Source organism: Momordica charantia, assembly GCF_013281855.1.
Source record: "Momordica charantia cultivar OHB3-1 chromosome 1 unlocalized genomic scaffold, Mcharantia_2.0 BLBB01000001.1, whole genome shotgun sequence".
Taxonomy (NCBI): Eukaryota; Viridiplantae; Streptophyta; class Magnoliopsida; order Cucurbitales; family Cucurbitaceae; genus Momordica; species Momordica charantia.
Genome location: NW_028275157.1, coordinates 23,950,476 through 24,090,164, shown reverse-complemented (window position 1 = coordinate 24,090,164; position 139,689 = coordinate 23,950,476). Strand labels below are relative to the sequence as shown.

The window sequence follows — 139,689 nt, the reverse complement described above, 5'->3', positions numbered from 1 at the left end:
TCAGTAAAGTTTGAACACTTTCGAATAAATTTTAGATAGGATGTCTTTCAATTTAATAAAATGGAAATTTTAAAATTAAAATCAACTCAGTCAATTAAATATTCCTTCTCTCTTACAATATGTCACTTTTTCTTTGGTACAATATTTCGTTAATACAAATCTACTTAAAAATTATGCATTAAGAATTTTGAAGTATAATTATGTGTTAGGGAGAGTAAATTGATGGAAAATTTAAGATTTTAGTTGATACGATTAGTTTGTGATTTTAATTTGTTCGACATACAAAACAGTAGGGTATAAATTGATTTTCCCCAATAAAAAAATTACAATAAAAACTGGAGATCAAAGCGGTTAGAGACGATTTTTTTTTTCTTTTTTTATTTATTTTTTTTGCAAATTTATTTATTAAAAAAAATACATATTTGGATCAACCCGGAAGCCCAAAATTTGGGTAAGCGTTCAATTGCTTCGTTCGTCTTCTGTGTGCGTCTGTGGAGTCCGCAAGATTCAGATCTAGAAGAAGGAGCTTGGACGAAGCAAGAGTGAAGCATGGCAGCACCAGATCACTTGTTCAATCTCAGAAATAATTTCTATCTGGGAGCGTATCAGGCGGCAATTAACAACAGTGATCTCCCCAATCTATCCCCCGATGACGCAGTCGAGAGGGATTCCATTGTTTTCCGCTCTTACATTGCCCTTGGCAGCTACCAGGTCTGTGCCTTCATGTTTGCGTGGTTAAAAAATTATGTTGATGCTTGATTTCAATTTTGATCTGATACTCTCTGCGTACTTCACAGCTAGCGATCAACGAGATCGACTCATCCGCCGCGACGCCTCTCCAAGCCGTCAAATTGCTCGCTCTTTATCTCTCTGATCCCAACAACAAGGTTTCTTTCGTGGATCTAAAACCTTTTTAGCCGATTATGTTCGTTTGGATATAAATTCTCTCTGGAATTCATAAAATTTTAACTAGATTTGTTACTTCGTTTTATGAATTTACACTATATTTGACATTGATCTGGAATGAAGTACTAAAAATCTCAAGAAGCGTTTACTGAGAATTCATCCTTGGTAGCTCCATTTGATTGGCTAATGATGTTTGCTGCCTTTTTTTGAGGTGGGTGTGGAGGAAGAGGAACCAAACATAATTTCGGTAATGAATGGATAGAATTTTAGTTTTTAGTACTTCACTATAGAAATCTGTGCATAATGGGATGGATAGTAAAAGTAACTTAACGTGTAAATATGTTTAGCAGTTCATACTAACTTAAACGATTTCGGGTATTCACCTAGTATTGGACGATAAATGACGTTCAGAAATGAATGGAGATGGTTTTCTTATTCATGAGAGCAGGGTAATCGAAGTTTCTTTACTGATGAATTTCTTGAATATTGTAGGAATCTACCATTGCAAGTCTACATGAATGGTTATCAGATTCAGCTATTGGAAACAATCCTACTTTGAGGCTTATTGCTGGAATCATATTCATGCACGAGCAAGATTATAATGAGGCCCTGAAACACACAAATGCTGGAGGGACCATGGAATTGTAAGGCTTAATTTGAACGCTTTACCACCGTTTATAAGTATTAACTTTTTTCATCTGCATAGTTTCTGTTGTTATCTGCCCGCTTCGAGGTTGGTTTTGATCCTGTTGTATTGTATCTGTTCATAGATTAAAATTTCCAAATACAATTGTTTTTATGAAAACCCTATTATCTCTCATCTAAATCTTCGCCACTCAACAGAATTGGTAATTCTACTTCAGCTCATTTTGCAACTACAATCCCATGATGGTAGACCAGTGTCATACATTTTACTCTCTCTTCCATTTAGTCACTGTTCCATAATCTTTATCTTGCTTTCTTTCTGATTGTTGATTTTGTTTGGGAGGGAAACAGTATCGTTTCATATCTTGTGAACCAATGTTAACAGTTACACACAACCCTTTGAAGCAAACATTTGAACCAGGGGTGCCTTCCAAGGTTTATGATTTTCTTTGACTTTGACCTTTGGCTATTGGGAGATTGGTCATTGGTATTTGTGATAATGTGATTGCGCTAGAAAGGTGAAACCTTCTCTTGTCTTGCCAAGAAGAGATTGATTGCTTGAAAAGTGTGCATATGCAATAATTATGCTTAAGATTGTAAGTAATCTAGCCATATATATCTTCTTTCTATTTTGCCCATTAACGAAAGTTTTGCTTTTCATTAAAAAGATCTGAACCATTGCTGCTGGAGCTACATTACGATGCAATATCTAAAGAAAAATATTTTTATTTTCAGCTGGAATTTCATTTCCCAATAGTTTTCTCTTTCCTGGCATTCTTTGGTTTGTATGCCCTTATTTAACTAGATGACCTACTCATTTGTGCCATGTTGTGTGAAATCATTATTTGCTAATCCAATCAGCTTGGCATGTGAGATGTCAACTACATGCATTTATTAGAATCAAAATTGAAAGTTCAGGAACATAGTTGAAACTTTAAAGTTTAGGGACCACCATTAAGTTTCAAAGATTAAATTTGTCATTTAACTCTTTTCTTTTTTCTTACTGCATATTTTTTCATCCTATGTGCCTAATGTAGATGCAATTAGGTAATTTAGAGTAGACATTTGTGAGACTCGAAGTGCATATTTGATTTGGTATCTTCCTTGCAGGCATGCTCTGAATGTTCAAATATTTCTTAAGATGCATAGGTCAGATTATGCAGAGAGACAACTGAGAGTTATGCAACAGACTGATGAGGACCACACATTAACACAACTTGCAAATGCTTGGTTAAATCTGGCAGTGGTTTGTAGCTTATTTTTAACTTATTCTGAAGGACAGAACATGAGACCTTTTGGATGTATGTAGCCTTATTATTCTGCACTTTTTTGTTTGACCAGGGTGGTTCAAAGATACAGGAAGCATATCTCATCTTCCAGGATTTCTCTGAAAAGTATCCCATGACAAGCTTGATTCTGAATGGAAGGGCTGTATGCTGCATGCATATGGGAAACTTTGATGAAGCCGAGACACTTCTTCTTGAAGCATTGAACAAGGTAGTTATTGGATAACCCTGCATTTAATCACTTATATTGTATAACTGAAACTGCTTGTCTAAGGGTGTCGAGATGAAATTGGCACAAATGAGTGACCAACCCAAAAAATATTTAACCTAGACCGAGGATCTTTTGTAACCTAGTTTTCTACGATGAAATTCCAATATAATCAAACTTTAGACATGTTGAAAATTTTCACGACGATGAAGGATGCAAATATATTCTACGAATTTCTAATTGTAGTCTGTAGATTAAAAATTTATTTGGTGTTCTCAGGATGCAAAAGATCCAGAAACTCTGGCCAATCTAGTCGTGTGCAGTCTTCACCTTGGAAAATCAACTTCTCGTTTTCTCAGGTAATGGGTGGTGGTCGGCTTATGTTTCCTTTTCATTTTGTAGTGGTTGTTTTTGGGGGTTGAAAATAGTTTATAAAGAAGTGAATGGTATGCTATGATCAAAACTTCATATTAAATGTTTTCCTGCAAAAAAGATGTGTATTTTCTATAGTACTGCTATTATGGTGAATAACTAGCTGTATTGATAAAACCCTCTTGAGCAGTTGAATGCACACACAAATTGGATTATTATCTTTCTTCTTACCTGGATGATAGCTAACATACTTGCCATAAATTTTCAGCCAATTGAAACTTTCACATCCAGACCACTTGCTTGTTAAACGCATCTCGGCTGCTGATGAGAACTTTGATAGAGCAGTTCAATCCATTGCTTAGAGACCCTTGCTGCTTCTTGAGAAACAGATGAACGATGTTTGCTAGTGTTAATCGACGGTCTTCAACCCTCAAAGGGCTGTTTGCTGTTATTTGGGGCTGTTGATTTTGCTCAAACTATGTGGCTATTAAATACCGAATCAAACTAAAAATTTGACAGTAGAAGTTAGTTTACTGCGCATGATTCTTGTCATTTTTGTACTGAGCTTCCTTTATATGATACATGATTATTTCACATAATGCTTTAGCATTTTCATTCCTTATGGGTTTATTGGATGGATGTATAAGAAATCCTTCAGGCTTCACTGTTTCAGCTTTAATTTCAGTGTAGCTGAATAGATAGTGTTCTTGGTTATTAAAAAAATTGGATGCCACGACTTATGGGTAAATCAAATGGAGTTTCAGATAAGCTCCAAAACCCTCCAACCATACCATACGCTTATATAAGATTAGAGAACACCTTTCCCAACATGATGTAGTAGAGGGTGCATGAATAGTTCAAACTGCTTGAATTAACATGGAGTTCCTTTCCCTATGGTGCATTGGTGGTGCTTAACTTAGCAGTGGACTAGGACTACAAGCTGTAGCATCCATTTTCAAACCTCGATATAAATAAGGTTTAAATGTTCATTTTCATAAAATTGATAATTTTGATTCGTCAATTTGAGCATAATAAGATTAGTGAAGACATATACCTTCCATCAAAAGATTTTTGATGGAAGGTATTGGTGAAGGCATATAATTTTGATCTTTATTTTTCAAAAAAAATGAATAATGTGACTTTGAGCCTATGTAGTAAGTGCTACTTGAGCATAACTTGAAGCAACATATGTTGGTTATATTGGTTAAGTTGAGTATTGGATAAATAACAAGATTAATGAAATTTAAATCTATAAAATATCTATAATGAAATTTCTGCACTTGCTTCGTTTAGAACCAACAAGTATGTAACTGGAGTAAAACTAATTTTTCATTGTTCCATTGGCATAATTTACGTTTTTATTTCACATCCTTGTAAAAGTAAAACTATGTCATTTGAGGAAGGGCGCAGACAGATGATGGCAAGGGAACAAGTGAGAAAGAAGGCCAATCTGTGCACAGGCATCCATTATTTTCAACTATATCGTTTCAAATTCATGTGACAAGAGAGCTGTTTCCTATAACTACTCCATAATAATGTAAGGACATAGAATGTTACTTCATGTAAAGGTAAAATTTGGATACAAAGAATATCCCATCCCCACCACTCTGCTTCCATTCAACTGCTGAAGTGTAGCAACAGGAGAACAGATGACGTTCATACCTCACTGCCTCTCCCGAAGTTCTTTCATGGACAATTAAATGCTCTCTCTCTTTCATGGAGGAGCCCATTTAAGAGCTTCCATAGCCATTAAGATGTGACTTTTGCCATCTCCAAGCCACCTTTAAGCTTTTTTCCAGATCTGTGTACTGAGCTGTCCAGTTAAGTTCATTTTTTATCTTTGTAGGGTCACTAAAGACTTCTGCATAATCACCCGGTCGACGGTCGAGATAGTCAACTTTGATATTAGTCCCCGTTGCCTTCTTGCATGCTTCTACAAACTCCTTAACTGATCTACCTGATAAAAAGACCAATAAACATGTATGAGATGTGACATCACACACTTCATCAAAATGTTTTTTTTTTTCCATATTTTGAGATGAGCGAACCTTTTCCAGTGCCAACATTATATATTCCAACTTTACCAGCCTCTGCCTTTGCAAGAGCTTTTACATGAGCGTCAACCAGATCAGTTACATCAATGTAATCCCGGACGCAGGTCCCGTCGTGTGTCTTGTAGTCTGTTCCTCTAACCTGCATTGTATCAACTTCAATGAATATTCAAGACAGACAGAGATGAAAAGGAAGGAAAACTTTGTTGTTTACTGTTAAGAGATCTCAGGAGGATTTTCATTACTGCTCTCTTTGTATGTATGAAGGCAAGGCAGTTTCAATTTAGAGTTGAAGAGAAAGAATGGGATATCATACCTTAAGTCCAGGAATAATGCCTCGAGCTGCATCGAAGCAAGCTCCTGAGATTCGTCCCTGCTCTCGAAGTTCAGGTCTAGGAGCTTCACCCAACCTGCCCGCTGGGTCGGATCCAATCACATTGAAGTATCTGAGGTTTTAAAGATACCCAGAAACAAAACTTGAGCTGTGGTAATAATTAGAAAAAAATGAAACTCAAGAAGAATAAAATTTTCACAATTGCCAAGTTAATTAAAAAAAAAGTGCCCGGAGTTTGTCATTTTTACTCAACAAGTTAACCACCTTATTAAACGCCAGTGTTATAGAGAGTTTATCATCTCATCCAATGAAATGCAATAAAAATAGGATTTTTGGTCATATCAACGGATCTGGCAGCAGTACTATTGTTTTAGATAAAGCTGTCCAAATTAATCACAAGATTTTATATTTATTTTGAATCAGCACTATGATTAGAAATAACTCATCAGAGCTCACCAAAACAATAGACTTTATAGAGTAGACAAAAGAACAATTCATAAGCCAAGAAAAGAGAAGTTAATGCTAGGAGACCAACATAAAATGCATTGGATGAGATATATCACTCAGAGAAAACTTCCAAAGAAAAATAGGAAGAGGCTACTCATTGAAACAAAAAATAACAATACCAACCGCAAGATCATTACTGCCATGTTTGAGTTCTTGGAAAAATCTTTTATGATATCTTCTGCCATCTTCTTGGCTTTCCCATAAGGATTGATAGGGTTCTGCAGTCATCCAACCATATAAACGTTAGTTTCTCCACAATAATAACCATCGTCTTTGAATTAGTTGAAGCTTAAAAAAGACTCAAATTTCACCATTGCGAACAAAATTTTGGGTATTTAAAAATACAATCATTTACAGAAGGTTCAAGTGATATACTTGTGGAGTTTCTTCAGTGATAGGCATTTTATCCGGTTCGCCATACGTGGCACATGTACTAGAATATATCAATTTCTTCACACCATGAGCGGCCATTGCCTCTATAACTGTCAAGGTATTTGATGTAATATTGTGGTAATACCTACATCAAAAAGCAAAAGAATGTTATAACCAAGTACTGAAATGCTCGTTTTTTTTTCATGCAGACCATTCTTGGGAGAAAGGGCTATAGCATAATGTGACAAAGACACGTCGAATTGTAAATCTAAATTCTTGTTAATTGTGATTAAGGCCAAAATGAAAAGGGTATAGGCATCTCAAATTCCCAGTACAGAACTGAACAAAATCTTTTATCATAAATCAAAAGAAACTGTATTGGGGTTTAAAATGAAAGAAAACTAAAATAAAATAAATGAATAAAAGAAGCCCTTCTTAATTTATTACACACTCTCAAGAAAGAATGCTTACTTAAGTGGATCAACAGTACTCTCACCAACATAAGCAACCGCTGCAAAATGCATGACAGCATCAAAAGCATTCTCTGAAAATATTTTGTTAACCTGAAAACATCAGTTAAGGAAACAATTCATTTTAGAGTTGATCATAAAGTTCTCGAGAAATATTTAACAGAATATTATGAAAAGAAAACAGTACCGATTTAGCGTCTCCTAAGTCGGCATAAATAAATTGAAGCCTCCCAGGTTGTGGAAATAATTCTTGCAGAACCTTCACGGCACCTAGATTTCCTCGTGATAAATTATCCTATTAAGTTAATAAGAGAACATCTAGAATGGTTAAAACAGAGGAGAAAGAGAGAAAAAGAAAAATGCATATAAAGTGAACTTGAGAATTCTCAGGGTATATACCACTATGGTTACACGATGATTGTCCTTCAGGAGTCTTAGTGTAGCATGTGAACCAATGTACCCAGCACCTCCTGTTACTAGTACATGAGTTACCCCCGGCTCACGCAGCGCAAACTGAAGAAAATAATATTTTTAAAGAACTGTGACCAATAATCCTTTTTCTTTTGAAAAAAAAAACAGAGTGCTAAAAGAAGTCAGAAGTTATAACAGTCAAGAGTCAACATGTTCCGATGAACAGTCTGCAGGCAGCCATGTGTTATTGTAAACCGCTAACTAATAGCCTAAAGATCTAAGCGCAAGTTCAAAGAGATACCTGGCTTGGGGTACTGAAAGCCGGTGATTGCTTGAGCATGATGATGCATAAAGCTGTAAGAGTGGCAGCCAAAAGAATTTTCCCTACAAAATTGTTTTTCTTTTTGGGATCTGAATAATCCATACCTATAAAAAAAAAATTTTAAAAGTCAAAAGTTGAAAATTGCTTAGAGGTTTAGGGTGCATATGAAATCACTAGATCCACAAAATCATGGTTTCAAAGAAACAACAACTTTAGTACTTCTTCTAGAAAACAGGCCATCTTGGGTCCTGCTGAATTTTTGTTTTAGAGGGGAAAAAAACTTCATAACATAGATGAATTTTAAAAGGTCGAGTTCATAATATTGACAATGATGATGCTTTGATGGATGTGCATCTTCCTAAGTTTCTTTTTCCAAAAGTTACCTCCGAAAGTTAGAGATCTGGTGGACCTTTGTTGAGTTCTACCTCTGCCAAAATTTAGCATTTGCCAATCTCTTCAACTAAAGGTCAAGGACCTACGATATATAAAGAGCAATTCTTGGCCTGCAACCTCAGTCACCAAGTACGACTAGAATCTTACCTCCGATATTATTTTGTTTTGATGGCCTGCAACAAATAAGTAAAAGAATAATCAATCATAAAGGTCCAATGCATAAGCGGTAAAAAGGAGGATAGTCCAAACCCCGTTGCTTATAGAAGTCTGGCAAGTTACCACTTACAAAAGAAACTTTTTTTTTTTTTTTTTTGAAAAAGGAAATAAACTTAGCAGAGTTGGCTAAATTTAAATTATAAGTTCTTAGAGTAGAAACGATGGTAATTCAAAACGCATGTCTGAATGTAAAAAACAAACACCAAACACCAAATCAGCTAGTCTTCAGACAAATAAACGACAGATTTTACAAAAGATAATGCCTGAATTCCCGAGGGGAAAAAAACCCAGAAAAATGAAGGGCCCGTCAATCTCAATATAGGAAACGATATAAGAAAAAGCCATTGAAACGATTAAAGAAAGACACTTTAAACGATGAGATCCAGGCCACGGCTGACAAATCCCATCGAGACATAATCAATGAGGTGTTATGCATGCATAGATAACGGATAAAGAGGAAGCCACAACAGAATGAGCGCAGAGAAGTAGTACCTGAGGACAAAAGGGAAATCAGATTGAAGATTGATGCATATGAAAAGATTGGGAATTGGGAATTAGATGGGTATAAAGGCGTAGGGAAAAAGGGGGTGGGAATTGAGTAGCGAGCAGGAAGAAAGGGAACGTGAAAGGTAGAAAGAGGAGAGGAGGAAGAGTGGGAGCGTTATTGAGAATGAGATTGAGAAGAAACGGAAAAGAGAAGGAGAGGGAGAGGGAGAGGGAGAGGGGCGTTGAAAAATAGGGGGAGAAATGGGTGCATCCATAGAGGGGGAGAGGGGAGAGGTATATAATTTTGAAGGTGGGAGAGAAAGAGAAGGGGAAGGTGAAGGTGGGTAGAGAAATTTGCGTGGACCTTTCAACAGAAAAGAAGAAAGGGAAATTGGAGTGCAAAATTGGGGATTTCCAATCATCTGGGTGTCGCTGTTGGGAAATGGGCAATGGGCAATGGGTTGGGCTCCGAATCGAATGATCGGTGATGGCGCAATGTGAGAAGGAGAACTCATCTACACGCTCACATGTCACCTCCCCCGAATTCCCTGCTCCACTTCTCCCCTTCCTCTCTCCGTTAAGGTTTTTTTTTCCTCTCCCTTTTTTAGAGATTATTAATAATAATAAATCTTTGAAAATTTAAGGTTAAAATAGTCCAGTATCCCTCTACTTTTAAAGTATTTGTGATTATCACTTAGCTATGCTCGCTATGTTATAAATAAGATTAGGAATATGCTACAATATATTAAATATACATTACTTGACTTTAATTCAAATATGTATAATTTAACTTGGTATTTTTAGTTATCAAAGATTTGAAAATATCTCATTTTTTAAGAGCTAAATAACACACTTCGACTCATTCAACTATTCTTGTATATTTAAACGAATTAATATTTTATATGTAAATGGGACGAGAACAAAGAGATTTTGTTAAATACGTAAAAACATTATTCCTTAAAAAAATAAAATAAAAAAGATACATTATTATATTGTCCAAATATGGTACCCTTGTAAATGAAATTTAATTCTCTACCAAATTCATTAGGCTTGTGTCCCTCAAAATTACCAAACATACCAAGGAAATGGATGTTACCTTAGATTTGATGTCACTTTGAAAAAAGTGCACTTGGATTATATTTTATTTTTTAAAAATATTTTACAATTTAATATTATAATTAAATGGAAAACTATAAATGTGATTGTCAAGGCAAAGCGATATAAATAACAATATTAAGTGTACAATTTTCTTTATATTTATGTATTTTACTCCAAATGATTTGTGCCTATTTTTGAAAATTATGCCAAAGTAACATCATGTTTAAAGAAAGATTAGTGCCAATGGAAGTTAATTTAATTTTGTATAGTAAAATAAATCAATCAAAGTAGGTTTAATTAATCTGATCTAACACACAAGGTTGGAAAAGGGAAGAAGTTATCAAAAGTCAATTTTTTTGTCTCTGCCATGGAAAGTTGAAATTGAAAGAGAGATTAATTGTAATTTATATTCTAAAAATAATCTTAACAAATATTTAAATAATTTGCATATTTCTTCAAATTATCTCCTACAAAATGAAATTAAAATATATAAAAATATTAACAGCTCAACAGGTAAATTCCATGGTATATCATTTTTTAAATCAAATTTTATGTTTATCTTATAATAATATTATCCTTCTAATACGCTAACACTTGAAAGATGCAGTAATTCAAACCTTTAATTGATTATTATTTCTTTAAGTAAAGTTTAGTTTTAGGTCAACTTTCATTTTAAAGTTATAATAATTAAAACTGTTAATATAAACCTACAAGGATTATTGGACATTTTAATTTATAAAAAAAAGTTAGACACAAATTTTTTAATCTATTTTACTGGTAAAGAAATGTTATTTTATTTATTTATTTTTAGATGATAAGTAAGATATTTAAATTGATGACCTCTGAATCAAAGATAAATAATTACTACGGAACTAAATTATTATTTAATTTGTTTGACTGGAGAGTGTTCCTGAAGCAATAATTGAGGGGCGGCAAATGGGCAGCTTTGCAGGCGTCAGTTATAATAATTTTTCGAAAAAAAAAAACAGCATTTTTTTTAGGAATAAAATAAATAATAATAACAGTTGACATTTGGATTTTAATTATACCATATTCTCTATTTGCACGTTATTGACAGTGTGAGTAGTCATATTTTCCAATTTCCATGTCAACTTTAATTTTATATTTCTAGAATTTGTTTAACGATTACACAATATTTCCTTATTTAAAATTAATATTGTTGAAGTTTATTTAAAAAATGTTTTCAAAAAAGTATTTAAAACATTTTTAACAAAAAAAAAAATCTATAAAAATGCACTCAGTTAATTAACTCAAGTTAATAATATATATACTCACGGAATAGCAAAAATTTACATTGAACTTTTTATATATAATCCTACAATTTTAAAAATTTAGGAGTTAGAAGGAAGCTACAAAATTTTAAGTATTTATATATATTTAATTACAATTAAGTAAGAAAGGAACAATTGTCTCCTTTATTTTTTGCTCGTTCCTTGTATGTATATGTATATATAATATTTATATTCTAAAAATTAACGAGGTGAGAAATCTAAGAATTTTTAGAATATATTTTTTGTGAATGTTTCCCTTCTTCCTTATTGATTGGGCATAGAAAATAAAGATTTTCTATTGGTCACTTTATTTATATCTAAAGCAAATAAATGCATCCTAGGTTGCTTAATTGGTCTGATTTTCAAGGCCACATTTATCTTTTACACATTAAGCAACTTTAAAAAAAATATATATACAAGTTACTAATAATAGTTGTTTTTTGTTACTAATTTTTTTTAGAGAGAGTTGTTTTTTATTGGTTTTGGCAGCTAGTTCCAATTATACTTAAAAAGAAAAAAGCAAAAAAAAAGGATTCAAATGGCTTTACTTCAATTTTACTCCAAACTGTGTTTAATTTGCTCTTCCATTCGAGTGTACTACGGATGGTTTTAACATTTTTTTAGTAGATGGGATGATTTTAGAAGTAGTTGCAAATATGGTAAAAATATTTTGTAAAATAAGTAAAATAGCAACCACATCTAGTTTTTTCAAATATAACATTTTTTTCAATAAAAATGGAGGTCAAATTTTAAAATTACAACTTTACCCTATAATATATCTAATATACATCTGTAATATATATGCAATATATCTGACTACTGATATACACCTATGATATACCACTGATATAATAATAATGTACAATTGATTTACTTCTGATATAACTATGATATCTACTGAACGTCTAATATGACAGCTTACTACTGATATACGTTTGATAACCATTGATTTACCACGCCGATACAACATTTTTATATCTGTGATATATACTTTATATGTCTTTAATTTAACATTGATATACTATTGATATAACTTCTTATATATGATTATATAATTTACCACTGATATGTATTTGATATATACTTAATATGCTTCTGATTTACCACTGATATACCTCTATATAACCATGATATCTACTAATATAATTAGGATACTTGTGTGTTGATATAATACTATTATATCCAATATTTTTTTTTCATATGAAAACATTGGTGCAAAAATGTATATATATACATATATATTTAATATAAAGTTATTGTATAAAATGTTTATGTGGATCATGCACGTCCAAAAAAAACTAGTTAGAAATCTGATATACTTTATAAATTTAAACAGTTGATATCTCTTATATTTTAGTATCTAATTAATACTAATATAGAATAAGTAGTAGTGATATAGTAATCAACATTATTGATAATATTAGCATATCAATCAACAAATTGCAATGATAAACTATAATTTAAACCATTGATATACCACTAAAGATTAAACATTTTGAAATACCTTATATTTAGTATATCAGTTGCAAATATATTTAATATATCGCAAATTAGAGGTATATCAGATATATATATTAGAAGTATAATACATACATCTGATAATGTATATCATGGCACGTATGATAATGTATATCAAATGTATATCATATATAGATTAGATGTATATCATATATACAAATATATATTAGATTTATATCAGATACGTATATACATTGAGTGTATATCAGATATCATAAGGGTAAAATCGGAATAATAAAAATTCCAAAAATAAAAATTCAAATATTTTGCTATATTTGAAATTTTGAAAAGCTAATAACATTTTTTGAAATGTATGAATTATTTTTGCTGCTCACTGCAATTACCCATGATTTTAACATGGTAATAGTACTTTTTAAAATATAATATCAAATTTAATTTGGTTTTTTAACTTAATTAAAAAAATCATAGTATTTGAGTTCATAATCAAAATAGAATATATGAATTAAACTTTAAATATTAATTAAAGCAAATATAAATTGGAATCATTACATTATTTAAACTATAAGCTTAAGACGGATTTATCAGATACTTCTAAAACCAACTATATTGCTACTATAGTAACCTGAATAGATAAGATTTGAGACTTTATAATTATTGGCGAGTTAGACATAATAAACTGTTTTTTAATTAAAAAAAGATAGGAAAATATTTTCAAACAAAAAAAAAAAGTTAGTTAAAGTTGTTTGTTTTATTAAATTTGGAAGGTTTTGAAATGAACTATTAGATTTCTTCATATTTGTCATAAAATAAATAAAGAAATTAAGACATAGTTAAAAGGCACATATTTATTCTCTACAAGAGAAAAATAAAAAATCTCTACTCACACGTTGTTGAATTAAAAAATGAAGGAAAAAGATAAATAAACAAGTAAGTATATATATATATTTTTATCGGATATTAAAATTATAAATTACAATTTTCACCCTTTCAAACTCGTTTTGTAATACACTCATTTTGTAATACAAAAAATGTGAGAATGGAGATTGAATCTCCTATCCTAACAAAAAAAGCAATATGTCTTATATAGCGTTGAACTAAGTTCAAATTGACACTTTTTTAAAATATTTTTGATCCAATGTCTGATTAATTCTTGTCACGATTTTGCATCAACAAGAAAAGTCGAATAAAGTTGAGAGATTATAAAAATGTATCTATATAATTTATTATTTTATCGCTACCTAATTCATAAACTATGGTAATTTTTTAATCAAACCATAGTGTGGACCAACCGATTGCTAAAGTTTTTATAATATTAAAATAATAATAATAATAATAATAATAATCAAAGTTTCAATCCAATAATTATAGAGATAAGAGCAGCCTTTATGTGGGGTTAATGGTCATTCTATACTATTTGATTTGGCAGCCTGCTTGCAATATTGATGACTGAAACTCATTTATCTTATTTACGATCCCATGCATTTTTTTTTACAATATACGAGGTAGGGTCGAATTTACGACCTTTTAGTTAAAGATATACTCACTTTTGACACGATCCAATCAATTGATTGTTGATTCCTAATTAACATCTCATGCTTAATAATAAATGTTGATTTTCAATTGATTGATTCCTAATTAACATCTCATGCTTAATAATAAATGTTGATTTTTTTACTTTGTTATTTGGGGTAAAATAAATGTTTAAAATTTTGATGTTTTTTTTTTTTGTGGGGATTCAAACTTACAATCTTATAGTCGAAGATAATTGCCAATACTTCTTGTATCCGGATGATATTATCAATTTTAAATTCATTGTTGGTTGAAAAAATTATGACATGTCACTAGAGTTGAGGAGTCGACTTGTGGAGCTTGACGTCTCCCACTTGGATCTTGAGAAGGGAAAGCCCGTCCACCTCGCCTAACCCAAGCTGCAAACTAGAATCTCCCCGCACACATTCGGGAGTGCTTCAAGTAGATTCAATAACTGAAATTACTTTCGAGATCCAAGCTGTAAATCTCGCAATGAGAATATCACATCTACGTCTCTATTAATCCACCCTTATTCCACCTAATCATGTATGTTGTCATGTTTGAAACCGACCTAAAGATTTGGATTTGAGATTGACTTGAGCGTCAGAGTGCATTTTCTTTGCTTATAGGTACTTTACTTAGCTTTTTTCTTTGCTTATAGGTACTTTACTTAGCTTGCTGATCAACTTAGCTCGCTCAAATCTCATCTTGTGGATTTCGTGCATAAACATTCATGGATCAATGTGTAACTTTGATTGTGGCTTTATTTATTCAGCGTGTCTCATATGATGGGAGATTATTGAAAGAGATTGGTAAAATATAATGTATGATTAGTTACTTTAAACTATTTTGAGTGGATAATAGTTAAAGACATTATGTATTATTATTATTATTTTTGTGGGACTCATATCTGAAACTATTTCTTAACTTGAGATAAGTTATCACTTTTTTTTCAACTAATAACAACATTTACTTAATTGGATATTCACACATAATTTAGTGTTATTTGAGTTATTTATCTTTTTTTTTTCTAACATATAATTAACCCATTAAATTTTAATTTTGTCTTGCGGCAATAAACATCACCATTGTCTTTGATTAATAGATTTTAAAGGTGAAGGCGATAAATTAATATTGTAATTAATTTTTAAAATTAATTAACTGTTTCTTATACTCTATAGGACGCCAACTAAAATTTAAAGCTTAGTAAATGATTAAAGATTTTTTTTTTCAACATTCAAAAATAATATCCTTTATATCTACTTGGCCTCATTAGTTAATACATTATTTATCCCTCTCAAAATGTTGGAGTTTTAAAATTTTTGTTTTTTAAATTACATTCTACTTATAGATGATGGATTTATATAGTTTTCATTATAGTATAGGGTTTAAAAGTCAAATTTTGGTTATTGAAATTTTTCAAGCTAAATTTATTTAAGGAAAAAGTGGATGGTTGAGTAGAAGAATATTGTTGATTTAATATTCAAAGTGGTGGCTTTGGGTGCGGTGGAAGGAGTCAAAAGTAAGGTGTTTGGAAGGGACCCAACATTTACATCATAAAAGAAAAATTCCATATTCAACAAACAACATGACAAACAATAAGGTCAGATCTGAAAAAAATTGGATATTTATGTTCAAATAATAACCAAAGACATTAATACAATATCATATATTATAATTTATACATAAAATGGACTATATATTAATGGTATGAGATATTGAGGGTATATCATATAATTAGTTTGATAAGTAGATAAAATAATTATTGAGTAAAATAATCCTATGTTGATTAAGTTCCACCAGTTTATGGTATGCAAGTCATGCACCATACAACGAATATTAAAAGCTTGCGCACGATACGGCAAGTTTCTAACACATTGTGAATCTGTGATGGTGGTGGTACAAGGAACTGGGCTGGCCCAACTATTTTAGGGCCCAAACCTATAATACTTTGACCCACGAGCCATAGTGAGCCATATTGATTCGATTTATTTGGGCTCTCGGCTGCCTATGTGGCCCAATGTGGACAGAGCTGTTACCCTAACGACACAAAATTCAACTTTTATTATTTTTTAACGTGAGGTTGAAAGATTGAACATCTAAACTTTTCTAAAGAAAAGGTACTGTGCTCATATTAGCTCAACTTGAAAGTTCGTCCAATGGATGTTTAATTTTTAAATAATATATAATAAATTTCTAAATTTTTAATTTTATGTTTCTTGAATTTTCATATCTAACAAGTCTGTAAATTTTTTAAAATGTCTAACAAGCTAAAGATCTATTATACACGAAATTAAAAATTCAAAGATTTATTAGACACTTGTTAAAGTTGACAGCCTAAATTTAAAATTTAACATAGAGTTGGAAGTTGTAATTAATGAGTCAACTCTTTGTGATTTCTAAAAGGGTTATTATAAATTTAGGAAGAAATAAAAAAAAAATAAAGGAAAAAAGAACAAAGTAGAGTAGTTGCTAAGTTATACAAAATTTCATTAAATACGTCCAAAACAAGGCGTAAGAACTAACTAACTGTTGATGGTCAACTATAAAATTGGAAATTAATGTGGAGTTTAAATAAAGAAAGTCCAAAACCAGAGAGAGAGAGAGAAATAATATGACCGTTGCCCTCCCTCCCTCGTACTACCCAACGGACGCACAAAATTCAAATTTCAAAAATTCAAAACTAAAGCCATAAAGAGAAAGCTGCCACCTTTTCTCCCAATCCCAGTCCCCTATGTTTCTTGGATTTGGAGCTCTCAATTAGTTGCTCCCACATACAACACCTTCTCCGGCCGGCATAATCTGCGCTCATTGGCTCCACCTCACTGTTCGAAGCTTCTTTTTTTCAAAAAACAAACCCCGCTCACCCTCCCTTCATTTGAGCTGAGCTTTGTTTCGTACCCATGTTTCATGTTTGTATCTTGGACATGGAACTGGAGAGGTTGTCGTGAAATTCTACTTGCATTGGCAGTTTCTCCAACGGGACGATTTTGGTTTCCTTTTAAGGTGGTTCATACAGAATGAAGGAGGAGAACCCATCAGAAAGCAGAGGCAAATCGTCGAGGTTTGCCGATCAAAATCAGAATCCCAAGTGTCAAAATCAGAATGCGAAAGGAAATACTGGGAATGGGGGCTCGAAATTGAGGGCGGCTTCTTCCTGGGGTTCTAATATTGTGAAAGGTTTCTCCACAGACAAGAAAACCAAAGCTCAGACTCAGAGCAATCTCCAGCCCAAGAAGGCGCCACTTACGAGTTCGGACTTGGCAAATCAGAAGGACAAATTTGTTCCTTCACATTCTCGCATCAAGCGATCACTGATTGGGGATTTGTCATGCTCTGCAAATCCTGCTCAAGTTCATCCACACTCGTATCAGACCCATCACCGCAGACAATCTTCTCGGGATTTGTTCGTAGAGCTCGATCAACTCAGAAGTCTGCTCCACGAATCCAAGCAGAGAGAATTCGAACTTCAGAACGAACTAGCAGAGCTTAAGCGAAATGCTAGAAATTATGAACTTGAAAGGGAACTTGAGGAGAAGAAAGCAGAAATAGACTGTCTTACTCAGAAAGTTAGTCTATTGGAAGAAGATAGAAGAGTTCTGTCCGAACAATTGGTGGCTTTACCATCAATTTCTGAGAAGCAAGAGGAGCCGCAGACTGCACCTCAAAACGTAGAAGTGGAAGTTGTTGAGTTGAGACGTTTGAATAAGGAACTCCAGCTTCAGAAGAGGAACCTCGCTTGCAGGCTTTCTTCGGTGGAATCTGAGCTAGCTTCTCTTGCAAAGAATTCCGAGGTAACATTTAATAAGATCTTTGGTCAAAGTTTTTACTCTGTTTCACAATACCACAAATTAGCATTTACCTGATTGATTAATAGAGTGAAGTTATTGCTCTGTTTCACAATACCACAAATTAACATTTACCTGATTGATTAATAGAGTGAAGTTATTGCTCTGTTTCACAATACCACAAATTAACATTTACCTGATTGATTACTAGAGTGAAGCTATTGCTAAGATCAAAGCAGAAGCATCTTTGCTAAGACACACTAATGAAGATTTGTGCAAGCAAGTTGAAGGTCTACAGATGAGCAGATTGAATGAGGTTGAAGAACTTGCATATCTTAGGTGGGTCAATTCATGTTTAAGGAATGAGCTCCGTAATTCGTGCCCCTCGGCAAGTTCTGATAACCTATCCAGCCCTCAGGCAACCGAGAGGAGCAGTGAATCCGTTGGTTCATTATCTAGCCAGAAGGAGTACATGGATTATAACAGTGCTAAGAGGATAAATCTTATTAAAAAGTTGAAGAAATGGCCCATTACTGATGAGGATCTGTCTAATTTAGATTGCTCGGATTATGGTGTTTTAGTAGACAAAAATTGGGCTGATGCGGAGGAAGGAAGAAGCCCCAGAAGAAGACACTCCATTAGCGGAGCAAAAGGCTGGCCCGAAGAATTGGAACCAAACAAGAGGAGGCAATCTGATGGCTTTATATGTGCAAAAGAGATGGAAAAGGAAGCAGACCCTCTTTCCACTCAGAAATATGATTTGGGCGTGAGTCAAAGACCACATATTTTGGAAAATTGTCATGAAATTAGCAGGAGTCTTGCCTCTTTAGACGTGGAGAAACGAGCATTGCGCATACCAAATCCCCCGCCGAGGCCTTCTTGCTCCATTTCAAGTGAACCTAAAGAGGAAAACAGAGCTCAAGTCCCACCACCTCTGCCCCCACCTCCGCCCCCTCCTCTTCCAAAGTTCGCTGTGAGGAGCGCCATGGGAATGGTACAGAGAGCTCCACAAGTGGTTGAATTCTACCATTCACTGATGAAGAGAGATTCTAGGAAGGATTCCTCCAATGGTGCCATATGCAATGTTCCAGATGTTTCAAATGTCCGGAGTAGCATGATTGGAGAAATTGAGAATCGATCATCTCATTTGCTTGCTGTAAGCACTCGATCAGATCAACTTCCAAGTTGATTGTGGCTCTTTAACCAGAAAGACATGAATAATGTTTTTTTCATACTTTTGCAGATAAAGGCAGATATTGAAACCCAGGGAGAGTTTGTAAATTCACTGATAAGAGAGGTCAACAATGCAGTTTATCTGGATATTGAAGATATAGTGGCTTTTGTCAAGTGGCTTGACGATGAACTTTGCTTTCTGGTATTCCTCTCTCTTAAACTTGGTGCATTTGATTTAAACATAATAAGAAGAATTTGCACGTAAAAGAAAAGCAAGGATGACAATCATATGAAGGTGTACAATACATTAGGAATAAATTATTTTGTTCTGATAGATTAATATTTTTGAAGGTGGACGAAAGGGCAGTTCTAAAGCACTTTGATTGGCCAGAGAGAAAGGCAGACGCATTGCGAGAAGCAGCCTTTGGGTACAGGGATTTAAAAAAATTGGAGTGTGAAATCTCAGCCTACAAAGATGATCCCAGATTGCCTTGTGACATAGCTCTGAAAAAAATGGTTGCTTTATCAGAGAAGTAAGAATCTGAAACTTCACATATTCTTGAATTTGCTTGCTTTCTTTGAATCAATTATGATAAAAATATGTCTTTTTGCAATCAGGATGGAACGTAGCATTTATAACCTTCTCCGGATAAGAGAATCATTGATGCGGAACTGCAAAGAATTTCAAATTCCCACTGATTGGATGCTTGACAATGGGATCATAAGCAAGGTAAAACTTCACAACTTATCTCGTAAGCCTCTGTAAAAGCACTTTTAAGGGTTGAAAAGAATGCAGTATTGTCATTGCTGGGATAGTTTCTTAATAACAACCGTAATCTATGATGCATTTGATGAACAAACCAAAATTGAACTTTATGTTATAGATAAAGTTGGGTTCAGTGAAGTTGGCAAAGATGTACATGAAGAGAGTAGCAATGGAACTTCAGTCAAAGGCTGCATCAGAGAAAGATCCTGCAATGGATTACATGCTTCTTCAAGGAGTGAGATTTGCCTTTAGGATTCATCAGGTAGCATTTCATTCACTGCACTTTTCTTAAGCAAAAACAAGGATTATTACTGATTGTTTTGCCTTTCCCGGTTGCAGTTTGCAGGGGGTTTCGATGCAGAAACAATGCATGCCTTTGAGGATCTGCGTAACTTGGCCAACCTTCTGAACAAAAAGTGAAAGTCATAGGACAGGGCAAATGGAAATTCAGTTGGTTTTGGTTTACTATCTCGGTAAGCAGCAAGCAAGCATTCTAGCAGTACATTCATCACACCAAGTGTGAGGGTGGTGTGCCTTCTTTCACATGTGAGGGAGGTTTTCGATTTTGAAACTTAGAGCTGCTGGGGAAGCCAGGGAAGATTTGGTATGACCCATTAGACAGGCCTTAAGTCAACTATATTTTTTGTCCTCTGCCATCCTTCCTCCTCCCTTCATGAAGCAAGCTCCTCCAAAACAGGCAGGGTCCTACAGAAAGAGAACGTGGCAGACTGCCAGAGGGAGCAAGATAATTTTATTATGTTTATGTAAATTGTGTGTTTGACTAAGATCTCAAACGTGGTCTTTGTTGGAAACAGAGTTTCTTAGTTATGAGATTTTTTCTCAGGTTAACCTTGATTTCTAAGTTTTAGAAATGGTTCAATAAGAAGAAAACAGGTTTTTATTTTCTGTTTAGGAAACGATTTTGAGGGCATGTTCAAGATATTACAGTAAGATTAAATTGCTGGTGGCATGTTTGGGAAGAGCGTTTGTTTCAAAACTGGTAGCTATGAAAACTGGTAGCTATGATTGTGATAATTTGAAATCACAATCCACAAACAAATGGTTCAAATTACATCACCTTAAATTATTCTAAAAATAGTCACTCGTTAAGTTATCTGTCTACAGTCTACACATACTTTTCCTAATTTATGTTAATCTATAAAGCAAGAAAGAAGTTCAAAAAACATCTCTCAAACAACCTTTATGTATTTTTCTTGAAAAGATCAACACTCTCTTACAAAAAAGATCATAAAACAAAGCAAAGTAAAAAGAAAAAAGAAAAGAAGCGAATTCAGCGATCCAGAAAATGATGAGAGGGGGGTGGATTTGGATGATTGATAAAATCTAAAGCAGTGGAGAAAAGGGAAATAAGAATGGACTGGAAGATTTGACATACAGAAAAGACCTAACATTGCCTGTATTTACCCCATCTTGGGCGCCAAACTACAAAAGAGGCAGACAAACCAGCAACTCTGCCAACCCCATAAACAATTCAAAAAAAGTCTCCACCGCACACCACCCTATTCTATTTCTATCTTACCTTACTCCCTCATTTTCTTTTAACCTCTTAGCCCTAGCCCACCATCCCCCACCTCTTTACATCCAACGTTTTCTAAAAATTTCATCTTGGGCGCACATGATTTGGTAATTTCTGCTGCTGATTCAGACGAGAAAAGACCAATGTCTGGTACCATATAGTACCACTGTATGTCAAGATATTAAATGTCTGGTGTACTACATTGATAGTATGAATTCTAAGCCTAACTACTCTCTTGAAAATTCAATTCACCTTCTTTCTTTGCTCTTACAAACACCATCTTTGATCCTCAAGGATTATGAGAGATTACTTCTTCCTCACATCACAGAAATACGGCCACATGTATTGTAAAAACAGTAATGTAAACATTCATGATTCATGTTTTGTTCATGGCCTATAACTAGAAATCACATGATTTGAGAAACAGGGTTGGAAAAGAAAGAAAAATTGGGGGACAAGAGAGGGAAAATTGTTAGGGTTGGTAATTAATTGTGTGGAGAAGGAGATGATACGAAATGAACAGTAAAGCGAGTTAGAAATTCATGTGATGTGACCTGTAATTGTGGAAATTTTGGAGCAATTTCCATCCCATCGATCTGCCACGGAAAGCTTAGTAGTCACATCCACCACGATTCCACGGCAGAGGAAAAATTGCTTTGTTTCTTCTTTCTCAGCTCTCACCGGCGAAAAATGGTGCTTTTTATGCCTTGTTATGTCCCAATTTAAGAACCCCCCTTCCATTTTTCTTCTCCAACGGGTCTTTTCCGTCTGCTTCTGTTTATCTTTTTCGGGAATTCCTCTTAGAATATCTCTCTCGAGTCTCAGCGACCATGATACGACTTCCAAAAAAAAAAAAAAAAAATCAAACTACAGAATTATCCCAATATAGTTTTTTAATTGAAATCATTTTAATTGACTAATTATTGTAAATGTTAGATCTTTTTTCTTAATTTAGCTTCTTTAAATTTATTTATTGATTATTGATTTATGGCCCATGCATTGGAAAAAATATATACAAGGGATAATATACAATGTTGATGCAGATTTATGGGTGGATCCAACAATAATCCGTAAACATAACGTTGCATATGCAGTTCACTCTGAAGGTAAGATTTATGGGTGGATCCAACAATAATCCGTAAACATAACGTTGCATATGCAGTTCACTCTGAAGGTAAGGTAAAGGTAAGGTACGGTTAGTACTTAGCCAACCTGGTGTCAGGTCAACCTTCGTTAGATTACACAGAAATGGCGTATATTTGAAAGGAAGTGAGCTGCATTCTATAGGGAAGCTTAATTACGAAGTGTTGAACTTGTCATATGCAATCGCTTCATTTTTTACTTTCATTAGATTTAATATTGGTGTTATTCGTATTTTTATGTTGGTGTCGAGTAGTGCTTTCAATGGGTTAGTTACTCACCACGTCTTTGATTGTTCGAGTTGAAGTCAAGATACGTGTTTTTCATGTAAATGGTCCACGTGGCTGACTCTGATTCCACTAAAATATATAATCTGGGACCGAAGAAAAATAAAAAGAAATTTGAGACAAGGAGGCATGAGAACAAAAAAGTAAAAGTAAGAAAAAGAGAAAGTAGTGTAGTGTGATTTGAGAGATAGATTAGTAAGGAATCTAATTGAGTGAATGCTTTGAGAAAAAAACAAGAAAAAAAAAAAAGAGAACAAAGAATACAGTGTTTCTCTTCCTCCCTCACTTTACAGCAATCATACAAAATATCATAATGTAAGTAGTTGATGTTAGTTTTAATCACTTCCTTAGGAAAAAAAAAGTTGTTAATTTAATTAGTTACACTTTTATAATATAGTAATAAAATTGCAATAAATTAGATTATAAATTATTTGAATAGGATATTTTTCTCAACTAATTTAAAATTATCCTAACTTATCAAAGTGTTTTAATGTGACAAAACATTTGTTTAAAATTGAGAGAATATCATTGATTTCATCTATCGATCGCTAAAATTACTAATATATTTATCTTTTTTAATGGCATGTAATAGTGAAAACTGAAAAGTGTTAATTTTTTTTAAGTAAAATTAATTGTTTAAACGAATAAATAAAATAATACTACCTTATTTTTAAGTTTTAAGGCGTGCTTCTGAATATGTTATAATACTTAATTGATTTGTTATTTATAAAAAGTTGAATAAATTTGTTAGATTTGAAGAGCTGGGAGTTCTGATGTACTAAAAAAATTATAAAACTTACAAATTTGTTAGTAAGCACCTTATTTTCAAAATATAAAACTAAAATAAGGATCGTTAAAAAAATAACCGTTTTTGAAGTGAGGAGAAAACCCGCCAACACAAAAATATCCGGACACATTATTTTAAAACCTCTTAATTACCTCTGTTCCAATAATTAAAAATAATTAAACCACAAGTTTAGTGATGAATTTTCAAAATGGTATTACTTTGACTTAAATTTGTATCCTGCCATCTTTAAATTTAGATCTAATTTATATCTAATACATCCATAAAGTTTAAAAGTATCTAATCCAATTCTTGAAATTTTTAAATTTGTATTTAATAGATACTTAGTTTATTAGACATTTAAAGAATATGCATGAACATATTACACGAAGTTGAAAGGTTAGAACATGATAAATACCTTGCACTCAATAAAGTCCAAATATGTCATGACGTCCTTATATTAAACACAAAATTAAGATTTCAGCTCTCAACGTATGAGACACTTTTTAGATGCTATAAACCCATTCAAAAGTTAAGAGTGAAATATATTTTTTTTTTTGTCAATATTTAAGAAATAAAAGTGTAAAAATTGTTAACATGAACTTAATAAAAGACAACTAACTTCTTCTTGGAAACTCACAATCTTTGTCCTGAAAAGAAAAACAAAAGTGTGAAAATTATTGGAGGGAGGCATAGGAGGTGAAAGGAATTTAGAAATAAAACAAAGGAAAAAAGAGATATGACGTATGGAAATGATATTAAAACTTTCTATGAGTTGCCTCGTTTGGTTGACGTGGTTGTGTTTCGATAGGCCCTCTCTTTATATATTCTTCGGCCCCTACTCCTTCACAGCCACCATTAATTCTCTCCTCCTAAAAAATATGGCCGTCTGCTCCGACAATCACTATGATCCACTATCGCCACCGCCGGCACCTCTGAGCAGGTACGAGTCGCAGAAGCGGCGGGACTGGAACACGTTCGGGCAGTACCTGAGAAACCACCGCCCTCCGTTGACGCTGTCGCGGTGCAGCGGGGCCCACATTCTGGAGTTCCTCCGCTACCTGGACCAATTCGGGAAGACCAAGGTCCACGCGCCGTGCTGCCCCTTCTTCGGGCAGCCCCACCCGCCGGCGCCCTGCCCCTGCCCTCTCCGCCAGGCCTGGGGCAGCCTCGACGCCCTCATAGGCCGCCTCCGCGCCGCCTTCGAGGAGAACGGCGGCCCCTCCGACACCAACCCCTTCGCCACGCGGGCGATCAGGCTCTACTTGAGGGACGTCAGAGAGTCGCAGGCCAAGGCCAGAGGAATCGCTTACGACAAGAAGAAGAAGCGCGGCCGTAACGCTAACACTAACACTACCACTAACAAGCCCCTCCGCCACCACCTCGACCTTCATTGATTATTTCTCCTCCTTTTTGTTTTATTTGTTGTATTCTAATTAATTATAATTTAATTTCCATCCCACCAGACTTAATTACAACATTTCTCCGGTGGATTATTATTGATACCTCAACTTGTTTAATTAATTATCACTTCGAACCCTAAAATTAGTAACTATTTTGGTTCAGTTACCCCCTTTGCAAATTGCGGTCTCTATTTGTTGTTTATATAATTAACTCGGTTGTGATTATCAAAAAGCCTTTAACCCTTTTTCGAATTTCTAATTGAGAGTTTTTCCGTATCCTGAATCCTGCAATATTAGTAAACCTAATTCTTTCTTATCAAACAAAAAAACTTCACTTATTATTTCAAAATTCGTATCTTTTATTTATAAATTTTAATTATACTTGTTATTCCACAAACTACTATTAGAACGTGCTGGAAATCGAAAAAAAGTCTCGTGATACTCCACAAATATTGTTTTATTAAATTAAATTATGTTGTGTTATTTACATATTTTAATGAAATGTATGTATTTTATAATCTAAATGTTTGTATTCTATGCTTGGTATGAATGCTATACCATTGATATATATGATTTGTTATACTACTTAAGAAAATCGATAAAACTAATATATATGATTATGAGTATTGATATACTAACTATATGAATGTTGATCGACTATACTATTATATACTCAATTTGATGTATCATTCATACATTTGATTTAATATACCATTGATATACCGTAAAATTTGAAAGGTAAAATCGAAATAACTAAAAAAAATAGAAAACCAATATTTTACCATATTTACAAGACCCAAAAGGATGTCGCAGATTTAAAAATATGACAAATATTTTAGTTATTTATTATAAATTAGGGATGTATTATATATTATGAGCATGTCCACTTCATTATATTAATTAAACTACATTTATTGTAAATTCCCTCGTTTTATCGATGAATTTATTTTAATCAAAACTAAAGTGGAAGAAATATATAATAATAGCAATATTTTCTCAAAAATTAAAAAAGTGGGTCTTTAATATAGAAATAATGGTTTCCATTATTGTAGATTGACAAAAGAAAATCCACTCAGAGCAAGTTTCTACGGAGCTGTGTGTGTCACTTAGTTTGCAGACATCTTTTTATATCCACACATATTCATTCAATTTATAACCTTATATTATATCATAATTGTATTATTTCTTTTAATTATAACCCCTTTTTGGTCACAAAGTTTGCGGTGGAGGATCCTTCAAATATTGTATTTTATTCTCCATCTTAACATTTATTATTTTAATAGTGCTACACATTTCCATCATTGCCCCGTCCTCCCCCTTATATTAAATTTAATATAATAAAATTTTCTATCTAGGTCAAGATTTTAACGATAAATCCGAATGAATATTTATAAAATATTTTTGAAGATAAAAATAATTTAACAGTATAAAGATTAAGGCCCTCAGCTTTAATGTTTATTTTATTTTGATTATTGAACTTACTATGCGAAGTCTCACAAATATTTACTTTAATCCTTACCATTAATTTTTCATAACGTAACGTAAGATCTTTATGTCTACCATCTATTTAATTTGATATTAAAAGAAGTAGTTCTAACTCAGAACACATGATATAAAATGCTGAAAATTTTATCCTAGTGATAGAATTAAAATAAAATATTTAAACCACTAAAATTAAATTAGAATTTATCATATTTATTTGTATCTTTCATAATTAGAAATACACGTAAAGTTTATTTATGATTAGAATATTAGACTAAGTCCACCAAAGGCTGCCATTATGGATAGGCTAATAATATGCAAGAAAAATGGGGGGTTCTTTTTTTTTTTTTTTTTTCATTTTTGGGAATTTTGGTATTTTAAACAAACAGATGAGATAAAACAAAAATGAAAGATAAAAGGCATTTGTGAGGCTACTATTTTCGGGATTCGATTTACAGAAGTAATCATTGCCTTGGAAGAAAATGGGCTTTTTTCTTTAACAAAAATAAAAATAGATATTAATTGTCCTATCTCTTTAATATGCATTAAAATAAGTGCTATCATATTCATGTCTATTCTTACATTTCTCAACTTATTCATCATTATTTTATGCATCTATCTCTCTACTCCTTTTTTCTTCTCTCGCTAAAATAATTTTTCGTTTTATGTGTTTTAATTAATTTATTTAAACCTGTTTTGATTTTCGTGATTTATTTTCACATATTTGTAAGTTTGTACGATCTTCTTCTTCATATCTTTCTTTCCTCCAGTGGTGTCGGTGTAAAAGGTAAATATAAAATTTGAAATTTCATAAAATTGAAAAAGTGTCGCAGTGTATCAATTTAACTCAGATAAAAAGCAATTGGGTCAAATCTCCTTAACTCCCTTTAGGATGAGTTCATGCTCATTTCTAATCGTGGAATGTGGATACGACAGCATGAAATATCTATCGGTTATTAGCAAGAAAACTAGAACACCAAAATGGTAGTGTATAACATTTTTTGATTCCCTTATAAAAACATTCTCTATTATTCACAAAATACTCAATCTATACACAATCTAACTAACTAAATTCGGTTCCACACTAACTCAAATTAAGTTCTAATTTAAGTTTTAAGATGGACATGTAGTCGAACACCACGCATTGACACAATATTCTATTTTCAAATTGTAAGCTCAATTGATTTAAAATTCATCTGAGTTTGAGAGTTGACGTACGTGTCACCTGTACTCGCACTAACAAAATCAAAATTTATGATTATCTGCTAAAATTTTAGTGTAAGATTAATCTTTTAAATGATCATTTTTATTTTATTTTATAAATTTTAAGATATAGCTGAATTTGCATATTAACAAATTGAAATGTATGAAGTCAAATATTCCAAATATATCCCATTTTTTAAAAATAATATTTCGAGGAAAAGAGATATTTTTAACCATATAATTGGGGAAACATTACCATTTTTAAAACTCATTTTAAAAATACTCTCAACCTAAAATTTATTTTGTAAAGTAATGCATTTTTAATTTGAACTAAAAGAAATACTGAGATAATTACACTTTATTAATTCAACCAATAGACAATTAAATTTTGTTTAATATTAAAAACAAATAATAATAATAAGTTTCATGCAGGGTTCATAATCTTTGTGAAGGATATTGAAGCAGTTAGTAGAGGGTAGAGGGTAGAGGGCAGTTGGTGAGATATGGTCCATTAAAAAAGAAGAACAAGCCCAGCTGGTCCTGCCTTTATGAAGCAAATCAAGGTGGGTTGGGAGATTTTATTTTATTTTAGAATTAATGCCCATACTTTATGTCGTCACCATTCAAATTATTCCACACCTAATTTATAACTATATAACTTGAATTGAAAACTTCAGTATAACTCAAGTCATTAGTTGAGATATATATTCCCAACTAAAAAGTTCGTGACTATCCTCAAATATTTATGATTATTTGTCTACGTGAATGTCTTTTATATATATATATAGACACACATGGAGGTAGTTTGGCCTCAATTTTAAACTTACTATTTATTTATTTCACTGTATTTGTTAATATGAGCACAATTTAATTGGTCAAAATATTACTTTTAAAAAACAAATCAACTCTCCCAAAGAGTTAGTCAGCGCATATTTGACTCTCCCAACCTATGAATCATGATGAGTATTTTTCGACTCACGAACGTTGTTGTCTCATTGCATGAATTGAAGTGTACTTTACGATTTAATGTTGCTTCCGTCCCATGGGTGAGATTCCCTCGTGGCCACTTACAGCTTTCTCTAATATTTCACCAACTTTGGAATTGATTTTATACTGAAGAGGTTGGATTCCAACCTCAATTGTTAATGTTATCCCTCGTATAAAGTGCCTCTGCAAGTTCAATTGAACCTCTGCATTGCTAGTGTTATCCCCTAGACCCATCAAACAACTTTTTGAATCTTAAAATTTAATTATGTAAAATTTTTAATGTTATTTTATTTAAAATTTTTCTTTATTATCTCTTACAATATTTTATTTTCATTTGTACCCCCTTTTAACGTTTTATTTTATTTTATTTTTTGTTTTGTTTATTGCTTCTGGTAAATAATTTTATTGAACAAAAAAAAAAAATTTGTTGGAGAATATCACTTCTCATAATCTTTTCCATTTCTACCCTGTTCTTTTTCCTATTTGTTTATTACTTATTGTAATTCATTTTTGGAGAAAATAAAAAGAAATAAATATGTATCGGAAAAATCTACATTCTCGACCCTCCAGCTTTTTTCCTACTTTTTGTTTATTGCTTTTCGTAATTCATTTTTTTTGTGTAAAGAGAGAGAAAATATGGGTTGGAAAATCTCATTTATCATTATCCCAAAATTTAAATCACAATTTTAATATAGATTATTAAATAACCGTATAAAGGTTTGGTTTTTGTAAAAAAACGCTAGAAGGAGGGCTTGAACCTCCGACCTTGTGGTTAACAGCCACACGCTCTAACCAACTGAGCTATTCCAGCTTATTGGGATCGATTGGAACAAACATCAATTTACTTATTAGCGTGCTGTCCTCCCATCCTACGATTTGAGTCTTCCTTATCTGGGCCGGCTTCGCTGTCCAGTAAAGCCCAATTATCTGGACCTGCTCGATTTGGCCCAGCTTTTAATTTTTTTTTTTTTTTTTTTTTTGTAAATGACTGCAGTTCTATTTTGCAATTGACATGTTTTCAAATTGTCCCAAGATAATAAAAATTCCCTAATTTTTATTAACATTGTGTTCATCGCAACTGTATTTGACCTTGTTATAAAAATTGGATAATTATTTTATTTATATAATTAAAATGTAGGCATGGACTGACGCAGGATTTTGACTATCATGTAGACAACTAAAATTGGGAGCTCGCAGATTTTTGGTTTAAGACTGGATTCCTATATAAAACAGTACAATAATTAGGTTTTCTTTTAGTCCAAAAACTTTCATTCCACTGACAATTTAGTCCATGAATTTTATAATAATTTAGTGTATGTAACTTTAAATTCATAACAGTTTAGTCCTCATTAATATGTAACAATTTGGTTTTCGTAGTTTAAAGTTGACAACGATTTAGTCTCTATTGTTATTTTTTTTGTTAAATTTATTATATATATAGATTGATAGACCAATGAGGTTCTAAAATATGTTTATAAGTTACAAAGACTAAATCGTTGTATTATAAAAATTGACACTTAATTTTGATAAGATTTTTCATAGTAGAGACTAAATTGTTAACAAATTTGAACGGTACGACTAATTTGAGGTACATGGACTAAATCGTTACAAACTAAAGTTAAGAAACTGAATCGTTACTTTAATCAAAGTACACGGGACAAATATATTTTTTAACCAATAAAAATTTTAAAAGTATAATCCAATTTCAATTGTTTCGAATGGTTTGTCATTAAAGAGCCTATAATTTTTTGTCCCAATAGAAGTTATAGCAAAACACATAATTATTTAAAAAATATGATTGAATTTAGTTGAGAAGGTAAGGATCTTGAATTAATATGAATCTTATATTTTTAAGTTAAAAAGTTTGCCATTTATGACCATTTCTTTTGACAAGGACCATGTAAAAAGTAAAAGGCAAAATACTATTTTTTTTTAGTACGCAAAGGCATTTTTTAATATTCAAATTCAAATATTTAATCATCCCGTGTCGTTTCGTCCATAAATAAATAATAATAAATTGTTGCCCAACTTTATTATCGTCTATTATTTAAATAAAGTAATTACTACAGAAAAAAAAACAATGTTACATTTTAAATAAGTAATAAAATTTAAAATTGGAAAAACGTATAAAGCTCGTTATAATTGATTTTATGAAGTTTTGAAAAGTTATATTTAAGTCTTACATTCAAATATTGTCGTCAAAAGCTGTTAATGGCAGAAAATAACAATAACTTGTTTTCTTGTTGTCTAACATTTGCATAATTGAAGGCTGAAAATTCATAAAGTAATGTTTGATTTATTATTCTAAAACTAACCTTCCTTCTTTTTCCAATTTTTATGCAATTGATTTACCATAACAAAAAAGTTAGTTGTTATTGTTGCTTTTTCTTTTTTATTTATTAATTTTTAATTTTAAAGAATATTACACCACATAATTTGAAACTTTTAAAAAGTAAATAACAAATAAAAGAAACACGTAGAGATAATATTTATATAAACTAAGATTAACCAACGTAAATAAAGAAAATAAAATAATTATCAAATGAATTATACCTTTTAATTTAGAGTACTTTTAAGTTTAAGTACTTATCCGATACAACTTGGAAATAAATTTGTAATTTAACATAAAATTTTATCTTAAATTTGGAGTGTATCAACATCTACCATAAACTTTCAACTTCATCAAACTTCAACTTAAATACAAAAAAAATATTGTAATATCGAACTCAAGTCTTATAACGCATGACAATTGTTACGTTATAATAGTTATTTTTATTTTTTTTAAAGGATCTTATGATAGACTTATGTTTAAAGGTTTGAGATAGACGTGTAGAATAAATTATATAAAACATATATTTTGTACAAAATTGATAAGCATGTGACTAAATCGATATTAAAGCTGATTTTTCATATTGAGATTTGTAAGCTAGGAAAAATTTAAGATTTGTAGTAGCCATCAATCAAACTTAATTTCGTACAAAAATTGCCTTTAATTAAATTAGTGAGTTTTCTTAAAAGGTAAAAAATCGCAATTAAATAAATGAAAAAATTACAATACTTGTTATATTATATGGTATCCTCAGATATATCAATTATGTAATGGAAATAAAATTTTTGGGACGCGGCTTGAAAGGGGGAGGGGGGAAACACGTGGGCGGTGGAGATGCACAGCCGGACTGGACGTGGTCGCACGCACGCACGCACGCACGTCGCCGGCCGCAGCCGGTTTGGTAGGGGGCACGTGCCGGCACTTTCTGTATCGTCTACGCCATTCTCCGGTGCCGGTGGCGGTTGGACTTCACCAGTCACCAACTTTAATGTCAACGTCATTTTCATTGTCATTGTGAGTTCCTCCGTCTCCATGTTTAATTTAATTATCCGCAATTCAATTCAATTATAATTTAATACCGGGGAATCCTTCCTACTTAAGAATTTACCACCACTTATCTCATTCTTTTGTCCATTCCTGATTAGACTAATCAATTTTTCATTGCGATTCCATACTTTATCCGTTCCTACTTTTTTATTTTTGTTCACTTTTATGGAAAAAGAAGATCACCTGCTGCAACGAATACAAAGAGAGAGAGACTCGGATTGCGGTTTCGACGGTCAACAGTTCTTTTTTGGTCATCTTCTTCACACAGGTTCTTTTCTTTTCTTTTCTTTTCTTTTTTCCTTCTGTTTCGGGATGTGGGTAAGTAATTATTTTTATTTTTATTTACGTTTTTGGGATGGTTTGTTATTTTGGTTTATGTCTGATTATACCTAGTGGGAGACGTTCATCGGAATTGTTATTACTATTTTCTAATTTTGAAGGGGCATCGTTGATTCTATCATTTTTGTTACTACTAGCTGTTTGCCTATTCCGTTTAAACGTTTTCTTGAAATATTTTTTTTGTAGGAGAAATATATGGCTAATCTTAATCATGGGAGCTTGTGATCAATATAAATTGATTTTGGAGGATCTATTCTTTTTAGTGCTAAAGTTTATAAGAAAATCTAATTAATATGTATCATGGAGCTATATGAGTTCTAACTTCTAAGGATATAAATCTAATTTTATTTGTTTAATTCATGTTCTGGTTGTTTGTAAACGACTAATTGAGTCTGAACTTATCTCGCATCCTTACTCTCCCTTGCGAGAAAGTGATGGGTTTCTTTGATACTTACTACAGGGCTGGAGGGTGGGGGAAGAAGAATGTGGTGGATCCAAGTAAAATTTACAGAATATAGTGTTAATAGTAATTTTTTATTGATCATCTATTGTTCTTGCGGGTTTTAGTGCTATGTGGGAGGGAGGTGATATAGGGATGGCTTCTGAATTCTCAATCTATTTCATGTGAGAAATGTCTTTTGTATTGCTCAGTTTCTCTCGGCAGAATTTTTCTCTTTTTGGTACTTTATCCTTTTCAATATTATAAAGCAATGATTAATCTTGTATGCTACGTTTACAAGTTTGCATAATTTCTTTATATAAACAGGTGGAAAAGAATAATGCCCGACTGTGATTAAGAGATTTATTATGGATTCAGCAAGGAGTTGGTTTCAGAAGTTCCATCATAAAGTAAAGAAGGAAACTGAAAATGACAGTGAGGTTCAAGATGTACCTTCAAGTGCAACGAAAGAGAAAGTTGAGGTTGCCAAGCAATATATTGAAAACCATTACAAATCTCAAATGAAGTCATTGCAAGATCGCAAGGAGAGGTATATTTTTTTCTATAAATAATCTGGTTACAGTTGATGGTTCTCTCTGAGATTGAGAAATATAATATTTAGAATACCATATGTGCCCAGGTCATAGTCATATATGTAAATTTATGCATCTACATGTGGGATTATCTGTTTTCTCGACTGACTTAAAAAGTATAATCTTTCTATCCTTCCAGTGGATTATTTAAAAGTTACTTTTGTACCAATAATATTGAAGCGACTTTAATACTAAGTTTTAAATATTAGGAAATCATCAGAATAGCTATTTGGTCGGTTCTAATATTGCTAACATATTTGGCCCTGGAATTGAAGTATCTCTTTTTAGTGCTAATATAGACTTTTGTTGCCTTGTTTTAATCATACTTTCATCATTTACAGACGTTGGGTGTTGGAGAGGAGGCTTGCTGATGCGGATGTTTCTGCAGAAGACCAAATGAACGTGCTTAAATATTTAGAACAGAAGGAGACAGAATACATGCGTCTTCGTAGACATAAAATGGGCGTTGGTGACTTTGAACTTTTGACAATTATAGGAAGGGGTGCATTTGGGGAGGTTTGTTGCAAATGACTTTGTCACGTTATTTGAACTTTAAGTCCCCAGCACTGTTTATGTATAGTTCACTTTATCATCACTTGTTGTTTGTTGCCTAATTTCCTTATATCACGATTCACTGATAGAAACACATAAATTTACATACCCAGGATCTTTGTATGATGGTTATTTTTCCACGTTGTTTTGCAGGTTAGACTTTGTAGAGAAAAAGCCACGGGTCACGTGTATGCAATGAAGAAGCTTAAGAAATCTGAGATGCTTCGCAGAGGCCAGGTATTTCTGAAACCTTGATGCCCTAAATTGGATTCATGATGGTTTAATGTAGTTTCACATATTCTATTTAATGCTAATTCTTCCTTCTGAATTTCAAACCGGCTTGTGTATAGTATACCACTACACGTGATCTGAGCTGGGTGGTGAAGAACTTACCACTCTGTTAAAAACGTATGAGAAATTGGATTCTCTTGTAGAATCCTTTATAGTTATCCCACCATAGGTTTGATGAACTATGTAGGTCATATAACTTGTAGAAAGATGATTTTCTCTTAGCTGGGGCATAGCGGTAAATTGTCTACTAGGTTCAACCAAGTGGTCACTAACTAATACAGAGCATCTTGGAGCATCTACTTCAATCTTGTGACCATATGCTAAATGGTTTGCAAAAAGTCTCCATTTTGATTTAGTAGACATAGGAATTCAGGATGGATTTTTGCATTAAGAATAACAATCTTACACTTTGTGGTATTCACATAAGTACAATGCAATGTGCTTTAAGTAGGGCTTGGATTGGTTATCTTGTCAGGTCCTAAGGGAAAGCAAATAAAATTAAAAGAAGAGAAAGATGGAATAAGTCTCGTTTAAATCTGCAGATATTGGATTTGACTCATGTATTTAATTATATAAATATTTTTTGTAGGTGGAACATGTCAAAGCTGAAAGAAATCTTCTAGCAGAGGTTGACAGTGCCTACATTGTGAAGTTATACTGCTCCTTTCAGGATGAAGATTTTTTGTATCTTATAATGCAATATCTTCCCGGAGGTGATATGATGACCCTGTTAATGCGCAAGGACACCTTGTCGGAGGATGAGGCTAGATTTTACGTTGGGGAAACAGTCCTTGCTATAGAGTCCATTCACAAGCATAATTACATTCACAGGTTTCATGTCTTCTTCTTCTTCGTTTTAAAAACTTTTATAGCTTCCTTATGTCATGGTTTTTTATCAAGCTTCATTTGATCCTCACTAACCGTAGTTGTTCTCATGTGATGTTAATGTATATCTGAAACTATTGAAACCACTTTTTGGTTGCTGCTGCAATCTTTTGAAGTTATTCTTGTCCTCAGAAAACCATTAAAAGAGAAACCTATATAGTTTTCTTACTTTTTTGTTCAGGAAGTGCTGGAAAGAACATAGTATGGCTTAGTATTGATGAGCCATGTTTGATGCCTATAATAAAAGGATTAAGCGTTTGTTTCTCTGAAAAACTGGCCTTGACAGTAATTCAACTGCAGCTTTTTTAGCTAAAGAGCTGGTAGGTATCAGAAGATTTGTTGTTGCATGATTGAAGCAATACCTAATTGGGGCTCAGTTGCAGTTGCAAATTTTCTGTATATCTCGGATTAAAGTTTTCTCTCCATTTTAAATGAGAATATCCAATAGAATAGTTTAATTCAAATCTCTGGTAATAATCAGGTAAAAAACATGTGTTTTTCCATCAAACTCCAATCTTTTCTGGACATTTGCGTTCTTGCACTAGATTGCTTGCTTAAAATTCTTGCTGAATCACGTGTTATGCTTCTTATCCCTCTCTTTCTTCTCATATAAGCTTTTTTGAATTCATTTTTCAGAACTTATAGAAACTGTCAATTAAATATTTTTTTTGAATTTATTTAAGTAATATGAACTTCCTCTGCTTTTTAGAGACATCAAGCCTGACAATTTACTGCTTGATCGTTATGGCCACATTAAACTCTCAGATTTTGGGTTGTGTAAACCCTTGGAGTCTAGTAGTTTCCCTAATCTCACTGAGCAAGAAAATGTAACGGGGAAGAATGTCAGATCTTCCATGGAAAATGATAATCAGTTTGGTTCACTCTCTGTATCAAAACGGACACAGCAAGAACAATTGTTACATTGGCAGAAGAACAGACGAACGTTGGTTTGTTCTTTCTCTCTCTCTCACTCACTCACAGTTTCATTTCTTTATATGGTGCAAAGTTGCAAGTTGGTTATGTATGTTATAAAATAAAATTCTGTTGGGTGATGGAAGCAACAACAAAATGCTCGACAAATTTTAAGGCAATATGTATCATTATTTTATACTTTGTGGAGATTTTGGGTGTTGACCATTTTCTTCATGGCCAGGATCTATTCTTATTCACAAGATTTTATTGTGTAATATCTGATTTACATTTCTGGTTATTGCAGGTTTTTGTAGCAATACAATTTGATTTCTGTTCAAAATTGTCGGCTAGGATGTTTTATTTATTATTATTTTTTTCTTTTTCTCCTGAACAAGAAACGAAACTTTTCAAACTTTTCATATGTAAAGAAACAAAAATTGTTCAAAGATACAAATTCTCGAAAGAGTAAATAAGAGAAAAAGAAAAAGAAAAAGGAAAAAAATGCAAAGAAGAAGAAATTCTACAATGGAGAAATGAAAGCACCCCAATTATTACAAATAAGGTTAGGAGATTAATTATTGCGAAGTTTGAACTTAGCTAGGATGCTTCTGTGTCTTAGAAATATAATGGCAAAAAGAAACACAACCGAAGTTTACTTGATCATGAGTCGATTGATTCACCCCAAGATCCTATACCCCCTAAGCTGATTAGGGACATAATTGTGGAAACATATAAGTTCCCCTGTGGGATCCTGTTAGTTTTGCTGTAATCATTTTCATTTTAGTTTAAACGAATATGCCATTTAATCCATGTGCTAATGTTTATAATTTTGTATGACTCTTCTCGTTCTACCTTTATATGTATGTGCATATGTGTGTCTTTTTAATTCAACAATTGTGGGGTAGGAAATCGAATCGATCTCGACCTTTGAGATGATAATAGCTACCTTGTCCATGGAGCTATGCTCGGATTGACAAGTGCATATATGTGTATAAGTTTCATAGTGGAGCAATTTTTATTATATTCTTTTCATTTTAGATAATGTGTTGCTTTTAGGCCTATTCAGCTGTTGGAACTCCAGACTATATTGCCCCAGAAGTGTTATTGAGGAAAGGATATGGAATGGAGTGTGACTGGTATATTTTTTTTTCTTGTGAAACATCTTTATAATATGATTCTATATCAAATTGTAACAAGTTTCTTTCAGGTGGTCCCTAGGCGCAATTATGTATGAAATGCTCGTGGGATTTCCACCTTTCTATTCTGATGATCCGATGTCTACATGTAGGAAGGTAAAGAGAAAGTGACTGTAAATAGGCATACAGATTTCTTACTACTTGTCTGGATTCGGTACTGAAAAATGGTTTAAATACATGTTCTGTATGGTCTTATTTTTTTCCAGATCCTCAAGGTTAAAATATTTCGGGGTTATGGAATGAATAATGGTACTGCTAACTGCTGATTTAAGTACATTATCCAACAAATGGTTGTTATGCTCTGCAGATTATTAACTGGAGAACGCATCTGAGATTCCCATCGGAAGCAAAGCTTTCTATTGAGGCTAAAGATCTTATTTGCAAACTTCTATGCAATGTCGAGCAAAGAATTGGAACCAAAGGAGCAAAAGAAATTAAGGTTAGCATATAAATACCTTACTCTTTTCAATTTATTCATTTCATTGAATATATGGCTCAACAAGCGTCTTTTGTTAGGCGCACCCATGGTTTAAAGGTATACAATGGGATAAATTATATCAAATGGAAGCTGTCATCACCCCGGAGATCCATGATGAGTTAGATACTCAAAATTTTGAGAAGTTTGAAGAGGTATAAACATTGTCATTTTTCTTTTGTACACATGCCAATTATAATTTCCTTGACTAAACTATCTGTATGACAATCGCATAATTTTTAGCAAGTAGTCAAATATGTGATATATATCAAAACAGTTATCTTGTTATATGTTTACATTTTATGTTCCAAATTTTTTTCCTTCCTTCAGTGTTATGATGATGTAATTTAAATTGTTGTCTAAACAATATAAATAACAATTATTTGAAATGAAGATTTTCACATGCTATATGGACATCTATAAGAATAGATATCTTGCGATCAACTGGTTTGTTGTGCACATAATTTTTATGTAAAAACTTAAAAAGAACACAGCTCTTCAAAATCGTTATAGAATTCTGCTTGCTGGGAGGTTGAGACTAGTGACTCAAATTTCATGGGAATCGGATTCAGGATCCATCCTGAATATCTGACGACCTTTGGGCCCTTCTAATTAAGAGTAAAACTTGAATTGACTTGATATTTCCATAAAAGGTTACCTTTGTTTTGACTGTTCAACAATTGGAAAATGGTCGTTTTTTCCATATGATCAAGGCTACTCGAGTTACCTTTAGTATTTATGGTTTTTTAGAAGAATTATATTTTAGCATTAATTTTATATTATTCATCGAATTGTGGATTCTTGTATTACGCAGCTGGGTGTGCCAGGTCAAACTGCATCAAAATCGGGTTCTGGGAGAAAGGCAAGTCTGTGATTTGTTGCTCCGCAAAGCTATTAACTCTTCCGTTTTACTTATTGCATTATTGATCTGGTATGTTGCTGGCTGTTGTAGTCTCGACGTGTTGAAAATGAGAAAATCTTAACATATTTAATTGTTTAGTTGAAGTGTCTCAAGTTTCTTTTGCATTTGTCACTAATTCTAAAAAGGTTGTAGGAATTTATCTGACGGGCATTATTAGCATGGAATTTAATTTCCATCGACATATTATTTCCATTAATATTTTCAAAATCTAATAATAGTAACAATGTCCTAGGAATGTTGATGAAATGTGATTCTTGTGAAAATTCATTTTCATCATCAATTATGTAAATTTGAGATTACCACGTTTTAATTGACATTGATGGTTACAAGCATAGTTATTCTTTCTTCCATGATCTATTTACGAAATTATATTTGCTTATGCGATCGCATTGTGGCGTTTCAATGGGCAAGGGTAATATTGGTTGGTAATTGGGGTTTTAGATTTATCTTCATCTAGCATTGCATGAAGTTAATAGTGTTGTTTAAGAATGATATTAAAAAATTGTTATGAAATTTAATTTGTTTATAATATAAAAAACCTAAACCACTCTAAGTTGCCCTAGTGGTTGGGGCCAACAAAAAGAATAAAGGGATTCGAGGAAATAGGTTCAAATCAGAGTGATCGCCTTGTAAATTTCCTTGGCAACCAAATATAATAGAGTCAAGAGGTTGTTCTGTGAGATTAGTTAAAGTGCATGAAAGGTATTCAGAGAACCTGTTTGATGAGTGATTTTTTTTCATGCTTTTATTTTAATGCTTGCTTCAGGATATTTATGTTGTCTTACTCTTAAACTGCGGCTATGGGATCTTATCACCACTGTTTCTTCTCAAACTTTTTTTTTTCTGTAGTGACTGATTTAAGCATTTGTTGTTCTGCAGATGCTTTCGCCCAAGGATGTGAACTTTGTTGGTTATACATACAAGAATTTTGAAATTGTTAACGAACACCACTTGTCTGGCATCAGTATGTCTCAACTTGCTTTTCATTAAATTTAGCCATTCAGTCAGAAATGAGTATAGAGCAGTCCCATGTTAGTAATATATCAGTACTGTTAATATTTATGTACAATTTTCTTCCTATCATTTTGACATGTATGGTTATGTTATTCTCTTTCATATGAACCATTATCCACCTGTGGAAGTTTCTTAAAACCCACAAAACCAACTAATAAATGCTTCAATCTTTACTTGCAGCTGAGATGAGGAAAAAGCCTAACAAGACCAAGAGACCATCTATTACGACTCTATTTGGTACATTCACCATTCTAAAATTTTCTGAATATATCAAATGCAGGGTTACCATAACATATTGTCATATTCTAACCTTCTCGCCTCTCTGTTCGACTATGATCTCTCTCCTTTCTTAGGCACAGCGGATTCTCCAGAGCAGCCCGGTGAAAGAGGTTTTCCAAATCATTTGTCGACCCATCTGGAAGTCTCAGAAAGCCCTGATCCATCACCTCGTTCAACTGGATCACTGCAACAGGCGAAGCGTTGGGGGAGATGAAGGTCGAGCCGAAAAGCTGCTCTTTGGCTAGCTGAAATGAGAGGTGGAATATGTTTTATAGTACGTCTGAAAGGGGTCAATAGAGTATGATATTGTATAAAATCTTGTAGATTCTGCAGTCTTTACTCACCATGACAGATTCTCACCGGCTCTTTAGCCCTCTTGTGAGTTATAAGTTTACAGGAAGTTAGGGTTCTTTTCTTCTTTTTAACCCTTACAGGGCAAAAAGGTTTCCAAAGCTTCTCACAGCCAGAATCCAGCAGAACAAAATCTGCATTTTCTTCAATTATTACTGAGATGTGGTATTACAATTATTATGGTTGCTGAATTATAGCACCAAACTTGACCAAACTATCCTCTTATCATATTCAATATGTTAGAGGAAACTACCAAAAAAAAAAAAAAAATCAGAATCCATACGAAAATAGGCCAAATGATTAACTTTATCCTAACCAAAGTTATTGGATCAAGTGGGATATGGAAACAAGCAATGAAAGAGTAAGATTGATTGATCAGAATTTGTTACTTGTAATCATTGAACTGAAATGACATGGGAATAATTTTGTATAAAATTACCTTGTTAGTTACAACATCGTAAATTGGAATGGACTATAGAAAAGGAGTCAAAAAAATCTTAAGATCTCTTGTGATGGCAAAGAAGTGATGTAATAAAAGTTGAATCAAAAGTTGCATCTTTTGATATGTGAAAGATAAGATGAGAGAAGAAAATAAGGGCATGAAATCTAACATAATCCCTTGAAGGAAGGAAAAGCCTCGACATTTCTTCCCATGTCAAAGCAAAGTCATATGTATCAATAAGGGCTACGTGTCACTTAAGGGTATTCTTATGGACTTTGTATTATAACACTATTAAAAAGACATGTTTGATTGATTTGCCAAGTGAAAGGAGGATTTTCCATGCAGCGGAGAGGTGTATGATATATTGTTGACTTTACCGAGTGGTCAAATATAAGTGTGTTTTTTAATAATGCCGGTTTCGATAGTACTTCTGAGTAGATCTTTAAAACAACAGATGATATTTGCTTGTTTAATTGTCTTTATTTGCAGAATGAAGATGATCTTTGCTAGTTTAATTGTCTTTATCCACAGAATGAGGTCGATTCGTTAGGCATAAAAAATGTGTCTAAATAAAAAATAAATGAGGCAATACATCTATCTCTTTCCCTTAGGATCAAACATTCAAATCTTCATATTCAAGTTTAATATTCTAATTTAAAAAAAGTAAGTTTTGAATTCAAACACTATTAATGTTATGTTTGATTGATCTCTATTTCATATAGTAGTTCACATGTTAGGTCTAAGTGTTGTCGAGCCTACACGTAAAGGAGAATGTAATGGTTAGTTTATCATCAACACCAACAATAACGAAACCGACATTAACATACCAAAATCTCAATTTAAATATTCCTTGTAGTACCCAATTCACAAATTTTGACTATTTGAAAACCAAAACAATGGAATGTCATAATTCCTTCATTTACTATGCATTGGTGTTCCCTTCCAACAAGTCTTTAAAGTATACCTTCTTTTTGATCTACTCAAGAAAGTAGAAACAGTGTTCCCTTGTGGAGAAAATTAAAAGATCAAAAGAACAGTATATTTTATTCCAAGAGGAGAAATTTCAAATAAACAAACAAACCCAATTTCAAATTGAAGGTAAGAAAAAAGAAAATTAGGAATTAGAGGTTTGTCAACATCAAAAAACACCACTTTGCACCAATCCCTATATATCATGCAAAAAGCAAAAGAACTCTAAAGGCACCCATGCCAAACAAAAGAGAAGCACAATCAAAACATCATATAAATTATCTATGTTTATGGTTTGTGTATAATATATAAATACCTCTGTAGGTAGGGTTAGAAAATGCAAAAGCAAAAGGGGAGACAAGAACAAACCCCCAAGCAAGAAAAAAATAATAATAAAAGGAAAAAGTTAAAGCCAAAATTGGAGGAAGAGCTTAGCTTTGAGGAAAATGGTTCATGGGTTGGCCTCTAATGCCACTTGTCTGCACCCTATTGGTCTATTCTTTTTGTGTATCCAGCAGAGTCTATGACCCTTATAGCCCCAAGGCTGATTGAACACAACAAAACATGTTTGGTTGGTGAGGAGAGAACTTTGGGGTTTTGTTCATAGGATGATGACTATCTCCATTAAATGGGCAACTCTCTAATGGCCTCTCTTTTAAATTCAATTAATGGGGTTTTTTTCTTCTTCTTTTTTATTGCCTAATTTAATTGGGTTTGTTTTCTTTTGAGGGGTTGGGTTGACCAAACATGTTAAAGGGTGTAGGTTGAGATGGGGCATGTGGGTAATTGCACACCAAGTTGGGACCTTTTGAGGGTTGTGCCTGGCTAGCCTATAGGCCACAAAGTCTAAATTTGTGATATATATAATATGAATGAAATTTGTAAAATAAATTATAAAGAGTTGAAGATCTTTTTCCTTCAATCTTATGAGATGAGAACATTACGGTGATGGATAAAGTTCATTTGCTTGAGAACTTGATTTGAAGTGTCATGAATAGGTTGATTTTAAATCTTATGAGCTTGTAAGACGATCTATTAGTGAATCTGAATTTCCGCCTTAAATGGAGTTGAAATCCAAGACAAGAAAAATTTTCATTTTTATCTCTTTTAGGATATTGGAGAATAAATTTTCACCTCACGCCCCTACCCCAACCTCAATCCTAATTCTTCCTTAGAGAACTTGATTATGAATTATGTGATTCTTCGATCATGGCTCTTTTCGTTGAATCAAACTGAAAATAAATATATATATATATATAGAATCGAAGATAAGAAATAGTGAGTTCCTTCCTAAACTAAAGACTAAGACGTACACGTTATATCAAGTCATAAACTTGAGATCTCGCAACAACGCCCGTGAAAAAGAAAAAGATTCAATACTATATGAGTTGGGAATTGTAATAACATTTAGAACCATCAAGACATAATTATTAAGTGCATTTGTATATGTCAGATTTGCAACAATTTTTACTTTCCAAACTTACTTGCCCATGTAATTTTCAAAACTACAAAATAATTAATTTTCTCTAATAAAATTTAATCTCTATATTGTTGCTAATGTTTTGTTGGATAGAGACACACTGTGGTTGGCTAACTCATTGTATTAATTTTGACTAAGCTCATCATCTTTGCCTAAAAAAGAATGCTAAACTAAAAGTCTAAAAGTGAGGAAGACAAGATAATAACCTTACACTGAGTTAGTGCTTGCCAAACACCATTTGTTGCCTAAGCTAATACTTGTGCTTGAATTGACTAAACTTTGCTAGAGAGCTCTTAAATTGCACCTCAAAAAGTGGTCAATTAGGCCCCTTTATTTATAGAAGCAACATTATAATTACCTCCACTCTTCTTAGGTTGGTTAGATTACCTAAGTGTCTCTCCACACATGTCCTATTTGTTCGCATTTAGCTAATTAAGTTCATTTGGAATTCGAATTTGACACCTAGTAGCTTCAAAATACTTTTATTAGAGCGAAAACTATCTTTATAGACCAACACGGATCGTTTTAGCATATTTTGTTCTCACTCACATGCTTCCTAAGAAAATCTCACAGAGAGGTAAACTTTAGAGTTCTTACTATTGATCCACTGAATAGAAATGTAGTTTTTAAAATTTTTTTAACCATGCTTGCATGATCTCATAATCCTCTTTTATTTGGATGTGATGTCGATTCATTCATCTATATATTAATAAAGGTTCAAATTATTTTAATCAAATTGAAAAAAGAACACGATATCTTGCAATCCACGAAATAGGATTGAGAGACATATTGAATTACACATATGATCTCAAGTCTCCTTGAATAATTTCCCTTGAACAACTTTCCAAGTAATCCAAAACCACTGATATGTATGGTCTTCACTTGAACATTGAAAATCAATACATATATTATTCTTCGCAAGACCAATCACAATCACATATATACTTATAAACAACAGCTCCTTCCACTATTTTCCTTTCCCAAGAAATTAAGAACAACCCAAAATTGATGATGTGAAAATTAACCAATACCCAGAAATGTAAATGGCTATATGATGATCAATGTTATGAAAACCATCCCAAGGAAACAGTTGATATCAAACATCAAACAGTTAATCCTGGATTTTGTTGTCTTCATCTCATTAGAAAAGAAATCTCAAATGTGGCGATCATATATTCACCAAAATATCCACTCCATTAAATTTGGTCGGATTGGGACATGACTTGTGTTCTTGCATGTTTCGTTCCATATTACTTCAGTCAACCTCATTCCATGTTTCTTATTTGATTTCATCTCTTAATCTCCATTTCATCTTCTGGAAAGAAAAAACTACACACAGAGAGAGATTCAATGGAAAATCAGAAAGTGAATGAGGGGTGGAGAGTAGGTGTAGGTGTTTAAAAAAATAAAATAAAAAAACTTGCACAGTTGAGGGGGACTGCTACTATGTTTGGCGGACAAGAAAATAAAATTTGGGGACCCAATGCCAACACCAAGACAGATGCCTTCTGAGATCAAATATTTAATTTGGAGTTTTCAAGAAACGTTTCCTAATTTTTAAGAAGTATAAATATTTGATAATTGTTTTGGTTACTTTTCTCCTTTCTTATGTTTTAAGAAATATTCCTAAAATTGTTTAGAAATTTTAAAAACAACCGAATCAACTTTCTCTTGTTTTTTTTTTTTATATAATTGAAAGTCGGTGCTTTGTTCCCCTATATTCGGGGTACCCGTGCCTACCACTAGATTCGGACTCAAGAGACATTAAAGGTTCTGAGTATTAAGGAAGATTCAAACTTGAGATCTCCAAACCAATATGACAAAAAGACCTTAAGGCCTTACTAACTAGGTTCCTCCTTAAAGGCAATATAGATAAAAATATTATTTTACACTTTTACTTAAAAATGCATATAATAAATATTAAAAAAAATAAATATGAGATAAAAATTTTGAACTTTCATATTCTTTTTTTTTTTTTTACATTTTTTTAAAAATTTTAGAAAATAAAAATAAGAAATGGTTATCTATTTTTTCAATAAAAGAAAAATAGGAAAAATAAGAAACAGCTGCCCAACATAATTATTTTATTTTCGTTGATTGTGGAGGAAGAAACGAAATACAAAAATAAAAAGTAGAAACATTAGCTAGGGATAACATTGTCTAATTTCACATGCATTCCCACAAAATTTATGAAATGAAAAATATTTAACCTACACAGATTAGCAAGAATTCTTATTAATTTTCTGGCATATTTTTATCAGCAGAAAACACTTATATAAATGCAATAATAATATCCCACATCATAAAATCGAACTCTAGTATTGTTGATATGAAATTATGGGGATTAAATAAGAGAGTACGGCTTTGTCTTCTAACAGATATATTTTCCAATTAAAGCACAACTGTATTTCAACAATTGTTTATTAATGAAAGATCATATAATAATCCATCCCAAATAAATAATTAAAGAAAATCAACCGGAAACATTGATAAATATAGATTTTTTTTTCTTTTAAATAAATGTAATGGACCCCTACTTTCCACTTAAATTTTTATATTTTTTGTGTAGACTAGTAGCCCATATACAGACAAAACTCATCTTCTTTTATTTTAATTATTAATGCAAATTACGAACTGTGTTTGGAATTAGGTTATATTATTCTTAAATTTTGAGATCCATACAAAAATTAATAATGACCAAAAAGTTTTTAATTTTTTTTTTTTGAAAATACCACAAAAATTTTAATGTACTCAACTCTCAAAATTATTTAACATATCAAAGATCTCGAGATATTTTTTAATGAAAATTTTTGTTAGAAGAATATCCAATAATTTCATCATATACCACGTAGGAAAATAACATTTCCTAGTATGAAAAGTACTTGATATAAATATGAAGCAAAAAGTAGTTAATATTTATTCTCTAGTTTTTTTCTTGGAAAATAAAAACACCATAAACCATTCAAAGTTTCAAATTAATCAACATTATTTTCATTATATCATGGAAAAATTGACCGGATGTAAAGATATATCAATAAAAATATACTGATCTGATATAATATTAATAATATTAATTTTTTTTTGAAGAGAGGAACATCGCTCATTAAAAAAAATGCATTTTGTGGATCAAGAGGAAACCGCCGTTCTTATGTCATTCCACAGAGTGGTCGTAGGTTTATGCTTTTGTGAAAAGATAGATGGTTGAGATCACCTCAATATTTATTAGTTAATTTAATATATTTTATAAAAATTTTTATTTTTATGATTTTTTCAAAAAAATATCTATCAAAGTCAATATTTATTAACATTTCCCTAAAATTGAGAGCTCAATTTTTTTATTGGAATCCATATTTAAAACTTTGTATATATGGTTGATTTATAATTCAAAGTAGGAGACGTGTCACAAGCCAGCAAAGCAAAACTTTGTATATATGGAAATTAAATAATTTGAAACAACTTGATAAGTTTGCAGGGCATTATTATTATATAATTTCTTTTTGGAAAAACAAATCCTAATCCGATCGTGATGCCAATAATTAGCAGTGAAAGTTGGCAATTTAATTGGCATTTATTTATGAGGGAAGGGAATTTTTAAAATAATAATAAATGGGAAAACCATATGCTAATATTTATTATATTAATGTGAAGGAGCTTGAATCACATGGCAATTTGAATATGGTAAGACAAAAAAAAAAAAAAAGAAAAAAGAAAAAACCTTCATAAATTCTTTGTTAAGAGAATCCCCACTTCTATTTTGTTCTGTTCTTAGTTGTCTTTGGCATTCGTCATGTTAGAACGTGGAAGGCAACTGTTTTTTGTATGAAATATATATTAATATGCTTTTAGATGATTGATTTAACATGATTCTAAATTAAAACTTCCTAACCATATTTTCTCCTTATTTCATATTCTTATCCTAATGTGTATATAAATTTAGGATTTTAGATTTAATAGTGATTTAAATTTTAAATGTATATATGAACTTATACCAACTGAAATATAGCTCAACGAGTTCAGGTACCTATATGCAACCAAAATTTCGTGAGTTTGAATCTTCATCTTCACATATTATACTAAAAAAACATGATTATTATAAAAAAATTACTTGTACCTAATATTTGGTTAATTAACTATTGACACACACTGATGAACTTGGTAACTGAAGAGTACACTTGAATCCGTAGTTAGTATATTTAACTTAGAATATTCTAAGTTAAATGATCTCAATTTTCTTGCCTAAAAATGAGAATAAAACATGGTTGAAAAAGGTACATATGTATTGTTATAGTGAGGAAAGTCCATGCTTTAGCTGGAAACTCACCAGGGAAATATCAGGAGAAGCAAAATTTAGATTCATATTTCAATCTAAATCGTGTTGCATAAAAGTTAATTTTTCTTAGGACACAAAGAGGATTCTATCGACACTTTGGTTTTGGTATTATCCAAAAAGACCTCAATAGAGAGATATCGTCCCTAACTTTGCCATGAAGTTAAATTCTTCCCCTCTAGTTAATGTGAGACTTTGATTGTAATTCTCAACAATATTTCATTTTAAAATTGTGGCATGGTTTGAGTGAGCGTCTACATGGAAATGGCGACCAGAAAGAAAGAAGGGAATATAATTTTGTAAGATTGATTAATGGTTGTGGTATTTAAAGATAAAATTGTGTGTAAGAAGCATGTCATGTGCCCAAAATCAAATAGAAAGAAAGAAAAGAAAGTGTCTCAAAAATGCTTGAGTATTCATCTCATAACATAGCAATACCCTTTTGAAAAATTGTTCCAATTAAAGACATCAACAGAAACAACTCTCTCTCTCTCTCTCACACATGATGATGAGAGATGAGAGATGAGAGATGAGAGATGAGAGATGAGAGATTCTCAAAATGTCTCATCAAACAATAGAGGTTGTGTGATTCCATAAATGATGATTGGCACTTTGAAAACTTCATTCTCCCAAATGCCAAACAAAACCCAATTTCTCTCTCCAACCAAAACCCATCTCACTTTTAGGGAGAGAGAGTCTTCTTTTTAGGGAAAAATCCATTGTAATGTCCAATCATGTGTGTTCTTATTATTACAATAATATATACAAAGAAAATACTTATATCTTAATTAATTGTTTAATATATATCCTGCTCAGATCGTTAAATTGTTGACAAATAAGAGAGAAATACAATAGATCTTTCTTTTTTTAAATAATAAGCTGTCAATTTTTTTAATGGTGGTCAACATAAAGATAGGCGATGACAACACAATTTTAAATATATTATTATTATTATTATTAGAAAAAAGAAAAAAAAAACATAGTAGTACACACACTGGTCTCCACCCCATAAAATTTAAAAATAAAAAAAATAAAACCAGCCTTGCCAAATCTTGTCTCACCCTTTTACAACTAAAAACCAACCCTAATTCCTTATCACTCTCTCTTTATTAGAATTAATTAATTAATTAGTGTCTTAATTACTCTCTTTTCTATTTGTCCTTAACCCACCCGACATTTTAGTTTACATGTCTCATTCTCCAAACAATCACCTTTTACAGACCCTAATTATTTATGTAAATTAGACAATATATATTCTGCCGCAACACTCCTTAATTCTAATTAATTTACTTACTACATATGTTATTTAATAATCTCATGTATTTTCAACATATTAAGTATGCAAAGTCCATCTTTTTATTTTTAATTAAAAGTCGTTGTGGGTAGTGGGAAAAATTAAGGTGGCTACTGAAATAGTTCGAATGCAAAGGGATGCAGTAGTTTGTACTACTACTACTACTCTCCTTCCCCAAATTTTCAAAATCTATGTCCATAGGATATAGATTTCAATCCACATATCTACGACAATACTTAATGAAATAACCATTATCGATCCACTTTTATTAAATATAGTTACGACACATATGTCTCGATCTCTTTATTTTTCGATAAGGTTGAATTCGATCTATGAGTTTAATATCAATTGTATGTTTGATGATTTAATTACAAAATTATTAATGATATTTCTAATATAATTCCTTGTGAACTATTGGCCTATAAAGTACTTGTGTTTAGCTAGGGTTGTTTCAAAAATTGTCCCATTCTAGATCTAATTAAATTTGAAAAGTGAATGGTATTACGTATGACATTGATATTATTTTGTGTTTGAAGAATTATTCTTCAAAATATAAAATTATTAAATATTCGTGTATTTTATGTTAACTAATTTGACATCTATGCATCCTTTCCTTGCTTAAATATGCAAGTGAAACATAATGAACAATATTATACAGTAATTATGTTTTACAATTAATTCAGAAAAGATCCCTTTGGATATGTTTTAAATATGTCACATTATTCTTTCTTCCCTTTTAGCGGAATATTTATTTATTAAATATTAAAATTTAGAGTAAGATTAATTATATTGGAGTTTTGATCGAATTTTTAACAAAGGGATGATTCTATCTAAAAAAATTAACAAATTTTTTCTTCTAATTTTGGTAAAATATAATTAAATAAATGGTTCAATACTATTTTGACATTCGGCACTTTCCATCCATTTTTGTTCATTTTAATTATTGTACCTTTTTAAGGTCTATTTTGATCCCATTAAATTTCATATTGGGGTTAAGTCCATTACTTAACTATATAATATAAGTGCACATATGAAAATGTGAGAACCTTTTGATGATATATGTCAATTATCGATGAGTTATATTCTAACTAAAAATAATTCAAATGGGAAGAGCAAATTTAGGTTTAAAATATATATCAATTGCCACCGTTCAAAATTGCCGAAGGACACAAAACGAATCGTTTTACGAGGATTGTGGCTGTAATTGGCTTTGCCTCTATTTGGTCTTTTACCTTTTTAACCTTCCCATCACAACATCACTTTGTTATCAAAAAACCCACTTTTTTTTTCCTTCGTTTGAAAGCTCTCAACTTTAATTAACCCTTTGCGTGTAAGATAGAAGAGAGATTAAAAAAAGTTTAAATCACCCCTAATTAAAAAATAGGGAAACTTGACTCTGTGTGATGCTAGTTAATAAGTCCACGCGCAGCTGAATTTTCTGTAATTAAATAATGAGATGCTTTTATTTGATCAAAATTATGGATTAATGAAAAAGATGTAATAATTGAAGTAGATTTTACTGATTTAATATCATTAACCATCATAAGAACACAAAAAAAAAAAAAGACAAAATATATTGTGTTTGTGTCACACGTCCTTTAGTTAACTATCAACCTCCTTTTCTTTTTCCCTCCTCTCTCTCTCTCTCTCGTTGGTTTATGTAGAACAGAAGAATCAGCTATATAATTTGTGTTCAAAGTCAGCGACTTTCTCTCTTTTCTCTCTCTCTTTTTCTTTAAACCTTCAGCTCTGAATCAGTTTTTGTTTGTTTTAGAGAAGAAAAATGCCCTTTTAGAGCCAGTTTTTTTTCTGTGCGCCTTTTTGTGCTTGAACTTCAACAAAGACTCCTCAGAATAATGCCTTCTTGGATTGGTTGAATTAGTTATGTGCAGCAGCTTATTGGGTGTTTGGAAATGGAGAATTACCAAGGAGATTTGACTGATATTGTGAGAGGCAGCTCCAGTAGTGCCACTTATGGCTGCAAAATTGAAGACCCTTTTGGTTTTTCATCAGCCGAGTGGCAATTTCACCCATCCATGAGTAATTTGGATCAGCTGGAACAACAACCAACATCGCAACAACATCAATACAGCAGCTTTGGAGATCCATTTTGTGCAGCTGCCATGAGAGATCCACTCCTTCACGAGCTCGATATGTGTGGCTCTTCTTCTTCTCCTTCAGCGGCTTCTAATTCTTCCACTACTTGTACCTTTTTCAATGGCGGCCATGATCAAGATCATGATCATCACCTTGTAATCAAAACCCCACCTTCTTCTTCCAATAATACTAATATTTTCTCACGTATGCTTCAGATCTCTCCTTCCACAAATAAGTTCCCCATTTCTTCTCCTCATTCTTCCCCTTTGTTTCCCAATTCCACCTCCTCCACACCCTTAATTAATGCTAATTCTTCTGAGTTTCATCATTTCCTCGACAACACCGCCGTTCAGATCTCTTCTCCCCGGAATCCCACCGGTATCAAGCGAAGGTACCTACAATATCTGCTATCCTTTTACTTCTCGTTTTTAGATTTTGGGGTGAAGATTTGAAGCTTCGACTAAACTTAAAAAATTGCTTTTGAATTGGAGCCCAAGATAAAGTTTATTAATTTTTTGTTTTTTAAAAAGTAGGGTTTAATTTTAAGTTTGGTGATCATCAAGTGAGATTGCAGAGTGTGGAGACTTGAGAATAATTTAGATGGTGATGGGAAATTTAGAGGGGGTTATAATCAAGCCTAAAAAGGTGGGGGGTTTTTGGCTTTCATTGTATAGTTGTTATCACAAGGCAACTTTTTGTTTCTTCCCAAAACCCACCTGAATTGATAACTGTGTTGGAATTGTATTGTATAAGCTCTTCTTTTTTTTTTCCTTCCTTTTTTCTGTGTGGTATGCAGTGTCCCTTTCAGTTGCTTCTCTTACACAAATATACATCACAATCCCCAAAATAATAGCTCTATCTGGGAAAAAGTGGTTGGGGGAATATATGTATAGACAGTTTACAATTCAACATTTTTTGAGATGATAGGAATTTGTGAGGGTTGTTTTGTTTATAGATATGTATGGTGTTGTGTTTGTGTGTTTAATTAGGAAGAGCCAGGCAAGGAAGGTGGTTTGTGTTCCTGCACCAGTGGCTGCCAGCAGTAGGCCTAATGGAGAAGTTATTCCTTCTGATCTCTGGGCTTGGAGGAAATATGGTCAGAAACCCATTAAAGGTTCTCCCTATCCTAGGTATATAAACTTTTTTTTTTCCTACCATTATTGATTATCAATCAGAAAACTTGGTTTGATTTTGATGGATGAAATTATTGTTTGTTAGGCTGACAATTGTGTGTTTTTGAGTTGTTTTTTCCTTCACAACTTTTGGGGGTGCTTTTGCAGTTCTTATGTAGCAACCAAAATTTACCCTAATTTTAACTTAACCTTATTTTTTCCCCCCTTTTCACTGTTAGTTTATGTTGATTCTTGATTTATCAGAGTTGGGTTTTGTTTATTTTTCTTGCATTTCAGTGGTCTCACTTGTGGATTTGGGATTTCTTCTGAGTTTCATCTTTTTGACCAATTATATCTCAATCCTAAATTGGTCATAGTTATTAATATTCATGGTGTTCCATGAAAGAACCAATTGCCAATGATAGATGTAGTCCACCTATATTATTATAAATCTTTATTAGGTCTCTTTTTTCAACGTGAGATCTTATAATACTGATCATGCATATATAACAAATCACTAATCACTGTTAGCAAACCAAAGAGTTTTAAGCTTTAATTAGGTCAAGATTAGTACAGTTATTAAGAGCCATAACACAATGTTGAGGAAAAAGAAAATAGTTGGTCTTTCCAAAATAGTCTTTTTCTCTCCTCAAACTAAGAAACTCAAAGTGTGTATTTCTTTTGGCTCAAAAAATTTTAGAAAACTTAGATTAGACTATTAGCGTATAGGTATATACAGAGTGAGAATTCGAACTTATATAATTAGAGAGACGTATAATAGTTGTCTTTATCGGCTGAGTTATACTGGTGTTAACTAGTAATTTCGTTTTGAATATCCCAAAGATTTTACAGCAGTAATGATGTTCCCAAATTATGAAAATTAATTTTTGTGAAACCATTATTATTCCTCCAGGGGATACTACAGATGCAGCAGCTCAAAGGGTTGCTCAGCCAGAAAACAAGTGGAGAGAAGCCGAACAGATCCCAATATGCTGGTCATTACCTACACATCAGAGCACAACCATCCATGGCCGACCCAAAGAAACGCCCTGGCCGGCTCTTCCCGCTCCCAACAATCAAAAAGCAGCGCACCAAATTCAAAACTCAACCCCCAAAACCCAACCCCAGATCAGCCTGCTGACACCAACAAAACCCAAGTATTTGGTGCACCAACAAATGTCAAGGAAGAGGCAATTGATCATCAGGAGATCATTCAAGCAGAAGACAATGGAGATTTCAGCGAAGGGTTTCAATACATGCCCACCAATAACAATAACAACAATCAAAGTGATGATTTTTTTGCGGATTTGGAAGAGTTGGATACCGACCCTTTAAACCTCTTGTTCAGCACTGGAGGAGATGATGATGGGCAGCAAAAAGAAGCCAAATTTGGTCTATTTGATTGGGCAGCGGAAAACAACAACAACAACGCCAATTCCACATCGTTTGAGGAAGCAGCTGCTGGAAAGAGAGGTTTTTATTAACCAGAAGAAGAAGATGATGATCATATATTTGACTTTTTTTTTTCCTAAGTAAATTATATGTCTGGGGTGCATTTTTCTACAGTACAAAAAATTTCAAAAAAAAAAAAAAGGAACTTTATATACCAGTTCACACGTGATTTATTAATCATGGTTGGGGTATTGGATTGAAAGAATAAAACAAAATTAAACTCGCTGACCGACCCCTTTTGATTCAATTTAATTCAATCCACTGGGTACATGTAAATGTATGTATAAACTACCTAGAATATGAAAATTTTTGTAATGTATATGATGATGCTGTTGTTGGCTTGAAATGGGAATGAGAGTAAAAAAATTGAATTGAATTCAGTTTTTTGGAATAATAATAATAATAATATTGGTGTGGGATGGGACAGAAAGCTGAGGAACAGAAGGTTTGAACAGTTAAAACAAGTACATGAATCGGAGACATGATTGGAAAGCTCAGTGAGGGAATTGGTATAATGATGGGACTGCCCCTTAACATCTTTTGAAGTGGGATAAATTATTCAATCCCCCGTATCATCATGTGGCCCGACTCTTCACTCTTCTATCTATGCACCTTAAAACTATTTTCTTTTTCTTTTTTTCCATTTTTCATATTTGGGACAAAGAAAGGGAAAAAAAACACCACCTAAAGGTTGAATTTTCTTATCAGTCTTATCAGATGGATGTGAAAAAGAGTGTTAAGAGAAAGGAAGCATGCCTCGGCTTTGTGTTGTGTTTTGATTTGGATATCAGTGTATCAGATTTTTGTGTTTATTGGATGAGTTACGTTGTTAATAATATTATAATTTGGCGTAGTTTATAAGCTTAATATATTAAATACATTTATGTAGTTTTTACTGATCATTTATATGCCATTGATCTCAAAAGTTTTGGGGAATGCATCATCTTGCATGCGGAAGAAAAAAAGCCATTACTTTCAGCAACAAGATGCCACGTCGTCTCAGCTTCTCAGTCTTCCCCTCCCATTTGACAGCCTAGTGCTAACTCATAAATTATAGTATAATTAATAACAAAATGACGTCTATATGATCGCTCTGGTTCGATCTTTTGTATATTTTGTTAAACATGAATAAATCACCATCATAATCAAGTGGAGCTCATACCATAACAATAATTATGAGGTTCGATCTCATTCGCCATGAGATAGCCTACTTATATTATAAACTCTTGTCATGTCAATTTTCTTTTAAAGGTAAGGTTCTTAATTAACATATATGTTGTTACGTAGTATCGGAGCAAGACTTCTTATAACTGAACCTCTATATGTCATTCCTTCCCAATTAATATCAATACTTGGTCATTTGTTATCATAAGATATCTATAAAAGATTAAATTTACCGTAATTTCAATAGCTTGTTAAGCTTTTGGGTTTGATTGATGATTTAACCTTGTTATTTTATGATGAAAAGCTTTAAATTTTACCATAATGTATCAACTTAATTTTTTAGTTCAATGGTGATTTAACTGATGAGATTAGATTATCAGTGGCACACTGACATCACATATGAACAGAATCAAACCTTCTTTCATAGTAGCTTTAGTAATAGTAATCTCTTTTTGGATTAGGAGGGTTGAGATTTAGAAGCATGATATGATGAGCAAATGAGCATGCTTACCTCTACTTTTAACTATATATGTAAACTGTTGACCCCAACTTTTTTGTTTCTTTCAGAGATTAAAAGTCACCATTCAGAATAACTGAATCATTAGTACTATAATGAAATATATTAAGAAAGTTTCCTCCCTCTGAACTATTAACTTGCTTTCTTACAGAAGTGAATATGGATTTATGAGGTGTTTAAAGAAACATAAACAAATAATAATTAAGAAGGGAAAGGAAAGGAGGGAGAGTGGGTGGGACATTTTTTGGCTTTGGGATTCAAAGCGAATCCTCTTTTCATCATTGTCAGATATCATATTTGTTTGAAACATTTGTAACTGTATGCTTATGATTCTGGTCCATTTGAAGCAATTTTTTTAACTTTAGGTTACATATTGGGGGGAATAGTGACACTAAGATTAGTCAAATCCATCAAACTTAGTGAAAAAAATTCACTCTCTTCCAATCAAAGTCACTTCAAGGGTGTGGGAGAAGAGAATAAATAATGATACAATTTGAAAGAAAAATGGATCCCAAGAAAAGGTGCAATATATTTTTAAAGTTCACTTTGTTATTTGTTTTTGGTTTGTGTTGATTGATGGGATTTAGAGGCATTATGGGTTATGGATGAAAATGGGTGTGCAAGTAGGATGATGGGAGTGACTGTTCCCATGATTTGAAAAGATTGAAATGGAGTTTACTGATAGAGTGATGACAAATCCATATAAAGCTTTATTGACCAATTACCATTTACCCTTTTTCAAAATATTGCAATTCTCTCTTTAATGCCACACCCATGCATCTTTTGAGTGAGTCTTTATTTTTTATCTCAAAACCCTAATCATCAAATGTTCCAAACCCATTTTTCTAATAGTTCTTTTTTGATATCTGTGAGTGTCCTGACCAGCTTACACGCATTTCGACTAATTTCACGGGACAACCGTCCGATCCTACGACATTTGATGTCGGAAAACACATACGAATCACTAATTTCTAAGGTAGGCGACCATTATGGGTTTGAACCCATTCTCTCTTAATTAACTCTAGTCCATTTTGACTAATATACCACCCATGATGGTTTAATAAAGAAAAGTTATTTGGACATTATTCTTTTGAAATAGGTTAAAATCTATCTGTATAAATTAAAGTTGATATATTATTAAATTATGTTTTGTTAACCTATTTGGATACGTGAAACATGCCATTTGGAAGAAATAAATTTTGTTTAACATTCACCAACATGAAGGATGATATATAATTGAAATTTAAAGGAAAACTTAAGTCACATAGAGGAAAATATTTCCAAACTTTTTTCATCTAAATTTCTTCGACCAACTCATCAAGTATAATGTTATGTAAGCTTATCAACGGTGAAGTTTAACATTTACTAACATGAAGAATATAATTGAAAATTGTGTTAAAACATAATTAAGAAAACTTAATTGAAATTTGTCAACGAGAGAGACTATTGAAAAACATGAAAACATTAGAGACTTAAACACATATTTAACCCAATAATTAACATATAAAAAGTAACCTTTGGTGCCCAAAGACAGATATAGCTGCTCTTGCAATATTAAAGTAATTTCTATTTAAGATTTAGAATTGTTTTGTACCCAACTTTAACTTTGTAAATTAGAAAGAACTTCTTGACTTCAAATAACATTCTCTGCTCTCTCTAAATAGTATTTTTGGATTGAAAGTAATGAATGCCTTGGGTGAAAAATAGGTCATTTATTTGTGTTCAACTACATACTGATTCATTAGGTTGAATAATCTACTGAAAGATAGAGATTCAATTTTCTTTTTGGAGTGTTCAAATTTCTTGATTTCAATCTTGAAAAGAAAAGATTGCTTTTTAGTTACTTCTATTAGTTTCCATGAGCTTGGGGGTGGGATTAATTAATTATAGTTTAAGGAGGAAGAATTAAGAAAACAAGGTTTTACTTTCATTATAACCCTAATAATTAAATGTGCACACATGAAACATCAATTGATTTATAGATTAAAGTTAGTGAGCCCCCACCAAAATGAACAGCCTAATTTGTCAAAAGGCAAATGGATATGTAGCCCTAGTTGGGACAATATATATAATTAAATTCACTTTCATCTTATCTTAAATATTAGTATATTATTCAAGTGGGTCCTAAACTTTAATTATTAGTCACATCAATCTCAATTACCATCTTAATTAATTAATTAATTAAACACACATTATACTAGAAACACACGTGTAGTGGGGAACTCCCTCATTTTGACTGCAAAACTAATTAATTACTTTCACACGCAACCAAAATTCACTTTTACTATCCTTACTTTTAGAGAAAAGGTAATATGAAGTGAGAAATAGTTAGTTAAAAAATACCTCGTCAACGTAAAAGAACATGAAACTCAAACATCTCGATTGAGAGTTGGGAAATATCCTCCTTTTTAATGATATTATTTTAAAAAGATACACATATGTTATCCAATGTCCATATACACATTAAAATTTGTAATTAGTTAGGTTATGGTGACGTTAGAGAGAAGGAGATTATTAGTGGAAGTTGAAATGACACGATTGGGGAGCGATCCCATCCCCCATTGATATTCATATTGAGAAATTGGTGAAAGATGAGGCTGGGGAGTTGAGGGTTTCTGTAGATTGAATTGTTGTTGAAGGACAAAAAGATTGATGTGGTCACCAATGTCTCCTCCCCTCTCCTAATCAAGAACAACAACTGCACAATTCTTTTCATATTCTTTGTTTGCATTTAACTTGGCCCACCAAAAATAGGCCCAGCCTTTTATAGTTAAAATGGGCCTGTCAGGCTGGGCTGGGCCTGTCTACCACTCAAAAGCCCAACATGTTTTCCACTGGGCTCTTATATTTTACAAATGGGAGTGGGTCCGTTCTTTACCTTGCCCAACATGTATTTAATTACCTCAATCCACCTATTAGGAGCGAAATTACCATACAAGATTCACATGATGAATTAAATTTAAAGAAGTAAAATGGATCGAGCCACCTTGGCATAACTATTCGGATTGCACCATCCGTCCAACTAAACCAAACTCGAACATATTGAATTCTGTTGAATTGGTCCATCCGAACCAAGTTAAAGAGACTCTCTCTATAAATAAGAGAAAGATACATAGGATGAGCTACACTCTTATAACTTACTTTTGCTACTCTGAATAAAACTTTTTAGAGTGTATTGGGCTATACATATTTATGGTACGTGCAAGTATTCTCACTCGAGCTATTAACACTAGATGTCATGTCTAAAATATTCCAAAGTCACTACAACCTCGTGACCTAACTCAAGAAGGTAGAACTTGAAATATTCATTTTTCTAGGAGGTTAATTAAAAGGGTAAATATAAATACCTAGACCATGAAGAAAAGATACTTCTTAAAAAAAAAAAGAAAAAGAAAAAAATTTAACAGAGTTCTGTACCGAAAAATATATATATATTGATCAGAGTTCAATGGGTTAAAACATAAACAGTTAGATTATGGTAATTAGAAACAGTATCCAATTTGTTTCACTAATCGCTTTCCACTTTCCTGAAGTGTGGAGGAAAGGAAACTGAGTCGAGCTGCTACAAAGGGAAGGGCGGGAGTTTGGGGACGGCGGCGCGGTGGGGCATCAGGCGGTGGCAGTGGCGTCTGATATGGAGGTGAGCGGGGCAGATACGGACGGCCATGAGTTCAAAAATGCGGAGGAGATGTGGACGGAGCAGGTGGGGAACCCCACCAAGCGCACCCAGTGGTATCGCGAAGGCGTAGGGTATTGGCAGGGAGTCGAGGCATCAGTCGATGGGGTTTTGGGAGGCTATGGCCATGTTAACGACGCCGATATCTTGGGCAGTGAAGTCTTTCTCAAATCCATTCTGTCCGAGCGTTTTCATTTCGCTGGAAAAGACCGCCCCCTTGTTGCTCTTGGTATGTCTCCGGAATTCTTCATTTTGTGATTACGCACTATAATTTCACCACTGCTCTGCTTTTCTTTTGCTACGTGCTCTACTTCTTTTCTTCGAATCTTATCTATACATGCTCGAGAGATGATGAGTTTTCTGATTGTTCTTTATTTGCAGATTGTGGTTCTGGCATTGGGAGAGTCACAAAAAATCTTCTTATCAGATATTTTAACGAGGTAAGGTAATATTAGTTACTTTTTGAGCCTCGTTGGGGATTGTCATACTATACATAAAGAACAATGAGATTAATAACCAGAAATACTTATGACTTCTATCAGGGCAGCATTTTACTCTATGGCCTAGAGTGTGTAAATCCATATGCAACCATTATTGAGTTTGGGCCATTTGTGTAATGCCCATTTCCTTGACTTTAATAAATGGTTTTCTGGTAATTGATAATCCATGTTATGCTTTGATGTAGTTGTAGACTATCTTTATTTTGGAACAAATGCGTTGCTTGTGACTCGATATCCAATGTTTTCGAGCATTCAATTTCACACTCCACTTTATGTGAATTGCAGTCTGTTATTGCTATTAATATTTTAGTTTAACATGTAATCTGCTCACTTTAAAATTATCTGGTCTAGTATGCATATTCACTCTTACAGAAAGTATATTTTTATGAGCTTCAGGTTGACCTTCTTGAACCTGTATCACATTTCCTAGAGGCTGCCCGTGAAAGCTTGGCTCCAGAAAATAGTGGTGCCTCCTCTGATATGCACAAAGCCACTAACTTCTTTTGTGTGCCTCTACAGGTAATATGTTTCACATTTAATGTGGTGATACTCAATAACGAAAGATAAGAAAATTTGTTATTTTTTGTGATTGGGTATGCTTAAGATCATCTCTTTGCCCCTTTAGGTGGTAGTTGATGTACCCTTTTTAATATGAAAGTAATGTTGTTTCCTAAATGAGGTCCTTTGCTTATGAAAAGGTCTATTCTTAATTTTCCCCTCCACCTCACCCCGTCCTCTACTATGTAACTGAAAAGAAAACAGTTTCTGTCTGAAATTTCTTTGATATTCATGAATTTCACTGTTTGTTAATTTGGTATTTGGTGTGAGCCTTTTGCATCCTTTTAAAAGATCTACACTTCGTTCTACTGTTAGGAATTCACGCCAGCTGCTGGAAGATATGATATTATATGGGTTCAGTGGTGTATTGGCCATCTTACAGATGAGGACTTCATCTCCTTCTTTAAAAGAGCCAAGGTAAATTGTTTTTCTCTTGAACCAATCTTCAAAAAATTTTGTTACTTGAATGATTTACCATTTATTGGGCCCTCCTGGTTGATGTTAAGATTTCTAGCTGTCAGTTAAACTCTTCAAATAGTTAAGATCTTGTTATTTTTTCCCCACCTTCACTTCTAGTCTTTTGTTTGCCTCATTTATTTCTTTGGAGGTTCTTTTAATTCAGACAATACTAGATTTTGAATTTAGTCACTAAAACAAAATGTCAATGAAAAGTTTGTTTCTTGTTAAAAAAAAAAAAATCTTGAAAATTGAAATGGTGAAGGTAAACATTGTGCATGTGTATTCTTAGAGAGTGAGATGTCATGAAAATGTTGATGGACATTCCGATGATGGCAAAATTTACAATTCATGGAAGCTTGAAAGCTTTATTAAAATTCAAACTTGAAAAATCTGTAATCATGATCAAATACTAATTTGATCATCTTGTTTAACATATTATAGAGAAAGATAGCTAGAAAGATATCCATTAATTTTATAACTTTATGTATGAAAATTTTCATATTTAAATTAATATCAGAGGGAAGTATCCTTTTGACAGTATTTATACCAAAGATTGAATCATTAGTTGTTTTTAGTAAGAAACAAAAGGAACTCATTTTTCACAAGTGGGAAACTCAATGGTAGATAAGACGTATTTATCTAGGTGAAGGGCAGTTTACAACAAAGACGTCGAGTTGCCATTGATGAGAAGAAATTATAATATATATTTTTTTTTTAAAAAAAAGAGAGAGAAATGGACTATTTGGAAGTCAAAAAATCTAGTTGAATCTCAAACCTCCTCTGGATCTTTAGCCTCCTGTTAAAAAATTGCTTAATTTCTCCTTCCTACCTCACAAAATTCTGGCTTTGAATGGTTTTCCCCAAAATAATTTACATTTCATATATTTGAGAAATATCTAGAATATTTTCACCATTCTGTAGGTTCATAATGATGCTTCTTTTAGTTAAGGAACCAAGAGAAAGATGAAATTATCTTTATAATGTTTCAATTGCCTTAAAATATTTCTAACCCGTTACGTCATATCATATGGTGATCCTTGGAAACTGACAGTTCTCTTTGTTTTCACCACGTAATGATTTGGCATCAGAAAGAGAGAACTGGACTATTTCCAGTTTTCACCTTTTATGTTATGATAGTTGTCCATGTTTGTTCATGTTTCTGATAACATCTTGCGAGTAATCACTTTTTCCATGTGTTTGACAACTCTTAAAAAAATGTTTCTGATAACTGGGATTAATTCTGCAGCATCATGGTTTTGTAAATCAAACATCTTATATGTATATTTAATTATTAAGAATGCTATGATTTCATTAGGTAGACTGATATTTGACTCTTAACCATTCACTACTTCCAGGCAGGGCTAAAAGGTGGTGGAATTTTCATCCTGAAGGAAAATATTGCTAGATCTGGTATTGCCATTTTCGATTAATTTTTTGTGAATGTTATGCTGTCTAGTGACAAAAATATATGATCTCAATTTCAATATCTGATATCTGGATTCCACGGACACGTTCTGAACATTTACCTAATAGGCGTGTTTACCACCTTGTGCCATATGTTAGAATTTAGATAATGAACTTTTACTTACAAGTTACAGTATGTCATCAATGTAATGCTATTCTAAGTATGGGATTTCCAGGAAGAGCGAGATTCCTCCTGAATCTAAACTTTTAAGAAGGTTAAAAAAGAATTCTCACGTATGCTTTAGGGTAAAAAGATTCTCACGGATGCTTTATGGTTCAGGGAAACAAGTTTTACACAGATGACACATATACTTTGAAGTAAACATTTTACTGCTAATACTAACATTTCCTTTTAATATATTATTCAGTTGTTTTTAGTAATAACATTTTATTGATAAAGTTTTATTATTCATGGATATATTCTATAATTCTATTATCTCAAGTCTTTTTAGTTTCATTGTTCTCTCTTCATTGATGTTTCTGTTTCTTGTCAGAAAAAGAAAATACCTTTGTATTTCAAGCATGTCTGCCTAGTTGTTTTGATAATAGAAAGTGAGACTTTCTTCTCACCTCTTCGAGTTCTCTTGGTTTTCTGTGATTTTCCTTGGTTTAATTTTCAAGTGGGATCATTCTAGCTGAAAATTAAAATGCATATCTCAGAACTCAAGTCTTGTGTCTTGCTGCAGGATTCATATTAGATAAAGAAGATCGAAGCATCACAAGATCTGATATATACTATAAGAATCTATTCAACCAGTGTGGCCTCTATCCATTTAAATCAAAGGTAAAGTGACTATATACATTTGGATGAGTCTAATCAATGCTGCTATTAATTTCTTACCAGTCCGTCCAATCATATAACCAGATTGCAAAATGATTTTCTTGGTTGATATTTTATCAAATTATCTTTTATTTCTCAAACTTATCTCTGTTAATCACTTAAAGTAACAGGACATCAAGATAAATCAAACTTATCTGAGTATGTACGTAAATAGCTCTTAAATTTCTATCCTTCCAACAAGGATGCCTTCTGATCTACCAAAAGATTGGAGTTGACTGATTTGGGGATGGGGGGAAGCATTCCCTATTCCTGCCTCGCCCCATTGGCATTCCTGAATCCTACATGTGAAGTTGTGAACTGCCTCTAAGCATTCCTGCTCAGCCTCATTACACTACTTGGTTTATTCACTACCTTTAGTCCTAAACAAATGAACTCCAATGATTGCTAACCGTTTCTAAGAAGGAGAGTGAAAACATTATTAACCTAGCATGTAGCTGGATAGGTAGTGCACCTTGTGGTTCACATTGCTGTCAAATTGTCATACCAGAATTGACATGTCTTAAGCCTTGCTCATAAATTTCATTCTGGTTGCTGAATTAATTCCATAAATGAATTCAATTTGCGTGCATTTATTTGATAAAAGAATTATTTGGAATATTTTAGAAACCATTAAAAATCCATACATTATACAATATCAATCTTCATGTCTTGGAGTTTTTTTTACTTTACCATTCATCAAGCTTCCAGAGTGATTCTATGACTAGTCTCGACTTTTGAGTGGGGAGTCTGAGTTTATATTCCCCGCTAATATCCTGTTTCTTCATTGATTTATCCATGAAAACTAGGCAGGGGTGTCCAGAAAACATGACAACCCATGAAAGGATGAACCAAGCTGTTCATGTTTGAGTGAGTCAAACTAGTTTGGGTTAGTCTGAATCCGGCCAATTCAAATTTATAGATTAAAAAATTATTTTAGTTGGTTAAGATAAAGTTAGTCACACGTGTCTTTTTCTATTTCATTGATTCTTTTCCTTCTCTAAGTCCAAAAGTCATTTGTTCAACTTGAGTGAGATATCAGTTTTTATCAAATCAAATATAATATTTGGCTACTAGTTAATTCTATATATGAAAATAAGTAATAAATACTTAGAGTGCTAATGTGTCATTCTTTATCTTTCTACTAATTGTTTAAAATAAGTGCCCTGAGCCCACCTAATCCAATCACCTGGTTAGCTTGGGTTGATCATTTAGGATTACTTGGGTTGAATAAGAATAAATTTGTAGCAAGCATATAAGGCCAAAATACCTTCTCAACCCAACTCGATCCACAAACACCCTTAAATATGATTAATTCTATTACACTTGCTCTCACTTCCTTTGCAATGTGCTCGACTGTAATTTCTACTATATCAGTTATGAATCTAAGCTATTTTATCCATAATGCTTTTAGGATCAAAAGGGATTTCCCGAGGAATTGTTTCCTGTGAAGATGTATGCATTAACTACAGAGGGGCCCAAGAGGAATTCTCGCACCAAAAGGGAACAAAGCAATAGACCTGGCATTATCAAGTGAGGAGCGTCACCCCATTTCTCTCGCTTCTGAATGACTATCAGTAGATACTTTTGTGCTTGGTTACTTTTTGAACCTTATCATGTATGTACAGATTGCATCTTTCTGCAGTATATCATGTTCCTAAATTCTTGTAGGATGTCATCTTGTCTTCAACTTCAAGTGGAAAAGTATGGCCTCTTCGCCTTTGTTTGTGTCTCTGATTGTTGAATCCTCTCAGTTTTAAAGATCTGAACAAAAGAAAATTAAAAAACCAGGTTCATTTGGATGTGCTATAGAGAACGGTTTCTTGGACAAGTTTCTTGTTTTTATTTTTAGTTTTCTGTGGCAAGAACTATTTGGAAAGTTTTCAGATGGGGAACACTGAAATACAACAAAATGACATTGTTTAAACGAAAATCTGCATATTTGGTTTGCATCTGCTTGACTTTGATATGAAAGGTCTCATTCAGCTGTATTCATTTTGTGTGATAGGCCACTTAACATACAAATCCGTACTAGATTGAACTGGAAACCTCAAGCGTCTGGTTTCTCATGCATTCGAGGAGATGCCATTGCCATCCGTCCCAATTCCAAACCCCTTACTCTTTGTCATCTTAAAGCACTGTGCATTACATAACAGTCGTCTGTTACTCAATGTTTCAACAGTTGATATCTTTTATATTAATGAACAAATGTGATGTTTTTATTCATGGCCAATTAGCAGAATTATGTAGAGAACATGAAGGAGCAAAGAGGAAGAACTCTTTGAATGATTATAGTTTAAAGTCGTGTAAAGAACAATGAAGTTAAATTTAACTTTCCAAACAGAAATTGAGGAATACCATAGCAACATTCAGCTGTCATTTTATCTTATAATTCATACTTCGCTTCCCTTGAAAAGAGAGTCTCATATGGAATAGCAATGGTTGAGGATGTAAGAAAATGAGATGTTTTAAAAATAAGTAGGCAAATGACAGCTGATGCCATATATTGAGAACCTGTCCAAGACAAGAAATCATCTTCTCCTGTAAATGGCTTTACTATAACATATACATAGAATGGATGATGCGACACAGATAAGGTAATCATTGATATACATATATGAAATGTAGAGTAGAGACACAAATGAATAATAGCTAGATACCAGAGCATATAAGTTATCATTTTACCTGCCACCTGACCCATTTTTCAGAAGCAAGCAACAAAACCTTGTTCTGCTCAATATTCAACATTCAGAAGATATGTAGATGGTGTTGTATAAAAAATGCTCAATTCTCTCAACATTCAGAAGATATGTAGATGGTGTTACATCAAAAATACTTTACGCATCCAAATCTAATTGACTAACTTAAATGAAAACTGGAATCATACAAGTAAAACAATAAGAGAATCTATACATCCATGTCAGAAAAGAAACATACGATTCAAGGAAATAACTCATGTTCAAAACTTCCATGAAAGCATAACCAGCTGTGCTTGGAAAATGTTTCAAGTATCATATTATGGTAGCCAGAATCCAAAACCAATATAAATAACAAACTCAGTAAAAGAAAGGACGTAATAGAAACAAAAGGTTAAAATTTTAACTTCCCCGAACAAGTTTGGAAGAGACACAAATGATGCACTTTAAGCTTGAGCATCAACCTTCTCTTCTGCATCATTTGTTGCCACATTATCAGTTGCACCATTTTCATCCTCTCCTGGTGGTTGCACTTGATCCTCCTCAGCCAGTGGCTCCTCAACATAATCGTTCTCAAATGCATCTGCAGGAACCTCATAGATCCGAACCTGTGGTTTCGACGGGTCCTTAACCAAAACATACTTACCTTCGTTTAATTTCATGCACAAATCCACAATAGATTTGACAATACCCCACATATTAGAAGTATTCAAGTTAATCTGAGCTGCAAAATCCTTGGGTTTATATCCAACCACAGCTAAGATAACATGGTTAAAGTGATCACGAGGATGAACCCTAGAGACATACCCCAACTTCATCATATCTGCGCTAGCTAACAAAGCTTGAGCTGTCCATTTTGCCAATTTATTAGCGTTGTTCTTCAACTCAGTGGCCAAAACAGCACCCCTTTGTGTCTCCAATTTCTGCCTCCAATCAACACCAGAATACTTGGGATCAAATTCATTGAGAGCATTCAAAGTCAAGAACGATCTCTGCTTATTAACCTCCATAACACTTTGAACCTCACACCTTGCCACAAGATACATTTCATCATCGAGTTTCCACCTCCTATACCTATAAGCCACAGAAGCGACCTCCTCGCCCTCATTTGCAAATGGATTTGGCTCGTCAAAGGCCACCTTGTTACCGTCCCTAACTAAAACTTGCTGCGAGAAGTTCTGATTAATGTAAGCGGCTTCAACGCTCAGTGAGTAAGCAGAATTGATATCGTCCTTCGCCTCTGGTAAGGGTTCCTGCGAGGTCTCGTGGACGGCAAGCAAATCAAGTTGCGACCCATCCCTCTTATCAAAGAAAAGCTTGTTACCAACACGCTGAACCACAATATCCCAGGAATAAACCGATCTTGTAGCACACATAAGCGTGGAAAGGATCGCGTCAGTAGCAAAAACTGTGGCTTTGTCCTCATTTGCGAGACGACGAATGACAGGATCGTCGGTAGTGGTTACCTTGAAGAAGTTGCGATTCTTGAAGCGCTCGAGACGGCGCTCGTTCTTGGGAGTGATTCGGTCGTTCGCTCGATCATAGAACTCTAGCCCACCGCACAGAAGAAGGTCTTCGGGCTCAGGAACAGAGAAGGACAGCTTCGAGAACGTGGAGAAGGGAATTTGATCGAGCATGTTCCATTCCGGTTGAATTTCCACGGAGGACTTGAAAACAGCAGCCTCACGACGCGGCGCATTGACATTAGACCTGTTGAGGTTGTAGAGGCGGTCGCGTCGAGCCCGCTCCTTCTCAGCCTCGCGCTTCCGAGCCTCAACTTCTTCGTCGCGGCGTTGGGGCAGCTGCGTTCGTTGCTGGTTGAATCGCCATTTAGGGCCAAATTTGGGACGCGGAGGAGGCTTTCCATCAACCAAACGGAAGGACATGTCCTCGTCGGCGTTGGCGGGGAAGGAATCGTCATTGGTGAAATCGAAGACGGAATCGGAAGCGGTCTTGGGGCGACCGGGGTTGTTGATTGTGCGCGTCCAATCGGCGATCCGGCCAAGCTTGTCGGAGCGAGAGAATGGGGCAAAGGGCACATTGAGAGGGAGGTTGGAGGATGCGGCGAGAGTGGCGGTGGAGTCCGGCGGACCCCAACCGTCTGGGTTGTAGGGGACAGCTCCGACTTCGAAAGCTCCGACCATGTCGAACAATGGCTGAGCAGCAGGACTGACGGCGGGAGAGAGAGATGAGAACTGACGGCGGAGGAGAGGGAGATGAGAAGGAGACAAGGGCAAGTAGAAAAACCCTAACGGGTTGTCTGGCCCATTTGCATTCTAAGCCAACTTTGGGCCCACGTTTGGAACTCATGGGCTTTCAACTCCTGGGTTTCCATATATATTCTTTTTTTTTCTTAATAAAGACAAATTATTTTTTTTCTTAAATAGATTTTATTTTTGTTTTTTCGTCATCTTTCGATTTCTTTTGTTTCAAAAACATCTATTCCTTCTCGAGGTTTGGAATGTTCATATTGAAGGAAATATACGGATATGTCAGAAAGAAACTCGGAGATTATGAACATTAATAGGAATTATTTAAATTAATAAATGAATTATTTAAATTAGTAGATGAGAGTTATCTAAAGATATAAATATTGAAATATCGATGTGAACAAAAATTCCAAAAATAATTCTAAACACATGAGAAAATTGGTGAAAATTATTTTAATTTGCAATTGAGAGTTTAATTTAGATTATTTAGGCTATTAATTTAGTTATAATACAATATATTTAAGCAAGATTTAAAATATTGAGCTGGATATATTTATGTTGAAAAATATGTTAGAGAAAATTTGTGGCAATCACTCGAACTTAAAATTGTTTGGTTAATAAATGAGATTTAAGCGTAACTTAACTACTAAAAATCTAACCATTTTAATCTCCATGTTCGTAAACTTAAAGTAATGTTGATATTTTTTAAATGATTAAAAATGAAATAATTTTATAATTTTACTACATGATAGAAATAATTTTAAATATTCTTTCAAAAAATTAATTTATTAGGAGTAGAAGTATTTGAATATCTATTATAATAATTTTAAAAAATAATTATAAAAATTTGAAAGAAATTGTTTAAATTATTATTTTTATAACAATAATGTTTTTTTAGCCTCTTGATTAAAGATATATGCCAATTATCGCTGAACTATGCTCACTTTGACTTTATACCAATAATGTAAAAAGTATAATAATAATAGTAGTAGTTAGTGTGTAGGGAGATAGAAGAGAGTTAATTGAAGCTCCTCGTGTATGAGCAAGCAAAAATCTCATAGAATCATTCCTCTCTGAAAAATACACAATCCTACCCTCCAAAGGGCTACACAACACCCTAAAATCAACCCTAGGCCGTGTTGAACCTATGGGTCAAATGCCCATAAAACTAAAATGTATGTGACCTAATTTTTTGAATCCTATCAATTCTATATCTAAGATATGCTTTATTTGAATATCTTTTTTCAACAATTCTTTTAAATGAAAATTTTAAATGGTAAAAATTGTAAAAGTGAACATTACCAGACTTATTCAAGTTTGAAACTACAATTTGATAAATTTAAAAATTTAGGAAAAATTTATACTGTTTGTCAAGTCGAGGATCAACCAAATTATTTTATCAACTCCATCTTCCCAGATTGAATTACGTGGTGGTGTTTGTTAATTAAAAGAAATCAATTCTCAACAGTTTTCGGTTTTATTTCAAGTTTTTGGGAAATAAAAGGTTAATAGTCATCTTATTGAGTGCTGGTTGGATGATTCTAATCATTGTAGCTATTCCTCTACCAGTCTTTTAATTCAATTGATCTATATTTTCATAAAATATAAATAATTAGGCCGTAGGATTAAATGCACGTTCTTTTGTTTGAAATCTTGGCGTTGTTCTACTTCCTTCCTTTTCGTCTGTTCATTTCTGAAGAAATTATCGGGATCCACTCTCGTTTTCACTTCCACCAGTCTATCAAAATTCCCTTTAAAATACTTCCTTCCAAATTCCTCCGCCAACCCATAATTCGTTTCATCGCTTGGATTCGCCCCGATGTCCGGATCCCTGTAGTTCAGAAATTCTTCCCTCGGAGAACTCGACACGAATGGACTCATGAAATCGAACAAACTTCTCGACATATTCAGATAGAAATTTCCAGAATCGGTTCCTTCCTCCGTCCACGCCAGTGGGTACTGAATCTTGAACAAGTTCCCTGCTCTGTGCGGAAATGGAGTCGCCGATTCCGGAATTTCCGCCATTCTTCCTCCGTAGGGGTTCCACTGCATCCCCAACCGAGTGTTCTCGAACCCAATCATGGTCTCCCAAATCGACGCGATCCCTTCCTTCGAGATCGCCTTCTTCACGTAATCGGACCTGCTCTTGAAATAATCCGACCCGTTTTTGGGTCTGTCGAGAAGACTTTCAATGGTGCTTCCTTCTGGGAAGCCGTGCCAGAACAGAGTGGATTCGACCCACTTTCTTTCGCAGCAATCGCTCTGCTTTAAACCCAATTCAGGGAACCTCCGCTTCATTAACGAAATCAGCGGCTTGCTCGATCCCAAAAACAGACCGATGAACGAAACCTGAACTGTGAACTCGCCTTCTTTTGTAGTTGAGGCCACTCTACGTTATGCCTTGCTCTTATGAACAACTCGTTGGGTAAATTTGGAGCCACAAATTGCCAGCGATGGGTCACGTCGAGTGCACCTTGTTCTACAGTGATTCTGACATTGAAAACGGTTACGGTTTTGGGAACGGGGACCAGTTTAATCTTCCACGAAATCACGACGCCAAAACTGGCGGCCCCACCTCCTGTAATAGCCCAAAACAGATCCTCCCCCATGGAATCACGATCGTGGACCACACCATTGGCGTCCACGAACAGAGCGTCGATGATGTTATCAACGGAAAGTCCGTATTTTCTCATGAGATTCCCGTAGCCACCGCCGCTGAAATGACCCCCGACGCCGACGGAGGGACAAACGCCGCCGGGAAAGGCAAGCTCTTGGCTGAAATGGGCAATACGGTAATAGAGCTCGCCCAAAATGGCACCGGCTTCAACCCATGCAACGTAATCCGTATTGTTGTGCTTTGAAATATCAATCCGACGAAAATTGAACATGTCGAGCAACACAAAGGGGGCAGCGGAGCGATAGGAGAGACCCTCGTAGTCATGGCCGCCGCTCCTGACTCGAAGCTGCAGGCCCAGCGGCTTGGCGCAGGCGACCGTGGCTTGGACGTGGCTCACGTTCACAGGCGTGATGATCACAACCGGCTTGGGGGTTTGGGGTGTCAGAAAGCGGAGGTTTCTGCTGTACGATTGAAGAACTGATAAAAAGGAAGCATTTTGAGGAGTGTAAATGAGTTCAGAAATGGAGGGTGTGGCGCCGCCGGCATGGATGGAAAGGCACTCAACAAATTTGTCCACCACAGCCACAGCCGCAGCCGCAGCCGCAGCCGCAGCCGCAGAGGGTGTTGATTCAGAAACTGAAATTACAAGAAGAATTTTCAAAGAGGTGGACAACATTAGAGACCTCATATTTGTTATCGTGATTATTACTTCCAACTTTCAAGCTTATTCTCTATTTATATATAATACAGAAATGGAAATTGATGAATTATATTTATGGAAAATGTTCTGTCTTCCCTAATTAAACGAATGTGTCATAAAAGGGAATAGAATTAATGAATTGAGTTGTGGTGGCCTTGGTGTTGGGTAATCATCCCCTTGCCTTGATTTGATCCTCAGTCTCCATTGATTATTTGGCAGTTTCCTTATACGTAATACTATATATAATTAAATGCTAAGTAAATTTTCAGAACGTAAACGTTGAATGAGGAGGCAAAAATAAGTAAATTTATTATTATTAATCTCGTAATTTAGGGGGTCCTGTCATTTCAACTTCTCTGTTTCATTTTTTTATGCCAAAATTTTTAAGCTTGAACTTGGCTTCTTCTTTTCCATAGCAATATTAGGAGTTTTTCCTTTTCAAAAATATGAATTATGTGATTTATTTTCTTAAACGTTAGGGTTTTGTTCCTTAAGTTCATTACGTGGGGATGGGGATGAGAATCGAATCATCAACTTTTGAGACGATAATCCATGCTTTGTCGGCTAAACTATGTTTGGATCGATAATTTTATTATAAATTTTTGTTATATTGTAATTTGAAAACATTTTTACCTCAAGAGTATCATGAGAAATGGAGAAAGTTATATATATACATTTTTGGAAAAAGTTAAAGAACACTTTTGATTTTGAGAAGATAGATTTAGTCATTGAATTTTAGTAGAATTTTGGTAGGTACGAATATTCAGTTTATAATGATTTAGTCTTTATCATAAAAATTTTTCGACGAGGGATTACATGTATTTATAAATTACAAATACTAAATTTTTATTTTATAAAATAAATCGTTATTTTAATTAAAGAAAAAGGTGAAAGGCTCATTGGGATCTGTCCAAGGCATCAATGCACCAATCATGAAATGAAAACTTGTTTCATTGCATTTTAGAAAAAATTTAAAAAACGATTTTGGTTGCTATAATTTTTTTTATTGAAGTAACGATTTAGTCATTCAACTTTTGTTTGCAATGATTTAGTCTCTAAATTTATTAGATAAATATTTAATCTCGTAAATTTTTTTGTTAAATTTCTTATATATGTATATATGTAAATGATAAATTGATAAGCGACCAAATGTGTTTATAAATTACAAATGCTAAATTTTTATATGATAAAAAACAACACTTAATTTGGATTAAATTTTTCAAGGTTGGACTAAATATTATTACAAATTTTAAATTATATCTAAATAAAGTCCAAATCATTACCAATTAAAGTTTAGAGACTAAATCATTATTTTAATAATATATATAAATAAATAAAAAGACAAAAAAGTCGTTGGGATCCATCCTAAAGATATCCATGAAAAAATGCACTCTCTCTGTGTAATTCTTGCCTCTTCCTAACAATAGGGGAACAAAAAGTTGGCAAAGTACAAAAACAAGTTTATTAGTGGAAGAACAGAATCTTCCATTTAAATCAGTTGTTTGTTTGGAAATCAAGTGGTTGCAACAGGTGGGATACACTGCTCGCATCTGAAAAAGTTTTCTGGATCCGCCGCAGTCTTCACCTTCACCAATTTCTCGAAGTTTCCCTTGAAATACTTTATTCCCCAGGCGCTCGCCTGCTCATAGGTTGCACTGCCATTCTTCCCATTCACGCCCAAATCCACATCTCTGTAGTTCAAATAGGCACATCTTGGGGATTTTGAGACATAAGGCGTCATCAACTCGTACAGGTCTCTGATCAACTTCAGATTTTGTTGCGCAGCTGCGTCCCCTTCTTCTTTCCATTGTGCTGAGTACTGGATTTTGTACAGGTTCCCTACTCTGAATGGAAATGGGGTTGCAGTTTCTGGGAGTGCGTCCATTTTCCCACCGTATGGGTTGAATGTCAGCGCCACCGTTCCCATTTCTATCATCTTCTTCATCACTGCTTCAAGATCTGCCCTTGGGATTGGTGTTTGGACATAGTCTGATTTCTTCTTCAAGAACTTCGCCTCCGATTTTGGTTGCCTGTCCTGCAAGACCGTGAGTGGGGTCCCAATGGGGTAGTTGGACCAGAACAGAACCGTCTCAATCCAGCTCATTTCTTTACAATCCTCAGCCTTCACACCCAGTTCGGGAAAACTCGCAGACATTAACGCAAACAGCTTCTGTGCATCTCCAACGAACAAAGAAATGAATTTCGCTAATATTGTGCTTCCAGTTTTTCTAGTCGTGGTATGAAACACCACTCTAATGAACAGATTTTCGTCGGTTTTAGGAGCAACTTCCTGCCATTTGTACAAGATATCCACTGCGCCTTCCTCCATGGTTCTCTCTATTCTAAAAACGGTGACCTTTTCAGGTAAAGGAACCAATTTGAATTTCCATGAAACTATGACTCCAAAGCTAGCTCCACCTCCTCCTCTAATTGCCCAGAACAGATCTTCTCCCATTGATTTTCTATCCAAAAGCGTACCATTAGCACCTACCATGGTAGCATCAAGTATATAGTCCACAGAAACCCCAAATTTCCTCATCAAACTGCCGTAGCCGGCGCCGCTGACATGGCCCCCGACTCCAACCGTGGGGCAAACCCCAGCTGGGAACCCATGCAGCTTGCTCTTCTCTCCAATCTTGAAGTAAACTTCCCCAAGCGTGGCCCCCGACTCCACCCACGCGCTCTCGTCCTTGAGATCGACGGTTACAGCTCGAAGATTGAACATATCGAGGAGCACAAATGGGGAATCGGAGACGTAGGAGAGGCCATCGTAATCATGGCCGCCACTGCGGGTTCTGATTTCGAGGCCGTGGATTTTGCAACAGGTAACCGAGGCTTGAATGTGGGAGGTGTGGGTCGGGGCGATGATGAACACTGGCTTGGGGGTAGTGGGGGACGTGAATCTTAGGTTTCTGATGTAAGATTTTAAGGTGGGAATGAAAGATGGGTTATCGGGGAAGAAAGTGACTTTAGAAATTGGGTAAGCAGAGGATGAAGAATGATTAGTAAGGCACTCTAGAAGAATCTGAGAGGATGGAATTGGAGCGGAAGCTGCCATTGAGGCCAGAAGGAGAAGCAGGGCGAGGAAGATTGGGATTGTTGGTGAATTGGGAACCGCCATGGCCGGCTGCCGTTGGGACATTGAAAGTGAAACAACACGAATTCAAGAGAAGAAGACACGATTACAGAAACCACGCACAAATCTGTCTTGCAAGTTTGCAATGCTGCTATTAAATAGCAGAAGAGGTTCCACGAGGGGAAATTTTGCCAAAAATAAGGAAGCCAATTTTAAAGAACCGTAGCTTTTCCCTAACTTTCCCACCCACAAGCTCCCATCCCATCTCTCCTTCACTCTCGCAACTCTCTCCCAAATTCAACGGCGTCTCTCTCTCTCTTTCGATACCAAAAACATGTGGCGACAATTTCCATGGCTGATTCTTTTTTCTTTTTTCTTCTTATTTTTCTGGGTCTCATACTCCGCCGGCCGGTTCTCCGACTTCACCGTCTCCTTCTGGGTCTAAAACTCCGGTGGGTGTTCTGGAAGTTTTGTTGATTCGATTTCCATGGCTGATTTAATTTTTCTTTTTCTGGGATTTGGTGGGTTTAGTTCAACTTTATTTCTTGAGTTCGGTAATATGCTTCTTCTTGCCGTCCAATATTGTTGTTTCTTAGGACTACAACATTTCTAAACGTATTGTTTTATTTCATAATTTTAGTTCTTCGTATTTTAAAGTAACTTTCTTTTTCATTTTTATGCATCTGTTATACTATAAAAATTCTTGAAGATAATTCATAGTACGTTCTTGATGATTTTGGACTCTACTTTTGATCAAAAGTGAAATCCAAAGACTGTCATCGACAGAAATAGGATAACATTCATTTTTATCATTTTATGTCATTTTCATGGGTAGCATATTCAATTGGCCAATGACCATATTTGAATTGTTTTCTTTCGTGTTATATATTGCAATACCAAAATCAAGCAACACAAATTTTAAGCCATTGAATAGTGTATCCATATGTTTCAAATGCCTTGAAATAATCCAGAAGATTCAAAAGAAAAAAAATAAAATAAAAGGCAAATGACATTTTTTAACCTTATGTGTTCTTTTTTCTTACTATATCTTGCAATATACCAAAAAAGGAAAAAACAAATGCAAGCAAAATGACACTTATAATGTAAATCAACATCTCTATGTTACGAGTGACTTCAAATAAATCAGTTATAGGAAAATAAAAGAATGCAACAAGAATGACTACTGAACACTATATTTTTATTCTTGCAATATATCATAATGCTAAAATCAAGCAACAAAAGACACAAGTTTAAAGCATTATATTTCATAATGTTTATTCGTTGCCAACATGAGCTTAGCTTAGTGATATTGACATCTATCTCCGATCACGAGGGTGTGAATGCAAATCCTCTCACCTATCTTATTGTTAAAAAAAAATCAAGTAGCAAATAAGCGATTAATTAACCTTCTGTTTTTAACCTTGCAATATGTTGCAATGCCAAAATCCAACAACAAATCAACCGAACAAAATGACATAATTTTGAGCAACTAAAATTTTCAATTTCATATATAAATAATTTACGCTGAAATATATATATATATATATATATATATGTAGCGAACCTCTCTCTTTCGCCGTTGTCGAAGGGGAGGACTGTCGCCGTCGCAGAAGAAATAAAGCAGTCGCGGAAGAATTCGAAATCGTAGCCGAAAGAGCCGTTGATTTTGCGAGAAAGACGCGGGAGGGGAGGAGAGAAATTTGCAATTGGAAATCAAATTGCAAACTTCAAATTCACAGCTCCGCCATTCGAATCAGATTGTTGGTTCTTGAAGAATGCAACAGATGGGATGCTCTGCTCGTATCTGAAGAAGTTGTCCGGATCCGCCACGGTCTTCACCTCCACCAACCTCTCCAAGTTCCCCTTGAAATACTTTCTCCCCCAAGTGCTTGCCTCCTCATAGCTCCCGTTGCCATTTCTTCCATTAACGCCCAAATCCACATCTCTGTAGTTCAAATAAGCACTTCTTGGCGATTTTGAGACATGGGGTGTCATGTACTCGTATAGCTCTCTGATCAACTCCAGATTTTGTTCTGCAGCTTCGTCCCCTTCTTCTTTCCATGTTACTGAGTACTGGATTTTGTACATGTTCCCTGCTCTGTGTGGAAATGGGGTTTCACTCTCTGGGATTTGACTCATTTTCCCACCATACGGGTTGAATGTCAGCGCTGGTCTTTTCAATTCCATCATCTTCTTCATCATTCCTTCGAGATCTGCCTTTGATATTGGTTCTTGTACGTAGTCTGATTTCTTCTTCAAGAACTTCTCAGATTTGGGTTGCCTTTCAAGCAAAACGTTGAGTGAGGTCCCATTTGGGTAGTTGGACCAGAACAGAACCGACTCAATCCAGCTCATTTCTTTACAATCCTCAGCCTTAACACCCAATTCAGGAAAACTCTCAGACATTAACGCAAACAGCTTCTCTGCATTTCCAAGGAACAATGAAACGAATTTGGCTTTTGCTGTGCTTTTGGCTTTTTTATTCACGGGAAGGATCACCACTCTAATAAACAGATTTTCATCAATTTTATGAGCAATCTGCTGCCATTTGTACAAGATATCCACTGCACCTTCCTCCATGGTTTTCTCCATTCTAAAAACAGTGACAGTTTCTGGTAGAGGAACCAGTTTAAATTTCCATGAAACTATGATGCCAAAGCTAGCTCCACCTCCTCCTCTAATTGCCCAGAACAGATCCTCCCCCATTGATTCTCTATCCAAAACCCTACCATTAGCATCTACAATCAAAGCATCAACAACATAGTCCACAGAAACCCCAAATTTCCTCATCAAATTACCGTAGCCCGCACCGCTGAGATGGCCCCCAACTCCAACCGTGGGGCAAACCCCAGCCGGAAACCCATAGATCTTGCTCCTCTCAGCAATCTTGAAGTAAACTTCCCCCAGCGTCGCCCCCGACTCCACCCACGCGCTCTCGTCCTCGATATCGACAGCCACAGATCGAAGATTGAACATATCGACGATCACAAATGGGGAATCGGAGACATAGGAGAGCCCATCATAATCGTGGCCACCACTTCGGATTCTGATTTCGAGGCCGTGGATTCTGCAGCAGATAATGGAGGCCTGAATGTGGGAGACATGGGTCGGGGCGACGATGAACAATGGATTGGGGGTAGTGGGGGACGCGAATCTAAGGTTTCTGATGTAAGAGTTCAAGACGGGAGAGTAAGATGGGTTATCGGGGAAGAAAACGAGCTGAGAAATTGGGGAAGAAGATGGTGAAGAATGGTCAGAAAGGCACTGGAGAAGAATCTGAGAAGATGGAATTGGATGGGAAGCTGCCATTGAAGCGAGAAGGGTGAGAAAGATTGGGATTATTGGTGAATTGGGAATCGCCATGGGTTGCTGGCGGTGGGCTAAAAATGAATTGGCGTTGAGATGAAACAACCAGGAAATTCCACACTTTGGGGACTGAGTGAGCCAATTTTCAAACGAATTTAATGCGACATGTTCTAAAGACTTGGATGTTTATACTTGCGGGTTAAGTTATATAAATATCTTGCCTTTATCATATAGCTCGATTTGGAATGATTAATTTCGAGTTTGTACTTTTCTTTTAGTGACCATCACAAAATTTTGATAAATTTGATTAACAAACATAAAAATAGAGTTTTTTTTTTCAATTTTTTAAAATAAAAGCGGTGTAATTTTTATTATTTTTCTATTTAATAAAAAAATTGCTATCAAATTTTGAATCGTGGGTTAGAAATTATCTGTTTCTTTTCATATTTCTCTCTCCTGCTTATAAAAAATTTAACCATGAAAAAGTGGATACTCAACTGTTAGAACATAAATATTATGATAAAATTCTTACTTACTCATTAAGAAATTGATAATTAGGAGATGAATGTATAAAATAAGAGGGAAGCTGAAAATTTTACCATTGTGATAAGTAGGAGGAAGATAACTTTACCTATAAGTACCTAAATTTTATTATAAATATTATTGGTATCTTTATTAGATTTTTTTAGTTCAAGAAATATAATGGCACGAGGATTTGAATTTTCAATATTAGAAAAAGATATAAATATTTTTACTCCGTAAGGTATATTCCTATTAACTTAGATATTTATATAACTTTTAGTCTACACATTTCTTTTTTACTATTATTATACATCTTTTAGGGAACATGCGTTAGAAAGTTATTTTAATGCATCAAGATTACAAAACTATTATTTTCAAAATAAAAATTTAAAATCATTATTACAATTTTTGTATTTTATAAAATTATTGTTGTTAATAGGTTTAATAGTAAACTTTGAAATAATGTTCGTATGATATGTTAATTAAAAATTAATGGAAGAAAACAGTTAAAGAAAAAAAAAAACACTTATTCACATCTACTTAGAAAATCATTTCTTTTTCTAGTTATTTTTGTTTTCTTTTAACATAGTTGAATGGATAAATAAATTAATGTCTTGGTTCTTCGGATAGCTGGATGAAGAATTATGCCACCATCTACATGTCAACGAATTCCCAAATTTGGGAATTCGTGTAGGTCCTCGTATCTTGAGATTTTCTTATAAATGGTAGCCTCCTTTGATTGGGTGTTACAAGGTGAATACAAAAGTCTCTTTTATTTTGGCTTGTTTAAGCACTTGGGGGTGGTTAGAAAATCATCTCTCTCTTTTTTTTTATAATTATTTTCGCTTTCTTAAACGTAGTTTAATAGATAAATAAATTCCTGTCTGATTCTTTGGATCGCGGATTGAGAATTATGTCATCACCTACCGTTCAACAAATTCCCATCAATTTAAGGAGGACCTTGACGGACGAGGACCTACGTAGGTCCTCCTCCGTCAAGGTCCTCCTGCAAATGACATTCTCCTTTGGTTGAGTGTTACAAGGTGAATACAAACATCTATTTTCTTTTAGCTTTTTAAGAGCTAGTTTTGGAGTTGTTATTGGCAAGACTGATGGTCATGTATTACTAGTGCTAGCGAAATTCCTTCCCCACTGTGGTTTGGTCGATATGTTGAAGTGTTGGCAATTCAAGAAGGTTTGTCCTTGGTGGTAAAAATGAGATTTCAAGCCAATTATCTTGATTTTGTTTAACGTCAATTCAAACATAGTTTAATATATCAATGACAGATTATGATTCGACCCCCACCTCACAATCAACTAAAAAAGTCATTAATGATTGCAAATTAACATCCAATGATAAAGAGTTTCTATTAATTAGCAACACAAGTTGTAGAAATAAGACATTCAAAGTTGTGTCAAGCCAATTGATTTGCTAAAAAAAACATAACAAAATCATAATTAGAAGCCCCAGATATAGTTTTATTAGACGTTCATCTTATTAATTCACTCACAAGATCAACGAATAGGGATACTCTGTTCATTTCTGAAGAAATTTTCAGGATCAACCTTCGTCTTCACAGTCACCAATCTCTCAAAATTCCCCTTAAAATACTTCGTCCCATAAACCCTACCTTCCTCCATGCTCCAATGGGTGGTGCTCCCCACGTCGATGTCCCTGTAATTTAGGAACGCCTCTCTCGGATCCTTTGATACATACGGCGTCATTGCTTCGTACAATCTTCTCACCAATACAATATTCTCCTCAGCCACTTCATCGCCCCCTTCCTTCCAGTTCGCAGAGTACTGGAGTTTGAATTTCACTCCTGCTCTGTGTGGAAATGGCGTCGCTTCCTCTAAAATTTGGCTCATCCTCCCTCCATAAGGGTTCCAAACGAGACCTACTTCCTTAATTTCAATGATTGCCTTCCAGATCGCTTCTATCCCTTCTCTCGAAATGGGTTCTCTCACATAGTCCGATTTCCGTTTGAGAAAAGGCAATGATGGAATTTCCCTGCTTAGTAACGCCTCTGGGGTCGTCCCGTTTGGAAAATTAAACCAAAACAGAACAGATTGAATCCAACTCATTTCACTGCATTCTTGTTTCTGCAGTTTTAAACTGGGTATGTTTTGATTCACAATCTCCAAAAGTTTCTCTGCTGGCCCAAGATATAATCCCACCAATGACGCCTTCCCTGTCATCTCCCCCTTATTCTTTCCTTTGGAAGCACGTAGCATCAGTCTTATGAACACATTCTCATCTAGCTTGTCTGCAACTTGCAGCCATTGCCAAACCACATCTGTTGCTCCTTCTTCTATGGTTCTGTCAACATTAAACACTGTCACTGTTGAAGGGACTAGAACTAGTTTTATCTTCCATGAGAGAATGACTCCAAAGCTCCCTCCTCCTCCTCCTCTAATGGCCCAGAACATATCCTCTCCCATTTGTTGTCGGTTTAGAATATGACCTTGTACGTTTACAATTTGTGCATCTACAATATTGTCCACGGAGAGCCCAAATTTTCTCATTAAATTGCCATACCCGCCTCCTGAAATATGCCCACCAGCGCCCATCGTCGGGCATACGCCTCCAGGAAAGGCGTGGACTCCGCTCTTCTTAGAAATAGCGTAGTAAAGTTCCCCCATCGTGGCCCCTGCTTGAACCCAAGCACTTTGGTCAGTGATATTAACATTAATGGCTCGGAGATTGAACAGGTCAAGGACGATGAAAGGCTGTTGGGAGATGTAGGAGAGGCCTTCGTAATCATGGCCGCCGCTGCGAATTCTGATCTGTAGTCCAACGCGTTTGGCGCAAATGACAGTTGTTTGGACATGAGATTCGTGTTTCGCTGCAACAATGGCAAGTGGCTTTGGGGTTTGGGGGGTTTGAAATCGAGGGTTTCTGATGTAGAAATTGAGAGTTGGTAAGAAAGAAGAATTGTTGGGGGTAAAGATGGCTTCAGAGATGGGGAAATTTTGTTGTCCGTTACTTGACAGACATTGGAGAAAGTTCCATTCAGCAGAATAACAAGTAGACACCCATGGCGATAAAATTAAAATGACAGAGAAAAATGTGAGGACCGAGGAAGATGATGATGAACTCCACATTTCTTTAATAAAAAATAGAGCGTTGAGAATTTTTTGAATTGTGATTCCTTGTCTTGGGGGTGTTTATAAAGAGACGTGACGATGAAAAGACTGTATTCCAGCTAGGTAACCATTTTATTTTTTTGTTTTCCGTTATTTAAAATTTAGCTTATAATTTTGAAAGGTGAGCTGTTTTTTCTAATTTGTGATTCTGGTTTTTGTAGTTACCTTAATTGCGACATGTTTATAAATCTAGTGTGTTATGACAGATTATAGAGAGTTATTATTGGAGTTGCTTTGAAATAGACATTCTATGTTTCTTTTTTTGAGATGAAATAAACAAACAAGCACAATATCACACACACAACCATAGAAGAAACAAAGGAAAAAATAGAGTCCGTTTAAATGTGACTTGTAGAAGGTTATTTTAAACGTATTTTATACCATTTTCATTTCTTATTTCTTATTTTTTATTTCTCATTTCTAATTGTTTTTCATTTATAATTTTTGAGAAATACAATTATTTGATAAATGCTCTCTTGGTTTGAGAAAACTTCTATCATTGTTGATCTAAAAAAGTTCAGATTTTTTTTATTCAATTCTAAGATTTTAAAAGACCAAATATAATATTCCTTTTTTAGTACAACATGCGGAGGTGGGGGATCAAACTCATAAGCTCTGGTTGGAGATATATGTCAATTATCGTTAAAGCTATACTCGCTTTAGCACAAAATATAATATTCTTAAACAATGAGAAAAATAACACATCTTGTTTTTCTTTTTCCCTATTTTGTTACTTACCATAATTGTTGACATAAAAAAGAATGGTTTAGTATGAGATTAGTAAACCTTCTTTATAGATTAAATATTAATTTCTACATTCATATATATTTGTAATGTAATAATCCTGAGAAATACTGATAATAACAAAAAAAAAAAAACATCATACATGATTATAAGATTACTTTTAGGAGTCTAGACGAAACAAAGATTTTTGCATCGAGAAGGTCGTTATTGGTTGAATGTGATTGATCCTAGTATTCTTCTAAGTTGCTAGAGTCTAACTCTTATTGAGATGATTCATCAACATTTGTGAAGATTTCGTGCTGAGCAACTTAAACTAAGAAAAATCATACACTAATGTTGGTATTTTATAAAATGATTGTTGTGCTTCTAAGGTTTTTTTAACCTAATTCAATCAATATCACTTTTTAATATATTGAATCTCTTAAAATTCGTAGATAGACAATATTTTTTGTTCTTTTTAGAGAACAATTAGATAATAGAGAAAAGTTTGTACTTTCTACTTCGTATATATTATTAAAAAGAAAAAGAAAATACAAAATCGAGAAAAGTTTAAAATTTAAAATTTTTCATTCTTTCTAGAACAATCAGCCCCATATGTTACCTTATTAAAAATTAATGAATAAAATTATTCATTCCATTAATGTGACCCAACTATAATTGAAAAAACACATTGAAAAGAAAGATTCACATGTACTTAGAAATCATCCACTTTTCTAATTATTTTCGCTTTCTTATTAACATAAATTTGAATATAGTTTAATAGATCAACAAATTCCTATTAGGTGAATACAAACGCATTTTCCCTTTCGGCTTCTTTAAGCGCTAGTTTAAGAGTTGTTATTGGCAATACTAATGGTCGTGTAGTGAAATTCCTTCTCCATTGTGGTCTAGTCGATATAGTTGAAGCATTGATAATTCAAGAATGTTTGTCCTTGTCGATGGATATGGGTTTCAAGCCAATTATCTTGACTTTCTTTAATCTTTGATTCGAACATAGTTTAATGGATCAATTACAGATTATGATTCGATCCCACAACAACAGACTAAAGAATGTCATTAATAATTGCAAATTAACATCCAATGATAAGGTTTTCCATTGATTAATAATACAAGTTGTAGAAATTAAGAGTTCAAAGCTGTGCAAAGCCAACTGATTTGCTCAAATTCGTAACAAAATCATAACTAAAGCATAGTATATAGTTTTATTACACGTTCATCTTATTAATTCATTCATAATATCAACGAGTAGGGATACTCTGTTCATTTCTGAAGAAATTTTCAAGATCAACCTTCGTCTTCACGCTCACCAATCTTTCAAAATTTCCCTTGAAATACATCGCTCCATAAACCCTACCTTCCCCAATGCTCCAATGAACGGTGCTCCCCACGTCGATGTCCCTGTAATTCAAGAATGCCTCTCTCGGATTCTTTGACACATAAGGCGTCATCACTTCGTACAATCTTCTTACCAATGCAATATTCTCCTCAGCCACTTCATCGCCCCCTTCCTTCCAGTTCGCAGAGTACTGGAGTTTGAATTTCACTCCTGCTCTGTGTGGAAATGGCGTCGCTTCCTCTGAAATTTGGCTCATCCTCCCTCCATAAGGGTTCCAAACGAGACCTACTTCCTTAATTTCAATGATTGCCTTCCAGATCGCTTCTATCCCTTCTCTCGAAATTGGTTCTCTCACATAGTCCGATTTCCGTTTGAGAAAAGGCAACGATGGAATTTCCCTGCTTAGTAACGCCTCTGGGGTCGTCCCGTTTTGAAAATTAAACCAAAACAGAACAGATTGAATCCAACTCATTTCACTGCACTCATTTTTCTGCAGTTTCAAACTAGGTATGTTCTGATTCACGATCTCTAAAAGTTTCTCCGCTGGCCCAAGATACAATCCCACCAACGATGCCTTCCCTGTCATCTCCTCATTCTCCTTTCCTTTGGAAGCACGTAGCATCAGTCTTATGAACACATTCTCATCCAGCTTGTCTGCAACTTGCTGCCATTGCCAAACTACATCCTTTGCTCCTTCTTCTATGGTTCTGCCAACATTAAACACTGTCACTATTGAAGGGACTGAAACTAGCTTTATCTTCCATGAGAGAATGACTCCAAAGCTCCCTCCTCCTCCTCCTCTAATGGCCTAGAACAGATCATCTCCCATTTGTTGTCGGTTTAGAATATGAACATCTACATTTACAATTTGTGCATCCACAATGTTGTCCACGGAGAGCCCGAATTTTCTGATTAAATTGCCGTACCCGCCTCCTGAAATATGCCCACCAGCACCCATCGTCGGGCAAACGCCTCCAGGGAAGGCGTGGATTCCGCTCCTCTTAGCAATGGCGTAGTAAAGTTCCCCCATGGTGGCCCCTGCTTGAACCCAAGCGCTTTGGTCTGCGATATTGACATTAATGGCTCGGAGATTGAACAGGTCAAGGAGGATGAAAGGCTGTTGGGAGATGTAGGAGAGACCTTCGTAATCATGGCCGCCGCTGCGAATTCTGATCTGTAGACCAACGCGTTTGGCGCAAATGACAGTTGTTTGGACATGAGATTCGTGTTTCGCAGCGACAATGACAAGTGGCTTTGGGGTTTGGGGGGTTTGAAATCGAGGGTTTCTGATGTAGAAATTGAGAGTTGGTAGGAAAGAAGAATTGTTGGGGGTGAAGATGGCTTCACACATGGGGAAATTTGGCAGCCCGTTGCTTGACAAACATTGGAGAAAGTTTGGTTCAGCAGAATAACAAGTACACATCCATGACAACAAAATTAAAATGATAGAGAAAAATGTGAGGATTGAGGAAGATGAAGATGAACTCCACATTTTTGTAATGAAGAAAAGAAAGTTGTGAATTTTATGAGTTGATGATTCCTTGTCCCCGGGTTGTTTATAAAGAGATAAGAGGATGAAAAGTAATTTTATTTTTTGTTTTCTATTATCTAAAATTTAGTTTATAAACACCATGGATGTGGTGTTTTTATTTTTAGTTTTTGTTGTCAATATCTATATCAAAATTTAAAAACTAAAAAAATGTAATTTTTAAAAATAGAAAATTAAAAACTAAAATGTTATACGGTTTCTTGAAACTGCAATTACCTAGACAACCATGAATTTATAAATGTAGTGTGTTATGGTAGAATATTGAGAGAGTTATTAGTGAAAATGATTTGAAATCCACATTATTGTAGTTCTCATTTACTCAGATGAAATAAAACAAACAAACACAATACACAAACAACAGAAGAAAAATAGAAACAACATAGTCATTTATAAAAATTTTGTTTTTTATTATTAGTTTTTCTTATTTTTCATTTATAATTTTTAAGAAATACAAGTATTTGATAAATGTTCTTGTTTTGAGAAACCCATCTAAATTGAAAACAACAAAATCAAGTTGTGTCACGATTCTTATTTTTGTTTTCAATTTTTTTCGATTTTTATTCTTCATAATAAAAATCAAAAAATAAATCTAACGTCAAAATTTTGAATATTTAATTTGAAACTCATCTCATATAAAACTTTTATTTATTCTTTTTAATAATGAGAAGCAACTTACCAAACATGTTTATGTTTTCAATAAAAAAATAAAGAACCAGAGTAAGAAACAACTAACAAATTTATTATATTTTTTTAATTGAAAAAAGAAAGCTAGAGATAAGAGAAAAAAAGAAACACGAGCACTCTGAAATTAGTCACTTATATCTTAATTAGTTGGAATATGTTCAGATTTGGTAACAACGTAATTGTGTACTTGATTATCAGTTTCTCTAACTATTATTAAGACAAAAATTAATGGTAAAAATAAGTTTGGTATATAATTATTTATGAATTGGATCTATAATAAAAAATTAATGTGAAATTTTTAATCGTGGGTCAGCACTCAGACTATCACCCGAAATTTGACTGCTAAAAAAATTATCTCTTTTTGCATTTCTCTTTTATACTTCACTTATATTAATATTATATCGGATACTCATATCAGTATATCAGGTGTATATCACATACATACTGCAAATATATCAGTTTGTCATTTTAAAATTGGACCTCCGTTTTTTTTAAAAGTCATATACTTGAAAAAACTAAATGTGATTACTATTTTACTAATTTTACTAAATGTTTTTACATATTTGCAACTACCCCATTTTTTAATCATGATAAGTGGGAGGAAGATAACTTTACCAATAAGCACCTAAGTTTTATTATAAATATTATTCATATCTTTATTAAAATTTTGTAGTACGACTAATATAGTGGCCATCAACAGTAATTGGCATATACCTCTAATCAAGAGGTTGTGAGTTCGAATCCCCTCTCCAATATGTTGTACTCAAAAAAATACAGTGGCATCACGATTTGAATCTTCAATGTTAGAAAAATAAATAAATACTCTTATGGCTTAGCTATATTCATATTGAATTAGATATTTATATTAGATTATATAGCTTTGTGACGTTTTTATTTATATTTCTCAAAGGTAGAAACGTAGAGTAAAAGATACCATTTTTTTTTAAGAAGAAATGTAAGCAACTAGTCTACACATTTTTATTATTATTGTAATACATATCTTTTAGGAAATGTACGTTAGAAAAATATTTTGATGCATGAAGAATACAAAACTATTGTTTTCAATACAAAAATATAAAACTATTCGTACAATTTTGTGTTATAAAAATATTATAATTAATATATTTAATGGTAAACTTTGAAATAATTGATATCTAATATGTTACCTAATTAAAAATTAATGAATAAAATTATCCACTCCATCAATGTGACCCAACTATATTTGCAAACACATATTGAGAGAAGAAAAAACATTCACATGGAGTTGGGAAATCATCTCCCTTTTATAATTTTTTTTTTGCTTTTTTTATAGCACCAATTCGGACATAGTTTAATGTATCAATAAATTCATGTGTGGTTTTTGGGTAGCTAGATTGAGAATTATACCATCACCTATATGTCAACGAATTCCCTTCAATTTACGTCTTCGAGTCCTCGTCCCTCTTGCAAATGGCAACCTTTTTTGGTAGGGTATTACAAGGAGAATACAATCGTATCGTCTCTTTTCTTTTGGCTTCTTTAAGCACTAGTTTGGGAGTTGTTATTTTTTATGCTGACAATGATCGTATGTTACTAGTGATAGATAAATTCCTTCCCCATTGTGGTAAGTCTATATGGTCCGAAGTGTTGGCAATTCAAGAAGTGTTGTGTCCTTGGCGGTGGAAATGGGGTTTGAAGCCAATTATCTCGACTTTGTTTAACGTCAATTCGAACGTATAGTTTAATGGACCAAACACAGATTATGATTCGATCCTCACCATACTTAAAAAGAAGTGGTTAAATATTGCAAATTAACATCCAATGATAAGGTTTTCCATTGATTAGTAACACAAATTGCAGCAATAGGAATTCAAAGCTATGTATCAAGCAAACTCATTTGCTCAAATACGTAACAAAATCATAATAAGAAGCACAAGATATATTTTATTAGACATTCATTTACAAGATCAACGAGTAGGGATACTCTGTTCATTCCTGAAGAAATTTCCAGGATCAACCTTCGTCTTCACGCTCACCAATCTCTCAAAATTCCCCTTGAAATACATCGCCCCATAAATCCTACCTTCCTCAATGCTCCAATGGGCGGTGCTCCCCACGTCGATGTCCCTGTAATTGAGGAACGCCTCTCTCGGATTCTTCGACACATAAGGCGTCATCGCTTCATACAATCTTCTCGTCAATGCAATATTCTTCTCAGCCACTTCATCGCCCCCTTCCTTCCAGTTCGCAGAGTACTGGAGTTTGAATTTCACTCCTGCTCTGTGTGGAAATGGCGTCGCTTCCTCTGAAATTTGACTCATCCTCCCTCCATAAGGGTTCCAAACGAGACCTACTTCCTTAATTTCAATGATTGCCTTCCAGATCGCTTTTATCCCTTCTCTCGAAATTGGTTCTCTCACATAGTCCGATTTCCGTTTGAGAAAAGGCAACGATGGAATTTCCCTGCTTAGTAACGCCTCTGGGGCCGTCCCGTTTGGAAAATTAAACCAAAACAGAACAGATTGAATCCAACTCATTTCACTGCACTCTTGTTTCTGCAGTTTCAAACTGGGTATGTTCTGATTCACGATCTCCAAAAGTTTCTCCGCTGGCCCAAGATACAATCCCACCAATGATGCCTTCCCTGTCATCTCCCCCTTCTCCTTTCCTTTGGAAGCGCGTAGCATTAGTCTTATGAATACATTCTCATCCAGCTTGTCCGCAATTTGCTGCCATTGCCAAACTACATCATTTGCTCCTTCTTCTATGGTTCTACCAACATTAAATACTGTCACTATTGAAGGGACTGGAACTAGCTTTATCTTCCATGAGAGAATGACTCCAAAGCTCCCTCCTTCTCCTCCTCTAATGGCCCAGAACATATCCTCTCCCATTTGTTGTCGGTTTAGAATATGACCTTGTACGTTTACAATTTGTGCATCTACAATATTGTCCACGGAGAGCCCAAATTTTCTCATTAAATTGCCATACCCGCCTCCTGAAATATGCCCACCAGCGCCCATCGTCGGGCATACGCCTCCAGGAAAGGCGTGGACTCCGCTCTTCTTAGAAATAGCGTAGTAAAGTTCCCCCATCGTGGTCCCTGCTTGAACCCAAGCACTTTGGTCAGTGATATTAACATTAATGGCTCGGAGATTGAACAGGTCAAGGACGATGAAAGGCTGTTGGGAGATGTAGGAGAGGCCTTCGTAATCATGGCCACCGCTGCGAATTCTGATCTGTAGTCCAACGCGTTTGGCGCAAATGACAGTTGTTTGGACATGAGATTCGTGTTTCGCTGCAACAATGGCAAGTGGCTTTGGGGTTTGGGGGGTTTGAAATCGAGGGTTTCTGATGTAGAAATTGAGAGTTGGTAAGAAAGAAGAATTGTTGGGGGTGAAGATGGCTTCAGAGATGGGGAAATTTGGCTGCCTGTTGCTTGACAGACATTGGAGAAAGTTTCGTTCAGCAGAATAAGAAGTAGACACCCATGACGATAAAATTAAAATGACAGAGAAAAATGTGAGGATCGAGGAAGATGAAGATGAACTCCACATTTTTGTAATGAAGAATAGAAAGTTGGAAATTTTTTGAATTGTGATTCCTTTGTCTTGGGGGTGTTTATAAAGAGACAAAGGACGAAAAGACTCTATATTCCACCTCAGTAACCATTTTATTTTTTTTCTGTTTTCTGTTATTAAAATTTAGCTTATAATTTGGAAAGGTGATCTGTGTTTTCTTATTTGTGATTCTAGTTTTTGTTGCTACATGTGTTTATAAATGTAGTATGCTATGAGAGCTTATAGAGATCAGTTATTAATGGAAATGATTTGAAATTAACATAGTACACTCCTTTTTTTGAGATCAAATAAACAAACAAGCATCGTACCACACACAACAGAATAAACAATGGAAACAACATAGTCATTTTAAAGAAGGTTGTTTTTGACGCTTTTTTATAAAAAATTTGTTTTATATTATTCATTTCTCTCGTTTTTCATTTATAATTTTTGAGAAATACAAGTATTTGATAAAAAATGTTCTTGTTTTGAGAAATGTATCTAAATTGAAAACAATAAAATCAAGTTGTTTCTGGACTCTTGTTTTTGTTTTCAAAAGTAGTGTGTTAGCAGTTTCTCTAATCAGTATTAGGATATAAATTAACGGTGAGAACAAGTTTGGTATATAATTATTCATGAATTAGATTTCTACCCATATTTAATTGATGAAAATCAGATACCTCTGTTTTTGTTTTACCATTTTTTTTTCTTTTTTATTTCAATATATAAGAATAAAAATGCGATTTGGAATATATTTGATGGAATATTATCCTCAACTATATTGAAAAGTCAACTTGAAAAATTACCCTACCATGAGTTCATGGTAGACGATACTTTGCTAAAAAAATCATCAGCACTGTTGCCTTCACAAAGAACATGCACGAACGATATTGAACCAAAGGTTTAGCAATATTCGCATTCTTAATAATTCAGGTCCCTTCGTTTAGACTTATATGGAAAATAATTATAATAAAATATTGTGGAGATTTAAAAAAAAAAAAGTTTTAACACTTCACGAGTATAATTTAACTGATCACAATAAATTGCGTAGTTTGAATCCCACTAGTATAGGATTAAATATTTGAATTTCCGCAATCTAATATCCTCGGCAAATAAAACCAAAAAAACGTCTGGATTAAAAAAAAAAACGTTATCAAAATTTAGTCATTAATTACGGTAATACGTATCTAACGAAACTACCAATTAAAACGATATTTAAATCACAATTCATTAATTAACTGAATACAATTCTATGACACGTTCATTCCCCTTCCATTTCCGACGTTTCGTTTCCAACATTTCCATGTTTTTTTTTCCTTATATATATATACAAAAAAAGAAAAGTTACACATACGAAAGAAAATCAGCCAAAAACTTGGAAGTTATTAAGGAGAACAAAAAATGAAGCCTTGTTTGATTCTTGTTCTTCTGCTTTCACTTTCATTAGTAGCCTCCTCTGAATCAACACCCCCTGTAGGTGTGGATGTGGTGGACAAATTTGTTGAGTGCCTTCCCATCCATGCCAATACCACACCTTCCATTTCTCAACTCATCTACACTCCTCAAAATTCTTCCTTTTTATCCCTTCTTCAATCCTACAACAGAAACCTCCGCTTTCTCAAACCCCACACCCCCCAGCCACTTCTCATCATTACACCCCTCAACGTCACCCACGTCCAAGCCACTGTGTCCTGCGCCAAGCTCCTGGGCCTCCAGGTTCGAGTCAGGAGCGGCGGCCACGACTACGAGGGTCTTTCCTATCGCTCCGACGCCCCTTTTTTGGTGCTCGACATGTTCAATTTTCGTCGGATTGATATTTCAAAGGATGAGCACTCGGATTACGTTGCATGGGTTGAAGCCGGTGCCATTTTGGGGGAGCTCTATTACCGTATTGCCCAGGTGGGTCCGAGCCTTGCGTTTCCCGCTGGGGTCTGCCCCACCATGGGCGTGGGGGGCCATTTCAGCGGCGGTGGCTACGGGAATCTCATGAGAAAATACGGTCTTTCGGTTGATAATATCGTTGACGCTCTGTTTGTCGACGCCAATGGTGTTGTCCACGATCGTGACTCCATGGGGGAGGATCTGTTTTGGGCCATTACAGGAGGTGGGGCCGCCAGTTTTGGCGTCGTGATTTCGTGGAAGATTAAACTGGTCTCCGTTCCCAAAACTGTAACCGTTTTCAATGTCAGAATCACTGTAGAACAAGGCGCGCTCGATGTGGCCCATCGCTGGCAATTTGTGGCCCCACATTTACCCAACGAGTTGTTCATAAGAGCAACGCATAGCGTAGTGGTTTCGACTACGAAAGAAGGCGAGTTCACAGTACAGGTTTCGTTCATCGGTCTGTTTTTGGGATCGACGAAGCCGCTGATTTCGTTAATGAAGCGGAGGTTCCCTGAATTGGGTTTAAAGAAGAGCGATTGCAGCGAAAGAAGCTGGGCCGAATCCACTCTTTTCTGGTACGGCTTCCCAGAAGGAAGCACCATTGAAAGTCTTCTCGACAGACCCAAAAACGGGTCGGTTTATTTCAAGAGCAGGTCTGATTACGTGAAGAAGGCGATCCCAAAGGAAGGGATCGCATCGATTTGGGAGACCATGATTGGGTTTGAGAACACCCAGTTGGTGATGCAGTGGAACCCCTACGGAGGAAGAATGGCGGAAATTTCGGAATCGGCGACTCCATTTCCTCACAGAGCAGGGAACTTGTTCAAGATTCAATACCCACTGGCGTGGACGGAGGAAGGAACCAAATCTGAAAAATTCCATCTGAATATGTCGAGAAGTTTGTTCGATTTCATGACCCCATTCGTGTCGAGTTCTCCGAGGGAAGCATTTTTTAACTACAGGGATCTTGACATTGGGGCGAATCCAAGCGATGAAACGAATTATGGGGTGGCGGAGGAATTTGGAAGGAAGTATTTTAAAGGGAATTTTGATAGACTGGTGGAAGTGAAAACGAGAGTGGATCCTCATAATTTCTTCAGAAATGAACAGAGTATCCCTCCGCTGCCGAATTCAAGAGGAAAGTTTCAACATAATTTAAACTAATATGTGTTGGTTGGTATTGTCATTTGACGAGAACATATATGATTTAACAAAGAAGATGAAGTACATTTAAAGCCTAAAGAAAACCTTCTATCTTCACGCTTGTTTGCTTCAAAGGTTGTCTTTGGTTATTAACTCTACTAATGTTACTTATGCAGTTTTTTTTTTTATATAATATAACTCAGATGAAAATAGTAGCAAATCTCATCTATTCCGACTAAAAAATAGTAAATAAAAAAAATCTATCAAAATAATTGTACTGAGTACCAAAGAACTCATGATCGTATACCTCCTAAATTTTACAAAAGGAACCATACTTTGGTATTATTTCTCAATACTCATCTTTGCATAAAAAGAGTTATCTTTATTGTCAAACCGAGCATAACTTGAATGGTTAAGACACATATCTCTGACCATGAGCTTGAATCCCTATCCCACATGTTAATACTAAAAAAAAGAGTTATCTTTATTCTTCATTTTATATTTCTATTTAATCACATAAATTTATATTTTGCAGGACATACTCGCCCCATTATTTTCAAATTTTATTTAGGCTCCTTTATTTAAAAGAAATCCAAATGGAAAGAAAGGAGAATGAAAATGAAAATATTATTTGATGTTATTTATATAACTTTCTATGGAATCAGAATCATATATGCTTTCATGTGTTTTACTAGAATTTACTAGTATATCATTTCTTTTTTTTAACTAATTATAAATTATAAATATATTATTGTAATAGTACTAAATAATTAAAATAATCATAAATTTTTATTTATTTTTATTACTATTTTATTGATAGTAAAATTTTTTATAACAATTTATTATTAACAAATAATAAATAATTAAAATATAATATATTAATTAAAATATTTTTGAAAAATATACATTTTTGAGATTTAGGGTGGGTGTCAATTTAATCCATAAAATTTTAAAATGAACAATTTTTTTAAAAAAATTGTTCTAAATATTCTCCGACCTTAATTGACTTAAGAAAAGATAATGTGTAATTAAAAAAAATTAAATTTTTACATATAGGACTCTTCTTCTTGCTCTCCCTTTGTTTCTCCCCTCTTCTTTGTCCTTGGTTCTCATCTTCTTCGTACTACCGTCGTCACCGCTGCTGCCCTCGCCCTCGTCGGAGAGAGGGAGAGTTACGGCGTAATCGAATAATTAAAAGGGCTTGATTGTTTGCGAATATGAATAATTCCAGGCCCATCTGGTTGGAGAAACACAAATGTGTATAAATTGTTCTCGATTTGTGGGTCATTGGTGAGAAGAAGGGTAATCCGAACCATTTTTGAGTTGCTCTGTTTTTTGGTACAATTCGTAGTTTAATTGCCTCCTCCCAGTGGCACATAGTTAAATTCCTTCTCTATCGTGGTTTGGTCAATATGACCGAAGTATTGGCAATTTAAGAAGGTTTGTCTTTGGTGATGGGTATGGGTTTTAGGCCAATGATCTTTAACTTTCTTTAACCTTTGATTCGGACCTAGATTAATGAATCAATCACGTATTATGATTTGATCCATGTCAACCATCTAAGAAAAGCTGTTAATGATTGCAAATTAATCAAAATGATAAGGTTTTTCATTGATTAGTAATAAATTAGACATACAAAGCTGTGTCAAGCCAAGTGATTTGCTAAAATATATAACAAAAGCATAATGAGAAGCACAAGATATAGTTTAATTAGACGTTCATCTTATTAATTCACTCTCAAGATCAGCGAGTAGGGATACTTTGTTCATTTCTGAAGAAATTTTCAGGATCAACTTTCGTCTTCACGCTCACCAATCTCTCAAAATTTCCCTTGAAATACTTCGCCCCATAAATCCTACCTTCCTCCACGCTCCAATTGGCGGTGCTCCCCACGTCGATGTCCCTATAATTCAAGAACGCCTCTCTCGGATTCTTCGACACATAAGGCGTCATCGCTTCGTACAATCTTCTCGTCAATGCAATATTCTCCTCAGCCTCTTCATTACCCCTTTCCTTCCAGTTCGCAGAGTACTGGAGTTTGAATTTCACTCCTGCTCTATGTGGAAATGGAGTCGCTGCCTCTGAAATCTGGCTCATCCTCCCTCCATAAGGGTTCCAAACGAGACTCACTTCCTTAATTTCAATGATCGTCTTCCATATCGATTCTATTCCGTCTCTTGAAATGGGTTCCCTCACATAGTCCGATTTCCGTTTGAGAAAAGGCAAAGATGGGATTTCCCTGCTTAGTAATGCCTCTGGGGCCGTCCCATTTGGGAAATTAAACCAAAACATAGTAGATTGAATCCAACTCATCTCCCTGCATTCCTGTTTTTGCAATTTCAAACTTGGTATGTTCTGATTCACGATCTCTAAAAGTTTCTCCACTGATCCAAGATACAATCCCACCAACGACGCCTTCCCAGTCATTTGCCCGTTCTCCTTTCCTTTGGAAGCGCGTAGCATCAGTCTTATGAACACATTCTCATCCAGCTTGTCCGCAACTTGCTGCCATTGTCAAACCACATTCGTTGCTCCCTCCTCTATAGTTCTATCAACATTAAACACTGTCACTATTGAAGGGACTGGAACTAGCTTAATCTTCCACGAAAGAATGACTCCAAAGCTCCCTCCTCCTCCTCTAATAGCCCAGAACAGATCATCTCCCATTTGTTGTCGATTTAGAATATGACCCTGTACATTTACAATTTGTGCATCCACAATGTTGTCCACGGAGAGCCCAAATTTTCTCATTAAATTGCCGTATCCACCTCCTAAAAGATGCCCACCAGCGCCCAACGTCGGGCAGACACCTCCAGGGAAGGCATGGACTCCACTCCTCTTAGCAATGGCGTAGTAAAGTTCCCCCATGGTGGCCCCTGCTTGAATCCAAGCGCTTTGGTTTGAGATATTGACATTAATGGCTCGGAGATTGAACAGGTCAAGGACGATGAAGGGTTGTTGGGAGACATAGGAGAGGCCTTCGTAATCATGGCCGCCGCTACGGATTCTGATTTGTAGCCCAACGCGTTTGGCACAAATAACAGTTGTTTGGACATGAGATTCGTGTTTGGCTGCAATAATGACGAGTGGCTTTGGGGTTTGGGGGGTCTGGAATCGAGGGTTTCTGATATAGAAATTAAGAGTCGGTAAGAAAGAAGAATTGTTGGGGGTGAAGATAGCTTCGGAGATAGGGAAATTTGACTGCGTGTTGCTTGACAGACATTGGAGAAAGTTTTGTTCATCAGAATAACAAGTAGACATCCCTGACAAGAAAATTAAAATGATAGAGAAAAATGAGAGGATTGAGGAGGATGAATTCCACATTTCTGTTATAGAAAATAGAACGTTTTAAGTTTTATGATTTGTGAAGCCTTGTCCCGGGGTGTTTATAAAGAGACATGACGGTGAAAACAGCATTTTTGTTTTCTGTTATTTAAAATTTAGTTTATAAACAACGTGGATGTGCTATTTTTATTTTCTGTTAAATACTAAAAAATGTAATTTTTAAAAATAGAAAATTTAAAATTAAATGTTATCTCGTTTTGAAAAGGTGAGCTGTATTTTCTCTTATGTGATTTTGGTTTTTGTAGTTACTTAAACAGCCATGTATTTAATAAATGCAATGTGTTATGGTAAATTAAGAAGAGAGTGATTAATGGAAATAATTTGAAATTGGCATCCTACTTTTCTTTTTTTTAAGATTAAAGAAACAAACAAACAAAATACTACGGATTTTTTTGATAATTTTTTTAGTACAACATGTTGGGAGGAGAGGTTGGAAGTATATGTCAATTACCACTAAACTATGCTCGCTTTAACGACAAAATTTATGATTTAACAAAGAAGACTAATATGAACTACATTTAAAACCTAAAGAAAACCTTCTCTCTTCCCCTTGTTTGCTTCAAAGGTCTGTCTTTGGATATTAAATACTAATGTTAATTTTGAATATCTTTTATATAATATAATTGAATGAAAATGGTAGCATAGTTCAACTTAGGCATTTGTCCGGATAAAAAAATCGTGAATTTGAATATCTCTACTTGCTGTGAAAAGAAAAAAAAAATCAATGAAAATAATTAGACAAGTAGAAAAAGCTCAGGATGGTATATCTTAACTAAAATTTACAAAAGGAACCATACTTGGTGCTATTCCTCAGTACTAGTATATCATTAAGATAATATTGTGTTAATCTTTTTGAATTTAAATAATAATAAATTCTAATTTATTTTATCGATGGTAAATATTTTTTATTAATAATAAAGAATTAAAATAAAATTACATCAACTAAAATAATTTTAAAAAATACATATTTTTAGTCTTTGAAATTTGGAGCATGTGTCAATGTAGTTTCTAATGTTCTAAAAAGAAACATTTTAATGACTGAAGTTTGGAGTATGTTACTGTTTGTTTTTAAAATTTTTAAAATAGACACTTTTGATCTCTATACTTTAAAAAATTATTTTAACATTATTTGATTGTTAGTTGATTCAACGAAAGAATGACATGACAATATTAATAGGTAACTAGACTTTTGTAACTTGATATTTTAAATAAATGAAAAAAAATAACTTTTTATATATTTTAATTTCTTTTAAACGGCTCTTCTTCTTCCTCTCACTTTCTCAATTTAATCCATACCACGTCCTAAATTTCTGGTGTGAATAGTTTTGGGCACTAATATTGTGTGGAAAAAGGTCCAAAAAGTGGATTGGATTTGGACGTGGGACATGTATTTATTTGGTGTGTTTTTAGTGGGCGCTTCTGCTTCTACACGTAATTTCCTCCATCTTTTAACGCGTTCAAAATCTCAACTTTCTAGTTTCTTTCTCTCCATCCTTTTGAATTGGAGGATATTTTCTCGTTGTTCTACGTAGTAGGTCGTATTTTGACCTGAAACAAGTACCATTTTAAATGGTTAACTAAACAAAAGTAAAATAAATGTGTGAAGCCATTTTTCCTTTTCCTGGAAAAAAAAAAAGGGCGGTTGGGCTAAGAGTGGATCTGAAAAATAAAGTCAACTTTTTTAATTTCTTTGCAATTTGACATTTCAAACTGTGGAACCCAATCATTTCCCCACCACCACATCACAACGCGAAGATAATGTTTATATATATATAAATTTTCAATTATTTTTAATATAAACACTATAAACTAACTTTTTGATTTATTGAACGTTTTTCCAATCTTGATGAAAATATCGTAACTTCAAATCTTCATGTGTTCTGCTTAAAAAATTATGTTTAATTTTATTCTTACTAAAATAAGTTTTTTTAGTTGTTAAAATAGTTAGTATGCAATTAATTATTGATGTGGATTTTGTCCCTGAAAACGTGGCTAGCTTCTCTTTCCAGTCAAATCACACCACATAACATTATTCCATTCACATTAATTCATTATATTTTTCTTGAAACTATATTACTTCATCGTTTCCATTTTTTTTTTAATAATTTTTTACATAAACCCTTGGATTAACGGAAAAGTCAATTCTAGCATTTTAATCAAAATCAATATTAAATCAGGTCAAAAAATTTAACCAAATAGATGAAATATGCTTTTATTTTTGAGGGACATAAAAGTCAAACCAATTTTTTTTTTTTTTTTTTTTTAGTAAGGAGTCAAACCAACTTATTTGTTAGGAGTAAAATTATTGTACATGAAATTATATAATCATATTTTTATATCTAAATCCATGTAGGCCAAAATAATATATTTTGTCAAAGAGGGAAAGTTACTTATTTAATTTAAAAGGGAGGAATAATAGGGTGTGACAATATGGAAGACATGTGAATCCATAGGGACAAGCACAAAAGTAAAGAAGCACATGTGGTTCCCAATTTTACTTTTTTTTCCCTCTAAATGATGACAAAGTTCCAACAAAATAATAAATTGACTTCCACAATTGCCCTCCACTTTTGCCTCCAATATCTTCTTACCCTTAATTTTAATTTGATTAGGTTTAAGATTTTTAATTCATCTCTTATCATTCTAAAAATTTCCCTCATAAACAATTCTAATTTGTGAGGTTTGACAAATCCATTAGGACCCAATTGAAACTTCTAAAATTCTATGTATTGAACTATCCTAATTTTTTTTTCTAAGACAAATCGTCTGGAACTAAAGTAAAGTTTTTAAAGTCATTGAGACCGACTTTATTTTGAACGCAAACTATATGATCAAATTAGTAATTGAACCTAGCTTGAGACATCTGTCTCCTTCTTTAAGACTAGAAGTTCAAATCTCTACACGATATTTATTTGGAAAAAAATTCTGAGTACTATGCTGGTATGATAAATTTTCTATACTACTATCAAGTTGAGCTTAACTCAACTAGTCAAGGCATGTATCTTCGACCAAAATGTTGTATTTACGAATCTCACTCTTTCATATTGTTGTATTAAAAAAAATTTCATACTATTCCAATTAATTGATTATCAAATTAGCGAAATTTAAGAATGATGTATGTCACTGCAATCAAATAATATAACATTTAATTATGGGTTGAATTATAAATGGAATGAGTATTTTATTTATTCTTGTACAGTTAGAAAATTTTGCCATTTGTTGCACTAATTTTAAGTTTCTCCCTTACTTGTCGAAAAATCATTTAATTGCATATATGTGGTTGATCTCCATTTGAAATTTATTTCTTGTTTGTTTAATGCAGAGATTTTTCTTTAAAAAAATTTCTATGAAAACTATTTTACACCTTAATTTTCCAAATACTTCACTCCTAAAACGTATTTGGAACTTTAGTTTGAATAATCTTATAAGTTAGATATTTTTTTTCCATAAAGACTCTCCGATCTGAGAATTTTTCTTTATTTTGGAAAGTTCACGTATAGATTTAAGTTAGGCCGGATCAAATTCCTCTATTTTTTTTTTTTTGAAAATATAGGTCAGTTATCACCCAATTATGTTCGCTTTAACGTGTACCTCATTTTAAAATTATTGTTTTTTTATAATATAATATCTGTCTTTGCCGGCATTCTTGTCCCAAATTTCCTATCTACCATGGACAAACCAACAGGAGAATATAATAATGTGAGTTAAAATCCTCTAAAATAAACAATGTTGCTTAAAATATTAATTCTTAATAAAATAACAATAATATTTATTTAAATATCAACCCAACCATGAACAAAGCACTTATTAATCTGTGATGAGATTTGCGTAATCCAAACAAATTTATTTTTAATAAGATAGTGGAGGTTCTAAACTACAACTTTTGGAGTTGGATTGCTACATTAAATTATAAATGTCATAAAGAGTAAGTACACTAATTATTGTATGTAAATCGCTGTCGCAACAGCTACCATTTTTACGAAATACGAAGACATAATTTTATTTTTATTTTTAATAATAATTGGATTGGACTTTTCTTGGTCAAGAAAAGGAAGTTTGAACAGAAAACCCACTTCAATTTTGCAGCGACCAATTCGTTGGAATATAAATCCCACGCCACACCACATCAATTTTCCATTCCAATAGGGCAAATCCAATGAACAAACCCAAATCAAAATCAAATCTCAATCCCCCAATCATGCATCGTCTTCTCCCCTTCGTCTTCCTCCTCCTCCTCCTCCGATTCTCTGCTCCGTCGGTGGCGGCGGCTTCGGATTCCGTGTACGAAACATTTCTGCAGTGTCTTGAATCCAACTCCAGTCCCTCCGACCAAGTCTCCCGCATAGTCTTCGCTCGAGATAATGCTGCCTACACTTCTGTTCTTAGGGCTTATATCCGGAATGCCCGTTTCAACACTTCCTCCTCTCCAAAACCTGTAATAATCGTCACTCCATTGCGCGAATCCCATGTCCAATCCGCGGTGGTTTGCGCCAAGAAGATCGGCATTCAACTCAAAATCCGAAGTGGGGGTCACGATTACGACGGCCTCTCGTATGTGTCCGATGTTCAGTTCATCGTTCTCGACATGTCGAATCTCCGGGCTGTTACTGTCGACGCCGCCGACCAATCGGCCTGGGTGGAGGCCGGAGCCACGCTCGGAGAAGTCTACTACAGAATTTGGGAGAAGAGTAAGGTTCTTGGGTTCCCGGCTGGGGTTTGTCCCACGGTGGGCGTCGGCGGTCACATTAGCGGCGGCGGCTACGGGAACATGCTGCGGAAGTACGGACTCTCCGTCGACCACGTTATCGACGCGCGGATTGTCGATGTGAAGGGAAGAATCCTCGATGCCAAATCCATGGGGGAGGATCTTTTCTGGGCCATTCGGGGAGGCGGCGGAGCGAGTTTCGTCGTCATCCTCGCGTACAGGATTCGGTTGGTTCCGGTGCCGGAGACGGTCACTGTTTTCCGTGTGGAAAGGACCCTGGAACAGAATGCTGCCGACGTTGTCGCCAGATGGCAGCAAGTTGCTCCGTCCATTGACGAAGATCTGTTCATGAGGCTTCTGCTACAGCCAGTTTCCAGTAAAGTGAAGAAGGGGACGAGAACAATCAGAGCCACAGTCATCGCCCAGTTCCTTGGGAAATCAGACGACCTCGTCTCCTTGTTGGGAAAAGAATTCCCCGAATTGGGTTTGAAGAAAGAGAACTGTACTGAAATGAGTTGGATCGATTCCGTTGTGTGGTGGGCTAATTTCGACGTCGGAACTTCACCAAAAGTTCTGCTGGATCGGAATGTCGATTCGGCAAATTTCCTGAAAAGGAAATCCGATTACGTGCAGACGCCAATTTCAAGAGATGGGTTGGATTGGGTGTACAAGAAGATGATCGAAATCGGGAAAACAGGGCTGGTTTTCAACCCATACGGCGGAAAGATGAGCGAAATTCTAACGTCGGCGACACCGTTTCCTCACCGAGCGGGAAACTTGTTCAAAATGCAATACTCGGTGAATTGGGACGAACCAGGGGCGGAGGCGGATCAGCAGTTCATGAAACAAATAAGAAGGCTGTACAGTTTCATGACCCCATTCGTGTCGAAGAACCCAAGGCAATCGTTCTTGAACTACAGAGACCTGGACATCGGCACCAACAACAACGACAAGAACAGCTACGAAGAAGGGAAGGTTTATGGGTTCAAGTACTTTGGGGATAACTTCGAGAGGCTGGTGAAGGTGAAGACGGCGGTGGATCCAGAGAATTTCTTCTGGAACGAACAGAGTATTCCAACTCTATCAAGTAAGGCATAAGATGGTGATCGGATTGGTGGGTCATCATCTTCATCATATTTATTTGCATTGCAATAGTAATGTAATGTGTAACACAGGTTATTAGAATAGAGAAAAGTTAGATTGTTTTGATGTGAATTCTCTGGTTTTTGATGATAGAAACCAGGACATAGATTATTGCATTTACATTACAGTCTACAAACTTGATCACTTCATATATTTAATCAATATGTTGTATGAATGAATTAATGAGAGTAATAAAATTCCGGAGATCAGAGTGTGCATTGATTGGAGTCGAGTTGTTAAACAGGTTTTGGTAAGCATTTCAGCTGATAAAGTTGGAAATGTTGACTTTTGTACTGTGTTCTCCACGCGGGTTTGCTCCCGCAAGTCTAGGGGTGGGGCACTGGTTTGCTGAAAAGATTGAAATTTTGGGAATCAATTACGCCTGGATTTGGGCGATGTGTGCAACTTTAGTAAAGTTTTATGGCCATGGCTTTAGCTGCTGAGTTATTGGTGAATGCAGGGGTGCATTCTGGGGCAGCTGCTTGGCCAATCTGCAGCTTATGGACAGTGGGGTGGTTGATGCGTTTCTTTGCTTAAAAAGGCAAGAGTGAAGCTACTAATTCATTGCACATGTTGTAATGTAATACAATTGCGGGAGTAGAAGATTTTTATCCGATTGGATTGTAATGCAATATAGGTGAGTCTATTTAGGCAGCTTTATTAAATGGGAATGCATTTTCTTTTTCGGTATGTTTTGATATTTACTTGCAAGGTTGATAGGCGCGGATGAATTAGCACTCATCTTCTTTATCAAAAGTTTATTATTTTATTAAAATTGGACCATTAAAATGAAAATATGATATTTTGAACATAAAAACGAAGCAGAAGTAATAGGGTTAGATGAGTAATTAGAGTTTAGGTATGTTGGGAATGCATCTCAAACAATTTGAATATTGTAGGAAAATCTGGTTAAAAACAGTGAATTAAAAATAGTGTTAAAAAACCTATATTAGATTTATTTTTTTCAGCATTTAACTAAAATTTGGAAACATTTGGTAATAGTATTTTTTAGCGTGGCTTCTGCCATTCTTGACGGTGAAGCAGGATCTCTGTAAAGCACCTATGCGCCTCTGTTAGCGGCTACAGATTAGTGTTGTTAATAATAGATCACTGAAGAATATAGGTAAAAGAAAATTTCATTGGAGTTTTAATAGTTGGTCTATTATTAGTCGATGTTATAGAAGCGTTGCGATTCTCGAGCTTATTCGTACTTGCTTGTTCATTGTTACATTTTAATTAGATCAACTTATTCATGCTCTTCATTAGCAATTTTCCTAGAAGGATTTAGATCAGTTGAGTTACTTTTTGGGCGTATAAGTTTTGTTCCCTTTCTTTTGGTGAGATTTTTCTTTCTTAGTCTAAATATGGGTTTGATATTCCTTTGAAGATCAAGATGCATGAGGCTAAGTATATAACAACTCCTATGGTAAGTGGTTCAATTCCTTCAGTATTTAAAGGTGAACCTCTCCCAATCTTCTCAATTGAAATTGTTCCATAATTTCTATTTCTTCTATCCTCCTCCTCGATGGTGCCTCCTCAAATCTAAGAAAAGTACAAACAAAGTTTTACATTGGATACGAAAGGAAATGATCTTAAATTAATATATAAGAGAAAGATAATTACAAAGAAAAAGTAAAATCATGACATGGCTCAAAACTAACAATATCATACATTATGTAAATCCTCGAGTTCTTGGAATAAAGATGCATACGCTCCCAAGAACAAGAACAAGAACATGTTGATGATCCCATAAAGGGGTACTACACAAATCATTTGTCTCCAAATCGCTGTAACTACAACTACTACTTTTTTTAGCCTACACCCCAAATGGTAAACAAATCTTTATTACCCTCCCTTCCACCAACCAATTCGTTGGCATTCAAAAAAACCAAAACCAATTCCTTTGCACATAAATCCCACGCCTCGCCCCAAATTCAAATCCAACTTCACTCCCCCAATCATGCCTCCTCTTCTCTTCCTCCTCCTTCTCCGATTCTCTGCTCCTGCAGCGGCGGCGGTGGCTTCGGCTTCTTCGAGTTCCATCTACGACACATTTCTTCAGTGCCTCGAATCCAACTCCAATCCCTCCGACCAAGTCTACCGCATAGCCTTCGCCATCGATAATGCTTCGTACACCTCTGTTCTTACGGCTTATATCAGAAATGCCCGTTTCAATACTTCCTCCGCCCCCAAACCTCTCATAATTCTTACGCCATTCACCCAATCCCATGTCCGATCCGCGGTGCTCTGCTCCAACGAGATCGGCATTCAACTCAAAATCCGAAGTGGGGGTCACGACTACGACGGCCTCTCCTACGTCTCCGATGTTCCATTCATCGTCCTCGACATGTCGAATCTCCGGGCTGTCACTGTCGACGCCGCCGACCAATCGGCCTGGGTGGAAGCCGGAGCAACACTCGGAGAACTGTACTACAGAATTTGGGAGAAGAGTAAGGTTCTTGGGTTCCCGGCTGGGGTTTGTCCCACCGTCGGCGTCGGCGGTTACATCAGCGGCGGCGGCTACGGGAACATGCTCCGCAAGTACGGACTCTCCGTCGACCACGTTATCGACGCGCGGATTGTCGACGTGAAGGGGAGAATCCTCGATGCGGAATCCATGGGGGAGGATCTTTTCTGGGCCATTAGGGGAGGCGGCGGGGCGAGTTTCGGCGTCGTCCTCGCGTACAGGATTCGGTTGGTTCCGGTGCCGGAGACCGTCACTGTTTTTCATGTGGAGAGAACTCTGGAACAGAACGCCGCCGACGTTGTCGTGAGATGGCAAGAAGTTGCTCCGTCCATTGATGAAAATCTGTTCATGAGGCTTCTGCTGCAGCCAGTTTCCAGTGAAGTGACGGAGGGGGCGAGAACAATCAGAGCCACAGTCAAGGCCCTGTTCCTCGGCAAATCAGAGGACCTCGTCTCCTTGTTGGGAAGAGAATTCCCCGAATTGGGCTTGGAGAAAGAGAACTGTACTGAAATGAGTTGGATCGATTCGGTTGTGTGGTGGGCTAATTTCGAGGTCGGAACTTCACCGGAAGTTCTGCTGGATCGGAAAATCGGATCGGCAAATTTCCTGAAAAGGAAATCGGATTACGTACAGACGCCCATTTCGAGGGATGGGTTGGCGTGGGTGTACAAGAAGATGATGGAAATCGGGAAAACGGGGCTGGTTTTCAACCCGTACGGGGGAAAGATGAGCAAAATTCCATCGTCGGCGACGCCGTTTCCTCACAGAGCGGGGAACTTGTTCAAAATCCAATACTCGGTGAATTGGGAGGAGGCGGGGGCGGAGGCGGAGCAGCAGTTCATGAAACAAATAAGAAGGCTGTACAGTTTCATGACGCCATTTGTGTCGAAGAATCCAAGGAAGGCGTTCTTGAACTACAGAGATTTGGACATCGGCAGCAACAACAATGGCGAAAACAGGTTGGAAGAAGGGAAGGTTTATGGGGTGAAGTATTTTGGGGAGAATTTCGAGAGATTGGTGAAGGTGAAGACGGCGGTGGATCCCCAAAATTTCTTCTGGAACGAACAGAGCATTCCAACTCTATCAAGAGTATGAATCTTTCTTTTTTTCCTCTCTTTTCATTCATTAATTCATTCATTCATTTTAAATACAACAAAATAATTGGAGACTATTGGAGGATAGATACCAGACCAAGCTAAGTTCAAGTTGGCGTGTATGAATCAATTTATAAACTAAAAGTAATGAGATTACTTTACAAAAATAATTTTGACTACTCCCAAATATCTCCATAATATATGATTAAATATTTCCTGGAAATCCTTCGAACCATCGACTCTTAAGTTTATCTATTAAAATATGCTTAGATAGATCCATACATATAATATTTTAATCAATATGTTCTTTGTACAAAAATTTTAGGCAATTCACATTGTCATATTAGCACAATAGCAAAATGATTATGATTTTGTAAATATGACAATTTTTCTGCCCTGTTATTTTCTTGTCATCCTGGTATATCATTTATTTATGTCTATTTTTGGATAAATATTTATTACTTCTCTACCATTTAAATATGATATTTATCCCTTTAAAAACAAATTTCGAAAGATTTTAGCTGAAATTTATTGAGAAATTGATCGATTCTATTTGAAATTGATAAATCTCACTTTGTTACCAATCAAAAAGGTATGGATTTGACTTAATTTTGTAACTTGCCACAAAATCAAAGCTTATTGTCTTTTAATTTTCTCTCTATTTTTCATATGTGAAATTTGGATCTCAAGAAAAAATAAGATAAAAGTTTAGTGGTTCTGAAGGTTTAGTTCTCATTAGAAAAAAAAAAAAATTTTTTTGAGAGACTCTAAAGAAGAAAAAAAGAAAGGTGCAAAAAATGGGAGTATAAAAGTAATTTCAAAGTGCACGTTATTTCAAGGGTTAGAACGACCAAACTTCTAAAGTTAAAAACTTTGAGATACAGAAATGACAAATTTTCATTTTGGTTTGTATATATATAATCATGCAATATATATATATATATATATATATATATTTTTACAATGATAAAATAATATCTAAATATGAAATATGAATCACATCGTTTATTGAAACTTGAATTAATCTATGCATTTCTAATTTTGTCAATATTTTATCTTTTATCCATCATCAAAATCTTATTAATTATTATTACCATATATTTTAATTTTTTAATTTTTCTTAAAATTAGTTTCACATTGTCATGGAAAATACTAAGTGAAAGAGACAAATGTGTACTTTTGTAAAAAACTATTATGAATTACATATATATTTTAAGTTGTAAAAAACTCTTTTTTGATTCCATATATTTATTTTGATAATTAATTATTGAATCTTTTATTTTATATTTATAATTAATTGTCAATAACATGCTATGTTTTGTAAATCAATAAATTAAAGGAGCATAAGTATCTACAAATATTTCTAATATTATCACTTCTTAATATACTATAGAAGTATACATTGAGGTGTGCTTTTTTAAGAATAAAAAATTGTGCTAAAAAATATGTTTCTATTTTTATTAGCATGATTCCAGCTCAATTAATAAATATAAAAAAAAACATGGCACTTCGAATCTGTAATCCTTGCAAAACTATTAAAAATATATATTTTTTATTTTTAAGAAAATGAAATAAAAAAGAAATAAATTGAACCAGCTTATTTAGTTATTTATATTTTCAAGACAATAAATATAGTTGCAATGAATTGAATCTCCAACAAACAAAAAAAAAAAAAAAAACAGAACAAAATACTTTTTCTTTATTAAGCACAACGAAATTCAAACTCACGACTCTCTAACAAAAGAACAAGACAATGTGATGTCGTAATGTTGTTGGCCAGAACATTTAGAAAGACACGAAGCAGACAATAAAAAATGGTTAATAATTTCGAACAAGACGCAGCTTTTTAGAGAATGCGTATAAGCAAGAAAAGCAAGAGGAAATAGAAGAACGCTGCCGCCACTTCTTGTCGGCGAAGTAGAATCTCTGTAAATTGAACACACCCCCTTGCCCCTGTTCTTCAATTCCATCGCATTTCTATTTCAATTTTCAACACCCATTTTTAAATGTCTGTCGGATCGCAGTTTCCTCTGCTTCTTCCTCTCTTCATCTTCTTCTTCAATGATGCTTCCGCCTCTTCCCTCTACGACACCTTTCTCCGTTGCCTGCAACACCACTCAGATCCAAACGACCAACTATCCAACGTAATCTATGCCCCAACCCACATTTCCTACTCCTATGTTCTTCACTCCTACATCCGTAATTCCCGCTTCAACGCCTCCTCCACTCCCAAACCCACATTCATAATCACCCCATTGCGCCACTCCCATGTCCAATCCACTCTTATTTGCGCCAAAAGCTCCGCCCTTCACCTCAGAATCAGAAGCGGCGGCCATGACTTCGAAGGCCTCTCCTATGCACCACTCTTCCCCTCTCCTTTTATCCTCCTCGATTTCTTCAATCTCCGGTCGGTTTCAGTCGATGTCGGAACCCGATCTGCCTGGGTTCAAGCTGGTGCCACACTGGGGGAACTTTATTACAGGATTTGGGAAAAAAGCAAGCTCCTTGGCTTCCCTGCGGGTGTTTGTCCCACGGTCGCTGTTGGGGGGCATTTAAGTGGTGGGGGTCATGGTAATATGTTGCGCAAATTTGGGCTCTCGGTGGATCATGTTGTCGATGCGAAAATTGTTGATGTGAATGGAAGAATCCTCGACAGAAAATCGATGGGGGAAGATCTTTTCTGGGCAATTAGAGGAGGAGGGGGAGCAAGCTTTGGAGTTATTTTAGCCTATAAAATCCAGTTAGTTCCGGTGCCTGAAATAATAACAGTTTTCCAGATCCCAAGGACATTGGAAGAGAACGCTACTGACATTGTCTATCGGTGGCAACATATTGCGCCTAAAACTGACAGTAATCTTTTTATGAGACTTTTGCTGCAACCCATTTATTCCAAACAGAAGAAGACAGTCCGAGCCTCTGTTTATGCTCTGTTTCTTGGAGGGGTCGATCAGCTTCTCTCGATACTGACAAGGGATTTTCCTGAATTGGATTTGAAGAGAGAAGACTGTATTGAAATGGGTTGGATTGAATCTGTGGTCTGGTGGGCTAATTATGAACATGGAACATCCCCCCATGTGCTGCTCCACAGAAGTCCTGACCCAGCTTACTTCCTGAAAAGAAAATCTGACTACGTCCAGATTCCCATCTCCAAAGATGGGTTGGAATTGCTTTGGAAGAAGCTGATGGAATTGGATAAAACTGGGTTGGTTTTCAATCCATATGGTGGACAAATGAACCGAATCTCTGCTACGGATACAGCTTTTCCTCACCGAGCTGGAAACTTGTTCAAAATCCAGTACTCAGTAAACTGGAAAGAGCAAGGGGCTGAAGCAGACAAGAGCCACACAAGTCAACTACAATTGCTTTACAATTTCATGACCCCGTTCGTTTCCAAGAATCCAAGAAGGGCTTACTTCAATTATAGGGATCTAGACATTGGCATCAATCATAATTATAATGCGGCGAACAGTTTCGAGGAAGGGCGAGTTTATGGAATCAAATACTTCAACGAGAACTTTGAAAGGTTGGTTCAGGTGAAGACTGCGGTGGATCCACAAAATTTCTTCAGAGACGAACAGAGCATCCCCATTCTTCCAAGTAAGACATAACATAGGAATCAAACACCAACACAATCATTGACACAACAGACTCTGCACCTTTGTGTCTGGCTGTCTGTGTGAACCATCCATGGCTTCTTCTTACGGTCTGCATGTGCTTGGTTCTGCAAATTCTTAGGCTTCGGATTGACTGTAATGGGTCATAGACGAGATGTGAGTATATATTTTCTTTGCGAACCAGCTGAAGGTATAATGATTACATTATAGCTTGTGGCATGGAGTTGTAACCAAACTAGGTGAAACGTTTCATTGCATCTATTGAAGTCAGAAAAGTGTTGTAATTAGCACAAGTTATGGAGTTCTTAGAGTTTTCTTAAATGGACCATAATTTTCATTGAATTCTAAGTTGCCCTTTGCTTGAAAGCGTCCCCTTTAGAGTTTAGAGTACTAAACCAAAATCTCTATCTCTTACTCATTGGGAAATTGTGAAATGAATCCAGCAAAAACATGTTTGGCCAATCTTAGCTTTTACAAGCGACCTAATCACTGCTCTCTAAGACCCTTTCTGATAACTGTTCTTTAGAACAAGGTATCAAACAATCCCTATGTTCTGGGTTAGGTGCCCTTGGAAGACATATGAACATAACTAGTTTACCTATTTTCAATCCCCATCTTCGGAATTAAGTCGAGAAATCTGTTTCCATTAATTTCCATCCAGTTATAGGGGAGGAAGACATTTTTATCTCTCACTGAATCTACGTTCTCTTTGATAATTGCAGAGCTCCGATCTTCTTCTGGTTTGGATTGGAGTAGAAGTTGGGGGTTGACCATGGTGGCCATAATGTTCACAGCCAAGCTATTATAGACTCACTTCTCAGAGGCATTGGAATGAATGAAGCCTCAAACTATTCTTTATTGCAGGAAGAAGAGGAGGAGAATTGCCTGTTAACTGTGAAACAAGACCCGTTATTGAAGAAGCTATTGCTCCACTAGGAATCTGAGGCAATTTCTATGATTGGCTTGAGAAAAGTTCCACAGTCTTCTCAATGAATGGGATTCCACAACATAGAAGAGAACTAGTGGGAGAAGAACAGCAGCACCATGTTTTTCAAGTCCAACCTTTCTTCTCAAGCTTTGATATTCTAAACTTCAAAGCCAGATGACAATTTTGTAATCATCCACTTAGTGGCGGCTTGTAATTATATCATAATGAGTGGCAGTAGTTTAAAGTTGGATCCAATCCTTTTTACCACTTATTCTGATTTGGGTTTTTAACAAATCCTCTTGTGCCACTTCTAGAAAAGTTCATATCTTCATCATCATTCCTTCACAGTATAGCATCTGCATTTTATCCTATATTGGAATAACATACCAGGGTTTGAAATCAACTTTTTCCTTCCAATATTGGAATACTAAGATCCATTAAGTTTCTTTCGTAACAAAATGAATGTGTAAGAGAAGTCATTTAATTTGTGAAAGGTAAGAACTTCCAATACTTTCCCTTGCACTAATTTCCAAAGTCTTAATTTGCAGCTAAAGAACTTACTTAATCTGATTCAATGATAAAGGCCAAACCCCACCATCTGAACCTCAACCATGTAAATCTCTTCCTATTACAGCCAACGTCATTTTCATTTACCTGTTTAAGGGTTTGGTCCCTCTCATTAAGATCTAAGAACATTATAATAATTAATTTGCAGGGTCGAAATAATTTATTGCATACAACTGCGCCTTGGAATCCTATATTTCAGAATACAAATTTCGGAGTAAGACAAACAGAATATCTATGTTTTACTCCCGAAATGAGTCACTTTCATTTTTGCTTCACGTTTGAACAGACACAAGTCGGCTGACGTTCCTTAAAGACATGGATTAGTGAAGTTCTGCTTTCTTTAAGGAATGTGTAGCGTACAAACAAAAACAACAGTTGATCTAGCTAGGATCCTACTGTTCTGATCCATTTCCTGCATGACGTTTGTATTAGCTCAACTTCCCATTAATGCCACTTGCTTAGCCAAGCTTGAAACTTTTCCTTCCCTATATATGACTTCCCAAACAACTGATTCTTGGCATTCCTCAGCACAAAGAAAATTTGAGCCTTTTGTTGTTAGCTATGGTGTTTCCTAAGTACAAATCTGTTGTGGGTTCTCTGTTTCTTGTCTTTCTGCTTTCATCTTCTTGTTGGGTTGATTCCGCTTCGCTTGAGGAAAGTTTCCTTCAATGTCTCAATGAGAATTCTCAGTTTTCTGTCCCCTTCTCGTCTTTCTGTGCTCCAAACAATGCTACGTTTAATGCTCTTCTGCAGTCAACCGCTCAGAATTTGAGGTACTTGGAAACTTCAGTGCCAAAGCCTCTGTTTATCTTCACCCCAGCGTATGATTCCCATGTCCAAGCAGCTGTTATTTGCTCCAAACAGCTCAAGATTCATCTCAGAGTTCGTAGTGGAGGCCATGACTACGAGGGCCTCTCTTATGCTTCTGAAACTGAGACATCTTTCATGATTCTCGATCTTGCCAAGCTCCGATCGATCAAAGTTGACATTGAGGGTAACAGCGCGTGGGTTCAGGCTGGGGCAACAATCGGTGAAGTTTATTACAGAATTGCTGAAAAAAGTAAGGTTCATGGCTTCCCTGCTGGGCTTTGCACAAGCCTGGGTGTTGGAGGTCATATAACAGGTGGTGCATACGGTCCTATGATGCGAAAATACGGCCTTGGTGCTGACAATGTCGTTGATGCACGGATTGTTGATGCAAATGGGAGAATTCTTGACAGAGAAGCCATGGGAGAGGACGTGTTTTGGGCAATTAGAGGAGGAGGAGGTGGGAGCTTTGGAATTATTCTATGGTGGAAGCTAAATTTGGTTCCTGTTCCATCAACTGTGACTGTTTTTACAGTAGCAAAGACATTAGAACAAGGTGCTACAAAAATCCTGTACAAATGGCAACAGGTTGCAGATAAACTAGACGAAGATCTGTTCATCAGAGTCATTATAAACGTGGCTGCAAATGCTGATAAAAAGAAAACTGTGAGCACAGCTTACAATGCCCTCTTCTTGGGAGATGCGAACAGACTCCTCAAAGTTATGGGAGAGAGCTTTCCTGAATTGGGTTTGACAAGGAAAGACTGCATAGAAATGAGCTGGATCAAATCAGTTCTTTACATTGCTGGCTTCCCAAGTGGAACTCCACCAGAAGTGCTTCTCCAAGGGAAATCCACGTTCAAAAACTACTTCAAAGCCAAATCAGACTTTGTGAAAGAGCCCATTTCAGAAACAGGTCTTGAAGGACTCTGGAAAAGGCTGTTTGAAGAGGAAAGCCCATTGACGATATGGAATCCTTATGGAGGTATGATGGGTAAAATTTCAGAGACCGAGATTCCATTTCCGCACAGAAGAGGAATCCTATTCAAGATTCAGTACCTAACTCTATGGCAAAAAGGAGACAGCAATCAAGAAAAACACCTGGAATGGATCAAGAAGCTTTACAATTACATGACACCTTATGTTTCTCAGCTTCCAAGAGAAGCATATGTGAATTACAGGGATCTCGATTTGGGAATCAACAAGAAGGGCAATACCAGCTACATCGATGCGATCGGTTGGGGAACTCGGTATTTCAAAGAAAACTTTGGTAGATTGCTGAGAGTTAAGACTAAAGTTGATCCTGATAACTTCTTCAGGCATGAACAGAGTATTCCACCTATTCCAACTTCTGCAAGTTTTAGAAGCTTTGGCTCTTCCTCAAGGGAATTTGATTAGAGTTGTTTGAAGCATCATGTGTTTGACGTGTTTGCTTTTTCCATCCTTTTTAAGTTTGTGACTTGCTTGAGCTAAGTGCAATAAGATACTGATAAAACTATTATGAAATGATGCAATGAACCTTGGATTCTCTTAAGAAAAGGATGAATGTAAATCAGAACAATGAAAAGCTATCAGTTTCCACACAAGATGATGATTAGATAACATAACAGTTTTAGTATTTTAAGATTTCAATGGATATATGAATAAAAGCCTTTTATACCATGGAAAGACTAAAAAGCATACCATATGTTTTCTCTTTAATTATTTCTTAAGTTGAAAATTTGAAAGACAAGAGTGTCTGAGTTCAATAAGTTCGTAAGATTTCACTTCAAAATCTCAGTAGTATCAAACTCATAGCTGCTTCATGGCAGCACCGGGCGGAGGAGTCACCTGAAAACGACGACGGCATCTGTTGAAGTGATCTCCTGCACCTTCATGAGAACCATCGCCAGCTTCTGATCTCTATCCTTTCAGCTTATTCGGTTCGGACTCAGATTTATGCCAAAAAGAAAAACTTGGGCACAGAACTAATCTCCTTCAGCTTTCGTTCTTTCCTGGCAAGATATGGCTTGCCCAGCCTGGAGATAGTAAGAGAACCAAAAACAGGGCACAGTGTTCCAAGTCAATGTCATTTTTTCCCCATAATTTTCAGCAATTAAAAGATAATGTCATATTGAATCAACTCAGAACGGGCATAAATACAGAATTCAGCAATAATTAATAATAATATGGGAGCATAGCCGACTCTTCCATAATTAGACTAAATGGAATCCCTATACAAAACCTTCCATCCCTGAAATTTTACAGCACAAGGCTGACACAATCTTCTAACTCACTCAACATTGCCATGATGCAGCAAATAGACTGGAGAATAAGGAATCCAAGACAAAAATATGTACTTGACATCACCGGAACTTGCTTGCCTTGAAAGCTTTGCTACTTTGTATATCTAGTCTTCTCAATAGTAGCTACTTTTGATGCAGGAAGCGTTCCAAATGCCCTGTCCCAAAATGATGAAGTAATGCCGAAGCCTTTAGTCTGGACGCGGAAGTGATGATTCATATGATATTTCTGCACATCGCAATCCAATTGAATGATGTACCCTCAAAACAGAACCAAGATTGAAATGAAATAGCTGACAGGGAATGTAGATGGCTCCGATTCTATAACCTGACCACAAAGACAGGAAAAGTGAGACCAGAAGATGCTCGACATACTGGTGGTAGTGTGTACCAAAGCGACTCCGATTCTCTGGTAAACTTCACATTCTCACTCCGTGATCTAACTTGACCATCGGAGTTGCTTTGATCCACACCAAACTAGTGTGCCGAGCATCTTTCGATCTCGCTCTTTTCTGTCTTGTAGACTATAAGATAGACGGTATCACCATCTACAGTGAAGAACATTGAGCCATTGGATTGTATAGAATGTGGGTAGATAATGCAGTGCTTTACCTTCAAATGTTTTGGCACATCGCCCGTGGGTTGACCATGATGCAGGTAGTAATGGGTAACATCATACATCACATAACCCAACAGACCACCTCCAAACAGAGCAGGAGCTATAGATGGTGGGGCAAAGAGTTTAACCAAATTCCATAACTGTCAACAATGGATAGAAAAGATATAATCAGAGCAGGAGCTATAGATGGTGGGGCAAAGAGTTTAACCAAATTCCATAACTGTCAACAATGGATAGAAAAGATATAATCAACGGACAACGATTTTATGTGAAGAGAACAATTAGACTGTCAAGGCATTACGATATGCTTGTTTCAAAATAACTCTTGACACTTCTCTTTGATTGCTTGCTAATGTACTACTGCATCTTTTGGCATCAGCGAATTGAAATCTTCCAGAATTCAATATTAAGAAAACTTCAAATCCAAGAGTGGGATGGAGTAGACATACTGGAACTATTAGAACGGCAGTTGCAGCAGGAGGAAAAACAAGTCGCAGACCATCCATTGGGTGCTTGTGGTGGCAACCATGAATAAGATAATGCATGGTATTTCCCCTAAAACATGTTAACAGTGTAATTACCATATTCCCTAATTTTCATAATAAAAAGCACTCAACCAAAACTGTACACAGGAGAGAGAGACTAACCAATAACTCTTGGTTTTAATATGGAATAGAAATCGATGCACTGTGTATTCAAACAATGTCCAAATAGAAATGCCAAATATCACCATCAAAGTTATCTGAGGAAGTGTGTGGCCCATATTGACAGACGTGGAAATGAACCAGCAGACCACTGGCAGCCATACAAGTGGAATCACCCACCATGCTGTGCGTGTCAAGAACTGTTTCCAGATCGAAAACGTATCAAAAGCAATCTCGTTGAAATTTTATATTCTCTGAAATCTAGAAAATGTCATCAAAAATCATCACCTCCCAAAAGTCACTTTTGAAGAATCTAGGCCCTTCCCTACTGACAATAGGCTGGTGAACCCACTCCTGATATGCTTCTCCAAGATTGCCAACCTACGAAAGTACAAACATAACTAAGTGATTTTCCATTGAATTTATAAGGAACTTATGGTGGAATTGGGCAGGTTGGTATCAAGTACAAAGGAAAACTATCGATTGAAAAGTGAATTAGAACCCAAAGAAGCCCTAACCAGTATTCGTGAATTCAAGCAAAACTACTTAATGAGGAAAACATGTCATTCGTAACACCCAAAAATACTCTGCTTAACCATCCCCACAGACTTACATATAAAACTCATAAGACTCGACATTAACATAACATAATATAGTTTGGTCTATTTTAGTTATATGAGGCACATAAAAATCTGAAGGCATGGTGACAGTATAACTTACCTGGAACACGAGTGGTTTGTTCAGATCCACAGTAAATTCCTGTGAAACCATCGTGATACTTCTCAGTAGGTTTCAGTGGCCTGAGACATTATTATTAAAATGGATCAAGAAAATTCAATGTTGAAACTCAACATTTTAATATATCAATAAAGTAAACTTTTATCGGCTCAGTCTTGGATAATATCAATGATAATCTAATGATACTAGCTCAACTATGAGCATTGTTAATTATCTCAGTTTTTAGTTAAAACATGCTATCCATCACTACAACCTCAACGAAAAACAAATAAGTAAATCACCACGTCAAATTATGAGCAACATGCAGAGCTTGTTCATCGTTGACCATCTGGCTTCATAAGGTAAAAATCAACATCCCCAAATACAATTTGAGATAAGAGCTTATCGCTCTCAAGTCTCAACAACTCGCTAACAGATAAGTAGATAATTGATTTTGGCGTCATTTCCAAAACATTCAAGCTCCGCTTGGTTAATTGGAGCAAACGTGCCAGTTTTCCAAGTTATAACGCTAAGATTCAAGTTCTCTTATATGAATTCTTCACTATATATACATAGGCAAAAATAACAATTTAATCTATAAATTGAACACTCCTTTCAGAACCAAACATGAAACCTCGCTATGCCCATTATTCTGCTTTCGGCTCTTCATAACCATTTCCAATCACAGAACCCAAACCAAAAAAAAAAAACCCCACAAAACAACGAACTAAATGAACAAAACCCACGAACAAAGAACCCGCATTTAACGATTACGTTCAAAGCAGAGAGAAAACTGGAAAGGAAAAGTAGCAGATCTATTGTATTAATAGGAAAAAATGGAAATGCAGGAGAAGAAAAGCACGAACCGAGTAAATGAAAATGCAGGAAGGAAATGAGAGGCAGAAAGCGTTGATTGGTTGAATGGTGCTTCTTGTTCTTAGTTCATTTCATGGTTGAAAATTGAAACTGAAAAGAGAGATTGAGTAGAAGAGGAGATTTTTAGGGGCAATGTGCGTTGTTTATAGGGGCAGCGCGGGAGCCAAGAGAGAGACAGATTTGTACCGTTGAATCAATCAGATGCGAATCACCCACCGCTCAAAATTCAACCTTTTTTCCTTTTTTCCCTTTTTCAGGATGAGATTCAACCATTTCACTGCGTCGTATTATTTATTTCCAAAATTATGATTCTATCATTACCCTTTTTTTCCAGAGTTTGAAATTTCCACATCACATCTCCTTCAGCTTTCAAAAAATTATGAGAAACTATTGACCTAAAAAAAAAAAAGAAAGAGAAACTATCAACTTATTATAGTTATTACAATTTTTTTTTAAATAAATAAGCCCTATGCAATCTCTTATACCATTCTTAACTTATCAAATTTAGATTTCAATTCTTTATCCCATTTCTAGTTTTTTAAAACTGTAATTAGATTTGATTTTTTCCATTTTTTTTTTAGAATATCACATAAGAAAAAAATATGTATGACATTTTAGAGGAAGTAAAAATGCTATCACCACTTAACTAGATGTTGGCATTTGTTTTTCACGTTTAAGAGAATTTGAATTGAAAATTTAGTTTATGTTATCGATAATTTATTTCCCTAAAATTTATGATAAAATTATAACGGTGGTTTGTGTGAGTTTAGTATTTTGATTACACCATAACACTAATGAAATTGCCAAGGTAATATTTGTTTTACTTTTTACTCTTTTTTTTTTTAGAAATAAGTTTGTTCCATAATTTATGATTTTGAAATCCTAACAAAATTTGAAAATTTACCAAGATTACCAAAATCTTTGTTATTTAAAAAACTGTTACTAAATAACTTTTTTTTTAATAAAATAGAAAGTACAAAATAAAATGTTTTTACAATCCTTAAAATTCAGCTGAAGTAAAATTTAATGAAATTATAAACCATGAAAAGTTTTAAGTTAAATCATAAATTTAGTCTTTTTACTTAAAACGTGTCACTTCAATGACCAATAACAAAGGTTAAATAGAAAAACTTTTTAAAGATCATCTTTTAAAGTCAACGGATCAACTAAGTAGATGGAAATTAAAAATAGCTACAACGAGTAACCTTTATTGTTTATTTATGGTTACTTAGGGTCTAACTTTAATGGACCGTTTGTTTGGTGGAAATTTAAAATGCCCATGAGATATCCTTAATTCTCATCTTTGTTTGATGGTAATGTAGGATGCCTAGTCATCTTAAGATGTTCATACGGGAGCATCGAAGGAACTTTTGATGTCCTACCGGTTACAAGATTTTTCATGTTGAGGGTCTCTCCTAACGACAATTTTTTGTCCCCTACTTGCTGCATCTTGCAATTTGCAAATGCAGAAACATAATATAATCCTCATTCAAGTGTAGTTGAAGGTCATTACAGTATTCGGCAAAGGCTTAGCGCCCAAAAAATATATATATAATGGCTGTCAAAGCATGAATTTGATGCTCAAATGTACAAAAATGGAAGAAGCAACTCAAAACAAAACAAAAAAAAAAACATCTGGTGATGACATGATATTTGTGCAACCAAACCAACATCATCATTTGTTTTTCTGAATGGTTTTGGTTGTAGGGTATGTTCCAAATGCTCTGTCCCATAAAGGGGAAGTGATACCAAATCCCTGGCTTTGAACTCTGAAGTGATGGTTCAAGTGATATCTCTGTTCAACACATTACAATCATAAGAAATCTTTCCTTCTGAATTCTCAAAAACAGATAGAGTGAGAGAGTCTTAGTCTTCTATTACCTTCATATTCTGAGACAACCCTGAGGTTGGCTTTCCATGATGCAGGTAATAATGAGTTACGTCGTACATTACATATCCCAGCAACCCACCTCCGAACAACGTGGGAGCTACTGCTGGAGTCGATGTAAGTCTAATCACGATCCACAGCTAGGCTCCATAAGAAAGGAGATAACAAGTCATATCATTCCTCGAGTTATCAACGTCAGCACAAAACTAGATTCATGAAGCAGCGGCATATTGCATACTTAGATTGCACATTACTATACAGATCATTACTTCATTGACCATCCTACGAGTAACAGTTATCATAGCCAATGCAGAAAGATAAAGCCCATCTTTCAAAATCAGTACTTTTATTTGGATCAAACTTGTGAAGTTAGGGCCAATCCTTAAGGGTTCCTCTTTCTAAAGTATATGAAAATGCAGTCAAGCTGGCTGGCACACAGTCCCACAAGGCGGTATGTATAATTGGTTCATGAAAATGTATCATTTACTACAGTAACATGGATGCTACTCTCATTCATTGTTAGTATGAACGGAGGGTATGTTACCCCAAGCTGAATTTTGGGAACTTACCGGCACACTTAAGATAGCTGTTGCAACAGGTGGGAAGACAAGTCTGAGTCCATCCATTGGATGCTTGTGATGACAGCCATGAAGTAGATAGTGTAGAGTGTTTCCCCTGAAACAGGTTGTGACATCATCAATGTCCTTGAACTCACCATTCATCGTTGTGAGACTGAGAGAGAGACAAAGAGAGATAAAAAAGTACCAATAGCTTCTTGTTTCCATGTGGAAAAGAAAGCGGTGCAGTGTGTACTCAAGCAAAGTCCAGATGAAAACCCCACCAGCCAAACATGAAGCCACATCAGAGGGAGTAAGGCCCCTCGACAAAGACACAGAAGCCAACCAGCAAATCACTGGTAGCCAAACAAGTGGAATCACCCACCATACTGTGCGCGTCAACATCTGTTATTACAAAGTAAAAGAAGTAAGAAATCAAAGGCAAGCCTCTCATTAGTCATTTTAGAAAAAGTTATATATCAACTATCACATCTACGAATTCACAGTAACTTATTTGATCAGCTTCACAGACATCTTCTCCATGGTACTTGGTAGTAAGCACAGTATATGAGAAGATTATTTGTCCATAAGGGAAAGGATCTTCATTCTTCCTAGTACATTGCTAGAATGTGTACAGGAATTTTTACACAGTTCTTCATGGAAATTTCAAATTGTGAGCAATTTTTTTGGTTAAAAAAACCAGAGTAGCAAATATATTAACGAGCAAAATATTAGATGAAGATTGCTAGTATGACCACCAAAAAAGCTTATGCATGGAAAGTAGTTTTAGTCCTTAAGACCATCTGATATTGGATTTATCTTCATGCTTAAGGTTGAGTGACAGCATATAGTTATAAAGAATTGAACTAAAACCTCCATAAAATCATTTCCAAAAAATCGAGGGCCCTCCTTGCTAACTATAGGCTGGTGAACCCATTGATTGTAGGCTTCTCCAAGATGGCCAACCTGTAAACAAGTCCATCATTTAGACAGCATTTAAAGAAGACTAAAGGCAGGGAAACTTATACTTCAACTGAGAAGTGCACAACCAAGCAACTTAGCATAGTAGTTATATAATCAAGACAAGAACTCTCTAAGGTCATCTTAGAAACAAGAAAGAATAGAAGTCCTTCTTGACCCTGGTAAACATAGAGATTGGTAGATCTTAAAAGGACAATAACTTTAAAGAGCCTAAATGACGGTGACTTATTTGCATTTGACAGCTCCGTTTTAACGTTGCATATGATGTCAATTTTGCAGGAAATCAGGGAATATGTATTAAGGAGAAAAGGCTGGAGGCTAACCTGAAAAACGAGAGGCTTGTTTAAATCTACAGTATACGGCTTCGAGGCCATCTTGGAATATCCTTACTGAGTGGTGCTAAATTTAATATTTTACAGAAGGGAAAATGAAAGATAAGAAAGTTAGCCAACAGTAACAAAAATAAACTTCGATTTGCAAGTACAAACAAACATAATGGAACAATTCAAATGACACAATTCAAATAACTTTCAACAACTTAAACATTTCATCTCCTTCCTTTACCCCTTTCTCATAGATTAAATAACTGGTTAGACCAACTTTAAAACACCGGCGTATAAGTTTTCCACCAAACTCTTAAAACAGGCATATGGTTAAAAAAATTGGGCTTTTATACAGTGGAGATAGAAAGGCACTTGAGCAGACAAGAAAATTCACAACAGAGTCTGTGGAGTTGAATCCCCTAACGCCCACAAGTTTAAGAAAAAATTAATTGTATTTTGATTTTCATATCTCACAGTCACAGCAACAAAGGTTTTATATGGTCAAATAATCTCAAACGTTTGAACAATATCCTATTTCATTAAGAAATACATACTTTTGAGAAATGTTTTAATTCAGTCTCCAAAATCATTTTTCTGTCAACGAGTAAACTAAACATAAACAATGATGTGACTTTGCATATGTGGCAATTTTATGTGAGGTGACAAGTTTTGTTTATTTTACTATTCTTTTTCCTAAGTGGAAAGAGGCTATATAAGTAAAATAAAAATTGCGTATTATTTAGAATCGATGCTACATGTAAAGCTATATCACCATCAAACAATGATTCTATAGATCAATTTGAATCATCTCTCAAATCCAAAATACTAAAATATCATTTTTGTTATTATAACTTGGAGACTAAAGTGAAAAAGTCTTCAAGCTTGAGGACCAAATTGTAGTTTCCCGAAACATAATTTGAAAATATGCCGCATTGGACAATCCAAAAAGGCAAAGAAAGAAGAACAACACTAAGACACAAGAATCACTCACAGCTGAACCTAATGAGTACCCAGAAGAGGATTAATCCAAAAGAACAAATCAAGATATACCATCCCAATAGGCACGAGCGAAAGAGAGAAGAACGAAGTTTACACTACATTAACTACAGAGGCAAACAAAATACATTCACTGTCCAATTTCAAGAAGAATACCCAGAACAGAACAGGAGTTGATTGAACAAATCGAGGTATTTGAAGGAGAATCTCCCGAATACCAACCTTTTTGGCACAATGCAATCGAGGTGGAGAAACCCAAGAGGAGGATAGAGAAGGATCCGAGCAGATGATTTTGGCTTAGCGAAGACCTTCTCCAAGATTGTCCTCCTCCCGTTTATCACGAGATCTTAGGAATTCTCGGAGCGAAATGTATGAGAGAGAGACTCGTGACGAAAGAAAGCCGAAGAATAGAGAAGAAAACTTGGGTTTTTATAACATTGGGAGGTTCAAAAGCTCCCGCTCCTTTGAAATCGAAATCGTAGCACAGCCTCAGCCCCTGGCCTAAATAGCTGCATTCTCAGCCAGCCGTCCTGCTGTTTTCCCAAATCCCATTCAATTGAATTCGACCTGAAAACCCGCAAAAGAAAAAATGGGTCCTTACAAATTTACTTCCTTTTTTTTCCTTTCAACAAAGGTTTTCGGCCCCATCATGTAAAAACTAAAGCTTGATCTAAAATATCAAAAAAAAAAAAGGGAAGAAGCTGTGGGGGTGATGATGTTAATGGCCTTCATTCACATCATTACTGCCTTGTGGTGGTGTGGTGGAAGATAAGATTCCTCAATCACGTTCATATAATTATTTGATTTACCATTTAAAAAGATGTTTTTTAAATTTTAACCACTCGTATTCTTATTAAGAGAATAATGATTTGACGGTGGTCAAAGAATGAGTCTCGATGGATGCCAATTGCCAAACGAATAACAACGACATCAATATGGCGTTCCGACTAAGCAATATCATTTTTATACAAACGACAAATTTGTTTAGTGCACATATTATCGCAGTTTTGTCCTAAATCGTGTATTTCCATTTTTGTGTCTTTTTACTTCTTTTTCAAATGGAGGGACGGTTTAATTCAGTGAACTTTTTATGTGTTACAGGCTAGTACTAATTGGTAAGATCGGATGAATATATTTACTTAATAAGATGAGCTTTATGGTTCCTTGGAGCTATTTGCATCCTCAAATAGAGAGGTCAAAAATTTATTTGGGAGAATGACTCGATTAGAAGTATGAATAGATTCATCTTAATTGGAGTTTGGTGAAAGACTTGTTTCCATCTTTGTCAGTTAATGCATGACACATGTTGATGTAATATTTTGACCGACGTGAAGTTTGAGTCTCCTGAACTAGCAAATAATATAACCTTGCAACAGTGTAGTGCTCGACCACGTATACTCTAAAGTTCGAGTTGATGTCAAGTTGAACTTAGTAAAATGTATAGAGATTACGTAATTTTGGGAAGGTGGGATCATGCCTTGTATAAGATAAGCATTGAAAAATGTAGCTCTACGACTACAATGTTTGTACCTGTGTCAATCAGTCGATCTTCTATAAGATTTCAGTAGATCCCTCTGCCAACAAAAGTTACATTCTTTCGGCTATCAGCAAATCATCTACTGATAAATTCCTTAGCCCGATGTATGTTTTGCTAGTTTCTCCTCGTCTTCGACTTGTTCGAGCTGAGACATGTTAGAAAGCAAGAGAGGACACGTGTATACTTTGGTTTTCACACCTAACAGCACAAATCCCTAAACATTGCAACCTAGTCTCCCTCTTCTAGAAGTAAGGAGATTAAGACCAAATTTGAGATTTGAGATAGGTGAACTCTCTTATCCCCTTTTCAACTTTGCTTAGCACTATATTGTGTCTTACTTAAAGCATCAAAGCATATTCAACAAGTACCAAATTAGTGTTTGATTCTTCTCTTGCAGTCATTTTCTAATATTCCTCGCATTTCACTACAGGATTTTCATTTGCAAAGGTTGATTTTTATTAGCAAATTTTTAGTCTTTCATATCAATCTTATTGTTCTAATTGCATCATCTTTCAACGTTATCAATTGCTCACTATTTTAATTTTCTGTACTGTTTCATTCTGGTATTCTCATGTCCTTAAATAGCAATAAGCACTTGCAAGTTCATTATTATTAATTTAAAACCAACATGAATCAATGAGAAAAAAAAATTAAAAAAGTTGGATCGACTGGATTGTAGTGTCTCTGGTGCCTAAGTATAGTTAATTAAGAATAAATTTAGATTTCCCAAGCATTAACAGAGCAGACAGAAAGTTTAGATTTTTGAAACTGCAGCAGCAACAAGAGTTGGTACAGAAAATAAAAATAATGTGACATTTATACGAATAATTCACCATAGAAAGTAACCGCATAAAACCATATGTTAAATTTTATTGTGTCTCCCCATACAGCAACAATATCAACTCACCCCTACTGACTCCTTCGTACCATCCAAGTCCCATTATTTTTTTTTTTTTGTTATTTTTTTTACTTCTATATCACTCTGAGAATCCTAAGAACCCTTCTCCTAATTTTGAACATTAGAAATCAATTTTCTCATATTGATAAATACAATTCATGTCTTGAAAACCACATCATTAGTAAACCAATATACAGTCATCGCCATCACTTTCAACCCATCAGATTTGGGAAAGAAAGAGAGGAAAAAGAAGACGAAAAAGGGAATAATCCTAACTTACTCGACTACCCTTTACCCAAATTTCCATTTCTGATGCAGAATTTTGATGAATTTGAACATGAAACACCCTGAAACCGTAAGAACAAGTGCCAGAAATCGGCCCCCCAAAAGCCCCAGAAGAATCATTACCACCACAAGTATACACTCCAATTTCTTCCTCTCTTCTTCTTCTTCTTCTTCTTCTTCTTCTTCCCCTTTCCCGTTAATTTTTACCGTTTCTTCAGGCGTCCAAATCTGATGCTCTTCCCACGCGTCGTGATCTTCATCTTCTTCCTCGCAGCTCCATTCCGGTCCGTGTTCGTTTTCCTGATCGTGATCTTGCGCGCCCGGACCGGGAAATTCGCTGTAGAGTTGTGTTTTGTTCTTGCTCTTGCTGGATTTCACTCTCTTCCCACTCCGCAGCTTCTTCGGTATCAATTTGTTGAATTTCGCTTTCAATTTCGCGCTCCTGCTCCGGTCATTCTTCGCGGCCTGGAATTTGTCTTGGTCCTCGATTTCGCCCTCCTCGTACAGATATCCCAATTTGATCTCCCGGCTCAGAAATTCCTGTTGCAGGCCCTCGTGTTCGTGATCGGAATTCGGTTCGACGACTTGGATTTCGCCGGAGGCAGAGCTCGGCGGCTCTTCCTCTCTTCTACGATCAACAATGAACCCGTCTCGGCGGCGGTCCGCGGCGGTTGCAGTCTCCAACTCCGAGAATAACCGCTTCCAGATCCAAAAGGGATTGGCGAAACCAACCGCGAACTTGCTCAAAATTTGGAGGAGAAAAAGCAGGAAAGCGGAGAGAGTAATCCCGATGGCGAGTTTCCTGGTACTCAGAACCGGAATCACCGCGAGAAACATCTTCACCGCGAGAACAAGCAGAGTACCAGTGGATTCCAATTTGGCGTCGGCATTCGCAGTAGGGAGTTCAAGTTCCGGGGCAGGATGATGATGATGATCGAATTGGGAGGGTCCGGCGGAGGAATTGGGGAGAGGGCGGGAATCGTAATCGGGGGAGGGAGGCGGGGCAAGAGAATCGGAGAGATCGGGCGGGGGGAAGTGTTTGGTCTTCTTGCTCCTCTTGGCGGATTGTCGCTTGATACGGTCGCGATTCTTGACGAAGAGGTCGATGACGGAGGTGGGGAAGCCGGTCTCGACGACGAGGGAGGCGCCGCGGGAGGGGGGCTGGAGATCGGCAACAATCCGGGAAATACGGTTGGTCTTGGTCTTCTTCCATGGAAGCGGCATGGTTATATTCTCAGAAGAAGAGAGAGAGAGATGAATGGGGGAAGGGTTTAGAGAGAGAAGAGGGATTTTATAGCAATGGCGGAATGAATATGATTAGTTGGAGACGGAGTGAGAAATGGAGGGGACAACGCGTGACACTTCAAAAACCAACATACATGCTCAATTTTTTCTTTTTCTTTTTAAATAAAAATTCTCCATTTATTTCTTATTATGTTGTAAAATCAAACTGCTTTTTCCTTTTCGTTTTTGTTCTTGTTTTTTTGGTTTTTGGTTTGGGAGTTCTAATCAAATGAAAAGGGGCAAAAAAAAAAAGACTAAAAATAGTGAAAACTGAAACACATCTGGAATTTGGAATTTGGAATTTGGGTTGTAATCATTAGTTCTTAACCAACCATCACACCACTCTCACCCCCTACCCTCTTATTAATTCATTTCCCTTTCAAACGGTTTTTTTTTATAATTATTTCATTTTTTTTGTTTTTTATTTTGAAAATTAAACTTGTAAATATGTATTTATTTGTTTTGGTAACTACTTTTTTTTAAATAAAATAAAATTTAAGCAAAATTTTGAAAACTAATTTTTTTTTTTTTTTAAATTTGGTTAAGAATGCAAATCAACATATGTGTTTTCAAAAAAAGTAAAATCCTAATTAAAAACTTGTGACCAAATAAACATAATTTTAGGAAACATAAACTAAAAAGGAAATGGAAGAAGACCTCAAGATTTACTTTTACGATGGAATGACAATGAAACAAGATAGAGAAGCAGTTTGTTTGATAATGTTTAAGTTTCTTGTTTTTTATTTTCAAATTTATTAAGAAACGTAAACATTTGACATCTATTTATATTTGTTGGGAACATTCTCAAAATTAATATATTTTTTATATAATAATAAAACTACCCACTTTAAATATATCATAAACTTTTCCTCACTTTATATAAGTTTATAAGAGAAAATTTACAGTACTATCATGAATATTCCATTCCATTCATTGTTTGTCACGTCGACATCATATTAAAAATGATGTGAGGTCTACCAATATTAAAATATTATTTGTAAAAGCAAAATCATAGTGTGAATAAAGAGAGTATGATACTTTCATAGTATTGAAATTTTTTCCAATTTAGAGGATTAATTTATAGATTAATTGTGACATATAGTGATATAGATTATTTGCTCATTATTACTGTTGAAGCAGAATTTGTATTTCGATCTAGATTTTGAATGCTTTGAACACATGCGTACATAAGAAATCTACTCATCTTATTTATAGATTAGTCTTCTTAAGTTAGCTCGGGTAGACCATCTCAATCGAGTCGAGTCTACTCTGGTTGGATAATTAAATCCAAATGACTTGTTTGATTTGTCGCTTCACTTCAAGGAAAGCTTAGTACATTTCACCCACAAAACAACTACGTTTATATTAATTAAATGGTTTGATTAATTTTTTTAATAAAATCAAAACTATATTTATCATTATAGAATAAAAATGGGGTTTTTTTTTTTTAAAAAAAACGCACACTAATCATTACAGTGTAGTAGCTGAAAATAATTAATGGTTTGGTATATATATTATTCTGTATTATTTTCAAAGAAGGGTTCAATTAGGGGAGGGAAGCCAAGCCGTCACCTACCAAAATCCAATAAATCTGAATATGAACTAAAGCAATGAAAAAGATAAAGCAATAACATATTCTGGGAAAAAAAAAAAGGACAAAAAATGGCACTAAGCCAAAAGCCATTTATAATTAACTAATGCATCTTAATTAGATTGGATATAATATAACTTTTGTAAAAGAGAGCATCTCGTCCAGATTACTACAGTTTTAACCATTTTTTGCACGTTTTTTTAATTTTTGGAAGCTTCTAAGCCGCAAATTAAAATTTCCCACATTTCACTAATTTCTCTTTATTTTAGTTATTAAAATTATATTTTGGTCAACATAGATCATTCTATTTCGGCCAATGAAATTTTGAGGTATTTATTTTTAAGTTCGTTCTCATTTTCAGTCTATGAACTTCATAAATACATTTCATTTCATGAATTTTTTAGAAAAAAAGTAATTATTTTATCCCTCTACTTTACTTTTAACCCATCTAAATATTTCGTAGCAAATCATATGAATGATGAAAATGATTACATTTTGAAAAGTTGGTACACTAAAATAAAATATTTTAATATTTTAGGATCAAAATATTTTTTTCCTTCCTATTATTGATGAACTAAAATAAAATAATTTACAAGTTCAGGAACGAAAATGATATATAGACATATTAATAGAAAACGTTAACGATGTAAAATAATAAATAATTAAAAATTAAAAATTAAAAACATTCTCGTTGATTTATTTATATTAGTGGGTGAGAAATGTCATTCTAATTTGTTAATTTGTTATTTTGACCAGTCTGACACATTTATTTGTTTATTATTTCCTAAATATTGGAAACTAATGAATTTATTAGATAAATTTTACTCTATAACATAAATCTAGTTTAATAAATTTTACTCTATAACATAAATCTAGTTTGTATTTTAGACGGTTAATCTGATCATATCTCAACTAGTTAAGACACCAATATCTAATTAAAAATCCGCGAGTTTGAGTTTTCACCCTACATGTGTACCAAAAAAAATTGTATTTTAAAAAACACATCACAATAAATAAATAAATAAATAAATATAAATATATATATATATATATGTATATATATATTTTGTGTGCATAAATTAAACTTTTCTTAATGTATTTTAAACCATATTTGAATTTGACTTTCATTTGGTAAAATTTTAAACTTTATACTATATTTAGAAGTAAATATTTATTTTAGTAAAGGTCTCATTCATTAATTGATTCAAATATAAACTCTAAATTATTTTTAATAAACACAATTTCAAAGAATTAAGAGATAATTATCATTCCAAAATTTTGAATCAGATGTAGAGTAATAATTTGTCAACCGGAAAAGGGATTACTCGGCCTTCTTTCCAAAATAAAAAGAGATTACCCGTACCTAGACGATCTTTTAAATAATTAAAAAATAAATAAAAATCCACGTCAGTTGCAAAGACGGAGCGTTGACTGTTTGACCACACAAGAAAGAGAAATGTGCGATTCTCTGATTGGACGCACGGAGTATTATTATTATATTGAAAAATATATTCTTTAAAATGGATGCTCTTGCAAATTTCCATTGCCTGTCCTTATTATCATTAATATTATTTTTATACTAAAAAGTGGGATTCTCATTTCCACGAAAACATTATGCTAAAAAAAAAATATGTAACATGTGCACATCCGCTTTTCACTTTCAGTATCGATATCTTTCCGCTTCATTTATTTATTCTTTTATTTAGTAAAGATTAGGTATATATGGATTTCACAGCTTAGATCAACATACAGGAATGAAAGAGACATCTTGAAAAAAGGGTACGAACACGAATAAAAAAGACAACATCAATGGATCATAATTTCAGTCAAAATGTTGTTTGTTCTTTTTCTAATTTTAAAATAATTAAAAGAAATAAATTTTGTATTTAAACAATCTTTTTAATATTATGTAAAAGATGAGTGAGTTATATTAATTTTCACCCTAAAATTTTCATTTTATTATATTGGAGTCTAAGTTTTTGTCTAAGAGGATATGCTACGCCCGATTTCCTTCTACTTCAAAATAATGAAATATGAGAGATGTCTGAATATGTAGAATCTAAATAATTGAACATTTAAATAAGAGGCCCAAGCCCAAGACCAAGCCGGCAATTAGTTCTTCAGTTTGTTTTCACATTATTTGGTGACAATCTAAATCTAGTCATAGTTTTCCATCCGTGAGAGGGGGTGAAAAATCATGTTTGTGACATTAATAATAATAATAATAATAATAAAAGTACTAACATTTTTTTAAATACAACATATTAAAATCAAGTAATGGAGCTGACTTTCAAAATAATAATAATAATAATAATAAAATTTTTGTTTTTTTAACAATCTTGTATTACTCGAATGAAACGAACAACCATCTAACCAACTAACTTTAGATCAAATTATTGAAAGTTTAATAATCAAAATTAAATAAACATAAAAATTCATAAAATGCAAAATATGAGAAAATTGTACTTATTATTTGTCTCCACACGTTTGCGCACCATACTTGGATTTTTTTTTTTAATAATGTTAATTTTTAAAATATTTACCAAAATATACCTCATCTCAAACTAATTACAAGAATAATGTTTTGAAATTCATAGGTCGTCTCTTCAAGAGACGATCATGCCTTTTTTTTTCTTTTTTTTTTTAAAATAACCTAATTAGTTTTTTTTACTTTGGTCGACGACCATCGCTTTTTTTTAATACTTTGGTCGTCTCTTTCTTAATTGGTATATTTATTTATATTTAAAAGTTTGTTAATACCATACTGCAATTAGAAAATGATATTTTTAATTTATCAAATTAGAGAATTATAATTAATTTAACAATACTATCATTCGAGATATGAAAAAAATATTAAATAATTGTTGACAATAACAGCTGAATAACCATAATCAACCATTATAGTCTATCAATCAATCTAATGTGTCCCACATGAGGGAGGTCGTCGATGACGATGCGGCTGTCGACGACGAGCTCTCGATGCCTCTGGTGTCTGTTAATCCTCATTAGGGTTGATGTATTGTCCATACTCACCACGCCCACGTCCATGACCGTCATAACCATACTGTACTGGTGTGTGAATCTGGCTCGAACCAGGAGTCGGTATCATAACCATAGGTGTGGATGGGCCGACATCATCTTGTGTCTGTGTGAAAGGTGGAGCATCATCGAAATTATGATACATAACTTCAGGTTCAGGAATGTCAGGTTCGTCTGGAGCATCCTGCTCTATTTGACGACGTCCTCTACGCCTGGGGCCCTGAGTAGGTGTAGGTACTCGATACAACTGATGAAGCCTTTAAATTCTCCCACCAGTGGTACATAAGCTATTAATATCTTCGGACGATGAGAGGATACTAATTTGTTCAAAACATGCAGCCTGCATAGAAAATGAATTAAAATAAATAGATATTTAAATTGAAATAATTTGTAAAGCCAAATTAGAAAACATATCGTGGCACCAAACGCTGCTCCTTCTTGAGTGATATAACGTCTAGTAATTGATAAATATCAGCTCATGTATCCGGGATCGCAATCACCATCATCGTCCACCAGAGGACTAATGGCAATATAATCTCTACACATGCGCCACCTAACCACATAAGGTCTTGTATGGTCTTGCCATCCCCGGTGTCGAAGGTCTATGTCATGTATTTTCGGGTCCCAACTAGGAAAATCTGGAATCGACTGTTTCATCCCGAATTGCCTAGCAACTCTATCTGGATGATGCCACTCAACAACATGAAAACAGATGAGTGGACTTACTGTGCACCATATCTCGTGGCCGTTGCTGCAATAATCTAGTAGAGATGCTAATTCCTTATTGTATGGTTCCCAAATCAACTGAAATATTTGGGCAAAAATTATTATATCAAAATTCAATCAAGTTATATTTATAAGTTATAATATTTAAACACATACTGATCCTGGTGTCAGAAGATCCAACATGTATCTGTACTGAACCAATACATGTGTCGATAATTCAGTGACACAAAACTGATCTCTCCACCTATAATAATACTCTAAATTTGTAAAATTATGTATATATTAAAAGAATTAATGTCAGGGCACAATGAAATAGTTAGATAGGCATACCGTGCAGCTAATGGTCTTCCCACAAGTTCATGTTCCGTGATGTGGCGACGGGCTGGAGCCATGCTTGGGAACCGATCCCAGGCCCATACTTGAATGAGTATGATCGAACCAGCAATGTCTCGTGCATCAGATCGACATGCCTTGCATAAATGTCGATACAACCATGCCAAACATGTTCCTCCCCAACTGAATCGTCCAGCAACCTCAAAATCAACCAACAACGGAAGGAACATCAAGTGGACCAAGTTATTAGACTTATGGGCAAATAGGCTTCCACCGATAAGTTGCAAAATGTAGGCACGAGCATATCTAGCAATGGTATGCTCGTCAGCATCATCATCTAAGTTCCGGAACTGTGAAGCCAACCATGGTAAACTGAGTCTAGATCCTCTAATATGTGAGTCGTCTGGCGTCACACCAAGAAATAACTGACATGTGGCTTTCCAATCATAATTTACTGGCCCCGTTACTGGCTCACCATCTACCGGTAACCCGAATTGCACCGCTACATCTTGGAGAGTTATCATGCATTCACCATCAGGCATGTGAAAAGTATGAGTCTCCGACCTCCATCGCTCCACAAGCGCAGTGATTAAGTGCCAATCTAATTGAATAAATCCAACTTTGGCAAATCCATAAAAACCGGAAGCACGAAGTGCTGGCTCAATCAAAGGATGTAATGGAATAGTGCAATCAAATACTGCCTTTCTACGCCTACACTGCAACTCCTCGTTACACTGACCTTGCCAAACTAACTCTGATCGATGACGCGCTTGACAATACAACACTGATCGATCCATCGGACCTGTATTTAGCTCCATGTTCTATCTCTATAAAATATGTCATCATGCAGAATAAGAATCATAATATGAAATCACTAAAAATTTAAATCATAATGTAATCATTAAATAAATAATGTCATCATTCACAATTTGAAAAAAATAAATCATAATGTCATCATTCAAAGTTAAACAAAAATCTAAAATATTACAGAGACAAAAAATAATCAGAAGTACAAGATGCTATGACGGTGCTTCCCTCTGTCTTGAAGGACAACTTCTTCGATTGTGACCAAGTTGATTACACAACCCGCATCTTTTTTGGGCATTCGGTTCTCTCCAATCCATCTCATTATGAATACGGGAACTTCTTAGTCGACCAGGTTGTCTCAATAATTCTGTATCGTGATGCAGAATAGGCATATTTGGATGAGCAATCCAGTAATCTTCGTGTGGAACTGGTTCAAATTGATGAGCGTAGCATGCAACATACTTTGTAAGTTTGCTCACAACATACTCTTGTATTTTTTATTGAAGTTGCTCATAACATGTCGTAAGCAAAATCTGTGATGAGATTTATGCCCTGTCCAACCATTATCTGGATTATTAAAGGCCGATATAATACCTCCGTGTCGGTCAGATATCAAGCATGTTTCTTCGTGCATAACAATCTTTCGTAGGTTTTTAAAAACCATCCCCAAGTCTCGCGATTCTCCTCGTCAACAATGGCAAAAGCAAGTGGCAGCAAATGTGATACGAATCCATTTGTGACCAATTACATATATCAAAGGAGCAATTATTACAAGAAAGGCAAGGAAGATTCAAGAGGCTTTCACACTGCACCTTCAAAAGGTTGTTAATGCACAAGAACCAACAAAGAGTTTTGAGCCCGAATTTATTCATAATGATACTTCAATGAGTCAAGAAGAGAATGGAGCAAAGATGACACGGGAAAAGTTGTCTATTTTGAGAGATGGCACGGACGACAAAAAAAGTGTGCAGATTCGTGAACAGGTGCCTTTGCAGATTGCACCTCTTTGGAGTTTGTGAAGTCAAAAGTTGTCAAACCATATCCAAATGTGAAGCGCCTCCTACAGCACATAGATAAGACCATTTGAAGCATGACTACGTTTTCTGATCCGCATTTAAGTGTCTAGAATGATGTGCAATCAAGTTTTGATTTGCATGTCTTATTTTCTACAATTTGCATTAAGTAGTATTTTGAAAAACTTTTGGTGTTCTTATGTTGAACGACCATTTGGCCTATTTAAAGGCTTGTAATGCTCTTGTTATGGATAACTTAAGATTAAAACATATTGAAATTCAAAAACTTTTGTTCCTTAACACTTTTGGTGTTGCTTCTTTCAAATCTTGCTTTAGGTTTGATGTTAAACCGATTCATTGGATTAGTCTCGATCAAGCTAATTCTGGAGTGAGTCGTCTTAGGATCTAGGAGTGTCTATCGTAGATTCTAAGTCCGATCTAAGAGTGATTCATCTTCTAACCTTACTCTTGGTTGGAATCATTCGGTAAGTTAGTCGTTTTTGTGAATGTTTGCAAGGATCCTAGAAGGACCTCTAGCTTTGTAAACACGAGCAACCTTGGTGCTTATCATTAAATGTCCATTTGAATCAACTGATGTTGCAATCAAAAGTTTTCCTCTATACTTTCCATAAAGGTGAGTTCCATCAATTTGAAGTACGGGGCGAAACGTTTTAAAAGCTGCAATACAAGGACCAAATGCCCAAAAGACGGAATGAAGAATGACATGACCCGACGTCCCATAATTCTTGAGTTTCCACTCAATGATCGTTCTTGGATTTGTGTGTTTCACCATATACATCCACTTCGATAAACGCTGATATGACTCATCCCAATCACCAAATACTTGAGACAATGCCTTCGTTTTCCCGTCCCAAACTCTTCTGTAAGAAACATGATATCCAAATTTTTCTTTTATCAAACCTTGAAGTGTCACTATTTTTATGGTAGGGTTGTCTGTCACTACATCACAAATTTCGAGACTAATCATATTTGAATCCAATTGAGGATGACTTTGATTGAGTTCAGACTAAACACAAGAATGTTCATCTTCGTACTTCGTGATTTCCCAAAGGTTATAACATTTGTTTAGGATCGCACGGAGTCGCCACTTGCATCCATCTTCCCACTTCTTGCATCTAATTACCCACTTCGATGGTGCCGACTCAACAACTTCATATGGGTGGTGACTTTTAATAGCAAACCTTTTCACAATATGTTGCATTGTTTGTTTATCTTTGCATCTGAATCCCTTGTACAACAGATCATGTTCTACAGCCACTGGCTCAACGACCAGATCATGTTCTGTAGTACTATTCATGATGTCCATTCCCAGGTCGTTGAACATGTCTGAAGGGATATTGTGTTCACCATCCTCGAAATCCAACTCATCAAACTCATCATCTGTTGCCGTTCTCAATTCAACAAAATTATTTTCAGCAGGTAGGTCTATATCCTCTCCTACATCATCACTTTGGGGAATAGTTTGTTCAGTTTCAGGGTCAAGGCATTGGCACTCGCTGAGACATTGACTAGGTGTGTCATTAACTATGTTTCTAACACACACAAATAATTCCACTATCTCTGGGGAGGGCACTGCAATTGAGAACATCAACTCTAACGCATTGTGATTCGAAATAGGAATAGGAATGTACTTAGTTGATCCTGAGGGTGTGAGAGTAGGGTGTCTATAAACTATGTCTAATTCATTGCTGCTCACATCTATGTTCAATGATAATCCAATCATTTCAACAAAATGTCCAAAATCAATACCACTATTAACAGTGAAACCTCCACATGGCGGTCGATTATATTCAATCCCATTTACACCTTCCACCATACAACCATTCATATACAAAACAATTGTCAAACATTTAGATGCCATATTTTGTGGTCCCAAATTGAAATTGATGAAGTGGTGGTCCCTATATTTTGTTAAAACTAAATTATTGCAAAGAAAACAAAAGAAAACAACAAAAAAGAGTGGAATATACTTACCAAAAGAGGTTGTGGCGGCTAGACGGTGGACTGATCGGCGGAGACAGCGGCGGCGGTGGAAAATCGTATTTTGGGAGATATGGAGATAGGGGTGAGGGTTAGGGTTTTTAAAACCACGTTTTAAGAGACGACCAAGGCGCCAGCTGGCGCCCATGCACAAGGTTGTCTCTTAAAGAGACGACCAAGCGGGATTTGAAAAAATCCCGCAAGAGACGACATGTTAGGTTATTTTTAAAAAAAAGAAAAAAAAGGCATGGTCATCTCTTGAAGAGACGACCATGATTAATTTAAAAAAAAATTAACGTGGCGCGGAGTAAGCGCCACGTTCGTTAGTCGTCTCTTGAAGAGACGACCAACTTATGCCAACTCATAGGTCGTCTCTTGAAGAGACGACCTATGAATTTCAAAACATTATTCTTGTAATTAGTTTGAGATGAGGTATATTTTGGTAAATATTTTAAAAATTAACATTATTAAAAAAAAATCCCACGATACTTGGCATTATTCTTTTCTTTTTATTTTTTTTAATAACCAATAAGCAAATAAAACTGAGGGAAGACCCCATCTCTCGGAATTGTGTACTAATAAATTATTATTTTTTATTTTTTCACACCACGTTATAAAAAAAATTCATATACATATTAAAAATATCTAACTTTTTAGTGAAGACATTGACATTTCAATATTATTTTAATAATACTTAATTCTTCCACGCAAATGACAAAACGAGCATAGTTTAACGATAATTGATATATATCTCCAATTAAGAGGCTGTGAATCGAATCCCGCACTTACATGTTGTACTAAAAAAATAATATTAAATTCCAACATTCAAAAGTCTAATGTTTTTAATACCTATAAAATACCTTGCGAAAGTGATACTTTATATTGGTAGTTAACCAAGTAGCATTTTATAAAATATGGAAACATATATTCTATTCTAAAAAATAATTGAACTAAGATTTTAAAGCGTAAATAGAAATTATGTAATACCACCGACACACCAACATAACTCAAAGCCATGTGAGAAGACACAAAACTCACTAGCAACGCAGTTGTAATTTGACCAAAATCTTCCTGAGCACTTGAAAAGTATTCTATGACATCATATAGTGATATATGCCACAAATATATTATATATCGAATAATACTTAACTGTTTGATCGGTCTAACCACCGTAAAATTTTTGAGAAAATGGATAGGGAAAAATAAATAAATAAATAAAGACGAATTTTATGTTTTTTCAAAAAATAAGGGAGCTGTCAAATTTTGAGTGCCGGTCAACAGGAAGGTAGGTGCTCATCAGTTAAAACTTAAATATTATTCTCATATATATCCATTTTCACGTTCCAAAAAATATGTTAGATTAGAAGTTTAGTTTCTAAACATTCAAGATATATCTAATAGGTCTCTAAACTTTAAAAAATATCGAATAGATTTCTAAACTTTCAACTAATATGAGCCCTGAACTCTCAATGTTATGTCTAATAAGTCTCTAACTTGTATATTAAACATTTTATCGACTTATTAGACACGTCGTAATTGAAAGTTCAAGATTCTAACAGACACAAAATTGTCTAATAATTAAGTTTATCAATTTTTAAAATTCTTGTAAAGGCATGAGAGTTATTAGACATAAAATTTACAATAGTTTTGAGACCGTTTAGCTAGACACTATATATTGAAAGTTGACTTACTAAACACTTAACCTATTCGATACATACAATTCAAAGTCTAGGAACCTAACCCTTTTTTTAGTTCAAGGACATAATAAATACAATAATCTTGAAAGTTTAGGGATCAAAACACCATTTATTTCGTAGGAGGAAATCAATTGGTGAACACTCGGTCTCTCAAACTTAGAAATTATTCCCTCAATTTTGCCCCTTCTAAAAAACCTATCACTTAGTTACTCTACGACTTTTACTCTTTTTCTCTATATTAGTGTGACTCGTAATGTTTATTATTAATTGTTTTACAAATTTACTTTTTTATATATATTTAATATGCTAATTAGCTTTTCTTAGATGTGATTTTATTATAAACTATTACAATTTATTTTTTAATTTAACAATAATTTAATTTTACTTTGTTATTATTAATTAATATAAAATATTGTTAAAATTGAATTCATTTAAATATTATAACAATAAAATTTAAAATATTTTATGTTAATGAGGTTATTCTAATAAAAATTATATTAATCTTTCTTAGTTGATGAATTTATTATACTCGATTTAATAAAATTGTAACAAAATAAATTAAAAATTGTTATTTGATCTCATTAAAAATAATATTATAGTTAACGCATCTGTAATTAGCTAGAAATAAAGAATATGCATTTTAGTAATTATAACTATACGGGTGATTCGCCAAACCGAGCATAGCTCAAATGGTTAAGGCACCTATCTCTGACCAGAAGGTCATCAGTTCGAACCCCACCCCCACAATGTTGTCGCGCCATCATCAGGGCAATTCCCAATAATATCCTACTGCTACTGAGATTGGATTCATAAATTATGTTCTGTGTTGTAACAATACTTAGATGATGTTCATAATTCAACCCTTATTTGCAAACTAGCCATCATTTATTAGAGCTATTTGTTTTGTGATTTACGAGAACGTAAGATTTTGAGCTATGTTCAAAAATTAACATTCTAATTATTTGTTGAATAATACTTATTTTTATATGATCGGTAACCATCGACCTTTAGAAAATCTTAGTCAAATTTTTAGTGATTTTTGTGATAATTAATAGGAAGATTGTTATTACCAAGAGAAGGAAAGTATTTGAGCTTAATTTTCGTCGGCTAACAATTTTATGTTTTATTTAGTTTTGTAAATTGTTTGTATAAATTGTAAACAAATTAATGAAACACATAAAAGTAGATTGGGCTAACAAGTGAAAGTGGCTAAAGCTTGCATAGCTTAGTGGTACTTACCCTATATCTTGTACTAAAAAAAGGAAAATTAAAACTCATGACTTTTTACTGAAAGATAAGTATTAATTACCGTTGAGTTAAACTCTTGTTGGCACAAACCAAATATTTTAGTTTAATTATTTTAAAAAATATTTAATTTAGTCAAGAAGTATTTTTTTTTCTTCTTCTTTTTTAAGTACAAGTAAAAATTAGCACTAAAAAAAATAAGGATTAGAGATTCGAATTTATATATATCATCTGTTAATGAGAGACATTTGTGTCGGGAAAGTAAGCCTTACTGACCCGCCGTGATAGTTTAGTAACGGAAAAGTGAAATGTTGATGCATTAAACCGAGGAACTTTCATTATTCAAATTCAAAGTATTCAATTAAAATTACAGCTCATAATTAAACAAACAAATTAACCACAGTTTCAAAAGGGAATACAAACAAGGAACCAGAGATTACACAATCATGAAACAAAACCAAAATATATAAAAATTATAAACCAAACCCAACACCTAGAACTTGGCTTGAATTCCAGCAATAATGGCTTTATCAGTTTGGAAAGCCTTTGCAAGAATATCAGTTGAGATGTCCGGGTTTGATCCAAACACAGCATTAGCAATGGTAATAACGCCGGGGTTCTGGCTGCTGAGAGCGGCTAGAGCCACGGCCGGGCCGTACCCGATATTCTGTTGGAAGTGAATCAGACCAACGGGGAAAACGAACACATCGCCCTTGTAAAGCACTTTGGTGAAGAGACGATTCTCGGTGTTGGAGGTGACGAAGCCGACCAAAAGGGTGCCCTCGAGGACGGTCAAGATCTCGGTGGCGCGTGGGTGCGTGTGGGGTGGGTTGATGCCCCACGGAGCGTAGTCCACACGGGCTAAAGAGATGCCAAGCGTGTTGAGTCCCGGAATTTGCATCACATTCACAGCCGTTACTTTAGAACCATTAGGGTTCGATGTGTTGCCTGCTTTGTCAAGCCCTTTGGCGAAGAAATCATCCGCTGTCACAACTTTGGGATCTTTGCACACAAAACCGTTCACTTTCACTGCAAAATCAAAATCGTAACCCAAAATTAATCATTTGTGTATATTATTAAACAGGTAACTTGTGGAGTTCAAAAATTAATTACCTGCACTGTTGGGATCTGCAACACAGAAATCTTGGAGAGGGCTAGGATCAGATGCGAAAGCAGCAACTGCGCAAGTTGCAATGACAAGTCCCAGAAGGATTATAACTTTGGATGATGCCATGGGCGAAGAAGCAAGAACAACAAGTATAATTATTTCTCAGTTGCTGAAGAGAATTGAAGTTGAGAATTTGTGAAATGAGAATCCAAAAAGCTTCCCTTTTATAGCTTGATGAATTTGAAGGAGTCTCTGGTCTTCCTCAAAACACGTATTAGATATATTCATTTAAAACTACTTCAGACATGGCGGCCAGCATATGTATATTTATATGTATCCACTCAATTATCTACTGCCATTTGTGTTTACCTTCCCTGTTTATGGCTGGATGCATCACTTAAATAATCTAAAATATACTTTTCTTTTTCCTTAATAATATATTTAGAAGAGTAGTAAACATACCATAACGTGTCTTGTGCATATTTGAAGTATTCTCAAGTTTCATTTCCTCCCTATGTTAATCAATATTAATGTAGTAAAAACATAGCTTAAGTGGTAAGTGGCATGGTATCCACCTCGATCCCTAATTGAACTAAAAAAAAATTACTTATTAGTTGAGATGCAATCCCATAAGAATTCATCAAAGGCTTGAATTTGTCTCTTATCATTTAGTTTTCCTCCATTAGAAAAATTATTAATTTCACCGGAAAGTAACGCCAAAAAAGCGACTTGAATCAAACCAACTGCTAGATTAAGTCGACTGGACTGGACGAGCATATGTACAAACCAAACTTGGTTCATCTGTGACCAAGAATGGTTAAGTTTGTAAGGAGTGCAAACAAAATCTCATATTGATTAGGGGAGAGAGTGATCTATGTGTATAAGATATGAGAATTATCTTCATTCATATGAAGTTTTTTGGGTGAAACCAAAAGTAAATTCGTGAGAGTTATGTTCAAGACGAACAATATATTATGGTTATATACACAGATGACACATGTTATACTAAAAATTAAAAAAAAAAAAAAGTTGAATTTGTTTGGTAGTAGGTGTTTGTGCTTGGTCGAAGAATAAAAGTCAAATTTAAAGAAAAATCTTATATTATCCGTTTCGTTTATTTTGGTCGTGGAATCATATATCCACCTAACCATAAATTATATTTATTAAATAAATTTTCTTTTTTTATTTTGTTTTTCTATTTTTTGTATTTATTTGTTTTGTATTTGATTGATATCTGCAAAATCGTATATATTATTTGCCATTGCTATCAAATTTAGAACTATTGTAATTTTTAATTCAAAACTACTTTACATAAAATTAATTGAACAATTATTCAAGTATATGTGATAATTATTATTATTATTATTTTTGACAAGAACCTTATGCATGATATATTATTATATATTATTATTTTTGAGAAGGAATACATGATATATTATTTATTTATTTTAATCTCGAAACTTATATAAGTCCTAACTTGAAGATAGATCTAAAAAACAATTCTTGATTGAATGAAAAACTCTCAATTAAATTAAGTTT

At 34.7% G+C, this 139,689-nt stretch overlaps 16 protein-coding genes, 1 long non-coding RNA gene, 1 other non-coding gene and 9 pseudogenes across 24 annotated transcripts; 11 read left to right on the top strand and 16 right to left on the bottom strand.

Annotated features, from left to right (window-relative positions):
* Nucleotides 1-428: 428 nt before the first annotated feature.
* On the top strand, nt 429-4,016 carry LOC111015783 (coatomer subunit epsilon-2). The gene is made up of 7 exons (XM_022290937.2): nt 429-711; nt 798-887; nt 1,399-1,550; nt 2,662-2,797; nt 2,893-3,048; nt 3,325-3,404; nt 3,686-4,016. The coding sequence occupies exons 1-7, from the start codon at nt 550-552 to the stop codon at nt 3,777-3,779; spliced, it is 870 nt and encodes a 289-aa protein (XP_022146629.1). The 5' UTR covers nt 429-549; the 3' UTR covers nt 3,780-4,016.
* Nucleotides 4,017-4,850: 834 nt separating this feature from the next.
* On the bottom strand, nt 4,851-9,336 carry LOC111015807 (UDP-arabinose 4-epimerase 1). The gene is made up of 11 exons (XM_022290966.2): nt 8,986-9,336; nt 8,268-8,450; nt 7,864-7,988; nt 7,551-7,664; nt 7,339-7,446; nt 7,153-7,244; nt 6,685-6,826; nt 6,433-6,527; nt 5,785-5,914; nt 5,466-5,610; nt 4,851-5,374 (listed from the first exon to the last, which is right to left on the bottom strand). The coding sequence occupies exons 2-11, from the start codon at nt 8,326-8,328 to the stop codon at nt 5,148-5,150; spliced, it is 1,239 nt and encodes a 412-aa protein (XP_022146658.1). The 5' UTR covers nt 8,329-8,450; nt 8,986-9,336; the 3' UTR covers nt 4,851-5,147.
* Nucleotides 9,337-17,398: 8,062 nt separating this feature from the next.
* Nucleotides 17,399-20,582, top strand: LOC111015744 (protein CHUP1, chloroplastic). Its single transcript, XM_022290865.2, has 7 exons — nt 17,399-18,172; nt 18,378-19,322; nt 19,410-19,541; nt 19,691-19,872; nt 19,958-20,069; nt 20,224-20,367; nt 20,445-20,582. Exons 1-7 carry the CDS (start codon nt 17,399-17,401, stop codon nt 20,523-20,525), a joined length of 2,370 nt encoding a protein of 789 aa, XP_022146557.1. The 3' UTR covers nt 20,526-20,582.
* On the bottom strand, nt 20,121-22,504 carry LOC148213476 (uncharacterized). Its single transcript, XR_015789805.1, has 2 exons — nt 22,197-22,504; nt 20,121-20,833 (listed from the first exon to the last, which is right to left on the bottom strand). It is a non-coding gene; the product is annotated as an uncharacterized LOC148213476 (long non-coding RNA).
* Nucleotides 22,505-24,675: 2,171 nt separating this feature from the next.
* On the top strand, nt 24,676-25,418 carry LOC111015811 (protein LIGHT-DEPENDENT SHORT HYPOCOTYLS 4). Its single transcript, XM_022290971.2, has one exon. It carries the CDS (start codon nt 24,735-24,737, stop codon nt 25,248-25,250), a length of 516 nt encoding a protein of 171 aa, XP_022146663.1. The 5' UTR covers nt 24,676-24,734; the 3' UTR covers nt 25,251-25,418.
* Nucleotides 25,419-29,665: 4,247 nt separating this feature from the next.
* Nucleotides 29,666-29,739, bottom strand: TRNAN-GUU (transfer RNA asparagine (anticodon GUU)). Its single transcript has one exon. It is a non-coding gene; the product is annotated as a tRNA-Asn (tRNA).
* A 2,638-nt stretch (nt 29,740-32,377) lies between these two features.
* Nucleotides 32,378-40,766, top strand: LOC111015745 (uncharacterized). 3 transcript variants are annotated; one of them, XM_022290866.2, is made up of 14 exons: nt 32,378-32,572; nt 33,410-33,632; nt 34,017-34,191; nt 34,381-34,464; nt 35,108-35,349; nt 36,113-36,350; nt 37,372-37,451; nt 37,523-37,607; nt 37,819-37,950; nt 38,028-38,141; nt 38,801-38,848; nt 39,788-39,872; nt 40,103-40,159; nt 40,276-40,766. In XM_022290866.2, exons 2-14 carry the CDS (start codon nt 33,451-33,453, stop codon nt 40,413-40,415), a joined length of 1,662 nt encoding a protein of 553 aa, XP_022146558.1. In that variant the 5' UTR covers nt 32,378-32,572; nt 33,410-33,450; the 3' UTR covers nt 40,416-40,766. The 3 variants fall into 3 exon arrangements, with proteins under 3 accessions (XP_022146558.1, XP_087977022.1, XP_087977020.1); XM_088120896.1 differs by lacking the exon at nt 32,378-32,572 and adding an exon at nt 32,729-33,141; XM_088120894.1 differs by lacking the exon at nt 32,378-32,572 and adding an exon at nt 32,729-33,267.
* Nucleotides 40,767-50,685: 9,919 nt separating this feature from the next.
* On the top strand, nt 50,686-53,948 carry LOC111015801 (putative WRKY transcription factor 14). The gene is made up of 3 exons (XM_022290958.2): nt 50,686-51,552; nt 52,151-52,291; nt 53,187-53,948. The coding sequence occupies exons 1-3, from the start codon at nt 50,978-50,980 to the stop codon at nt 53,755-53,757; spliced, it is 1,287 nt and encodes a 428-aa protein (XP_022146650.1). The 5' UTR covers nt 50,686-50,977; the 3' UTR covers nt 53,758-53,948.
* Nucleotides 53,949-58,901: 4,953 nt separating this feature from the next.
* Nucleotides 58,902-65,259, top strand: LOC111015851 (alpha amino-terminal protein methyltransferase). Of its 2 annotated transcripts, XM_022291023.2 has the most exons (8): nt 58,902-59,311; nt 59,464-59,522; nt 59,979-60,101; nt 60,456-60,557; nt 61,955-62,009; nt 62,750-62,847; nt 64,295-64,413; nt 64,889-65,259. In XM_022291023.2, exons 1-8 carry the CDS (start codon nt 59,041-59,043, stop codon nt 65,031-65,033), a joined length of 972 nt encoding a protein of 323 aa, XP_022146715.1. In that variant the 5' UTR covers nt 58,902-59,040; the 3' UTR covers nt 65,034-65,259. The 2 variants fall into 2 exon arrangements, with proteins under 2 accessions (XP_022146715.1, XP_022146716.1); XM_022291024.2 differs by lacking the exon at nt 64,889-65,259 and having other exon boundaries at nt 58,911-59,311; nt 64,295-64,610.
* Nucleotides 65,260-65,800: 541 nt separating this feature from the next.
* On the bottom strand, nt 65,801-67,815 carry LOC111015779 (eukaryotic translation initiation factor 3 subunit D). The gene has a single exon (XM_022290930.2). The coding sequence runs from the start codon at nt 67,718-67,720 to the stop codon at nt 66,023-66,025; it is 1,698 nt and encodes a 565-aa protein (XP_022146622.1). The 5' UTR covers nt 67,721-67,815; the 3' UTR covers nt 65,801-66,022.
* A 1,465-nt stretch (nt 67,816-69,280) lies between these two features.
* LOC111015707 (berberine bridge enzyme-like 4 pseudogene) lies at nt 69,281-71,152 on the bottom strand (annotated as a pseudogene).
* A 1,237-nt stretch (nt 71,153-72,389) lies between these two features.
* On the bottom strand, nt 72,390-75,266 carry LOC111015694 (berberine bridge enzyme-like 8 pseudogene; annotated as a pseudogene).
* A 296-nt stretch (nt 75,267-75,562) lies between these two features.
* Nucleotides 75,563-77,645, bottom strand: LOC111015859 (berberine bridge enzyme-like 21 pseudogene; annotated as a pseudogene).
* A 1,834-nt stretch (nt 77,646-79,479) lies between these two features.
* On the bottom strand, nt 79,480-81,120 carry LOC148213475 (berberine bridge enzyme-like 14 pseudogene; annotated as a pseudogene).
* A 2,016-nt stretch (nt 81,121-83,136) lies between these two features.
* On the bottom strand, nt 83,137-84,726 carry LOC111015852 (berberine bridge enzyme-like 8 pseudogene; annotated as a pseudogene).
* A 2,687-nt stretch (nt 84,727-87,413) lies between these two features.
* LOC148213474 (berberine bridge enzyme-like 14 pseudogene) lies at nt 87,414-89,003 on the bottom strand (annotated as a pseudogene).
* Nucleotides 89,004-90,407: 1,404 nt separating this feature from the next.
* On the top strand, nt 90,408-92,162 carry LOC111015705 (berberine bridge enzyme-like 7 pseudogene; annotated as a pseudogene).
* A 1,521-nt stretch (nt 92,163-93,683) lies between these two features.
* LOC111015841 (berberine bridge enzyme-like 14) lies at nt 93,684-95,357 on the bottom strand (annotated as a pseudogene).
* A 4,123-nt stretch (nt 95,358-99,480) lies between these two features.
* Nucleotides 99,481-101,444, top strand: LOC111015842 (berberine bridge enzyme-like 21). Its single transcript, XM_022291010.2, has one exon. The coding sequence runs from the start codon at nt 99,535-99,537 to the stop codon at nt 101,179-101,181; it is 1,647 nt and encodes a 548-aa protein (XP_022146702.2). The 5' UTR covers nt 99,481-99,534; the 3' UTR covers nt 101,182-101,444.
* A 1,742-nt stretch (nt 101,445-103,186) lies between these two features.
* On the top strand, nt 103,187-105,129 carry LOC111015840 (berberine bridge enzyme-like 21 pseudogene; annotated as a pseudogene).
* Nucleotides 105,130-106,503: 1,374 nt separating this feature from the next.
* Nucleotides 106,504-109,732, top strand: LOC111015689 (berberine bridge enzyme-like 21). 2 transcript variants are annotated; one of them, XR_015792837.1, is made up of 2 exons: nt 106,504-108,557; nt 109,124-109,732. XR_015792837.1 is itself a non-coding variant. In XM_022290786.2 (2 exons), exons 1-2 carry the CDS (start codon nt 106,794-106,796, stop codon nt 109,207-109,209), a joined length of 1,677 nt encoding a protein of 558 aa, XP_022146478.2. In that variant the 5' UTR covers nt 106,504-106,793; the 3' UTR covers nt 109,210-109,732. The 2 variants fall into 2 exon arrangements, 1 of the variants encoding a protein (XP_022146478.2); XM_022290786.2 differs by having other exon boundaries at nt 106,504-108,384.
* Nucleotides 109,733-110,390: 658 nt separating this feature from the next.
* On the top strand, nt 110,391-112,209 carry LOC111015758 (monolignol oxidoreductase AtBBE-like 15). The gene has a single exon (XM_022290901.2). The coding sequence runs from the start codon at nt 110,458-110,460 to the stop codon at nt 112,099-112,101; it is 1,644 nt and encodes a 547-aa protein (XP_022146593.1). The 5' UTR covers nt 110,391-110,457; the 3' UTR covers nt 112,102-112,209.
* A 158-nt stretch (nt 112,210-112,367) lies between these two features.
* Nucleotides 112,368-116,080, bottom strand: LOC111015759 (dihydroceramide fatty acyl 2-hydroxylase FAH2). 2 transcript variants are annotated; one of them, XM_022290904.2, is made up of 8 exons: nt 115,832-115,995; nt 114,969-115,048; nt 114,537-114,629; nt 114,252-114,448; nt 114,054-114,159; nt 113,598-113,744; nt 113,067-113,214; nt 112,368-112,721 (listed from the first exon to the last, which is right to left on the bottom strand). In XM_022290904.2, exons 2-7 carry the CDS (start codon nt 115,017-115,019, stop codon nt 113,080-113,082), a joined length of 729 nt encoding a protein of 242 aa, XP_022146596.1. In that variant the 5' UTR covers nt 115,020-115,048; nt 115,832-115,995; the 3' UTR covers nt 112,368-112,721; nt 113,067-113,079. The 2 variants fall into 2 exon arrangements, with proteins under 2 accessions (XP_022146596.1, XP_022146595.1); XM_022290903.2 differs by lacking the exon at nt 112,368-112,721 and adding an exon at nt 116,028-116,080 and having other exon boundaries at nt 112,759-113,214; nt 115,832-115,931.
* Nucleotides 116,081-117,305: 1,225 nt separating this feature from the next.
* Nucleotides 117,306-121,338, bottom strand: LOC111015844 (dihydroceramide fatty acyl 2-hydroxylase FAH2). 2 transcript variants are annotated; one of them, XM_022291012.2, is made up of 7 exons: nt 120,809-121,338; nt 119,591-119,666; nt 119,160-119,252; nt 118,495-118,691; nt 118,299-118,404; nt 117,723-117,869; nt 117,306-117,636 (listed from the first exon to the last, which is right to left on the bottom strand). In XM_022291012.2, the coding sequence occupies exons 2-7, from the start codon at nt 119,639-119,641 to the stop codon at nt 117,517-117,519; spliced, it is 714 nt and encodes a 237-aa protein (XP_022146704.1). In that variant the 5' UTR covers nt 119,642-119,666; nt 120,809-121,338; the 3' UTR covers nt 117,306-117,516. The 2 variants fall into 2 exon arrangements, with proteins under 2 accessions (XP_022146704.1, XP_087974913.1); XM_088118787.1 differs by lacking the exon at nt 119,591-119,666 and having other exon boundaries at nt 120,809-121,337.
* A 1,795-nt stretch (nt 121,339-123,133) lies between these two features.
* LOC111015704 (uncharacterized) lies at nt 123,134-124,747 on the bottom strand. Its single transcript, XM_088118865.1, has one exon. It carries the CDS (start codon nt 124,528-124,530, stop codon nt 123,313-123,315), a length of 1,218 nt encoding a protein of 405 aa, XP_087974991.1. The 5' UTR covers nt 124,531-124,747; the 3' UTR covers nt 123,134-123,312.
* Nucleotides 124,748-129,176: 4,429 nt separating this feature from the next.
* LOC148213473 (serine/threonine-protein phosphatase 7 long form homolog) lies at nt 129,177-131,097 on the bottom strand. The gene is made up of 4 exons (XM_088124193.1): nt 130,277-131,097; nt 130,103-130,190; nt 129,779-130,024; nt 129,177-129,440 (listed from the first exon to the last, which is right to left on the bottom strand). Exons 1-4 carry the CDS (start codon nt 131,095-131,097, stop codon nt 129,177-129,179), a joined length of 1,419 nt encoding a protein of 472 aa, XP_087980319.1.
* Nucleotides 131,098-137,353: 6,256 nt separating this feature from the next.
* On the bottom strand, nt 137,354-138,359 carry LOC111015796 (putative germin-like protein 2-1). The gene is made up of 2 exons (XM_022290950.2): nt 138,156-138,359; nt 137,354-138,071 (listed from the first exon to the last, which is right to left on the bottom strand). The coding sequence occupies exons 1-2, from the start codon at nt 138,274-138,276 to the stop codon at nt 137,536-137,538; spliced, it is 657 nt and encodes a 218-aa protein (XP_022146642.1). The 5' UTR covers nt 138,277-138,359; the 3' UTR covers nt 137,354-137,535.
* Nucleotides 138,360-139,689: the final 1,330 nt, after the last annotated feature.

What these genes read in the sequence shown, in the direction of transcription:
- LOC111015783 (XM_022290937.2), top strand. Translation starts at nt 550, where the DNA reads ATGGCAGCACCAGATCACTTGTTCAATCTCAGAAATAATTTCTATCTG. An exon ending in GCTGGAGGGACCATGGAATT is followed by an intron (nt 1,551 to 2,661) that starts GTAAGGCTTAAT and finishes TCTTCCTTGCAG; the next exon opens with GCATGCTCTGAATGTTCAAA. An exon ending in CTTGGTTAAATCTGGCAGTG is followed by an intron (nt 2,798 to 2,892) that starts GTTTGTAGCTTA and finishes TTGTTTGACCAG; the next exon opens with GGTGGTTCAAAGATACAGGA.
- LOC111015807 (XM_022290966.2), bottom strand. Translation starts at nt 8,328, where the DNA reads ATGCTAAATTTTGGCAGAGGTAGAACTCAACAAAGGTCCACCAGATCT. An exon ending in ATCATCGTGTAACCATAGTG is followed by an intron (nt 7,447 to 7,550) that starts GTATATACCCTG and finishes TTAACTTAATAG; the next exon opens with GATAATTTATCACGAGGAAA. An exon ending in GCATTATTCCTGGACTTAAG is followed by an intron (nt 5,611 to 5,784) that starts GTATGATATCCC and finishes GATACAATGCAG; the next exon opens with GTTAGAGGAACAGACTACAA.
- LOC111015744 (XM_022290865.2), top strand. Translation starts at nt 17,399, where the DNA reads ATGAAGGAGGAGAACCCATCAGAAAGCAGAGGCAAATCGTCGAGGTTT. An exon ending in CTCTTGCAAAGAATTCCGAG is followed by an intron (nt 18,173 to 18,377) that starts GTAACATTTAAT and finishes ATTGATTACTAG; the next exon opens with AGTGAAGCTATTGCTAAGAT. An exon ending in ACAATGGGATCATAAGCAAG is followed by an intron (nt 20,070 to 20,223) that starts GTAAAACTTCAC and finishes TTTATGTTATAG; the next exon opens with ATAAAGTTGGGTTCAGTGAA.
- LOC111015811 (XM_022290971.2), top strand. Translation starts at nt 24,735, where the DNA reads ATGGCCGTCTGCTCCGACAATCACTATGATCCACTATCGCCACCGCCG.
- LOC111015745 (XM_022290866.2), top strand. Translation starts at nt 33,451, where the DNA reads ATGGATTCAGCAAGGAGTTGGTTTCAGAAGTTCCATCATAAAGTAAAG. An exon ending in AGATGCTTCGCAGAGGCCAG is followed by an intron (nt 34,465 to 35,107) that starts GTATTTCTGAAA and finishes TATTTTTTGTAG; the next exon opens with GTGGAACATGTCAAAGCTGA. An exon ending in ATTTTGAGAAGTTTGAAGAG is followed by an intron (nt 38,142 to 38,800) that starts GTATAAACATTG and finishes TGTATTACGCAG; the next exon opens with CTGGGTGTGCCAGGTCAAAC.
- LOC111015801 (XM_022290958.2), top strand. Translation starts at nt 50,978, where the DNA reads ATGGAGAATTACCAAGGAGATTTGACTGATATTGTGAGAGGCAGCTCC. An exon ending in CCCACCGGTATCAAGCGAAG is followed by an intron (nt 51,553 to 52,150) that starts GTACCTACAATA and finishes GTGTTTAATTAG; the next exon opens with GAAGAGCCAGGCAAGGAAGG. An exon ending in AAAGGTTCTCCCTATCCTAG is followed by an intron (nt 52,292 to 53,186) that starts GTATATAAACTT and finishes TTATTCCTCCAG; the next exon opens with GGGATACTACAGATGCAGCA.
- LOC111015851 (XM_022291023.2), top strand. Translation starts at nt 59,041, where the DNA reads ATGGAGGTGAGCGGGGCAGATACGGACGGCCATGAGTTCAAAAATGCG. An exon ending in CCTTCTTTAAAAGAGCCAAG is followed by an intron (nt 60,558 to 61,954) that starts GTAAATTGTTTT and finishes CACTACTTCCAG; the next exon opens with GCAGGGCTAAAAGGTGGTGG. An exon ending in AATAGACCTGGCATTATCAA is followed by an intron (nt 64,414 to 64,888) that starts GTGAGGAGCGTC and finishes TTTGTGTGATAG; the next exon opens with GCCACTTAACATACAAATCC.
- LOC111015779 (XM_022290930.2), bottom strand. Translation starts at nt 67,720, where the DNA reads ATGGTCGGAGCTTTCGAAGTCGGAGCTGTCCCCTACAACCCAGACGGT.
- LOC111015842 (XM_022291010.2), top strand. Translation starts at nt 99,535, where the DNA reads ATGAACAAACCCAAATCAAAATCAAATCTCAATCCCCCAATCATGCAT.
- LOC111015689 (XM_022290786.2), top strand. Translation starts at nt 106,794, where the DNA reads ATGTCTGTCGGATCGCAGTTTCCTCTGCTTCTTCCTCTCTTCATCTTC. An exon ending in GAGCATCCCCATTCTTCCAA is followed by an intron (nt 108,385 to 109,123) that starts GTAAGACATAAC and finishes TGATAATTGCAG; the next exon opens with AGCTCCGATCTTCTTCTGGT.
- LOC111015758 (XM_022290901.2), top strand. Translation starts at nt 110,458, where the DNA reads ATGGTGTTTCCTAAGTACAAATCTGTTGTGGGTTCTCTGTTTCTTGTC.
- LOC111015759 (XM_022290903.2), bottom strand. Translation starts at nt 115,019, where the DNA reads ATGGTTTCACAGGAATTTACTGTGGATCTGAACAAACCACTCGTGTTC. An exon ending in TCAAAAGTGACTTTTGGGAG is followed by an intron (nt 114,449 to 114,536) that starts GTGATGATTTTT and finishes ATCTGGAAACAG; the next exon opens with TTCTTGACACGCACAGCATG. An exon ending in ATGTGCCAAAACATTTGAAG is followed by an intron (nt 113,215 to 113,597) that starts GTAAAGCACTGC and finishes TGCGATGTGCAG; the next exon opens with AAATATCATATGAATCATCA.
- LOC111015844 (XM_022291012.2), bottom strand. Translation starts at nt 119,641, where the DNA reads ATGGCCTCGAAGCCGTATACTGTAGATTTAAACAAGCCTCTCGTTTTT. An exon ending in ACAAGCCTCTCGTTTTTCAG is followed by an intron (nt 119,253 to 119,590) that starts GTTAGCCTCCAG and finishes ACTTGTTTACAG; the next exon opens with GTTGGCCATCTTGGAGAAGC. An exon ending in ATGGAAACAAGAAGCTATTG is followed by an intron (nt 118,405 to 118,494) that starts GTACTTTTTTAT and finishes AACCTGTTTCAG; the next exon opens with GGGAAACACTCTACACTATC.
- LOC111015704 (XM_088118865.1), bottom strand. Translation starts at nt 124,530, where the DNA reads ATGCCGCTTCCATGGAAGAAGACCAAGACCAACCGTATTTCCCGGATT.
- LOC148213473 (XM_088124193.1), bottom strand. Translation starts at nt 131,097, where the DNA reads ATGGAGCTAAATACAGGTCCGATGGATCGATCAGTGTTGTATTGTCAA. An exon ending in GGAAGACCATTAGCTGCACG is followed by an intron (nt 130,191 to 130,276) that starts GTATGCCTATCT and finishes GTATTATTATAG; the next exon opens with GTGGAGAGATCAGTTTTGTG. An exon ending in ACCATACAAGACCTTATGTG is followed by an intron (nt 129,441 to 129,778) that starts GTTAGGTGGCGC and finishes ACACCTACTCAG; the next exon opens with GGCCCCAGGCGTAGAGGACG.
- LOC111015796 (XM_022290950.2), bottom strand. Translation starts at nt 138,276, where the DNA reads ATGGCATCATCCAAAGTTATAATCCTTCTGGGACTTGTCATTGCAACT. An exon ending in TGCAGATCCCAACAGTGCAG is followed by an intron (nt 138,072 to 138,155) that starts GTAATTAATTTT and finishes TTGATTTTGCAG; the next exon opens with TGAAAGTGAACGGTTTTGTG.